Genomic DNA, 144,179 nt, shown 5'->3' on the forward strand with positions numbered 1-144,179 from the left:
ACACGTGCAAATATAATCGAGGCAACGTCAATTTATCATTCAGTAGAAAGGCAACTGATTTAATTTGATTCAAAAGGGTTTACCCTTTCTGCATGAAATCAGTATAGGCGCTCGTGAATACTTGCAAACTTTGCCTTCACTCCTGAACACTTTCAATCAATATTACGGCCAGTGAAAACACTCATGAATTCTCTCACTCATAATCAACGCTCGCTAATGACACAGTAAGTATTCCAAACTAGTTATTCGTAAAGATCAAATTATCAAGATTAGATATAATCTCGTTTTACATTAGTAGGTGTACAATGGATGACGTAGTTGTCACGAGGACTTGGTTTTTATGTAAATAAATGTATTTTATCAAATATGCTGTGTGAACGTTTTGTAGATTTTGGTTTAGTTGTTGCATTCATTACTCTATGTAATCATGCCCTTTGATAGTGTAGTCAGACAGTTACGTCTTTGTATAGAAAAATTTCTCTTCTTTCATTAAGCATAAATTCAATGTTCCGGAACAGCAAGCGTAGTCCTCTTGCTGCTTCAAATAGGACCTAAACGACACACGTCCATCACAGACAAACAATATATCTTGGACCTGTCACGTGTAATTATCCTGTGTTCCTTAACTTCCTTTGAACATCTCCCTCCTTTAAAAAGCCGAGGTGAAGACCAGGACTTTGATGTTACTTGTAGTCATGAAAGGCATGATGGGTTTATTAGCATCAGATGACTCAACCATGAAAATACTAAGTCGGTGGGCAAACAATGAAGCTCGCCGGAAGATATCTGGCCGATTTTATTTTTTCACACCTAATATTACAGGTGGAAATTTCCTGTTAAGAATATGTATATATTATATTTCAGTGGCGATTTTGTATACGATAGAAGTTCGCTTTTTTATGTTCTCGACGGCAGATATGCTGACAAACATCGACAGTATCACCTGTAATATATACTGGATAAGAAAAGGGACTGAAATGTAGTTTTTTTGTATAAAAAACGAGAGACGGAAAAACGAAATAAAAACTTAATTTACATATCTTTTCCTATATATACTCCATGCCTTAAACACATTTATATACAAATCAATATGAATTGATGACGTCGCCTTAATTGAATATGTCGCCAAAACGCAAAGCCAAAGGCGTAATCGACGAGACATTTTTTTAATTGGTATGTATCACTGGCGGGAATGCACGTTCTTATCAGCCTATAGAGCTTCACGAGGTTAGTTTTATATACAAAATGCATTAGGGAAGGTATGTATTTATGTAAGTAATCTAGACTGGGTTATTTCTGTCCTATAAAACAGCTTGTGTCTACATTTACACTTCTTAGCAGAATGTAACATTTGTAAATTCTAAACATCTACAAACGAGTTAAAAGATATCTGGTTTCTAGTATTTCCTGTTTTAAAATTAAGAATACAATTTTCATACTGTCAATGTTTAAAATTGTCGATTTTTATATTGTCAATGTTTAAAATTGTCAATTTTTATACTGTCAATTTTCAAACTGTCAATGCTTTAAAATGTCAATTTTCATACTGTCAATGTTGAAACTGTCAATTTTATAAAAATCAAAGAAACCGATTAGAAAATTTTCTCCATAAATACGATGTATTCTTTCAAAATAACTGTCCATCGATCGAGTTTCACACTTTGTAATTTGAAGGCATTAAATGGGGACATAAAAATGTATGTATATATCGTAAGCCACTGCTATTTAACCATAAGAACTTCAAACGCGGTACGCAGTAAAAACTAGAAACACAAATTGTAAAATTGGATAAAAAGGGACAATGTGTTATTGTTCTACAGATACCCGGTATTCGTTCAAATTTAAATGGCCTCGGTAGTGAAATGAAGTGTCAAGAATAAATACAATCTGTGTTCCACGTATAGCCGACACCTGTGCCCCCTACGGTTTTGTTATAAAACTCCTAAACGACAGATCTGTAAACAAGAGGCTCTGGACCCTAATCTACCAGGGAGCTGAAGTAGTAGAGAAATAAAATGTCCATTGTCTACCCAAACGTACGGGGAGTTCAAGTGAGGTGGGCACCAAGCAATTCTACACTGACCACCTCGTTGTGTTGACCGCTCGGACACCTTTTGTCTAGGTTTTCAAGTTCATCGGTCACCTTAGTCCCTGTGGTAATATCGAGTTATTTATTTAGCCACCTCTGTCAAAGCATCGTCCGCTTAACAATATTTTTGATTATCTGTCTTACGCTTCATATCATCGGCCTTAAATAATCCATAGTAAGATAAACGAATACTATCAGTTATACGTAAGCTGATTTAGGGGATTTTTTTTTTATTTTGAAAAGTTATTATTTATAATTGACGAATCAGCACGCATTCAAATTGTTGTTATTGACTTGTAAAAGTCTCCCCTTTGATAATTACAACTAAAATCAGTATTGTTTATCAGTGAACACCTTTTACAAAAGTCCTCTCCAAAATTATATATTGCTAATTTAATCTAGTGTAACGCCCTCTACAATATTCTTCACCGATAATTACTATCAGTGAACACTCTCTACAATATTCTACACCAATAATTACTGTCCGTGAACACTCTCTACAATATTCTACATCAATAATTACTATTAATTAAAATACTCTACAATATTCTACACCAATAAATACTGTCCGTGAACACCATCTACAAAATTCTACACCAATAATTACTGTCCGTGAACACCCTCTACAATATTCTACACCAATAACTATCAGTTAACACCCTCTACAATATTCTACACCAATAATTACTGTCCGTGAACACCCTCTACAATATTCTTCACCAAAAATTACTGTCAGTGAACACCCTCTACAATATTCTTCACCAATAATTACTGTCCATGAACACCCTCTACAATATTCTACACCAATAATTACTGTCCGTGAACACCCTCTACAATATTCTACACCAATAACTATCAGTTAACACCCTCTACAATATTCTTCACCAATAATTACTGTCCATGAACACCCTCTACAATATTCTACACCAATAACGATCAGTTAACACCCTCTACAATATTCTTCACCAATAATTACTGTCCATGAACACCCTCTACAATATTCTACACCAATAACTATCAGTTAACACCCTCTACAATATTCTACACCAATAATTACTGTCCATGAACACCCTATACAATATTCTACACCAATAACTATCAGTGAACACTCTCTACAATATTCTACACCAATAATTACTGTCCGTGAACACCCTCTACAATATTCTTCACCAATAATTACTGTCAGTGAACACCCTCTACAATATTCTTCACCAATAATTACTGTCCGTGAAAACCCTCTACAATATTCTACACCAATAATTACTATTAGTTAAAACACTCTACAATATTCTACACCAATAATTACTATCAGTGAACGCCCTCAACAATATACTTCACCAATAATTACTATCAGTGAACGCCCTCAACAATATACTTCACCAATAATTACTATCAGTTAACACCCTCTACAATATTCTTCACCAATAATTACTATCAGTTAACACCCTCTACAATATTCTACACCAATAATTAATGTCCGTGAACACCCTCTACAATATTCTTCACCAATAATTACTTTCCGTGAACACCCTCTACAATATTCCACACCAATAATTACTGTCCGTGAACACCCTCTACAATATTCTACACCAATAACTATCAATGAACACCCTCTACAATATTCTACACCAATAATTACTTCTTAATAATATCAGTGAACAGCTATTTCTTCATCTCCTATAGCGAACATACTATACAATAAAGCTATCATTACTTAAAACAAAATATCCTTTTAAAGAAGCCAGAAATTCCCACATCACTCTCAGTAAAAACAGCAACTAAATATATTTTCCATTTTAAGATGAAACCAACTAGACATGCCCCTGACTCTGACAATTCAAAATACTAATTAAGATTGGTCATTCATTTACTCTGACGCAAGTTTCAAACCAGAGGATATAAGCAAATGTAAGAATTCAGCAGAACTTGTTTTATTTAAACAGCTTATGTCTGGTTGCCAATTTACAAATTCTACTTCTTTGTTAATTTTTAATGCGTAATATACGGTTACAACAGTTTAAAATTTAAACTGTAATTCAAAAGAAATTGAATGATATAAGACAGTTATAGATTTCTCTGATTGATTTAGTAGAACTAGCATTGTGATGCTGAAGTTGACTAGGCCTTGTTGTCTCCGTAACATCATACTTCACGCTCTCACCACCCAAACACCCATGTCACGTGTCAAAACACTGACCACTCGACTGCCCTTTGGACAAGGTCGAGTAGGGCCACGGACTTAGGTCACACAATCTGACCACCACTCGATATGACCACGGTTAGCTCTAATGCCCACAAAGAATACATTATCATCCCTATCTCGCCTCCGATTTTAAATGCGTACCGTATCGGTCGGTTTTTCTTTCATTGTGAGATAAATGGAGCAGTTAGATTCCACCCGCTCTCAAGGGAGATATTACCCAACAATTAAAGGGACACTCCTGATTTCTATCGTCAGCTATGTTAATGTATTCTCACTTCTAAACATGAACAGAATTGTATCTATAAAATGATATCTCCGCCTAGCGTTCCTCCAGGATACAAACATTCTTGTCCGGAATCCATGATTTCTTTCAGAATTTTAACGCAACCAGGGTCGATTTTAATAATATGCTAGGTCAAAAAGATCAAAATATATCATCTCGGACAGTTACTGTTTCAACTTAAAACAAATTAATCTAACTTAAGATTACATTCATTTTCTCACTTCAAATACTATTCATTGTCTACATCTCTACATCTCTACATCTCTAACCAAATACATTGTACACCTCTCGCCAGTACATTTAATACATATCTCCTAATGGCATTCATTGCCAATATAAAACCACCGGAATGTCAGATGGTACAAGGATTAGCACAGCTGCCTTTGTATGACTTGACCGTTAGTCTTTCTTTGTACATTCTGGTTTCCTCAATATCAAAACACTCTGTATGTCTCCACAACACGTTTTCTCTCTAACCTTCCAATAGGAATGAAGTTTGATTCCCAGTCTGATAATGGAGCATTTACTTACTATCCTGTCTCCCTTGAGGGGGCCGCGGTGGCCGAGTGGTTAAGGTGTACCGACACTTTAACACTAGCCCTCCACTACTGGGTTGCGCGTTCGAAACCTACGTGGGGCAGTTGCCAGGTACTGACCGTAGGCCGGTGGTTTTTCTCCGGGTACTCCGGCTTTCCTCCACCTCCAAAACCTGGCACGTCCTTAAATGACCCTGGCTGTTAATAGGACGTTAAACAAAAACAAACATTGAGGAACAAGAATTAGAGTATTGCTAAAGCAATACATGCCCCATAATGCCCTCGCTAAAAATGGTAACAGTGACCTTGACCTTGAACCAAAAAACCCTGAAACTCCAACTTGATCTTTAGCTACTCATACTCACACTTACGTCCCAACTTTTACCAACATACCTTAAAGCATGACTGAGAAAAGGTCAGAAAACTGAGTGGACGGACAGACGGACGGATGGACGGACGGAGAGAAAACCTATAATCCTTCTCTCAAAGAATAAATAATTAGATGATATGTTGTCTAGTCTTAATTGAGGAATTAAACATTAGATCTGTTGTCTAGTCTTATTTGAGGAATTAATCATTAAATTTGTTGTCAAGTTTAACTTGAGGAATTAATCATTAAATCTGTTGTCTGGTCATACTTGAGGAATAAATGATTAAATCTGTTGTCTATTCTAACTCGAGGAATTAAACATTACATCTGTTGTCTAGTCTGAGGAATTAATCATTAAATATGTTGTCTAGTCTTACTTGTGAAATAAAACATTCATCTTGCCGTCTTGTCTTACTTAAGAATGTTCCATCTTACTTGAGGTGTTCAGTCAATCTAGTTATCTAGTTTATTTTAGTACTATGGAAGTTTGTGATATCTACATAAGTAATCCTTCCTTCCGAGTGGCGCAGGTTGATTTTGTGTATTATCGAGTCTTAGTAATCAGTCTATGGTCTCGTAGAGCGGTCGGTCTGATTTCTCTATTGTGCTGTGCCACGTTGTATATATGTATATATTGTTCCCTTTCGTCCTGTACCAAATGCTCGGCTTTTAATCTCTGTGCCCCGTGTCTAGAAATGGTATTTAAAGTAAGTTTAATATATATAACACGGTCACACGATATATACACTTTCCTTTGACAAAGCCTCGCGCCAACAGTACAAAACGCCACGCGACGTTCATAGCGCGAGGCCACATGTGGAGCACGTGCCATTCCCAAGAACGTGCGTGGAGAATCTCAGAAATATTCTGAAACACGACATCTTACTAATGTAGGTGTTCATTACCATAGCAAAATCATGGAATATCACGTAGAGTTGTAATTAATATTCGAAAAATTGATTATATCGTATTTTAACATCAGTAACTATTTAGAGTTTGAATGGGACTTAGGTATATATACACCAACCAGGTCACACAAGCAAGGCTATTAACACAGATAATAACAATATCAAACACACAACAAAGTACATATACCACAAACAAATACGTGTAAATAGCAATAAAAATGTCGTCTAGCATACGACGTTTATCCGTCAGCGAGCCAATGCTGATGAGAGTAAGTGACACCTTTTATTATTCTTGTCCAGTCATAAGTTCAAAACATCTTAAAAGGAATAAATGTGATATAGTCTTAAATAAAGGTTCGAACTGAACTACAATGTTAAAAACAAAGGGTTTTGTTTTATGAACAATTGGCCTCTTTTCGGTCTGCGTCTTCGGTTGTTCCGTTGTTGTCAATGTTGTGTCTAGTTTTATTGATTTTGGAACTATCACCTGTGACACGACCAATTTCTACCTGTGATTAATATACCTATATTTGTTACCCTATATCTGGGGATATACCACACACTAGCGGTTTGTCCGGAGTTGTGACACCTGAGCTATTCCAGGTGAGAAAGTCTTTAAACTCCGAGTCAGTAGCAATCCGTAACTTTCACCAAACCACTAGGTTTGTCCGGTCAGAGTGATCAGTCACCACAATGTCCCGAATCCTGCTAACAGTCAGCCGGTAACAACATTTTACAAATTAAACTTCTGCATAAGGAAATGATAACGTGACAGAAATACGGACGGTTAATTATAGTAGAGTTATCTGTACGGCCTGATTAGTTTACGATTGATTTATATAAACAGGGGACACTAAATTTAGACAGTATACTAATTTACAACCGATTGCTTAAGTTGACCAGACTTTCGCCAAAATAAACACTCGATCACCAGGAAATGTACACAAACACAACAACAAAACAGTTGTTCTTTGTTCCGAGTCTGACTAAGGGTACGTGTTAGTCACATACAGAACATTAAAACAGACGGTCCATATACCGAGCTTCCGTGAGCTGGTTATCTACAGGCTTTTAATCGCTTTTCCATACAGAATAAAATATATTTAAAAAAAAAAACTAAAATGATTCATATTGAGTTTTTCACAATGTTTTAATCATTTCCTTTTATTTATTGAAGCCTTACAGAGTCTCCACCCTTTATGCCACATGGTTTTATCTAGAAGGCACTATCCTTATTCCATTGTCATGTATTTGGCAACTAAACGCGATAGATTTATATACACGTGGTTAACGACTGGTAAACAGTTTACATAATGCGTGATGTTGTCAACGTCCCCGGCCAGATGTTTACGTGCTTGTAGAGAAGCAGTTCTGTTAACTTTCAATAAATAATGTTAACGTTAACTTTTTTATAATACATTGTTTCGCCTTGTTTCGCCTTGTTTGATGAAACAACACCTGTAGGGATCGTTTTGTTTTCTGTTTATATCACAACGGTTATCTTTGAAAGTCCATTAGAAACGTTACAAGTAAACATAACATAGAACTTTTTTTATTTTATTTTATTTTATTAATTTTTTTTTATTATTATTACTATTATTTATTTATCATTTTTTTTTATTATTATTACTATTATCTATTTATTTATTTTTGGTGGGAGGGGGGGGGGGGGGGGGGGGGGGGGAGGGGGCACTCTTGTTTCATATGTTTGAATAATACTCCATATACCGCCCCACGTAAGGAAATGTTCTATATTTCCCTCTTCACAATTTTTTGTGAAATATTTGAAACATTTCAAAATATTGTTTAATTACCCGAAGTGCCTTAAACTACGACACTGTGACACGCGATAACCAATACAATATAGTTATTTATGACCTCGAACTCCCTGACGTAAAGTAATTAATGGTCATTATGACGTTTTAAATAGCTAATCACTTTTAAAGAAGTAACGTTGCGTTTAAAGTGGAATTGTTCAAATTCGTCAACTAAGGTTTTTTTTTTATCAGGTGAAGGGTTTGTGGCATATATGTCATAACTGTAAAGATTTATGTAGAGAATTTGTCCAGTTCAGTATTTGTCAAAGCAATCCTAATATGTTTGTTCACCCCTCCTCAAAGACGATGTTATCATTGCCATGTACATTCACTTACCAATAACCACGCCGGCTAAATTGTTGAGGTTTAAAATCCTTTAAATAGCGAAACACCATGTTCACCATGTACAAAATAAAAGTAAACTTTATTTATTTATTTTACAACAATTGCGAAACAAGTTATGGCATGTTATATAAACCATTACTGTTGGCCCGGATTGAGGCGCGCGAGGGGTCTTACTGCGCAACGAAACCGGAGTACCCGGGGGAAACCAACATGATTCGACAGATCAACCCATACCTTTTCACGTCCGATCGGGGAATCGAACCCCGGCCGCCTAGATGAAAGGCAAGTGTGTTACCACTGTGCCACCCGACCACAAATTACATGGTATTAATTAGCTTCTTTTGTCTGTATTACAAACAACACAAGAGGAATTGTTCCTAACGCTTCATGCAATTTTAAACAAGCTTGCTGACTGAAGAAACTATTGATGATGTGAAGGATACAATATACAATATTTTTCTGGGGATGTTGAAATTATAAAGCATCTAGAATAGATCGCTACTACACAATAGCTCTTTCCTGATTGCTAAAAGAGTAAGGCTTCATGATACCTTATATTAGATTAGATTCTTATACTTAATAATCATAATCCTTATAAACGACTTTTGGTTGGTGACTCTGCTAGTTCCAGGATAATGCCTTTGTCCTCAATCCATTCTACCATTCGTAGTACATGCAATAATGGAATATGGGTTTTCAAGAACTCCAAATTGTTTTTATAAATCTTGATCATCCTTGTGCCTAAAATTGTCATTAGGTCATTTGAATTTTGACAATACATCTTTCCAAACTTGTAAATTTGAAAATCAAGGCAAAGGTGTAATGATATTTATGCGGTTTCGCCGCTCCAGCGTACAGGTCCATCTTAAGACATTGGCGATTATAGTCGTGTGGATGTTTTGAAGTTAGGCCTCTGCAGCATCCAGATATATGTTGCTTAAATTGTGTTTTTGATCATAAAGTATGTAGAGATAAGTGAATCATTGTCAGGGAGTAAATCACCTACTGTACCTCTAATGTTTCTTTAAAGTACTATTGTTTATTGTGTCTCATACTGACACGTGACATTCATTAAGGATGTGGCCAATACTCGTGAATCACACCATTGTATTAGTCACTGGAACATTGATGAAGAACGATTCAAATAAATTCCCCGTATTCCCTTTTCACCTGCAAGTATTCTTCTTTCTCTCTCTCTTTCCCTATCCTTCCCTTTCCCTGTTCTTTTTCTGCTCTGTTTGAGACACTATAACAGAATTAGTATGTGCTGATTATAATTTGGCCATTGCTGAGTTTTGTATGTATATATTTGTATTACGGAGAGGACATTGATAAATTGTGATAACTTGCGTTCAATCCTTTTCTGTATTGTTTGCAATAAAATAGATTTAAATTCTAAATTTAAAAAATAACAGTACGCAGGCAATTTCTATAGCAAGAAAAAAGAGACCCCCCCCCCCCCCCCCCCAAAAAAAAATAAAAAAATAAAAAAAAATAAATAAATAAATAAAACAAGAAGTGAAATGATGTGATAAAATTTACATGTCAAAGAGATTTCATTTCAGAACGTATTGCTTAAGCAGAGGTAAATCATTCCTTTATCGCAGAAAGCTATCCACTTTCTTAAAAACGTTTCAGCAGGTGCTATGGTAAAAGAAATTTCATTTTTAGATACTATCCACAACTTATTGGTTCTGACGTAACGAAGTCTTCGATTTTATCGTCCAAATCATCATTTCTGAAGAATTATCTGAACAATGTCAGAGGATTTGATTGTCTAGATATCGGAGTATCCCGGTTGATATATACTCGCAGATATTATCTTTTCAATTAAGGAAAGGACTTTTAAAATGAGTTTAGAATTTTCTAGCGAAAGGCTTATATACGAGGGACTACGTTACATAGTTACTGGAGTACCGACAGTGGTGAGTTGTCATTAGGCGCCGATAAGGATCATTGTAAAGACGATAGCAACGAAAGTATATATTATTCAAACATATCGTGTTGGAACATCAAAGAGTTAACGAAAAGGTTAAAAAAAACTTCGGCCTGATTTTATATTTTCTCGTTTATTGATAGCCATCTTTGTATCTATAAAAGAATTTCACAACTTTATACAAAATACAGAAGGAATCCCGCAAACACCGATGCGGAACGCGAACTGAAAATAGGAAGAAATGTTAGCGTTGAGAACAGAGAACAATTCCAGTTTTTATAGCTGATGTCGAAAACTATTCACTATTGTTAAATTGATAAAGATCTGTACAATAATTAAATTCTCAAGATTTCTCATCACGCCTCTAAACAAGAATTATTTTTTCTCAAATTTCTCACCAGATGTATCTATCCTTGTGGTTTAACGACTTCGAATGGATCGTATTTAAAAAGCATATATATATCATATTTCTCATCATCATTTTCTAAATGTTATTTTTAAATGATATTTTTTAAATACTGCTGTACATTTTATGATTTCTCCTCAATTTGATGGGTTTCGAAATGTTTTACACAAAGCAAATGTGTAATAAACACACTTTAAGAGTTTATTTCTTAGGTCAAAAATGTTTAAATGCTAATGTTTTTTCACGGAAAATGTACGGAATGCGGGTTAGCTGCACATAATAAAAAATAAACATTGGTCTGTACCTCACTAGCAGTATTTACACTTTCTGCTGTCTTGATCGTCTTCACTCAATAAACAACTTCAGGAAAGCTGTCAAAGTTATGCAAATCACTGGGATCTCAAATATTTGTTAAGTCTACTACGCAACGTGTTTAGGACTTTCGCTGTGGTGCATAGCACATTTTCAGACCTTTTTTGTTTTGTTTTGTTTTTTTGTTTTTTTTTTTTAGGGAGGGGGGGGGGGGGGGGGGGGCTAGATTAAAATTCGGTAATAATGACACCACCGGTATTCATTTTAGCTACCCCTCCTCCCCCTCCCCCTCCCCAAAATCGACTGAAAATGAGCTGTGTATACTGTGGAATGTCCAAATACACGTAGACTATAACAGATTGTCAGGTCCCTGTGATACAGATGGAGGCTCGGTTATGGTAGGAACCTAGGAAATGAAGTCAGGGGATAAGAAATAAACAATGATTTCTATTGTTTGTGTTACATAGAAAAAAAAGATGATGGCATATTAAAGTTGTGTTATGAAAACCAGAATTTATTGGAAAGAAAGTAGATAATAATTATAATAATTAAGTTTAATATATAGAGGATATCTAACACTGTTAGATATTCTGTTTATTACATTTTTTATCAACGAAAAACCTTCCCCGTATGCTAACTAGGCCTACAGCAAAAGTTTGCATACGTTTATAGTAGTCCCCCCTGTCCAGGTGCTGACATATATGTCGGACTTTCTGATTGGTCAATTATTTTGGTATTTTCTAATCATTGATTTGATTGGTCAAATCAGCAAAAGTGATATTTTTCACTAGTGAAAAATATCACTTTTATAGAATGAATAATTTTTGATATTTCACTGGTAAAAATGTAATAAACCGCTATATCACAGCAATATAGACGTCTCTAAGCGGTTCACAAATTAAGTGTGCATTTTATTTATCATTAAGATTACAGACAAGTGAAGCCATACATGAAACTTAATGGAAAGAATAAACTCGTATTCATTTAAACAACTTGCGACAAGAAAATAAAAATGAAAAAGAAAAGGAAAAATAAGTTAGTTATATGGTATTGACAGGTATAACTAATAAAGAAATCCATACTAGACGCACTCCATGGACTAAACGAATCATGCAAACGTAATAATTAAATATCAATACAGCATCAACTTGAGGCGAAGAGAAATGAAAGAAGCATGATCTTCTATCGTGAAGACAACCAGACTTGGGACTAGGTCGAGGAGGCGCGGCCATCACTATATAATATGATGTATAGAGACAGGGGGTAGCCGTGTGTGACGTATTTTACAAGTCGTGGGAAAAATATCACTGCTTCACAAATACAAATAAAGACTGTGGCTTCTCTATGAACCGACTAAAATGGCGCATTTAACACGGGCATTCAATATTTAATTGATATCGTTTTCCTTCATTCTGGGTATTGATTTGATAAACTAAACAGCACCATCATCCATTTATACAATTTTCAAAATATTAGAATGCAAAAGCGAAATGAGTTAATGAGTCATAATGTCTTTTTTGGGAGTGTAGTATATTTGACAGACACCGTAATACCAATAGCTTGTGAAGTAATTCAATTGAAGTGATACGCATTTTGACGCAGTCATTTAAATTGGAAATTCCTGTAGGTGAACGAATTAGACCAACAAATGGCCGTCATATCTGCCTCTTGAAAACTTTCGCACTTATGACAGCGAGTTCAATTCAATTCATTTTTACGTGACAAGTCCGTGTAAGACGGGACGCCTGAAGAGAGAGGATCCTGGCTCTAGGAGAACAAACCAAATCTATTAATTACATCATATGTTTGAAATTACTAACACCGTAGATACCACATGCGGCAGAAAATTCACATGGGAGCCATAAATCAGATACCTTATTAGATATATTTCTTTTGCGCAATTAAAGTCTTTATAGGAAAATGGCCCTGTGTAATTGCCGGAGAATTCATTCGTTTCTGTTGGATGAAATCTTCATCACAGAGTCGCAGTAAAATATAATCATCTGGCAAAGACGTGTGAGAATGTGTGTCTCATATTGGCACGAACTGCTCTTCAAAATATTGTGTAATTGAATAAAATTGAAATGTCCAGTTTGGTGTTAATTTCTCTCACATAATTGTTGTATATCTAATTTCTCCTCATGGTTTTTTTATTCTCTCTTCTCTAGATAACTATTTTGATTTTATTCCTCATGTCAACCGACATGAAAACGAAAAAATATTAACAGAATAGACTGATGAGGAGACCCCTGAAAAAAGGAGAATTGGACCAGGTGTTTTGTGTAATTTAGGGGAAAAATTCCATCAAGCAAACATATTACGACGAAATTATTTAGTAGAAAATTAGATCCCTTGAGATAGTTATTGTAATTTAATTTATGCAAATCATGTAGCCATAAACTGTAGCAGTTTACGATTAATAAAGAATTGAATATTCCGTCTGAAACACTGGTATGACATGCTACTTATACTACTATATCCCGAAGCCCTTCTAGACATCAACCTGAGTGTCTTGCCATCTTCAGGTGTTTGGATCCACAACCAGAATATTTTCCAATCGGCTCGTTAGTAGGTGTAGATGAACAATAACACATCTAGGACGATATCCACAGCGGTTCTCCACTTCAGTGACCAAAACAAACCAATCACAGACTGGTTAGCCACGTCAGTGACCAAAACAAACCAATCACAGACTGGTTCGCCACGTCAGTGACCAAAACAAACCAATCACAGACTGGTTCGCCACGTCAGTGACCAAAACCAACCAATCACAGACTGGTTCTCCACGTCAGTGACCAAAACAAACCAATCACAGACTGGTTCTCCACGTCAGTCACCAAAACAAACCAATCACAGACTGGTTCGCCACGTCAGTCACCAAAACCAACCAATCACAGACTGGTTCGCCACGTCATGACCAAAACAAACCAATCACAGACTGAGGATAATGACATGCATGTAAAACTGTGATTCTACATTGTAGCTCGAACAAAACGTGCATAACAATATATGAACATATAAGTATATATTTGTATTGAGATCCTTGAAAAAGGAGAGTAAGACCAGGTGTTCCGCAGATTTAAGCGTCTTCTGTTGTACAGATGACACCCACCATGCAATCTAGGACAAATCCGGGCCAAGTCACATTTGCAACGAGTGTATGACAGCGGAAACGTCGGGAATATTGCAAAAGGAAAGAGTATTTCCAAATGCTCTCCTGGCTTCAGACGAACGCCTGATGGTCACTCTGGCTGATGACTGCAGCATCCTCTATGTTATCCACTTCCGTCTCTATTCTATCCACTTCCGTCTCTATGTTATCCTCTTCCGTCTCTATGTTATCCACTTCCTCCTCTATTATATCTTTGTTTACCCCGAATGGTAGCGCATAAAGAGTCTATGTGTTGAATGAAACGAGTACCCCGAGACAATCATATTAAACTGGTTGGACATTTTTATTGACTGCAGCGACTGAAAACCATTCATTGTCTGCTCGAGACATGTCAGTAAAAGAAGCGACACGTGAAATTAAATGTTTTACACTAGCAAATATTCTTCACTGTACGGTGAATCGCTAAGATTTAATCTCATGCTTTAAATAATTAGGCTCAATGCATTTGAATATTATGGCGAATGTACACGTATTTAAGTCAGGGTCCGGAAATATTTTGGAAAACATGAGCTTTACAAGTTACATATTATACAATTTTTTTACCCTCGTTCAATATTCTACAATACATACGGACACAATATTGAAGATGGTTAACATGATTAAATTTAGTGGAGCTACAAGGGAGCAGTTTATTTCAGCTGGCAAGTTTATAATGAAACAGGGATTTAATCCGTTGCAAAGAGTTGCCATCAGGGAGCATAAATGTCACATCAGCCTTTCAAAACAACTTGTCCACCTGTACTACATATGTACATAGAAGGGTGTGCCCTTGTCTGACGTGGGAAGTAGGGTTTGTAGATCTTCTGTAAAATACAAATCTGTTAGATCTCATTGTACATGTATAATTTAAGTATGCTTGTAATATATGATGACAATAAATAGCTGTTGAGACGAAACCTGGCAATGGGTGAAGTAATGTAGGTGGTATACTGGTATCTAACTACCTATGATAACAGATTTTGATAGCTTCATACGGGGATGTGCGCTTGTTCGCCACGTCTCCCAGATATGTAGCAAACATGTACAAACATGCTGTCCATTTTTTATTTCATTTTAAACCTGGTACACATCAGATGCATAAATTACGTCAGCCCAAAATCAATGTTTTTAAAAAGATGTTTTCTTTTGTCATCCATTGTTGATTCCTCTTTTAGTTATTACGTTTAATCGTCGGAATATCATCGCGTGATGTCTTAATTGGACATGGCGTTGGGTTGTATTACAACCTTTCAATGCAGTTTGTTAGTATCTATCAACTTAACTACCGATTAATACAGAATTCGGTATACGCGTTGTGCAACTGCACATAGAAGTTTGGATGTTACCTAGATTGACAGTTATCCATCAGCGGAACACTGGCACGCGCCGCCAGCCTTGTAGTCCCTCCTCCCGCTCGAGTGACGGCGATACCTGGTGTGATGAACGAGCCAGCCGCGTCACAGGTAGACAGCAGAGAGAGACGACTTACCTGGGGGTAGGATGAGAGCGTGGGAATACAAAAACGTCGGTCCGATTAGGAGTCACTTGATATACGACAGTGTAAAAGGGTCCAATAATTAAAGTGACTTTGCAAACACAGGTTTTGTATGTGACGTGGTGTCTTATACATCCCAGGTCTCATGTTTGTTTTAAACCAGCGCACTATGTAGTTTATTGTTCACTGTTGAACCAGGTTGAAGAAAAATAAATAACATGCATTCTTCTGTTATATAAACCCTTTAATATGTACATTATCAGAAACTTAATATACTGTAATGTGTTTGAATATGATCTGATGTAAGATGGGCGTTATCGTTTTAGTGGGGTTTTCGTATGAAATAGAAACCAGTGATCTTTTCGTCACAATTTTAAGAATTTTTGGTGAATAATATTAATTCGGCCATGATCATATCAAAACTAAGTGGACTAAGCGGATCACAAGGCAAAATATTGATGGACATAATATAATCTTCATCAGACCACACCGGACGACGGTACAACATAAACATCTACATGTATCAACATGAACATCTATCTAATATCGGGTCACACCGGACGGTGGATACATCTATCTGTAATATCGGGTCACACCGGACGGTGGATACATCTATCTGTAATATCGGGTCACACCGGACGGTGGATACATCTATCTGTAATATCAGGTCACACCGGACGGTGGATACACAACATAAACATCTATCTGTAATATCAGGTCACACCGGACGGTGGATACACAGCATCTATCTGTAATATCAGGTCACACCGGACGGTGGATACATCTATCTGTAATATCAGGTCACACCGGACGGTGGATACACAGCATCTATCTGTAATATCAGGTCACACCGGACGGTGGATACACAGCATCTATCTGTAATATCAGGTCACACCGGACGGTGGATACACAACATAAACATCTATCTGTAATATCAGGTCACACCGGACGGTGGATACACAGCATCTATCTGTAATATCAGGTCACACCGGACGGTGGATACATCTATCTGTAATATCAGGTCACACCGGACGGTGGATACACAACATAAACATCTATCTGTAATATCAGGTCACACCGGACGGTGGATACATCTATCTGTAATATCAGGTCACACCGGACGGTGGATACATCTATCTGTAATATCAGGTCACACCGGACGGTGGATACACAGCATCTATCTGTAATATCAGGTCACACCGGACGGTGGATACATAACATAAACATCTATCTGTAATATCAGGTCACACTGGACGGTGGATACACAACATAAACATCTATCTGTAATATCAGGTCACACCGGACGGTGGATACACAGCATCTATCTGTAATATCAGGTCACACCGGACGGTGGATACATCTATCTGTAATATCAGGTCACACCGGACGGTGGATACACAACATAAACATCTATCTGTAATATCAGGTCACACCGGACGGTGGATACACAGCATCTATCTGTAATATCAGGTCACACCGGACGGTGGATACATCTATCTGTAGTATCAGGTCACACCGGACGGTGGATACACAACATAAACATCTATCTGTAATATCAGGTCACACCGGACGGTGGATACACAACATAAACATCTATCTGTAATATCAGGTCACACCGGACGGTGAATACATCTATCTGTAATATCAGGTCACACCAAACGGTGAATACACAACATAAACATCTATCTGTAATATCAGGTCACACCAAACGGTGAATACACAACATAAACATCTATCTGTAATATCAGGTCACACCAAACGGTGAATACACAGCATCTATCTGTAATATCAGGTCACACCGGACGGTGGATACATAGCATGAACATAAAATCCCAGATACAGTTGTAAATGCCATTAATTCACACACATGAATTAAAAAGTAAGATTTTTTTTTAATCTAAAATCGGTGACTCGTCAGACAGTGTCGTTATGGGGACTCTTATACATTAGGTACCTGGCGGTACCCGTCATAAAGTAGAGTTATCGCCCTTGCATGTTACTAGGCGGCGCCACAGTCACTGATAGTGCACGTGCCCAATCGACACGCACAGTCAGTGGGAGTTTACCCCCTTCCATGTGACTAGACTTCACTCAGAACCACTGATAGTTATTCCCCTACGACGTGATTAGGTGGTTTTCGTGTACAATCAGTGGGCTATCCCCTAAAACGTTATCAGGACAATTTATACCCAGACCTATCCTTCAACTTAATAGTCTAGAATTTAAGGAACGATAACTCATGGTTGAAATCTTCCCAAGTACGAGCATTGGACATACTGATTGTGTTTTTTAAACAGCCGAAGACATGAATCAAATGAAGACATGACAACTTAAGTTTTAGACAGTGTAGGACTACTCCCACCTCATTTCATACCCAGGTACACTAATTTCGATTATTTAAAAAACAAAACAAACAAAGAAAAAAAATACCCCCACCCCTTCAAAATATATATATTTTTTTTTTTTTAAGTACTTATAGATACTGGCAGACTAGTTTTCATAAATGGCCAAAGCGTAGTAGAACAAGTTCACACTATCCTTAGTTAAAATCTGAGACAGACGAGATAGTTTAATACAAATCCTCTGGGCCAATAATCTCTACTACATCCGACATGTAACATTATATGAGGTAAAGATGGAGAATCTCGTATCAACTCATAGTTATTCTTATTTTTGTTTACGATGAAGATAATAACGACATTTCCGTCCCCTTGGGCTTACTATATAATTAATATTATGTTTACCAGCTTCCTGTGTACACATGTTCGCTCGCGGGTAAAGATAATAGGCGGGGCAGACCGAAAACAAAGACTATTGTAAAGACGGACAATTTTGATTTGAAACAATTGAAAACAAAGAAAAATCCGTGACAATCATGCACTTTTAAGCAAAGAATTTTCACAACTTTTTTACGGAGATGACACGGCTTTGGAAAATTCTCGAAATTAAAACAGATCTAGAAAGACGAGACATTTTAGAATAGGAAAAGAGATATTGCCTAGTCCCTTTACGACAACTGAAGATAATAATATCGCTGTCCAAAAATTAATCTTTTTTCTTGTACGGATGAGGGAATAATAAGATTAGAACCAGTTAGCAGACCACACATGATGTCATTGTGGTAAGTTAATTAATGTTGACTGTACTACACAATGAGGTAGTTATCTAATTTCTTTTTCAGTACCAAAATATATATGGCATTATAAGAATGCCCCATTTTTAATTGTAATTAATCAACTTTGTAGCTATGATATTAATCAAATAGTGCAAAGAACAAAATCGGACTAACCCAATTTAAATATCCGGATATAAATATTGCCTACATGATACTGTTTATCATAATATTCACATTAGTATTACATATCACGAATGACTCAAATTGTATAAGGTTATTTTTTGGCTAAAGCTGAAAGAAATAGCTGTGTTTCCGCTAACTTTTCCGACCCGACACTTTTGTGTCTACACTAAAATTTCGTTCGCCATTTCATGAATGGATTTTTGAAGCCATGATTCCTCTTCTATATAACCTGGTATAAAGAAACCAGGTATGTTCATGACTGAAAACAATTCGTACTGATAAAACGTTATTGCAGAAGCGAAAATTTATGAAATATAGCTCGCGAGAGTGCGCTTGATAAGTTTATGATATTTGGACAAGTTTGATAACTCTTCTCGAACATACAACGTCATAAATTAAACACGTACAAGGAGATTGAGATTTAGCCCACAGTTTTACAATCACAATCATACGTTCTTAGTACGAATTCCCCACTCAGTGCCACGGTCCATATATATGTGTGTTTATAATATAGACAAGTGGTCGGGATTCCGTAGCGAATCCCTGTGGTCACAACGGAGAGCAATGCGCGACAAGAGCATCATGCTTCATAATCTTGGTCATAAAAAAGCTTGAATAAATGTGTAATATCATTTACTAACATATCATAAAAAATGTGAAGGAATGTTGTATGATGGAAATCTTGCGTGTCTACAGCCTCTCCTGTTGTCTCATGTCAGAGATTAAGCGTGTACTTAGACATGACTTAGTACTGAAGTAGGACATAACTTCTGCCATATCCACAAGTTTTTATTAAATAAATGTCGGTATTACCCCTACGAAGTGCTTTTCGCATCAACCCCCACCCCAGATAAAACGTATCTGAACCCTAATATAGGCATAGAGCCATGCGTATAACAGTATATTGAATAATCTGAAAGTTGAGTATATTGAATAATCTGAAAGTTGAGTACATGTATATTGAATAATCTGAAAGTTGAGCATATTGAATAATCTGAAAGTTGAGTATATTGAATTATCTGAAAGTAAGTGGAAACATCATTTCAAATTATGTTACTGTGGCACGCTGTTAGGAAATACTGCACATCATCTCGTTTTCGCGAAGCAGTTTTTCCGTGAGTGATTGTGGTTAAGAAAGCTACAATGTTTTGGGGTAGGGAGATATGAATGATGTGAAGTTTTTGACGGAAAAATTATCTACGAACACGTTGGGTTAAAGTGCAACGATGCATTTTTATTGACGGATTTTTTATCATAAGGACAATACCTCAACATTACCCACTGATATGAGAGATATCGTCCGGAGTCGATAGCTGGGAATTGGAACAGAAATAACCTCATGAGGCGGAAGTCGCACTTTAACGAAAGGACGAGTTTTAAACCTGGGGCCAAGGATGGAGAATTGGCATGGCATTAGCTTGTTCGAAACCAACAGAGCCAAGCAACAGACTTCCGAAAGAAGTGAGCAGAGCAAACCTCACAATAGTACGAAAAGAGTCACGAATGTCCAAAAAGTGTAGTTTATTGTTTATTAGCAAATCAGTAGACGTTATTGAGAACATACTTATAAAACGCCATTCTGTACAGATGGTGGAGGGACGGACATGAAGAGGACATCAACATCCACATGGGGAGGGAGAGGGAAACGACATCATGTCGTCTGGCATTGTACAAGTTTATGACACAGAAAGGATTGTCAACTAGAGGTATAATGACATTGTGGTTTAATTGAACTGGTTCCAGGATGGACATAGGATATACTCGAGTCGTGAGGAATACTGTAAAACCCAATCAAGGAAGTCAACAAGAAACGAAACTAGAAAATAATTGTATCGATTCGCAGACCTGTGTTATTGTGTATTTCTTAATGTTTACGCTATAATCTATGACGTAATTCGCCGTTACCAGTTGAAACAAAAATGATATCTAAGTTCAGAAACAATAAGCGAAATAAAACATCTTATTTTCATTAAATTGCAGATTAAATGCTTGTTTGATCCGTCTTAAATATTAACATTCACTTCTTAATCTGTTAACCAGTCTGTACCTCAAACTTTAATGCTAAACTTCACACCGCCAATTTTATAGACTTTGGTTTGCCTCGGTCATAAAAGAACCTCTAAACCTTTCACGCCCGGACGGACACTCAACACCATGACCAAAACGAGGTATACTGCCAAATGAGACACAAGTAAAGAAAAAAAGGGTAACACTTTTATTATGGTCGCATCCGTGTCTCAAGGGCAAGAAAAAAAGTCCATTTTTTGTGGAACCCCTCGCCGTGTGTTACGTACTCCCCGTCCTGTATTAGGTATACCCCTCCCCGTGTGTTACGTACTTCCCCGTCCTGTATTAGGTATACCCCTCCCCGTGTGTTACTTACTCCCCGTCCTATATTAGGTAAACCCCCCGCCGTGTGTTACGTACTCCCCGTCCTGTATTAGGTATACCCCTCGCCGTGTGTTACGTACTCTCCGTCCTGTATTAGGTATACCCCTCACCGTGTGTTACTTACTCCCCGTCCTGTATTAGGTATACCCCTCGCCGTGTGTTACGTACTCCCCGTCCTGTATTAGGTATACCCCTCGCCGTGTGTTACGTACTCTCCGTCCTGTATTAGGTATACCCCTCGCCGTGTGTTACGTACTCCCCGTCCTGTATTAGGTATACCCCTCGCCGTGTGTTACGTACTCCCCGTCCTATATTAGGTATACCCCTCGCCGTGTGTTACGTACTCCCCGTCCTGTATTAGGTATACCCCTCGCCGTGTGTTACTTACTCTCCGTCCTGTATTAGGTATACCCCTCGCCGTGTGTTACGTACTCCCCGTCCTGTATTAGGTATACCCCTCGCCGTGTGTTACGTACTCCCCGTCCTGTATTAGGTATATCCCTCCCCGTGTTTTACTTACTCCCCGTCCTATATTAGGTATACCCCTCGCCGTGTGTTACGTACTCCCCGTCCTGTATTAGGTATACCTCTCACCGTGTGTTACCTATACTCCCCGTCCTGTATTATGTATACCCCTCGCCGTGTGTTATGTACTCCCCGTCCTGTATTAGGTATACTCCTCGCCGTGTGTTACGTACTCCCCGTCCTGTATTAGGTATACCCCTCGCCGTGTGTTACGTACTCCCCGTCCTGTATTAGGTATACCCCTCGCCGTGTGTTACGTACTCCCCGTCCTGTATTAGGTATACCTCTCGCCGTGTGTTACGTACTCCCCGTCCTGTATTAGGTATACCCCTCGCCGTGTGTTATGTACTCCCCGTCCTGTATTAGGTATACTCCTCGCTGTGTGTTACGTACTCCCCGTCCTGTATTAGGTATACCCCTCGCCGTGTGTTACGTACTCCCCGTCCTGTATTAGGTATACCCCTCGCCGTGTGTTACGTACTCCCCGTCCTGTATTAGGTATACCCCTCGCCGTGTGTTACGTACTCCCCGTCCTGTATTAGGTATACTCCTCGCCGTGTGTTACGTACTCCCCGTCCTGTATTAGGTATACCCCTCGCCGTGTGTTACGTACTCCCCGTCCTGTATTAGGTATACCACTCGCCGTGTGTTACGTACTCCCCGTCCTGTATTAGGTATACCCTCTCACCGTGTGTTACGTACTCCCCGTCCTGTATTAGGTATACCCCTCGCCGTGTGTTACGTACTCCCGTCCTGTATTAGGTATACCCCTCGCCGTGTGTTACGTACTCCCCGTCCTGTATTAGGTATACCCCTCGCCGTGTGTTACGTACTCCCCGTCCTGTATTAGGTATACCCCTCGCCGTGTGTTACGTACTCCCAGTCCTGTATTAGGTATACTCCTCGCCGTGTGTTACGTACTCTCCCGTCCTGTATTATGTATACACCTCGCCGTGTGTTACCTATACTCCCCGTCCTGTATTAGGTATACCTCTCGTTGTGTGTTACGTACTCCCCGTCCTGTATTAGGTATACCCCTCGCCTGTGTGTTACCTATACTCTCCGTCCTGTATTAGGTATACCCCTCGCCGTGTGTTACCTATACTCCCCGTCCTGTATTAGGTATACCCTCGCCGTGTGTTACGTACTCCCCGTCCTGTATTAGGTATACCCCTCGCCGTGTGTTACGTACTCCCCGTCCTGTATTAGGTATACCCCTCGCCGTGTGTTACGTACTCCCCGTCCTGTATTAGGTATACCCCTCGCCCGTGTGTTACGTACTCCCCGTCCTGTATTAGGTATACCCCTCGCCGTGTGTTACGTACTCCCCGTCCTGTATTAGGTATACCCCTCGCCGTGTGTTACGTACTCCCCGTCCTGTATTAGGTATACCCCTCGCCGTGTGTTACGTACTCCCCGTCCTGTATTAGGTATACCCCCTCCCGTGTGTTACGTACTCCCCGTCCTGTATTAGGTATACCCCTCGCCGTGTGTTACGTACTCCCCGTCCTGTATTAGGTATACCCCTCGCCGTGTGTTACGTACTCCCCGTCCTGTATTAGGTATACCCCTCGCCGTGTGTTACGTACTCCCCGTCCTGTATTAGGTATACCCCTCGCCGTGTGTTACGTACTCCCCGTCCTGTATTAGGTATACCCCTCGCCGTGTGTTACGTACTCCCCGTCCTGTATTAGGTATACCCCTCGCCGTGTGTTACGTACTCCCCGTCCTGTATTAGGTATACCCTCTCACCGTGTGTTACCTATACTCCCCGTCCTGTATTAGGTATACCCCTCGCCGTGTGTTACGTACTCCCCGTCCTGTATTAGGTATACTCCTCGCCGTGTGTTACTTACTCCCCGTCCTGTATTAGGTATACCCCTCGCCGTGTGTTACGTACTCCCCGTCCTGTATTAGGTATACCCCTCGCCGTGTGTTACGTACTCCCCGTCCTGTATTAGGTATACCCCTCGCCGTGTGTTACGTACTCCCCGTCCTGTATTAGGTATACCCTCTCACCGTGTGTTACGTACTCCCCGTCCTGTATTAGGTATACCCCTCGCCGTGTGTTACGTACTCCCCGTCCTGTATTAGGTATACCCCTCGCCGTGTGTTACGTACTCCCCGTCCTGTATTAGGTATACCCTTCGCCGTGTGTTACGTACTCCCCGTCCTGTATTAGGTATACCCTCTCCCGTGTGTTACGTACTCCCCGTCCTGTATTAGGTATACCCCTCGCCGTGTGTTACGTACTCCCCGTCCTGTATTAGGTATACCCCTCGCCGTGTGTTACGTACTCCCCGTCCTGTATTAGGTATACCTCTCACCGTGTGTTACGTACTCCCCGTCCTGTATTAGGTATTCCCCTCGCCGTGTGTTACGTACTCCCCGTCCTGTATTAGGTATACCCCTCGCCGTGTGTTACGTACTCCCCGTCCTGTATTAGGTATACCCCTCGCCGTGTGTTACGTACTCCCCGTCCTGTATTAGGTATACCCCTCGCCGTGTGTTACGTACTCCCCGTCCTGTATTAGGTATACCCCTCGCCGTGTGTTACTTACTCCCCGTCCTGTATTAGGTATACCCCTCGCCGTGTGTTACGTACTCCCCGTCCTGTATTAGGTATACCTCTCACCGTGTGTTACGTACTCCCCGTCCTGTATTAGGTATACCCCTCGCCGTGTGTTACGTACTCCCCGTCCTGTATTAGGTATACCCCTCGCCGTGTGTTAAGTACTCCCCGTCCTGTATTAGGTATACCCCTCCCCGTGTATTACGTACTCCCCGTCCTGTATTAGGTATACCCCTCACCGTGTGTTACGTACTCCCCGTCCTGTATTAGGTATACCCCTCGCCGTGTGTTACGTACTCCCCGTCCTGTATTAGGTATACCCCTCGCCGTGTGTTACGTACTTCCCGTCCTGTATTAGGTATACCCCTCGCCGTGTGTTACGTACTCCCCGTCCTGTATTAGGTATACCCCTCGCCGTGTGTTACCTATACTCCCCGTCCTGTATTAGGTATACCCTTCGCCGTGTGTTACGTACTCCCCGTCCTGTATTAGGTATACCCCTCGCCGTGTGTTACCTATACTCCCCGTCCTGTATTAGGTATACCCCTCGCCGTGTGTTATGTACTCTCCGTCCTGTATTAGGTATACTCCTCGCCGTGTGTTATGTACTCCCCGTCCTATATTAGATGTACCCCTCGCCGTGTGTTACGTACTCCCCGTCCTGTATTAGGTATACCCCTCGCCGTGTGTTACGTTCTCCCCGTCCTGTATTAGGTATACCTCTCACCGTGTGTTACGTACTCCACCGTCCTGTATTAGGTATACCCCTCGCCGTGTGTTACGTACTCCCCGTCCTGTATTAGGTATACCCCTCGCCGTGTGTTACCTACTCCCCGTCCTGTATTAGGTATACCTCTCACCGTGTGTTACGTACTCCACCGTCCTGTATTAGGTATAACTCTCACCGTGTGTACCTGTACTCTTCTCTTTGTGTATTGGCTGAACATGTACACAATATTTACTGCATAATTATTCTGAAAAATTAATTTGTTAACCGAAATATTACAACTTTCACTTAAATACATCAATTTCCTGGCGTTGTTAAATGTAAATCGAGACAAAAAGCTGATGTTTATTCTCCTGCCGGCTATATATATTCACATCACATAATTCATAGAGAGATGTCTTAGGAAACATATTATATAAGTTACAATTTACTTTAAAAACGGTTGTTCATTATGATTAAACTATTCATAATGAATAGGGAAAATGTCGCCTAAAGCAAATTATGTAAAACAGGGTCAAAGAAATACGTCAAACCTGCGGCAAGGATCGTGGGAAACTCTCTCCAGCCTAACACATACAGGTATATGAGAGGTGTAAATTGACAAAAATTATCAATTCATGTACGTGTTTAAGTAATACATATGGTGGAGCATCTGTATATCTCGCCCTGTACCAGATCAACACTTTCTTGTCGTGTCGTCAAGGTATAGGCTTCGTTCCGTATAGTAATACAACAGATTCAGAATCCTGTGAAAATAATGGCGAATGCAGAAAAACAATACTCTGGGCCTTGATTTTCTGTTCATCAACAAATCATCATTTGGACACAAATTCTGTTTGTTAGTAGAGAAAGTGTCCTTTTGAATAAAAACATTTTCTGTTTGTAAACAAAGTAAACAGTATTTTTGTTCATACAGCAATTCAAATTGTCAATTTCTGCCCGTAAACATATATATTTATTTTTTCCCCGAACCGATAAAAAAATTCTATTCGTAAATAAATATATATTGAACACAAATATTCATAGACAAAAAATCTTTTTGAAAGCAAATCAATTTCTATTCGCGAACGAATTATATTCAACTTTTTTTACAAAAATATTTTTTTCTTTCTTTCCCGAAAATCTCTAAACATTTATTGCTGTTTGCAAGTTATATTGTGTAGTAGCTGTATGTACTTTTAACGTGTAATTCACTCAATACTCCAACCACATGTGTATTATCTATATATAACATGCAGAGATTCGCTCCGTGGATGGTTACGAAGATCTTATCAAATATATCCTTAGTATATAGTAATATCGTCCTGGAAAAAACAAACATTCGTTCTGTAATTTTTATTTAAGGACTTTTTCTTTCCTTTTCCGAGAATTTTTTAATCTCGCAAAAAATCTGTAGGTTTAATCTTCCGGTATCATATAGTAGTAATGGTTGGTTGTGATGGATTATAGAGGTCAGAGACCCACTAACTGTAACTATAAATCACTTGTGTTAAACAGGCTGGCAGTAAGATAGAGAACGTAGCGATGTCGTCGCTTTTCACTTAACTTAAGCATTTCTGTTTTATTCCTAATCCCAAAAGCATCAAGGAATCATCGTCGTCGTCATCATCATCATCATACTCGTCGTCGTCATCATCATCATCATCGTCGTCGTCATCGTCGTCATCGTCGTCAGTCTTTCATGCAACCGATTTTTGACGTCAGAATGGAAAAACAAGATCCCTGCCAGACAACTTTGAGACTGAGCATAATAATAGAAATGACTATTGTGAATATATTCATGAAATTGTCAAAAAACAATCATATGATTTATAGAAATCGCATCAACAGATAATTAAGAAAGAATAGAAATGATAAAAAGGTAGGTAGTATACCAAGGATGGTGTAGGATGGTGGACACTTGATGCCATATCGTGAGTCTGAGATTACTATTGGTGTACATTGTAGCTTGGTAAGGGTGGTATGTGGTCCCAATCTACTCTCACATGATGTATCATGTGATATAGAACACTGTTTGTGGATTACATTACAAGGGAGGTAACTACCACAAACAAAACTCGTGTAGTGACGATTACAACTCTATTTAATCATAACTATCACCAAAGCAGTATACGTTCTCTACTAATCATAATAAAATAAATCAGAATCCTATTCACTATGACAATTTACATTCAAACAAAATTCCGTGTATTATGGATTATTCTGTTATGTATTAGTCTGTTATGTACAGTGTATATATATACATGTACGGTAGTACAGAATTATGTTTATCACGCCCCTGTGTTTTTATCATCAAACCCCACATTGGCCCGGTGACCCCATACATTTTCAGCTTCATTTTCAATTTCATTTTCCAATCGGGGAATTGAAGCCTGGCCATCTAGGAGAAAGGCAAGTGTGTTACCACCCGACCACCCATGTTAACTGTGCCACTCGACCATCCATGTTAACTGTGCCACACGACCGCCCATGTTAACTATGCCACACGACCACTCGTGTTAACTGCGCCACCCGACCGCCCATGTTAACTGTGCCACTCGACCTCCCATATTAACTGAGCCACACGACCAACCATGTTAACTGTGCCACTCGACCTCCCATGTTAACTGTGCCACCCCACCGCCCATGTTAACTGTGCCACCCGACCTCCCATATTAGCTGTGCCACCCGACCGCCCATGTTAACTGAGCCACCCGATCGCCCGTGTTAACTGTGCCACACGACCACTCGTGTTAACTGTGCCACCCGACCATCCATGTTAACTGTACCGCCTCACTATACCCATGTTAACTGTGCCACACGACCGTCCATATTAACTGTACCACCCGACCACCCATATTAACTGTGCCACCCGATCGCCCATGTTAACTGTGCCACACGACCGTCCATGTTAACTGTACCACCCGACCGCCCATGTTAACTGTGCCACCCGACCACCCATGTTAACTGTACCACCCGACCACCCATGTCAAATGTGCCACCAGATCATCCATGTTAACTGTGCCACCCAACCGCCCATGTTAACTGTGCTACCCGACAACCCATGTTAACTGTGCCACACGACCGCCCATGTTAACTATGCCACACGACCACTCGTGTTAACTGCGCCACCCGACCGCCCATGTTAACTGTGCCACCCGACCATCCATGTTAACTGTGCCACCCGACCGCCCATGTTAACTGTGCCACCTGACCACCCATGATAACTGTGCCACTCGACCACTCATATCAACTAAGCCACCCGGCCGCTCATGTTAATTGTGCCACCCGGCCGCTCATGTTAATTGTGCCAACCGACCGCCCATGTTAACTGTGCCACATAACCGTCCATGTTAACTATGCCCCCACCCACCCATATTAACTAAGCCACCCGACCACTCATGTTAACTGTGCCACCCAATCGCCCCTGTTAACTGTGCCACATAACCGTCCATGTTAACTATGTCCCCAACCCACCCATGTTAACTGTGCCACCTCACTATACCAATGTTAACTGTGCCACCCGACCACCCATGTTAACTGTGCCACACGACCACCTATGTTAACTGTGCCATCTCACTATACTAATGTTAACTGTGTCATCTCACTATACCAATGTTAACTGTACCACCCGACCACTCATGTTAACTGTACCACCCGACTGCCCATGTTAACTAAGCCACCCGACCACTCTTGTTAACTGTACCACCCGACCACCCATGTTAACTGTGCCACCAGACCACCCATGTTAACTGTGCCACCCGACCGCCCATGTTAACTGAGCCACCCGACCACCCATGTTAACTGTGCCACCCCACCGCCCATGTTAACTGTGCCATCCGACCACCCATGTTAACTGAGCCACCCGATCGCCCGTGTTAACTGTGCCACACGACCACTCGTGTTAACTGTGCCACCCGACCATCCATGTTAACTGTACCGCCTCACTATACCCATGTTAACTGTGCCACACGACCGTCCATGTTAACTGTACCACCCGACCACCCATGTTAACTGTGCCACCCGATCGCCCATGTTAACTGTGCCACACGACCGTCCATGTTAACTGTGCCACTCGACCTCCCATGTTAACTGTGCCACCCGACCACCCATGTTAACTGTACCACCCGACCACCGATGTCAAATGTGCCACCAGATCATCCATGTTAACTGTGCCACCCGACCGCCCATGTTAACTGTGCTACCCGACAACCCATGTTAACTGTGCCACACGACCGCCCATGTTAACTATGCCACACGACCACTCGTGTTAACTGCGCCACCCGACCGCCCATGTTAACTGTGCCACCCGACCATCCATGTTAACTGTGCCACCCGACCGCCCATGTTAACTGTGCCACCTGACCACCCATGATAACTGTGCCACTCGACCACTCATATCAACTAAGCCACCCGGCCATGTTAATTGTGCCAACCGACCGCCCATGTTAACTGTTCCACCCAATCGCCCCTGTTAACTGTGCCACATAACCGTCCATGTTAACTATGCCCCCACCCACCCATATTAACTAAGCCACCCGACCACTCATGTTAACTGTGCCACCCAATCGCCCCTGTTAACTGTGCCACATAACCGTCCATGTTAACTATGTCCCCAACCCACCCATGTTTACTGTGCCACCTCACTATACCAATGTTAACTGTGCCACCCGACCACCCATGTTAACTGTGCCACACGACCACCTATGTTAACTGTGCCACCTCACTTTACCAATGTTAACTGTACCACCCGACCACCTATGTTAACTGTGCCACCTCACTATACCAATGTTAACTGTGCCACCCGACCACCCATGTTAACTGTGCCACCTCACTATACCAATGTTAACTGTGCCACCTCACTATACCAATGTTAACTGTACCACCCGACCACCCATGTTAACTGTGCCACCCGACTGCCCATGTTAACTAAGCCACCCGACCACTCTTGTCAACTGTACCACCCGACCACCCATGTTAACTGTGCCACCTCACTATACCAATGTTAACTGTGCCACCCGACCACCCATGTTAACTGTGCCACCTCACTATACCAATGTTAACTGTGCCACCTCACTATACCAATGTTAACTGTGCCACCCGACCACTCATGTTAACTGTACAACCCGACCACTCATATTAACTGTACCACCCGACCACCCATGTTAACTGTGCCACCTCACTATACCAATGTTAACTGTGCCACCCGACCACCTCATGTTAACTGTGCCACCTCAACCACTCAATGTTAACTGTGCCACCCGACCACTATACCAATGTTAACTGTACCACCCGACCACTCATATTAACTGTACCACCCGACCACCCATGTTAACTAAGCCACCCGACCACTCTTGTTAACTGTACCACCCGACCACCCATGTTAACTGTGCCACCAGACCACCCATGTTAACTGTGTCACACGACCGCCGATGTTAACTGTACCACCCGACCAACCATAATTTGATAATACATGAAGTAAATAGAAAATAAACACATGCTGTTGAAAATTTCTATAAATTTTATTTACAACTTATATATAACTAAAGTGCATGTACAATGATGATGTATGTTTATCATAAAACAGGTACATTTTCAGTTTTGCCACTGATAAAACTGATCTGCTAGAATCAAAACAGGCCAGTCATGTACCTTGGGAGAGGGCGAATACTTGAATATATGTCCGTGGTCACTCATTATATAAAACATCCCAATGTCAAGGTCAATGACTGAATCAATATGAAGGGTAAAAAAAACAAACAAAAAAAAAGAAAAAAAATTCTCCAGTGATTGTTGACCCAGCTGGAGAAAAACATAATCTGTCCTAGTGACTGCCTAGCTGGACAACCTGCAGGAGAAAGTAGACGATAACATTTCTCAGTGGCTGTTAATCTGCAGGAGAAAGTAGAAGATAATCCCTCCCAGTGACCAGTCACCCTGGGACAATGACCGATTCATATGATATTATTTATAAAATAATGAAATATAAGCCATCTTCTTCAAGATATTTCTTCAAAAATTCAAAGTGATGGCAAAACATTAAACATCACAGATATTTTTTTACTTATGTGATACACTTTGGTATCTTAGATAGACAAATAATTCTTATATAAACAAAAATTCTTACATAGACAAAGAATTCTTACCTACGAGATACACTATGGTGTCTTACATAGACAAAGAATTCTTAATATCTATACAATATGATATACATAGTATGTCATCAGATTTTGATTTTTATGTAACATACAAACAACTGCAGCCTCTTATCAAAACAAACTGCACCAACAATTTCCTTTATTTGTTGTTCTATTTGAAAGAAGATAAAATGATAGGAAAAGCTGAAAGGAAGCTATATAAGGTCACAACATACAACGAATCTGGAAATTCTGGACAGTAAATGTAACACGGAGATGGCCGATGTAGATTTCACAAAATTAGTTCGGCAGATCACAACAATTAGTATATATTTACACAATAAAATGTACCTTAAAAATAATGCAATTTCATAAAAACTATTATCACAGTATACCTCTGCATACTTGACTTGAAACAATTCATTTTATAACAAAAATAAAATACTTTGTTTCTCTGCTGCACAATAAAAACTAGTTTAATATGCATTTCACAATCATATTAGTATCCCCAGATCTCTTTAAATCCTAGACTACCATGAAGTATAAACTTCATCCAGCCACAATTCTGCACCATCATGAAGAGTGGAAATATTATCAATTCTCGAGGAAAAAAAAAAAAAAAAGAATTCAACAGACTGCATTACTATGGTTACTGGACCAAGGTGTACAAAAAACTGTTACATGATTGTGTTTACTGGGTAAATGACTTGTAATCATTCCATCAATTTTTTTTTTTTTTTTTTGCTTCAAGTTGTAACTATATCTAAAGCTAGTGAAGTGTTTATACAAAGTCTGCAATTGTTAAAATAAAAGGACATTTGGATGATACTGTTTACTGTTGATAATACACTCCCCAAATTCCCAATACAACACCTGAAAAACAGAATCTGGATTTTTCTCTGCCATGGCAACACAAGAACAATGTTAATAAAATTCTGATAACATTTGAGGAACAATAGTCAAAATTAAAGTCTTAGAGATATTACAGAAATTACTTATCCACCACGGTAGGTATCGGGTTAAGGAATAAGCTGTTTCTAAGACCACAATTAATGCATCTTCAGCTTATAACAGACAATAGATATTCACAGCATTTAAATACAAAGATGACAGGTACTATTGTAGAATGATCAATGATTTTTTGGTTATCAATATTGTTCAAAATTCATATTTTCAAAATTATTTAATTTTGTATTACTGAATACTTTGGAAATACTGAAAAGACTCAATACTTCTTTGTCTAATTTACATTGCTCAGTGAAAGATTCCCATAACATTTTCCTTAACTGAATACAATTATTTCAAGTTTTTCAAATCCATAAGAAAAAGAAGACAGAAAAAGACCCTTGATGATCTGTTTAGAAGTTGAGAGATAGTGTTCTATAAGAATTATGGGCAATGCAGCCATCAAATTGGTTCTCTAAGTGTTTGGTTGTAGTACAGTACACCAACCTATAGTCAGTATACTAGTTCTACACAGTGTGTGTAATCTGTCTATAAATGGTAGATCACCTTCATACCTAAAAATCATCAGTAATGTCATCACAAATGTCATCACAACATATCATCACAACATTCACACAAATCTCCCACTTCATCACAAAATCTCTTCTTTTTTTTTTCTAAGAAAAAATCTCTTGTTTCAGCCTTTTAACTTCCAGGTATCTATTTAGCCATACTGAAGTTGGCAGCCATTCTAGGTCGACGTTTTTGTTGCTGCTGCCCTGGAGATTTTGATGGTTGATTGCTTTGACGTGGAGATTTGGCAGGAGTTGTCTCCCTTGATACCTGTCCATTTAAATCTGACTTATCTGTCCGAGTGTCATGTGTAGATGATGCATGCTTCTGAGATTTATCACCAAACAAGTCCCGGGCTGTGTTGTGCTGGTCGGACCGGCTGCTATCCTTGTCCGACCTTGGACTAGTGTCCGACCTTGGACTTATATCAACTAAGAGTCCATTACTGTCTCTGCTTTCTGACTCCCGTCTCTTACTAGGTGTTTTGCGAGTGACCTAAGAGCAATATCATGATACATTACATTAGCTTATAGCAACACACCATACATGGAGTACCTAGTAGCCATGGTAACCAAGTAACAAAACACGAAGAACCTAGCAACAGCACCTGACCGCCCCAACACCATTTGAGTAAATTCTGAAACATACTTCCCCTTTGATGGAAATGGAGCTGTACACATAATTAATCCAAGCATAGAGAACAAGAGATCCCAGAGGGATCTTGGCGCCCACCATTGAATGATCTTTATAGGTTCCATGTCAGATTGATCTTTTCTCTACTTTTCCCTTCTTCTAAGTCTTACTAATCTGTGTAAATTCAGAAACAGCCCTCTAGATCTAGTACTTTTCAAACAAGGGGAACCTATATATAAAATTTAAGATTTAGCGATAATGGCTGTCTGCCGGCCATGTTGTTTTCCGATTGGTCCCAAAATGCAATACCAGGGACCAAGGGGAACCTACATATGAAATTTGAGAAAGATCCCTTCAGTACCTTCTGTACAATAGCGATAACAAACTTCAATTTTCAAAATACAAGATGGCTGCCTGTCAGCCAGGTTGTTTTCTGACTGGTCTCAAAATCCAATATGTATAACTAGACACAGAGGGCAACCTACAAATGAAATTCAGAAAGATCCTTTCAGCAATTTCTGATAAATAGCGATAACAATCTTCAATTGTCAAAATCCAAGATGGCTGCCTGTCGGCCATGTTGTTTTTCAATTGGTCTCAAAATGCAATATGCATAACTACGCACTGAGGGAAACCTACATATGAAATTTGAGAAAGATCCCTTCAGTACTTTCTGAGAAATAGCGATAACAAACTTCAATTGTCAAAATCCAAGATGACTGCCTGTCGGCCATGTTGTTTTCCGAATAGTCTCAAAATGCAATATGCATAACTAGGCACCGAGGGAAACCTACATATGAAATTTCAGAAAGATCCCTTCATAAGTATCTGAGAAATAGCGATAACAAACTTCAATTGTCAAAATCCAAGATGGCTGCCTGTCGGCCATGTTGTTTTCCAATTGGTCTCAAAACGCAATATGCATAACTAAGCACCAAGAGGAACCTTTATAAGAAATTTCAGAAAGATCCCTTCATAAGTTTCTGAGAAATAGCGATAACAAACTTCAATTGTCAAAATCCAAGATGGCTGCCTGTCGGCCATGTTGTTTTCCGATTGGTCTCAAAATGCAATATGCATAACTAGGCACCAAGGGGAATCTACATATGAAATTTCAGAAAGATCCCTTCAGTACTTTCTCAGAAATAGCGATAACAAACTTCAATTGTCAAAATCCAAGATGGCTGCCTGTCGGCCATGTTGTGTTCCGATTGGTCTCAAAATGCAATATGCATAACTAGGCACCAAGGGGAACCTACATATGAAATTTGAGAAAGATCCCTTCAGTACTTTCTCAGAAATAGCGATAACAAACTTCAATTATCAAAATCCAAGATGGCTGCCTGTCGGCCATGTTGTTTTCCGATTGGTCTCAAAATGCAATATGCATAACTAGGCACCAAGGGGAGTCTACATATGAAATTTGAGAAAGATCCCTTCAGCACTTTCTCAGAAATAGCGATAACAAACTTCAATTATCAAAATCCAAGATGGCTGCCTGTCGGCCATGTTGTTTTCCGATTGGTCTCAAAATGCATTATGCATAACTAGGCACCAAGGGAAGCCTACATATGAAATTTGAGAAAGATCCCTTCAGTACTTTCTCAGAAATAGCGATAACAAACTTCAATTATCAAAATCCAAGATGGCTGCCTGTCGGCCATGTTGTTTTTCGATTGGTCTCAAAATGCAATAAGCATAACTAGGCACCAAGGGAAGCCTACATATGAAATTTGAGAAAGATCCCTTCAGTACTTTCTCAGAAATAGCGATAACAAACTTCAATTGTCAAAATCCAAGATGGCTGCCTGTCGGCCATGTTGTTTTCCGATTGGTCTCAAAATGCAATATGCATAACTAGGCACCAAGGGGAACCCACATATGAAATTTGGGAAAGATCCCTTCAGTACTCTCTGAGGATTAGCGATAACAAGAATTGTTTACGGACGGACGGACGGAGGGACGGACGGACGGACGACGGACCACGGACGCAGGGCGATTTGAATAGCCCACCATCTGATGATGGTGGGCTAAAAATGTGCTAATATTAATTTAATTCAATTAATTCATGTCTATCAGCCAATCAGATTTTACATCATGCATAAGACATATATATCAATAATACAACCTTGTGGAGAGTAATACACCATTGCAATCAAAATATTGCATGAATTACATATAAGATATAATACAGTATGCAGTAAAACATACAAATATGATATTATAGTATTATACCCTGCTTATATTACTGATAACATCTCATCCAATAGATCAGACAACATTCCAGTACCCTGAACTTTGGAAGAAATGTTTAAAACAACACGGTCGACACCTTATGTCAGTTATCAAAACAATAAAATGCAAACTTGAAACTTAATTCTAATTTAAGAAATTTATGCCAATAAAGACAACATTGTTACAAATCATGTGACCGTTCTTTGTTATATTGAATGAGAGCATCAAAATTTTACCTGCATGGGAACAAATGGATTGGATTTTGGAGGTGAAAAATCTTTGCCCTCGGTGCCTTTGTTATCTGTTCGTTGATTGGGTGAGATTTTCTGCTGTTGTCTCTGTGCTCCTTGATATGAACTTTGATTGGTCATTTGGTTGTTGTTTCTGTTTTCTGGATACTGATTGGCTGACTGGTAATGTCCTCTGCTGTCGTGGTAGTGAGAGGGTGCCTGATGCTGCTGCTTTTGTTGATGGTATCTGTTGTCTGTATACTGATTGGCAGTTTGGTTTTGTCTCCCCTTCTGTGATTGGCTCCCACTGTAGTTTTGTGGTTGGGAATAGTGACCTCTAGGTTGTTCAATAAATTCTGGACATGAAATGAAATATTATTTTTGCATTAACTCCTTTCTTGATTATCTTTTGTTTAAATAGTGGGTACAATATAACTGATTAAATAAAAAGAATAATTCAATACATGAAACTTATTCGGTAAAATAAATAAATGTAAATCATTTTCTACAAGGAGAGTGGGGCAGGAGTAAATGAGTCGAGTGTGGGGGCAGGAGTAAATTACCAAATTCTCTCAAATGACAGGTAAAGTAAAGGTGAAAAAATGTTGAAGCATTGACAAATATTTTCTATTTTAATCTTTTTGTACCAGAAATGTAAAAGCAAATGCATTATTTATCAATAACCCTAAAAATGTATTTTACAAATTTATCAAAAATACAGTATGATTAATTATAATTCAAGCTTGATATTATAAATTAGATATGCCTCTCATCTCAAACATAAATTTAAAGTTACAGTATACCTTTGGGTGAGACAGGTTTGAAGGCCGAGTTGGGTGAGGAGAACTGAGGATGCTGCATCATCTGGGCTGGCATTCCACCAAACGCCCTCGGAGCCATCAACGGATGCATTGCTGGTGGATGCATCTACATAAATTAAACATTGGTAAATTAAATAGATTTTAAAATGTAATGACATACAAAAATTATTATCTTTAAACTGACTTTATATACATTCAATCAATATGAGGTTCAATGATCTACACCGTTCACTATTTCTTAATTGAGAAGTCTTTGTTGGAAGACTTAATGCAAACAATTTCCAACGCTGATCTATGTCAATGATGTTAATCTCAATAAATCTCAATCAACATACCACTTTTTACAAGTATATACATGCAACATATCTAATATGTTGGGTTTATTGCTTATGTTGTTGAGAAGAAATCAATCGAAAATTTTAATTTAACACTTACGACCTTAAAAGTAGGTCAAGGTAATTCATTTGAACACAATCATCCCTACATGCTACAGGCAGAAAATCCTGGTTTTTAAGAAGATCTTATTTAATGTCTTAACAGAAATTATAATTTTTTAATGAAAACAATTTGAACTGATATGAAAAGGTCAGGAATATTCTATATTTTTTGCTTGGAAATTGATCATAACAAGGGGAGACAATTCCATTACTTACCATATTGACTAGTACTACACCTGCAGCACTTTCAGCTGCCTCTTCTTTTGTCCTAGTTGTTGACCCCATGAATTTTTGACCATTTGCAACTGTTACAACACAGGTATAGGACCCAGACTGAAATCACACAAACAATATGCCTTTTTCTTAAACTACAAACTTTATTTATTTCAATTACAACAATTAAGAAATCAACTAATATTGATCACTATTATTGACCTTGAAAGAATTGTGTGAGGGGTCTTAATGTGGGAGGAAACCAGAGAAAACCTATGTGGTCAGGCAGGTGACCTTTTCAAATATCATGTAGAAAACCTTACATTTCACATACAGATGGGTAAATCATTCCCTTTTAAATTCTGTTCTCAATCTCTCAATACATACCTGGCCAAGAAAATCGTATTTAGGTTCAGGTAGACCCATCACCTTACACAATACATACCTGGCCAAGAAAATCGTATTTAGGTTCAGGTAGACCCATCACCTTACACAATACATACCTGGCCAAGAAAATTGTATTTAGGTTCAGGTAGACCCATTACCTCACACAATACATACCTGGCCAAGAAAATCATATTTAGGTTCAGGTAGACCCATTTAAAACGACACAATACATACCTGGCCAAGAAAATCGTATTTAGGTTCAGGTAGACCCATCATCTTACACAAGCCTATCAGCTCCAAGACAGGATTTCTGTAAAAAGAATAAAAAAAAGAAACCCACATAAATAATTGTAGCAAAAATTTAACTGATTTACAAGTACATGAGCCATACTTAATTTTTGATATCTACGGAACCATGGCATTGATAGTGGACAAGAATGTCACAGCATTGACAAGATTGTCAACTTTACATCCCCACAAATTTTGCTGTTCATCATGTTGGCATAAACTAAGAGAATTATTTTTACAGACAGTTTTACCAATAAAATTATCAGTAAAGTAAGTGTTTTATTGTAAATGGTCCAACGGTTACAATAAATAAATAAACACTAGAAATAGCAGGTATAGTCTGATCAATGTCTATGATGTCTGGTAAGTTTATGTAATGGAGATCTATAATACTAATGTAAATAACCGAAACACATAACAATTAGCAAATACCAATTAGCAATTATATATGTATATATAAACAATACAATATTGAGTATTCAAAATGTAAATACATTTTGTATATAATATGTCTATAAACAATTCAATCATGATTATCAACAGTAAATTAAATGTCAATAACCACTACAATCCTGAGTAACAAATGCAAATTCTATAAACAATACAATTATGAGTATATATTAAATGTAACTATGTATCTATATACAATACAATTACGAGTAAGAAAATTAATGTAAATATATATCTATATCAATTATGAGTATCAAAAGTAAATAGATGTCTATAAATAATTCAATCCAGAGTACCAAATGCAAATTCTATACAAAATGCAATTATGAGTATAAATTAAATGTCAATATGTATCTATAAACACTACAATTGAGTTAATTAACAAAATTAATGTAAATATATATCTATATCTATCATCAATTATGAGTATCAAAAGTAAATACATGTCTATAAACAATTCAATCCAGAGTACCAAATGCAAATTCTATAAACAATACAATTGTGAGTACTGTAACAAAATAAATAGTCAATATATATCTGTAAACAATACAATCAAGACTATCAACAGTAATGTAGATTTCAAAATGACAAAATCACAGAAAGGTAAATTTGTATACACAATTATTTTCTTATTACAAATTACTACAAATTAAATATCTTAACATACAGGGAAGTTTTAAATACAGCTATAACCATAAATGTCATTAATACATTTTGACATCTATGAAAGAGACTTAATACTTACTGAGAGTACCATTCCTCCTCTCGCTTAAGGCAGTGATTTGTGAGTTTGTGTGTTTTAGACAAAGTCTCACAGATTTATCAAAATTGTTGCTGGCTTAAGACATCTGTATGGGTTAAGGGGTGACAGATTATCATAATCCCGAGATTGATACACAGCATATTCATTTTAATAGCTATTGTGCTGTAGCTGTGCAGGTTTCTCTTGAGACAGTTTATATAATTACCTCCATAGCGTGATTGGTAGACTACATATTGTACTGTAGGAAAAATGACTGGAGGAAGAGGATTCTGCCGAGATCTGTATTGTACAGGTACTGTGTTGATCCACTGAATAACCTTACCAGTTTTGTTACAAATGTAACTCATTAGAGGTGGTGTGTTAGGAGTCTGGAGTCCTGTATATAGACAGTTATAAATTACCTCATAGCGGTGTAGACACATTGGTACGTAAAAGGTGGTAGAAGAGGATGCGCAGATCTGTATGACAGGTATGTTACCACGTAACTTACCAGGTTTGTTACAATGGTAACCATAGGATGGACAGGGGGGAGGGTTGGAGTCGATTTGGTATGGGGGATTGGCGAGATAGGGTTAACGGGTGAGTAGAGTAGCGCAGGGTTGTACAGGGTGACGCAAGATGACGACAGGTGGCATAGGGTAGCACAGGGTTGTACAGGGTGGCGCAAGATGATGACAGGGGGGCGTAGGGTAGCACAGGGTAGTACAGGGTGGTGCAAGATGATGACAGGGGGGCGTAGGGTAGCACAGGGTAGTACAGGGTGGTACAGGGTGGCGCAAGATGATGACAGGGTAGCACAGGGTAGTACAGGGTGGCGCAAGATGATGGGGGGGGGGGGGGTAGAGCAGGGTGCCGCAAGATGACAACGGGTGGCATATGCAAGATGGTAGGGGTACGTAGTTGTTGAAGTAAGACTCAAATTGAATTTTCTAACCACTTATAAGCAGACATGATGTGTAGTGAGTACATGTAATGTAATAGATGCAAAGATACAATAGAATGGATATGATGGATGGAATGGACCCTGGTGGAGTGAGTTCTGACTTCCAGTGGCTGCTGGTATGTGGAGTCTTGCTGTGGATTCCACCTATTAGGTGGTGCAGGTGGGCCCATCCAGCGTCCTCGTGGGAGTATCTGGAGGGATAGCAGACACATAAGTTGGATCACACTAGTGGAGCAAGGGCAAGTGAGGATATGTGTGCATAGTTTGCGGGAACCAATTTGAGTATTTTCTTGGTGTGGTATAACTTAAGAAACTTATCTTTACTGGGCGTTGTGGGACTGTAGTCTCCCATCTTGTGAACTCGGGTGGTTGTTGCGTTAAGCTTGCCGGCAGGAAGATCCATTGGAGGAGTGGATAGGGTGTCGGGTGTGGTATCCACAGAGTCCTCAGGAAATGTCTGTAATGACGGCGTGAGTAGTTGGTCAAATGTATTTCCATGCTGTTCATGGTAATGTCCAGTAAAAAATCATTAAGTGTATCATCTATGTTGTCATCCTCCTCTATATTGGTTGTGTTTTATGGAAGGTCTATCAACAATATTTGTGTCGAAGTGAGGCTCTGGAATGGTGACCTTGAGCCGAGGTCCAATTCGATCTACTTTCCTGTTGGGGATACGAAAGGAAAGGTTTCCGTGATGGTCCGTGACTGATTCTGTTGGTTCTGTATGTTTCTTCCTTTCCCTGTAAGTTGTTGTAAGGCAAGATTTCTTCGTGGCGATTCCATGTGTAGGTTGGAGTGAATAGTTGTTGCTAGTAGGCACAACATTATGATTCTATTGTGTGTTTGGGATGTATGTGTCTGTCTAGTCAGACACATTCTGATGTAGGTGTGGTTGCATATGTCACAAGTATAGGTTTCCATTAGGTGGTGTTGGATGCACAGCTACAGTACCTAGTTTTAGGTTCACAGAGTCAGCCGTTGTACTGGTATTGTAATAAGACATTGATGATTGTATAACTCCATAATGGAGATAGTGTCATTGTTGTGACGTCACATTGTGGTGGTCGTCTTGCCAGGTATTGTATGGGTAATTGGGTGTGTCTAGTGCACGTGGTGTTGTGTGATTAATTGTGGGTGTAATCATTAGAGGTGTTTTAAGTTATCAAGTCAAGGTGATGATGTGTATAAACTTTTACCCTTGTCCCTTAGTGGTGTCAGGGTGTGTAGTTGTTGTTTACAATAATATTCCAATTGTTTCCTGTTAGGGGTAGATTCCGAGGATGAGGGGTCCATACAGATGATGTCAATGATTTGGTGTTCTACATCCCGAAGTGTCTCGATTACATATTGTACTGTAGTTGTGGAGGTTTCTCCTGTGACAGATTACTACAATACTGTGATAGGTAGACTACATATTGTACTGTAGCTGTGGAGGTTTCTCCTGTGACAGATTACTACAATACTGTGATAGGTAGACTACATATTGTACTGTAGCTGTGGAGGTTTCTCCTGTGACATATTACTACAATACTGTGATTGGTAGACTACATATTGTACTGTGGAGGTTTCTCCTGTGACATATTACTACAACACTGTGATAGGTAGACTACATATTGTACTGTAGCTGTGGAGGTTTCTCCTGTGACAGATTACTACAATACTGTGATAGGTAGACTACATATTGTACTGTAGCTGTGGAGGTTTCTCCTGTGACAGATTACTACAGTACTGTCATTGGTAGACTACATATTGTACTGTGGAGGTTTCTCCTGTGACAGATTACTACAATACTGTGATAGGTAGACTACATATTGTACTGTGGAGGTTTCTCCTGTGACAGATTACTACAGTACTGTGATAGGTAGACTACATATTGTACTGTGGAGGTTTCTCCTGTGACAGATTACTACAGTACTGTCATTGGTAGACTACATATTGTACTGTGGAGGTTTCTCCTGTGACAGATTACTACAATACTGTGATAGGTAGACTACATATTGTACTGTAGCTGTGGAGGTTTCTCCTGTGACAGATTACTACAACACTGTGATAGGTAGACTACATATTGTACTGTGGAGGTTTCTCCTGTGACAGATTACTACAGTACTGTCATTGGTAGACTACATATTGTACTGTAGCTGTGGAGGTTTCTCCTGTGACAGATTACTACAACACTGTGATAGGTAGACTACATATTGTACTGTGGAGGTTTCTCCTGTGACAGATTACTACAATACTGTCATTGGTAGACTACATATTGTACTGTAGTTGTGGAGGTTTCTCCTGTGACAGATTACTATAGTACTGTGATTGGTAGACTACATATTGTACTGTGGAGGTTTCTCCTGTGACAGATTACTACAATACTGTGATAGGTAGACTACATATTGTACTGTGGAGGTTTCTCCTGTGACAGATTACAGTACTGTGATAGGTAGACTACATATTGTACTGTAGCTGTGGAGGTTTCTCCTGTGACAGATTACTACAATACTGTCATTGGTAGACTACATATTGTACTGTGGAGGTTTCTCCTGTGACAGATTACTACAATACTGTTATTGGTAGACTACGTATTGTACAGTAGCTGTGGAGGTTTCTCCTGTGACAGATTACTACAATACTGTGATTGGTAGACTACATATTGTACTGTAGCTGTGGAGGTTTCTCCTGTGACAGATTACTACAGTACTGTCATTGGTAGACTACATATTGTACTGTAGCTGTGGAGGTTTCTCCTGTGACAGATTACTACAATACTGTCATTGGTAAACTACATATTGTACTGTGGAGGTTTCTCCTGTGACAGATTACTACAATACTGTCATTGGTAGACTACATATTGTACTGAGGAGGTTTCTCCTGTGACAGATTACTACAGTACTGTCATTGGTAGACTACATATTGTACTGTGGAGGTTTCTCCTGTGACAGATTACTACGGTACTGTGATAGGTAGACTACATATTGTACTGTAGCTGTGGAGGTTTCTCCCGGACAGCTTACTACAATACTGTCATTGGTAAACTACATATTGTACTGTAGCTGTGGAGGTTTCTCCTGTGACAGATTACTACAGTACTGTGATAGGTAGACTACATATTGTACTGTAGCTGTGGAGGTTTCTCCTGTGACAGATTACTACAATACTGTGATTGGTAGACTACATATTGTACTGTAGCTGTGGAGGTTTCTCCTGTGACAGATTACTACAGTACTGTGATAGGTAGACTACATATTGTACTGTGGAGGTTTCTCCTGTGACAGATTACTACAGTACTGTGATAGGTAGACTACATATTGTACTGTAGCTGTGGAGGTTTCTCCTGTGACAGATTACTACAATACTGTGATTGGTAGACTACATATTGTACTGTAGTTGTGGAGGTTTCTCCTGTGACAGATTACTACAATACCATGATTGGTAGACTACATATTGTACTGTGGAGGTTTCTCCAGTGACGGATTACTACAATACTGTCATTGGTAGACTACATATTGTACTGAGGAGGTTTCTCCTGTGACAGATTACTACAGTACTGTCATTGGTAGACTACATATTGTACTGTGGAGGTTTCTCCTGTGACAGATTACTACGGTACTGTGATAGGTAGACTACATATTGTACTGTAGCTGTGGAGGTTTCTCCTGTGACAGATTACTACAATACTGTCATTGGTAAACTACATATTGTACTGTAGCTGTGGAGGTTTCTCCTGTGACAGATTACTACGGTACTGTGATAGGTAGACTACATATTGTACTGTGGAGGTTTCTCCAGTGACGGATTACTACAATACTGTCATTGGTAGACTACATATTGTACTGAGGAGGTTTCTCCTGTGACAGATTACTACAGTACTGTGATAGGTAGACTACATATTGTACTGTGGAGGTTTCTCCTGTGACAGATTACAATACTGTGATTGGTAGACTACATATTGCACTGTGGAGGTTTCTCCTGTGACAGATTACTACAATACTGTCATTGGTAGACTACATATTGTACTGTAGCTGTGGAGGTTTCTCCTGTGACGGATTACTACAATACTGTGATTGGTAGACTACATATTGTACTGTAGCTGTGGAGGTTTCTCCTGTGACAGATTACTACAGTACTGTGATAGGTAGACTACATATTGTACTGTGGAGGTTTCTCCTGTGACAGATTACTACAGTACTGTGATAGGTAGACTACATATTGTACTGTAGCTGTGGAGGTTTCTCCTGTGACAGATTACTAAAGTACTGTCATTGGTAGACTAAATACTGTAGCTGTGGAGGTTTCTCCTGTGACAGATTACTACAGTACTGTCATTGGTAGACTACATATTGTACTGTAGCTGTGGAGGTTTCTCCTGTGACAGATTACTACAGTACTGTCATTGGTAGACTACATATTGTACTGTAGCTGTGGAGGTTTCTCCTGTGACAGATTACTACAATACTGTGATTGGTAGACTACATATTGTATTGTGGAGGTTTCTCCTGTGACAGATTACTACAATACCATGATTGGTAGACTACATATTGTACTGTGGAGGTTTCTCCTGTGACGGATTACTACAGTACTGTCATTGGTAGACTACATATTGTACTGTGGAGGTTTCTCCTGTGACGGATTACTACAGTACTGTCATTGGTAGACTACATATTGTACTGTGGAGGTTTCTCCTGTGACAGATTACTACTAAACAATACTGTCATTGGTAGACTACATATTGTACTGTAGCTGTGGAGATTTCTCCTGTGACAGATTACTACAGTACTGTGATAGGTAGACTACATATTGTACTGTAGCTGTGGAGATTTCTCCTGTGACAGATTACTACAGTACTGTCATTGGTAGACTACATATTGTACTGTAGCTGTGGAGGTTTCTCCTGTGACAGATTACTACAGTTCTGTGATAGGTAGACTACATATTGTACTGTAGCTGTGGAGGTTTCTCCTGTGACAGATTACTACAGTACTGTGATAGGTAGACTACATATTGTACTGTAGTTGTGGGGGTTTCTCCTGTGACAGATTACTACAATACTGTCATTGGTAGACTACATATTGTACTGTTGAGGTTTCTCCTGTGACAGATTACTACAGTACTGTCATTGGTAGACTACATATTGTACTGTAGTTGTGGAGGTTTCTCCTGTGACAGATTACTACAATACTGTCATTGGTAGACTACATATTGTACTGTGGAGGTTTCTCCTGTGACAGATTACTACAGTACTGTCATTGGTAGACTACATATTGTACAGTAGCTGTGGAGGTTTCTCCTGTGACAGATTACTACAGTACTGTCATTGGTAGACTACATATTGTACTGTGGAGGTTTCTCCTGTGACAGATTACTACAATACTGTGATTGGTAGACTACATATTGTACTGTGGAGGTTTCTCCAGTGACAGATTACTACAATACTGTCATTGGTAGACTACATATTGTACTGTAGCTGTGGAGGTTTCTCCTGTGACAGATTACTACAGTACTGTCATTGGTAGACTACATATTGTACTGTGGAGGTTTCTCCTGTGACAGATAACTACGGTACTGTGATAGGTAGACTACATATTGTACTGTAGCTGTGGAGGTTTCTCCTGTGACAGATTACTAAAGTACTGTCATTGGTAGACTAAATACTGTACTGTGGAGGTTTCTCCTGTGACAGATTACTACAGTACTGTCATTGGTAGACTACATATTGTACTGTGGAGGTTTCTTCTGTGACAGATTACTGTGATAGGTAGACTACATATTGTAGTATCTGGGCTGGTTTATTATTCAACAATATATGGATACATATAATAATGTAATGACATCTTGAAAAATGAAAAATCTGACAACATTCTTGCTGATGCTTTGCATCACACATTATCCTAAAATCCCTTATTCTAATAAATATACCTACACCAATTCATCTCTTTAGTTCCTTATCCCGATACAAGTCATACATACACAAACATATAACTCTTAAGTTCATTATTCCAATAATATAAACCTTAAAATCAACATAGTTACTTATTCTGTGTACAAAATATCAATTATAACTCTTAAGTTCATAATTATGATAAATATTATTATATTAAACATAATTTTTATTTACTAGGTAAACCTAATCACCTTATTCTGATTAATAAATTATACAACACATGTACAATATCAAACCCCAAATGTCAGTTCTTTAGGCTCCTAATATATGACATAAACATATAATATACAAGTCTAGAATATAAAACCCTAAATTTTCTTATTCTGATAGATAGATAATATACAAGTCTAGAATATAAAACCCTAAACTTCTTATTCTAATAGATATATAATATACAAATAAAACTCTCAAGTTTCTTATTCTGATAAATATATAATATACAAGTCTGGGACATAAAACTCTCAAGTTTCTTATTCTGATAGATATAGAATATACAAGTCCAGGATATAAAACTCTCAAGTTTCTTATTCTGATAGATATACAATATACAAGCCTCTAATATAAAACCCTCAAGTTTCTTATTCTGATAGATATAGAATATACAAGTCTAGGATATAAAACTCTCAAGTTTCTTATTCTGATAGATACAATAAACAAGTCTAGTATATAAAACTCTCAAGTTTCTTATTCTATAATAGATATTCAATATACAAGCCTCTAATATAAAACCCTCAAGTTTCTTATTATGATAGATATAGAATATACAAGTCTAGGATATAAAACTCAAAAGTTTCTTATTCTTTTTGATATAAATTATACAAGTCTATATAAGTTTATATATAAAACCTTAATGTTTCTTATTCTCCCAATAAAAAATATATAACCCACATTTCTTAATCTGTCAGATATAGATATATAAAACTCTAGGAGGAAAAGAATATTATGAACATATGACATGTTACATTGTTATGGACTATTCCAGTAAAGTAGATATCCTATAGGAGGTTTCCAAAATAGAAATTCTATAAATGGCTGGTCCAGGATAAATATATCTTATTATATAGTATAGTTTTTATTAAATCACTTCTGTTGGTGGTCTGTTTGACAAACCTCGAGTCCTCCTGTTGGATAGATACTTTATTGGAATAAACATACATGTACATTCTTAGTGTGTATGGTCCCATCACAATGTGAACCACAGAGGTATGAATGCCACTTCTCCTTCGTGACATATCATCTTCACAATATACAAAAGTAATTATTAAGCTGAAATAGATAGTATGTCACTATCAACATAAAAAATGTCCACACTGAATGGGTTGAATAGCTTAAACTGTTAGTATTGCAGTGCCTGCTTACAGCATGGAATATACACTGCAATATTTTGTCAATTCTCTAATAATGAAAACCTAAATCAAGCAAAGTGTAGAAATTGAGGTAATCACTGTACATAGTTTTGAACGCAGGATACACTTCAACATGTAACCGTGGTAAATAGCATGTTCCACAGAGTTAATAGTTGTTCTATCATTTCCTACCTGTGTGCTGGTTTTTGATGTTGGTTGCCATGTTGATGACCTCTAAACTGTGGTGTAGTCTGAGGACCGGGGTGAGCTCCCCTTGACTGGTACTGTTGGGACTGCTGTCTAGGGCGATTAGCCATCTGAGGCAGCATGGCAGGAGGAGGTACCTGTAGTGGTGGGGGGTAGGGATGCACTAGCCCTGGGGGCAGGGATGTGTTGGGATTCGTGTAAGCCCCTGCGGATGGGTTTGACTTTGAGCTGGTTGCATGGCCGGATCCTGATGCTCCCTGTGTTCGGGGATCATTCGTATGGGAAGTTTCACCAGGGAGTGTCTCTGGTATTTTTGCATCAGCTGTTGACGGTGTATGTTTAGCAGGTTGCATGACACCTAAAACACATTAATAGGAATGTAAAAAAGATATGGAAAACATCAACACCTTTCAATACAAATTGAGCGATAAACTGCATCACACAGCGACACAATTCTGTCCTTCCTAGCTGATTGATGGAGGAAACTAAAAGTAGGTCAAAAGAAATGGGCAGATGAAATACATGTAGTTTCGTATTTAAATTGATTTTCTAAATAGTTTTCAAAATTTAGTTTCAAGAGAATGTCAAGCACATAATATAGTCTGCACCATGCCAATATTAAATTTCACATTTACTTCGATATGTTCCAAATGATGGCATTTAGTGGCAAGCTTTAATTGTAGCGTCTGTTCTTGAATGCAAATAAACTGATCTGTAAATTTTTTTTAAATGTAACATTTTAGGCATAAATCTGCAGATATTAATAAAGGTCTTGAAAGTCTTTGCCAAAGCTCATTGGAAGGCAACACTTGATCACTAGATCCATTTTTTTCAAAAACAAACGATTCTGGTCCAATCGCACGAGCTGTGGTCCAACCAGACCAACTGATAAACGAAAACCGCCCTGCAGGTCTCGCTCAGTTTGGTCTTAACATGACAAAATGAGTACAGTATTTAAAATCTTAATAAGTTTTCAGTCCATACCTTCAAATAATTCCTGAACAGACATTTGTCTTCCATAAGTTTTAGCACTGGTGGGCAGACTTGTGTTGACCTCCTGTTGTTTCACTGGGCCAGGCTCCAAAGATGCTGCCGCTGAACCAATTTTCAACATCTGTTTGATTTCAGCCTACAGAAGTACCATGAAGCATTAAGCAAATGTATAGAAAATCTGTGGGTAAAATTGGTAAATCTAAAGTTGATTAAGCATTTAAGGGTCATTCCTTCATTCGAATGCCAGATGTGTGTTGTACAATAATTTATAAGGCTTATTAATAAAAGAAGCTTACACTCATATTTATGATTAAATGTGATAGAATAACTATCATATTTGTACAGAAAATCCGCAAAACTCTGCTGCTCTGCATCTGCACAGGAATATTCAGCCACGCCTCCTAGGGTTTTCCTAGAGTTTCACTACGGTTTTCCTAGTCTAATAATTAATGGTTTTCCTAGAGTTTTCCTAGGGTTTTTATAGAGTTTTCCGAGGATTTTCCTAAAGTTTTCCTAGGGTTTTTATAGAGTTTTCCGAGGATTTTCCTAAAGTTTTCCGAGGATGTTCCTAAAGTTTTCCTAGGGTTTTCCTAGTCTTATAGTTTTCCTATGGTTTTCCTATAGTTTTCCTAGGGTTTCCATGTGATTTTTATCCAGGTATCTAGGTTATAGTGCCAATTATTCATTAATATCTAATTTATTTCTCTTCCCTGCCATCCTTTTTAACCATCTAAAAATCACATCTTTTCTAAATTTGAAAATCAACCAACTTGAGTTGGATAAACATGATAAACAACGGTCACCTGTTGGGAAACCTCTATTTCTATAACAACCCCAAAGATATGAAAACTGAACCAAACACACAACTCACGTCAGCATCATGGACTGGACTTTTGCTACGGACAACTATAGATCCATCCTCCATCGCCATTGTGGAATCTGTACTGGCTATCTCAAGAGCTTTAATCATGGTACTGAGCTGGTCATTATCTACACTGTGCTGTAGTTTATTGGCCTGGTTAAACAGGCTCTCCACAGTCAGTTTGGTCTCCCCATTGTCTCGGGCCACTGGTGACTGACCACTGTCTGTAGAAAGCACAGAGGGCTTCGGAAGTTTGTCCAATGCAGCTGCAGCCACACTTAAGGATGTTTCCGGTTGATCCAAGTTCCCAGAGGATTTTAACTCCTGCCACATGTTAAGGAAATCAGAGTTCTGAGGTTCTACAAAAGCCTGTTCAAACAGAAAATATACAAATGTATCACATTGCTATCCAAGTTCAATCAACAATGATTTATATAATGTAAAAGTTAAAGAAATGTTAGTGTGGCATAGCCTGTCTTTAAACTTTACTTTATTTAAACATAATTTCTGTTTTTTTAAAGACTCCAGAATATATACAATTTAATATACTTTCAACAATTTCTGTTTCAATGCGTATCCTATAATGACATTCAAATTTTCAAAATATCAACATATCCCAGAGGGATCTACTTTTGGCCTCTTTTCCTTCTTTCTCTTAATCATGTGATTTTGGAGAACTTACTATGAAATTTCAGAAAGATCTAAGAAAAACTTTCTCGGAAATAACAAACTCTTAAAACCAAGATGGTTGAATGTTAGTTTTTTTTTGTTTCTCCAATCAGTCTTAAAATTGTGCATACACAAAATGGAATCTGAAGATCAATTGAAAATCAACTGTATTAACTTAAAGGGAACCTACACATCAAGTTTGAGAAATAGACTTCCAAGTGGAAATAGTGATAACATTTCAACTGTTAAATTACAAGATGGCCACCAGCTGTCAGCCATTTTGTTTTTGCAATCAGACTCAAAATTGAAAGGGCACAACCAGGACCAAGGTAAGTCTACAAGTATTTCTCAAGAAATAGCAAAACTTCAACTGTCAAAATCCAAGATGGCCATCTGTTGGCTATTTTGTTTTCACATCATCCTCAAAATTAAAAGGCACCAACTGAAGTCTAAGAAATATCCTTCCAGTACTTCTCAAAAAATAGTGATAACAGGGATTGATTATGTACAGATGGACAGACAGACAATGGACCACAGATGAAGGGTGATTTGAAAACCCCACCATCTGAAGAATGCTGGCCTGAAAACAAACATATCAGTTTCATTTAAATGTTGGTCATTCAATATAATTCTTATGAAATCTGACAGTGTACCTTTCCTGTTTGACCTTTGACCCCGTCCCGCTTGCCAGGTGTGGGTTTTCCTGACTGTGTGACCTTCGGAGTGACAAACTTCGGAGAAGCTGCCCCACCCTCTGTGTTAAAGCTTTTCCAGTGTAGATCTGACTGTTGAGATGACGATTCCACCTGTCACAATAAATACATATATTTGTGTTTTGTTAATTCAGGAAATAAATATAGTGGAAGGCATATTTTTGTGATCGACCATTACCATAGAGACAAATCATTACCAAATTATTATAATATTGCTTACATATAGAGGATCTTACATTGGTGTCATTTTATTGAATGAGTCCAAAAATTTGATATGGCAGGACTATTTATTAAATGACGAGTTTAATAAACTTCAAATTGCATTGGCATGAATGTGAGATTTTATTTATCACACAACTCAAATTAAGGAGAGTCTCACATTCATTTCCCTATGATAAAAACAAACAAAATGACTTACTAAACATTTTTTAAATCAATATTGACTGCAATGAAAAAAGTTATTTTCTTCTTTAGAATTAATCAAAAATATATAATATGAAATAAAGAATTTATTAAAAAAAAATTGATTAAATCAATATAAACATCTACGCATTAATAATATATTTCAAAATCTATATCAAGCAACTACAATAATTGTGAAGTTCCATACAAAGTTTTGCAAGAAAAGAAATCTATTGGGTATCCTATTAGTAAATAGTTAGCACTAGACATGATTGTTGCTCTTATCTTATCACGAAAATGATTTAAATGCTACGTGTTAGGTCAAACACTCACACTGACCTGTGATTGCTGGCTGTTGTCTTTACTGCCTTCTCTCCTGTAATTGCCCTGCCGAGGAGAACTGCCTTCTCTCCTGTAATTGCCCTGCCGAGGGGAACTTTCTCTATAGTCTTTAGAATCATTTCTCGCTCTCCAGTTGCTATCCTGCTCTGCACGTGAGTTCTGATACTGTTTCTCTCCCTTTGTAAAGGATCGATTGTCATTGTAATTTCCCTGGTTGCTATAGCGATTGTCACTTCTACTTCCCTGACTAGCTGCTGCATAAGACATATTGTTTGATCTGGACTGAGTACCAAAATTCTGTTGCTTGTTGTTATAACCCTGCTGATTGGCTGAGCTGTTGTGATATTTGTTAAGTGCCTGTTGATTGGCTGCTGCCTTGCCTGTCTTTTTCTCATTCTTCCTTATTCCATGAGTTAAGTTAACTAGTCCTGACTTGGGCATTCTGTAGCCTTTACCTGGCGAGCACCTGGCAAGGACAATATGAATGAAAATAAATCAATTCAGAGAAGCTATATTCACATACTAGACAATTAAACAGCCTACAAGGTGTTAATAATTCATTAAACTGGCATATCTAAACAAATGTGTGCAATTCAACATAAATTTGCACTATCTCACACTACAGCTGCTAAACTTGCACTATCTCACACTTCAGTTGATAAACTTGCACTATCTCACACACACTAAAGTTGATAACCTTGCACTGTCTCACACTACAGCCGATAAACATGCACTATCTCACACTAATGTAGAGAAAATAGACATGTCTATAAGAGAATATTAGTACATCATTATCATATGTCAGTGAGAGCACCTGTTTATAATATTAATATTAATGAACAATAAATTTGTAATCTTTGGTGTCAGGTGTCACTCATGCAATTTTGGAGTTGTTGACTCAAAACACAAGTACTGTACAAAGTAATTCGATTCTGCATCAGTAACACTTAAATAATTATTATCCAAGTTGTATTTATTTCTTAAAATTGTTCAGAAATGTCTTCATAATTACTGCTTTATTTGTTTAAACTTTACCTAAGAGTTATCCCCCCTTGGAACTCTTCATCAAATACAATATCGTATATGGTGTCCATTTCCTTCTCCTCAATATGGATGCCTGTAACAGTTCCTCTCAGACCAAACGGTACAGGATAACCTTTCCTTACATTGACTACACGATCGAACAGGTAGAATTCTACAGAAGGGTCAGCTACCATGTTCCCCTGGCCTACCATTGGCTGGAAATTAGAAATGAAAATGTTTGGATTTAGATATAAGAAATGTGGATGGAAAATTTTGTAAAATCTGGACCATGTCTGATCATAGGGAAAGAAGATGCCCAGATTCCATTTTTTCTTAAATTTTGATTATGGTATAACATGACTGTGACTTAAAATACAATCATAATATCCTGTTGATTAATATTGTTTCTTTGTTTGCTGTGTTTATCGCCCCGTGAACAGCCAGGGCCATTTTGAGGCAAATTCTCCTTGTAGTAGTAGGTGACCATCTCACTGAACAAATAAGATGCTCGTCGCCTGACACCCTAGAGAAATTAGAGTAAAGTGTCATGTTCAAGGACACAACCACAAAAGCAAAGACAAGCCCATTTCCTAGCTTTCTGAGTAACACAAACCAACACAGGTAGGGAGCATCGAACCACTCACCTCAGATCAATCACCTGAGGTTACGTGGTCGATGCTCTAACTGACTCAGTTATTGTGGCCCCTTGTTGATTGATATTGAATAGCAACATTATTGATAATGATGTATATACATGTACTTTAAATCATAAGGTGGATCTAATATCGTCATGATACTTTGTACCTGTAATAGGTTGAAGTCAACTTTACTTCAAAAACCTTTGATTTGAACATACACATCCTTATGATGATGGAGGACAGGTAACTTTACCATAACTTAAACAGTAGGAAACATCAACTTAAACAACAGGTAATTTTACCTTAAACAGGAAACATTAACTTAAACAACATGTAATTTTACCTTAAACAGGAAACATCAACTTAAACAACAGGCAACTTTACCTTAAACACTGAGAAACATCAACTTAAACAACAGGTAACTTTACCTTAAACAGGAAACATCAACTTAAACAACAGGTAACTTTACCTTGAACAGGAAACATCAACTTAAACAACAGGCAACTTTACCTTAAACACTGAGAAACATCAACTTAAACAACAGGTAACTTTACCTTAAACAGGAAACATCAACTTAAACAACAGGTAACTTTACCTTGAATAGCAGGTGTGGCTTCACTTGCATCTTCACACGTCGCTGTTTCCGTTTGTTGACCTCCTGACAATAAAATCATCTCACAATTTAGTTAGGGATACCACTGTCGTCTAAAAGTACATAGCTGCAACCTTTCATTTTCAAACATTCCAAAAGAGCTTAAAAAATATTCTTAAACCAATATTGATGATAAAATGCAATAAATCTCAATACTCAGTAAGATGATCTCCATTTAAATTTGTCTTCAGTTAAAACAAATAAAATGCTTTGATTTTAGATTGTTTTTGTGTTTTTCAGAAACCTTGACCTTTTTACATTGTTTTTCAGAAAACCTTGACCTTTTTACATTGTTTTTTAGAAAACCTTGACCTTTTTACATATATCTTCATACTGATGCCAGTGCTCCAATAGGCGCTGTCCTTAAATGGCCTTGGCTGTTGATACGACGCATTAAACAAAACAAACCATGACTGAAGTTCGCCGTACAATTGTTGAACAATTGATGATGAGACTTCCAAGGTGTCTTTTAAAACCTCACAACAATGAAGTGTCACAATCAAGAACTTACAATGACTTTCTGTACTTCCTGCTCCACAGCAGTGATGACACCCTGGTCCAGGATTTCAGCTCCTGCCTTCATAACCTTCACATTACTACAGGGTAGTCCCTTTAAAAAATCTGTCATCTTCTTCAGGCTGTAAGGACTACAAGTAACAAAATATGTAAAGTAATGACAAAATCAGGGCCGTTTTCGTTTATCGTGGTCCTAGCTAACGGTTCAACCAGTTTTACCAGGGTTGTTCGTTTATGAAATAAGGACAATTTTGGTGATTTTTTGTTGTTTTCAGATGAGCCTTGACAAAAGACTTTCAAGGCCTGCAGAAATATCTGCAGATTTGTTAAGGTATGCCTGAAATGTTACATTTAAAAAACAGACAACTTGTTTGTCCCCATAAATAAACAAGCCCCTGAAAGCCATGCCAAATAACCATGATTCATCCAATTAGTGCTGACTGTTTTTTTTTACATTTGAATTTGGAAAGGGGTTATTTTGTACTTTAATATTGATCATTTATCATATCATATCTTTATATTTTTACCTTCCTTCCTTAAAGAGGTCTGTTTCGTAGAAGTTATCTCCCCTGCCACCATCTTTAGAACTGATATATGACCATATTTCTGGAAATCTAAAAGATAAATAACAAACAGCTCTATATTGTAACATTCTAATGAATGACATTTTGAAGTTGTAATTATAAAATACACACAAATGCTGAAATGTTATATCTGCTAAAAGTTCTATTCCATGATTGTTACAGTTTTGAAAATATATTTGTACACAATTCATGTATCATCTAACTTCTGTAATGTTAAGAGAAAATGTGTCTTACTTTCAAAATTAAATCCAAAGACATCAGAAGAATTATTTCTTTCTCATTATAAAACATTTTAAAAGAAAATTATTGTTATATAATATGGCTTTAATATTACATAATAAAATGATGTGTTTTTTTTAATAATAACTATCTCAATAACGAAAGCCTAAAGAGTTTGTACCTTTATACAACTTTGTAAATTTTTATTCAAGACATTTATCAATAAATTTTTCCTAATGTCACTTACTCAGCCAGATATTGAGCAACCACATCCAGGGTTTTGTCTGAGTACGTCCATCCTTCTTCCGTCTTCTTCGTGTATCCAGGTACCTCCTCATTTCGCTTAGTGAACTTTAAGTTCAGACCAATGTTAGTCTTAAAGCGTTCATTAGGATTATCAGGCGACCCAGGGGTCACCATGATACAGCCGGTCATTCGTGAGAGGAAGTGAGAGGTGATGGAAAGTCGAGGAGCAACAGCGTATGCCGGATAATACTGAATGCCAAGGTACTGAGGATGGACAACATACACAAATGTTTATCAATGTAGAAACTGTTACACAACTCTCAAATGATGTAAACCATACTTCGTCGCTTTAATTATAATCAGAAACAGCTTGAATTAATAGTGGAAATACATCCATAAAATTCCACAAAAATTCTTAAGAGTTTAACAGGGTTTACAGCTTGACCGTTACAATGTATGATGTTAAGCTTACCCCTTGACTCCTCTCTACTGAGGCTAGTGAAGGCTCCTCCAGGATTGACACATTGATTCTTACTCTAGAGTCATCTTCTATATCTACCACCTATAATAAAGTTCATATACATAATATTGTATAAATCTTTTTATCAAATGTGCTGATATTAATGGAAATCTTAAAAGTCTCATAAAAATATGTTAAATTATATAAATCTTAATATGCAAAATAAATATACCAACATGTCTGTATAATTCCAAACTTTCAGTCTTCATTTTTCTTTTTTTTTTTTCATCACTTTATACAAATTTTGTCTCAAATATAATTTCCATAAAAGATCTAACTTAGTGCCATGTATTGTTATTAAGAAAAAAAAAAATTTTGGCATGTTGCTGACAACAAATTCTGAATGTTGTCCTCTATTTGTGACAATATCTGCCTATCAAACAGGTTGGGAATCGGTTATTAGTAGATAAGTTACCTCCCCCTGACAGCCGTAGTGAGGCCAGCCCAACATGAACACCGCTTCCTTGGCAGGAAACAATTCTCCAAGTGTGCTGAACTGACAGAAAGATGTGTCGTACACATTCAGGTCCTACAAATAGAGATAAGAGGCAAATACAACTGCATGTTATAAATGAATTTTTAAAATCATGTTATTTCAGATCTCTGCATATCACAAACAACTGACATTTAATAAAAGACACAATAGCAATTGACATTCAATAAGCAATACATGTCCCCTACTGGCCCCGCTAAAAATGATAAGTGACTTTGATCTTGCAACTGACCCCAAATCCCCGAAACTCAAACTTGTCCAGGATATTATGGTCCTTTATCATTGTGTGAGGTTTGATATAAATCCCCCAAGGAATGAAGCCATTAGAGCGTTGAAAATCCTCAATGCAATGTACACAGTACATAGTATTTCACCAGTAGGGGACAAATAAAAGACACTGACAAATGTTTATTTACAAATTCAATATAGCTAACCAAGAAACAGAACTCATTTCTGGCTTGCTGCATTTACAGGTCATAGTTCTTAACACCGACTGTGAGTGATTTCTAAGTCAGTCACACAACAGCTGCCTGCATTTAATAAAGTCTGAGCTAAATGTAACTTATTTTTTTATTAATATTTATAAATTTTCAGCAATGTTACACAACACACACTTGCTTTTAAAATTCTGAAAGTTCCTAGTTACATATCTAAACAGCTTACAATACATATAAATATGTTCTATAACCTAATCACTTTTTTGTGAAAACTGTTTTAAACAAAACTTAGAGAGAATACTTCATAGCTACCAAAAACTGATCTTAATTAGCTTCACAGTGCACCACAATTAAGAAATTTTAAATTTAAACTGTTTACTTGACAATGACAACCCCCTGAAAGTGTAAGTCGCTGCAAGATCAGCCTATTACTTACCTTTACAGATGTCTGATACAGACAGGTGACAGGATGACTGGAAAACTGTTTCTCCAGCACTATCTTTCCATGTGCTCCACATACATACCTAATAAAACAAACAAAATAGAAAACAACATTTAAGGTACTGACGGATAAATGAAACTGAAATTCTACCTCAAAACCTAGTCAGAGAAATATACAACAAACACCCGAGAGATTTTGGTGCCTACCATTGTATTAAGTTCATTCAATTTGATTCTATGTCATGTTGACCATCAAACTTGCAGTTGGAAACAGATTATGAAACCCTCTAGATAATGGACCAGAATAATTCCCATTAACAACTTTTTTCCTACCTATGAGAGGCAATGCCCTGACAGACATGTGTGTCTGATACTTACAAGAGGCAGTGCCCTGAGAGACACGTGTGTGTCTGATACTTACTTCCTACCAACAAGAGGCAGTGCCCTGAGAGACACGTGTGTCTGACCCACGTCCACTCCAAGGCGGTCATGATACCTAAAAAAAACAAATATTATTAAGCATTATTACTGAAATTTCAATTTTGAATTGCTTTTCAATACAATTTGAATTAAGAATTTCCAATCAATATTTTTACAAATGGATATTTCAGTCTAGTATTATCAAACAGTGTAAACTTATAAAAAGTACTCCTTGGTTTTTACTCAATATTCTGGTTTTGGAAAGATCATGTTATCTGCAATGTAACTGTGTTTGTAAATTGTATCTGAGGAATTCTGGACTAAATTTTCGGGCCAATAGTGTGAAATTCTCAATATCCCTGAGGAAAGAAACCAGTGTGTACCTCTCCCTAATGGCCACTACGTCCTTTCTCCAGATCATTTGGTCTGAGTGGTTCATCTCCTCCTCCACAACTCTCGTCCTCGTCTGTCCGCCCTCAGTCTTCGTAGTGCTCAACTCATATCTACAAACACGAAAACAAGATGCTATAATAACAGTATCTGCTATTGATAACTCCAGTATACCTTGCCTTATTTTACACTTTGAGAGATTTTTGCCGATATCAACTCAGATGGTTTGAACTCATGCTTCTGAAGTACAATTTTGTATAATTCGAACAGGTTCATCAATATTTATTTAATTTCGTTCAGACTGACATGAGGTTTACCGAATATTGCACGAGGTGACTACAAAAATGAAGAAATTCTATGCATGGGGAGTTCTGGTCAGGAGCAAATGCTACTTGCCATTACAGAATAATCACTTCTTTAAGTGGTGTCTGTGTGACAAACATAAAGTCATCCTAGTTGTCACATATCAATATTTTACACTAGGGACTTACGCGAAATTATACTTGGCCACGTTTCCCTTTGATTCAAGCCGATATTATTGTGGTAGAAACAGGTCCACGACTCCTGATTGTGATATGGAATTTATTTCACTAAAGCTTGTGTCTTTTGTAACTTAAAAAAAATAACTTACTCATGTGAAATAAATTCCATATCCAACAATTACTTGTTGTGTAACCTCTATTTCTGTTATAATAATATAAAGAGATGATGCTGACCTTGTGTTTCCGTCGGAGACAGATATCACTTTGACTTCAACCATATGAGGCCAGTTGACAAACAGGCTGTTGTGCAGTACAGAATTGGCGATAGTTTTTATATCCTAAAAACCAAAAATTGTACATGCATAAATGAAATCTAGAATTAGACATTCATCAATTTGAAATTAGCTGCATTTCCCATGCAACGGTCAGCATCTCACAAGAAAATCATATACATGTACTGTACCTTTTAGTTATTTCACAACATAGTTAAACATTTTAATAAGGCAAAAACTAGAAACAATAAACCACCATAAAATTATTATCCTTTCATGAGTACAACTTACTAATAACATCATTGAAACATAAATTATTCAGTGTTCATATCAGTTAACACACTCATGAAAAGTAATATTCAAAACCCTTCTATTTAAAGATATAGGTATCTGGACATGAGGTATAATTGGCCTGTATCCAACCTGCATAAATAAAGTAATAATGGGAAATCATTCTCAATAAGAAAGGTAATTGACTTCAGAGTTAATCATGCGTCTAGATCTTGCACAAATTCCCACTTAATATGAGATGCAACAAGTTAAAGAATTCTTTATTCTACCTACAATCTGGTGACAGCGGTAAAATACAAAAAAAAAAAAAAAAAAAAAGTCTGATTCACACTTTTTAGGGCATTTCTATGGAAAATTTAATTTTATATCAAACATTTTTAGCTAAAAAGCCTGATAACGCCTTTGATTCGCTAGCTTACATCAACATACCTCATCTTTACGTGATAATAGCGAGAGCATCATATTTTCTCCACGACTATTGGCTGAGAACACTTTCACACCCTCCTTCTTCAGGTAAGCCTGAAATAGAAAATAAATCTCCCTCATTACACATTTTGTGAACAAAAACTTTTAACCTCAAGAACTGAATCAGCATCTGAACATATGGAGGTAGAAAATTATCAGCCACTGCACAGCATTTGCATGTCTGGACAATAAGCTTCCAACAACATAACAAATACCAAGTTGTTTTACAAACCGAGTCCGACACCTGCTTTCAATCTTTCTGGACAAAGTCTGGATTTAATTTACTGAGAGTGCTTTTGTAGTGTTGAAATAACCCAATTTGTTTTTTTCTTTATTTATAATATGTTTAAATCAATTCAAATCTTCACTGTTTACATTGATACTGAGAAGTATCACACACATTTACATACCTTATGAGGTAGATGTTTAAAGGTAGGGAAGCCAGGGAAGTACACATCCTGTCGTGTTCCCTTCAGCAGGCCTTTATTGATAAGATGTCGAGGCAGTTGGAATTCATCCTTCGGTATCAGTGTTAGTCTGTCAATTAACCAACCATGTATACATTTCTGATAGGCACTAACAAAAAATGTACATCAAATTGCTTTCATTCACATCAAACAAAGAGAACATATATTACTACATATACGTGTATGTCTCATGGAGTTACTTCCCCTTAGACTATAGCAATATTAATATTACTATATATCCAGCATGGAGTTACTTCCCCTTAGCCTATAGCAATATTAATATTACTATATATCCAGCATGGAGTTACTTCCCCTTAGCCTATAGCAGTATTAATATTACTATGGGCCTGTTTATTTATGCAAACAAACTGGTTCACCAGTTTTTAAATGTAATATTTTAAACATATATCTTGACGGACCTGCAAATGTTAATACAAGCCTTTGAAGTCTTTGTCAAGGCTCGTCTGAAAACAATATAAAATCATCAGGTCCGTCTTTATTTCATAAACGAACAACACCGGTCCAAGTGGTCTAACCGTTTGAGAACATCTCCAGTATTTTTTTTTTTTTTCAAATATAATTAATTTCAATTTCATCTGAATATTTATCACATTTGATTGGATAGGGTACAATACTAACGGCTTGGAAACTCAGGAGTGTTCCTTCACATACTCACTTAGAGTGGTTATTCACGACGTCTGGGAAAACTCCTGGTAATGGTGAGGGATACGCAGGCAATGGATCCGACACATAGTCATAGCATAGACTTGGACTATGACAATTTCTTTTCTTCTCTGAATTTGTCATCAGGTGCTCAACTTTATACATGGCAGTTAGCAATCGTTTCTACAAGGAGAGATACATTATAGAAACCAGCCCATGTCAGATTTAGGCAATAAAATACTCAAAATAGACGAAATGTGTGAGATGTTGTAACAGTAGACAGCAAAGTCATATTTCTGTTGAAATATATACCAAACAGGAGGACTCCAGGGCCCGTATTTACGAAATCATTATCAGATATGGATAAGCAACGAAATATGTGCTCAGGTTTGACAAACCTGGAGTCCTCCTGTTGGTTAAATATTTTACTGGAATTACCCTTATAATCATCACCTCAAAACAGCATTCAATTGATACGTTCTAATTGTTTCAACAAAATAAGAAATAAAATATAAATTTCAATAGTATGTCAAATATGAACAATAGTTTACAATCAATTTGTCTTAAGATCAAGTGGCAAATCATGAAAATTTGACTGAACTGTAAAGATATCATTTCTTTCCCCTGTGTGTATGAAGCCAGCTTTAACAAATTACAGAACAATAATCCTAACAACTGATAACTCCTCCATGTCCCTGGTCTATAAGTGTGTACCTCATCGATAAATGGGATAAGAACAACAGCCTCCCAATCCTGCTGCTTTCCATTGAGATCACTTTGGAAGTCGGCTGGATAAAAGTCTATGATTTCTGAGTTGTCCATCAGCATCAGATTCTGTTGAGAATGCATCAAATCAAAGTACATATTAATGACTTGTCATATAAATTAAGATTGCAGCAATGTCCAAAAGCAGAAGGTTTTCCTTTAACTCATTCACCCCTAAAGACACATTTGAACTCTTCCAATTCAAACATTGGAAGAGTTCATTATGGCACTTCAGGGGTGAATGAGTTAATGTCCAAAAGCAGAAGGTTTTCCTTTATCAATACCTGGACTTGCAACGTGTATTCGATAATATAGTGTGAATTTAGTAAACAGTAACAATCCAAGGGGCACGAAGCAGTGTTTCTGGGGAGGGAGGTAAGTTTTATTGTTATTTACTCTTGTGGAAACAATCCTACTACAGGGTACACGATAAATTTTAACTGAATGAATCATGTTTATTTACTATAATTAATTTGACAATGTATGAACAAATTTAAAGAAATAAGAAAAAAAATGAAAGTTAATTATATTAATAAGATTTAAGCAAATAATAGCTTTCATCATCAATATTATGTTCCCTGGCTGAACACTGTCATTGAGAATGTCAATTTACTGTTCCCCTGCAGAACACTTATTGAGAATGTCAATATGATGTCTCTGACAGAACACTTATCGAGAATGTCAATATTATGTCTCTGACAGAACACTTATCGAGAATGTCAATATTATGTCTCTGACAGAACACTTATCGAGAATGTCAATATTATGTCTCTGACAGAACACTTATCGAGAATGTCAATATTATGTCTCTGACAGAACACTTTTTGAGAATGTCAATATCGTGTTCCATACCTGAAGATTTGTGTGGTACCTACCCAGAAGATTTGTATGGTACCTACCCAGAAGATTTGTATGGTACCTACCCAGAAGATTTGTATGGTACCTACCCTGAAGATTTGTGTGGTACCTACCCTGAAGATTTGTATGGTACCTACCCAGAAGATTTGTATGGTACCTACCCTGAAGATTTGTATGGTACCTACCCTGAAGATTTGTATGGTACCTACCCAGAAGATTTGTGTGGTACCTACCCTGAAGATTTGTATGGTACCTACCCAGAAGATTTGTATGGTACCTACCCTGAAGATTTGTATGGTACCTACCCAGAAGATTTGTATGGTACCTACCCTGAAGATTTGTATGGTACCTACCCAGAAGATTTGTATGGTACCTACCCAGAAGATTTGTATGGTACGTACCCAGAAGATTTGTATGGTACCTACCCTGAAGATTTGTATGGTACCTACCCAGTATGCTTCAGGCAACAGTTCCTTACTGTTAGAAGGCAGTACAGCCATTAACTGTTGGAATGGTAGAAAGGGTTGACTGCGATCGAATTGGATGTCCATATCCTTAAAACACTTAACATCACTGATGTATGGTGCATAGTGGTGAGGATAATACCTGTCAAGTAAATCATAGTCATTAAGTAAAATTAACACCACCTATCAATTTTAAACATTATATCAACTGTGTCATCAATGGAAATGAAAACCTGTACTTTATAATATATTAATTATACACTTTAGCCATACTGGAATATTGAGTATAAAACCTTAAACAATAAGCATGATGGGTATTGGTAAAGCAATATATGTCCCCTACTGGCCCCTTGACCTTGACCCAAAAACCCTGAAACTCGAACTTGATCTGTAGCTATTCACACTGAAGTTACAAATCAACTTTCACCAATCTACCTTGAAGCATGGCTGAGAAAAGCATGGAAAACGGAGTGGATGGACTGACAGACAGATGGATGGACGAACAGGGAGGAAACCTATAGTCCCCCAGGTTTTACCGATAGGGGACTAAAGAGCAATTTTGAATTTTAGTCATTGTGACATGAACTTTGACCTTCATACCTGACATGTTACCCCAGGCAAGCATTTTTGGACAAGTAATGTCCTCAATGTATTTCTGAAATAATTGGCAAGCATATACAACATATTGTACAGCATACCACTCCTTCAATGTTACAGTAATACTTACCAACTCCAGGACGGCACTCCATCGAAGTAGTAGTAGAGAATCCATTGTATACCTCGTACATAACACTGGGCTTGTTCCATCAACACGTCACTGTGATGAAAACAGTTATTTTTAAAAACGAAAGCTTTTGTGAGCAACATTTTCAAATCAAACTTATTTTTTAAACCATTTCTATTATTAAACTAAAAACGTAAATGGTTATTGTTATAATCCTCACTGCAAGATCTTTTTTTTATTTGTGATTATCATTCCCTGTGGATTTCACTCATTATGACAAGAGCTGTTCCAAAATTATCCATGTGGGAGGGGTGGGAGGCATTTTTAGAGATTCCACCACCCATCAAATATTAAAACATATTTTATTCAAAGGAAATCTAGAAAAATGGGGCTTTAACCACACCACCTATCAAATTAATTTTAATACATGTGCCTTCCACCCCTCCCACATAGACAATTATGGAATATCCCTAAACTAAAATGATTACACAGTAATTAATTAACAAAGTTATCTAATTACCATTAATTATATCATCAATGAAGAAGAAAACTCTTACTCTTTTGGAACACCTTGATATTTTCACCTTATATTCTTTCACAGGTTAATCTTTATTTTGTTATTAAGACACATTTTTCTTCAGCTTTTGAAATTATTATTTTTGAACAAAAGATTTTAGTTGAATTATCAAGTTTGAATAATAAATTTCATTAAGCTATCAATTTTGAGCAATGTATTCGATTAAATTAATAATTTTGAGTAATTGATTTGATTAATTTATCAATTTTGAGTAAAAAATTAAATACACATCAGATTCTGTGCTTTCCTGTTGTTTTAAATGTTAAAAGTTACCAAATGGATTTTTTCCCTGTAAACTGCTAATATTTTGAGTTAGAATTGATTTAATTTTTTTATGATGATATTCTTTTGTTGCTTCATGCTCTAGATTTCATTCTTAACTCTGATAATTCTACACAAACTAATTTCTTACTCCGTAAACTCTTTGTATTCCAGTTTTGACATGTAGTAGTGACGTTTGTGAACCCGAAACTCCTCATCAAATGTAGAACCGTGACTATCTGGAGGTTTGATGTCGGCCAAGTGTCGGAATTCTAATCCATCCCCACCTGAAAAATATCAGATTGTCATCAATATTTCATTACCGTTACATGCACATTATTATTAGAGAAATCCAAGCATATTACTATAAGTGGTCAGAAGAAACCCTGTAAGGATTAAGACTCAAGAACTTGTAGATATCTTGAAACTAGCAAATGATTGTGCAGTTGTGAACAGAAGTACGACATTGTACCTGGCGACCTTACTGCTACCTTTAAGCAGGCACTTCCTAATATTATTCTTGTCAATATTGTATCACAAAGTCATACCATTATACCAACCAGAGAAATATTCAATTATGTTATTTAAGACACAATCAAGTAAATCTACAAAGCATAATTATATATATATGCATAATAAATAGCACCAAATCAACCAATTACCCGTCACGTCTTCATCAAAGTCTTCGTCCATGTTAACGCCACTCTCCTCCACCAGAGCTGCGAACTGATTGTCATCCTGTTTTCTCTGGTAAAAAAGTCGAATAATTAATTAACTGAGGTGATGATACTGATGTGTAAAAATAACTTGAAACATGCTTTTCCCTTTTATCTGTTTCAATACAACTTTTAATACGAAAGTCATATAATAAATGAGAAGTTGGTATGAGCAAGATTTTGAATTAGAAGTAAATGTCTTTACAGAGACACGCTTTCCTCGTTTATACCAATTTCTTCATAAACAGACACTTTCTTGTTTATACCTGTTTCTTCATTATCAGACAGACAGACATGCTTTCCTCGTTTATACTATTTTCTTCATTAACAGACAAAGGCACACTTTCCTCGTTTATACTATTTTCTTCATTAACAGACCGAGACACACTTTCTCGTTTATACCCATTTCTTCATTAACAGACAGACACAGGAATGGTTTTATTGTTTACCTGTTTCAGTTTGCTTATCTCCTTGATGTGGTTTTTCTTCTTTGAAGGATTCTTATCTACCTTACTTTCCAACCATTTCAGATCTGCAAATGTCTCTTCAAATTTTTCAAAGTCAAACTGTAATATAAACATAAACTTTAAGTTATCTCAAGTCAACAACAACAATCAACATGACTTAGTGTGAATTCAATTGATAAACTTGTTAGTGCAAAAAAAATAGTGATTTGATTTTATACAGGCATGATTTAATTGAAAATTATAACTATTCAGTTTTTACGATTTTTTCATTACGTACATCTAAATTGTCCATTATAAGATTTAAGAACTAAAAACTTCTTAAGATTTATCGATAGCTCACATTCAATCACATTCAGTCTTTAATGAACTTCCTCTCTTGTCTAATATATTTATATTTTTTGTTTGCTTTGTTTTGATTTTACTAGTCTGGAGGCAAAAAATAATTGTGACTGTTTAATTACCTTGGCTAGCTCTGTCATGAAGATCTCAAATCTGTCAAGGTGTAGTTGTCCACCAGAATGTAGGTATCCTGGAAAATGAAGAATTTATTATACATGAATTGATATGCTTAGACTGGATTTCTGATTTCTTTTATATACTCGTCCAATTAAAAAATCTGTTCGAATGTTCCTTAAACTAAACCATCATTAAAGTATCGTTAAGCCTTAATGATTCATTAATATCTAATGATAGATTAGTTAATGAATCATTTAAAATGATAATTCATAGTTTTGTTTTAGTATATGTTGTATCATCTACAAGAATTGTCAGAAGACAACATAGCTTCCCGAGTGGGTTGAAATTCAGAATTAGCTTTTTAAAAGTAGGTCAAAGGTCACCACCAAGGCCAATGTAGTACCAATAGTAAGGCCTGGTTATGAAAATCTCATCTAAAACAGATAGCATACGGTGGCAACAGTTAAAGTTTTTCAAAAGTAGGCCAAAGTTCATGGTCATTAGGTCCGCAAATGTAATACCTAAGGAAAGGACTTGTCACAAGAACCACACATGTTGAATACATAATCTGTATCCTCATTAGTATTGACACAACACTGTTTTTTAAAAACTTTAACATAGATCTCTATGGACGATGCCGAGGCCATGGGTGTTACATGTTATGGAAGTAGCAATAATAATTATCTAATTATGCAAATATAAGACCTATGCAAAGCAAAACTACATATCCATCATTAACAAATATACTTGGACGATAAGGTCAGTGGAGGAAATAGGAGTCCGTAACTCACCTCCACAATGTGGTAACACGTTGATGTATGTCGACCAGATGAGTGGTAGAGCATCATGGTTGATGTGTAGGTTAGGCAGATGAGGAATGAAGTCGTTTCCAACCAAAAAACCCATCAGGATCCAGTCATCAATAATCCTTTCTAGGTCGTACTCGAAGGGAAGTTTGTCCTGCGTAACACAATCAATACACATCACACGTTATTGCGACAATAGGATAATTTTTTACTAGATGCTGTTAATCTCATATTAGCATGGTAATGGTAAATATTTATTATGGACTCCTAAATGATGAAGGATAATATTGGTACACAGTGTTTAGAAGAACAGCTCCCAAATTTTCATTGTTGCTAAAAAATACACAATCCTAAGTAATTTTTGTTCTGGATATCACTGTAGATATTAACATTTTCAGAGTATTAGACTAAATTTTTTTTTTTACACTTACTCTTTTACGCTTTTTTACACAGATGTTTGATTCCTTGAAATGGTATATACAAGTATATATTTATCATCATTTATTAGAATTCATCTTTGTCATGTCAAGCTTGTACTTATAATAGATTAGATAATTTTAATAATAGAATATCAAATTATTACAAACCTTCAATGCTGAAAATTCAAAGTCAAGGTATTCTCTGAACAAGGAAAGATGTAGGAGATGGAAAGTTGTTTCCTCTGGTGTAGACGGCCTGTAATAGAGCATACACATGACTGAATTTTAAGTTAAGTACGAACAACCAGCTACGTCTGAAAATTCATTGAAAAGAAAATTTCAAACATGGTTGGTGCGCACACATTCATTTCCAAGAAAAAATATCTGAATTGCAGCTACTGAAGATATTAACAAATTTCACTTTAAATTTATATATTAAATCACATATCAAAATGTGAATCACTTACTTCTTTGCATCTTTTTTACCACCAAATTTCACTTCTTCTCGAAGTAAAGAGAAGTGAGGCTCGTGAGAAGACAGGCCCAGCATCATCTGAATCAGGTATAACACACAAAACATAAGCTGTGTGAAATCAAGTCTGGCAGAAATATATTCACATAATACTGTGATGTCTCATATTGAATATAACACCATGATGTCAAATTCAATACTATAATGTCACATTTTCAATACAATACTATATATCAATAATGAATTAATACAATACTATATATCAATAATGAATTAATACAATACTATATATAAACTATATATTAATAATGAATCATTTTAAAACAACTGTAATGTCACATTTTTATTACAATACTATTATTAATGCTGTAATGTCATATGTTTAATACAATCTGTAATGCCTCATATTTAATACAACAATGTCTCCTTTTTACAGCAATCTTATTTTAGATTGTTGTGCTTATAAATAAGATATCAAACAGTTTGTGCATATTGTTTTCTATGACATAAATTATAATTTTGCAATTTCAGCTAGCAATTCCGCTAAAATATATGTTTGAAATGTTCAAAGTAAGTAGCCATGTTAGTAAGGTATACCAGACTGCTTTTCTATTGAATTAAATGTGACCGAAATATTTGAGTGTTAATGTATTTACCAGATCAGCATCCAAACCATACAGGCAGTGACGTGTGTTGTGGTCATAGTTTGGCTTGGATTTCTCATGACGTATGTAATCCATGATCTTATGTTCTCCTTCCCCGGGTGTCTACAAAAGTCAATTGACACACTTCAGAATCTGGTCGGTAAAGAATCTCAAATTCAACCACCGATCATCTCCCAGAATATGAGAACAGAGTTCCTGTTCTTTACATGAAGTAACTATCAATCAAATTAAAACAGAGAACATCCTTTCCCAGTGATTTTTTGGCATGGATTTGAGGTCGAATACAGGCCCCTTCCCCTAAAGAAATTTTGCTGTATTTTCCCAATTTTTAGTTCATATTTTCCCAATCAGTAATTGTAAGTTTCCTTGTACGTTAATAAATATGAAAAAATGTTGATCATAATACATTTTACATAATGTTGTCACATTCCAATGCTATAATTGATTGATCATAGCTATACTATTCATATTCAAAATGATATTAAATCATTGACTTGATGATTATTTTTGAAGGAAGAAAGTACATTTTTTGCCGAAATTAAAAAGATATGGCTATATTTTCCCAATGGAAAAGGTACAGGCCCCTGTATAATTAGGGTAAGAAAGTCACTGTTTCCTAATTTATCAGTTAATTTAATATAGAGGATTTCCTGTTTTATTATTAGTTTTGTAATTGATATAGAAGATTGTCTGTTCCATTATTGGTCTTGTAATATATAAAGAGGATTTCCTGTTCTTTTACTAGTCTTGTAATTGATACAGTGGATTGTCTGTTCCATTATTGGTCTTGTAATTTATAAAGAGGATTTAAAATGTGTTTTTTTAAGATGGTTGCCATGGCGGCCATCTTGTATTTCTGGCCAACCTGAAAAATAACAACACTTCCGCAGGACTATCCCAGCATCATTTCAGGCAAGTTACAGCTGAATCCTACTGGTGGAATTTGAGAAGAAGTTTTAAATAGGTGTTGTTTAGAAGAACCATGTTTGCGCAATCATTTTACAAAATGGCCGCCATGTCGAAGTTTTTACGGGGCCAAAAAAATAACAACACTTTGTTGGCTCTCCTTCCTTAACATCCTCACCAATTTTCCAGCTCAATGGCACCAGTGGAACTGGAGAAGAAGTTTAAAATGTGTTTTTCAAGATGGTTGCCATGGCAGCCATCTTGGATTTCTGACCGGCCTGAAAAATAACAACACTTCCTCAGGACCATCCCAGGATCATTTCAGGCAAGTTTCAGCTCAATCTCACCAGTGGAACTTGAGAAGAAGTTTAAAATGTGTTTTCAAAATGGCGGCTGTGGCATCCATCTTGGATTTCAGACTGACCCGAAAAATAACAACACTTGGTCAGGACCATCCCAGCATCATTTCAGGCAAGTTTCAGCTCAATCCCACTATTGGAATTTTAGAAGAAGTTTTACATAGGTGTTGTTTAGAAGAACCATGATTGCGCAATCACTTTACAAAATGGGCGCCATGGCTGCCATGTCAAAAAGTTTTTACAGGGTAGAAAAATAACAACACTTTGTTGGCTCTCCGTCCTTAACATCCTCACCAATTTTCCAGCTCAATGGCACCAATGGAACTGGAGAAGAAATTTAAAATGTGTTTTTCAAGATGGCGGCCATCTTGGATTTCTGACCGACCCGAAAAATAACAACACTTCCTCAGGACCATCTCAGGATCATTTCTGGTAAGTAAGAGCTGAATCCCACTGGTGGAATTTGAGAAGAAGTTTTAAATAGGTGTTGTTTAGAAGAACCATATGCATGATTGCGCAATCATTTTACAAAATGGCCGCCATGGCTGCCATGTCAAAGTTTTTACGGGGCCAAAAATTAACAACACTTTGTTGGCTCTCCTTCCTTAACATCCTCACCAATTTCCAGCTCAATGGCACCAGTGGAACTGGAGAAGAAGTTTAAAATATGTTTTTCAAGATGGTTGCCATGGCGGCCATCTTGGATTTCTGACCGACCTGAAAAATAACAACACTTCCTCAGGACCATCCCAGGATCATTTCAGGCAAGTTTCAGCTCAATCTCACAAGTGGAACTTGAGAAGAAGTTTCAAATGTGTTTTCAAAATGGCGGCTGTGGCGGCCATCTTGGATTTCAGACTGACCCGAAAAATAACAACACTTGGTCAGGACCATCCCAGCATCATTTCAGGCAAGTTTCAGCTAAATCCCACTGATGGAACTTGAGAAGAAGTTTGAAATGTGAAAAGTTTACGCACGGCGGACGGCGCACGACGCACGGCGGACGACGACGGACGAAGCATGATGACTATAGGTCATCCTGACCCTTCGGGTCAGATGACCTAAAAAGTTTAACATAGCTCTCTATGGATGATGCCGAGGCCATGGGTGTTACATATTATGGAAGTAGCAATAATAATTATCTAATTATGCAAATGTAAGAACAACATATCCATCATTAACAAATACTTGGACAATAAGGTCAGTTGACAAAATAGGAGTCTGTTACTCACCTCCACAATGTGGTAACACGTTGATGTATGTCGACCAGATGAGTGGTAGAGCATCATGGTTGATGTGTAGGTTAGGCAGATGAGGAATGAAGTCGTTTCCAACCAAAAAACCCATCAGGATCCAGTCATCAATAATCCTTTCTAGGTCGTACTCGAAAGGAAGTTTGTCCTGCGTAACACAATCAATACACATCACACGTTATTGCGACAATAGGATAATTTTTTACTAGATGCAGTTAATCTCATATTAGCATGGTAACAGTAAATATTTATTATGAACTCCTAAATGATGAAGGATAATACTACTACACAGTGTTTAACAGAACAGCTCTCAAATCTTTATAGTTGCTAAAAATACCCAATTCTAAAGAATTTTTGTTCTGGATATTGTAGATATTAAAATTTTCAGAGTATTAGTATAAATTTTTTTTTTACACTAGTCTTACTCTTTTACGCTTTTTTACAGATGTTTGATTCCTTGAAATGGTATATACATGTATATATTTATCATCATTTATTAGAATTCATCTTTGTCATGTCAAGCTTGTACTTATAATAGATTAGATAATTTTATATAGAATATCAAATTTTAACAAACCTTCAATGCTGAAAATTCAAAGTCAAGGTATTCTCTGAACAGGGACAGATGTAGGAGATGGAAAGTTGTTTCCTCTGGTGTAGACGGCCTGTAACAGAGCATACACAAGACTGAGTTTTAAGTTAAGTACGAATGACCAGCGACGTCTGAAAATTTATTGAAAAGAAAATTTCAAACATGGTTGGTGCGCACACATTCATTTCCAAGAAAAAAATTCTGAATTGCAGCTACTGAAGATATCAACAAATTAAACTTTGAATTTATATATTAAATCACATATCAAAATGTGAATCACTTACTTCTTTGCATCTTTTTTACCACCAAATTTCACTTCTTCTCGAAGTAAAGAGAAGTGAGGCTCGTGAGAAGACAGGCCCAGCATCATCTGATATAACACACAAAATATAATATATTCAGTGTGTGTATACAGTATTCTGTCCACAAAACATCAGCTGTGTAAAATCAAGACTGGCAGAAATATATTCACATAATACTGTGATGCCTCATATTGAATATAACACCAGGATGTCACGTTCAATACTATAATGTCACATTTTCAATACAATACTTTATATTGATAATGAATTAATAAAATACTATATATATGCTATATATTAATAATGAATCATTTTAAAACAACTGTAATGTCACATTTTTATTACAATACTATTATTAATGCTGTAATGTCATATGTTTAATACAATCTGTAATGCCTCATATTTAATACAACAATGTCTCCTTTTTACAGCAATCTTATTTTAGATTGTTGTGCTTATAAATAAGATATCAAACAGTTTGTGCATATTGTTTTCTATGATATAAATTATAATTCTGCAATTTCAGCTAGCAATTCCGCTAAAATATATGTTTGAAATGTTTAAAGTAAGTAGCCATGTTAGTACGGTATATCTGACTGATTTTCCATTGTGCTAAATGTGACCAACATATTTGAGTGTTAATGTATTTACCAGATCAGCATCCAGACCATACAGGCAGTGACGTGTGTTGTGGTCATAGTTTGGCTTGGATTTCTCATGACGTATGTAATCCATGATCTTATGTTCTCCTTCCCCGGGTGTCTACAAAAGTCAACTGACACACTTCCGAATCTGGTCGGTAAAGAATCTCAAATTCAACCACTGATCATCTCCCAGAATATGAGAACAGACAGAGTTCCTGTTCTTTACATGAAGTAACTATCAATCAAATTAAAACAGAGAACATCCTTTCCTAATTTATCAGTTAATTTAATATAGAGAATTTCCTGTTCTATTATTAGTTTTGTAATTGATATAGAAGATTGTCTGTTCCATTATTGGTCTTGTAATTTATAAAGAGGATTTCCTGTTCTTCACTAGTCTTGTAGTTAAAACAGAGGATTACCTGTTCTATTATTAGTCTTGTAATTGATACAGAGGATTGTCTGTTCCATTATTGGTCTTGTAATTGATACAGAGGATTGTCTGTTCCATTATTGGTCTTGTAATTTATAAAGAGGATTTCCTATTCTATATATATATGAACTACATAACAGTAAAAGTAGATTACCTCATGGCCAGACAGGTGTATCTGCACACCTTGCCAAAGCGGGTCGGTGGAGACCTTTTTCACCACAAAGTACTTGAGCTGTTCTTGTAGCCGTACCATAAACTCCGTACCTGTCAATCAACAGCAGAAACTTTTGTTAAGTGTGATCTATTGTCATTTCAAAACGTTGATGTAACACAATCCAGCAAGGATCCTTAAGGATTTAATTCGTTCTATAATATAATGAGCTGGTGATGGGTAACAGGGATCAACAGAATTTGACTCGACCTATAGTTTACCGATATGATGGGACAAACCCTGAAGACACTCTGTTCATCTAATTACTGGATACTCATGATAAACATTGATGGTAACTTGTACAATAAATCCAAAAGGGAATACAACATTTCAAGATCAGTCTAGGATTCTTCAAAATTTATTCAGACAAGTTGTTGAAATATTTATGCTCAAAAGCAATGTTTATGTATCAACCATGAAATTATGATAAAATGAAAATTTAACAATATCTCTCAAAATATATCTACTCTTGGGTAGCTTTTGCAAACCAACAGGGCCCAGCCCAGTTGTTCAAAAAGTGATAAGCTTAATCACTTGATTAGTGAAAATCTCATTTCTCCTTTACTTAAAATCTGTGTACCAAGGTATATATATTCCTTAAAATATGCAGGCAGGAAGCGACTGATGAGTGCTGGTTGCATTCTCCAGCCCTAAACTGTGGTCATTGACAAACTCTCCCGTCCTAAACTGTGGTCATTGACAAACTCTCCAGCCCTAAACTGTGGTCACTGACAAACTCTCCAGCCCCAAAACTGTGGTCATTGACAAACTCTCCAGTCCTAAACTGTGGTGACTGACAAACTCTCCAGCCCTAAACTGTGGTCATTGACAAACTCTCCAGCCCTAAACTGTGGTCATTGACAAACTCTCCAGTCCTAAACTGTGGTCACTGACAAACTCTCCAGCCCTAAACTGTGGTCATTGACAAACTCTCCAGCCCTAAACTGTGTTCATTGACAAACTCTCCAGCCCTAAACTGTGGTCATTGACAAACTCTCCAGCCCTAAACTATGGTCATTGACAAACTCCCCAGTCCTAAACTGTGGTCATTGACAAACTCTCCAGCCCTAAACTGTGGTCACTGACAAACTCTCCAGCCCTAAACTGTGGTCACTGACAAACTCTCCAGCCCTAAACTGTGGTCATTGACAAACTCTCCAGTCCTAAACTGTGGTCATTGACAAACTCTCCAGCCCTAAACTGTGGTCATTGACAAACTCTCCAGTCCTAAACTGTGGTCATTGACAAACTCTCCAGCCCTAAACTGTGGTCACTGACAAACTCTCAAGTCCTAAACTGTGGTCATTGACAAACTCTCCAGCCCTAAACTGTGGTCATTGACAAACTCTCCAGCCCTAAACTGTGGTCATTGACAAACTCTCCAGCCCTAAACTGTGGTCATTGACAAACTCTCCAGTCCTAAACTGTGGTCATTGAAAAACTCTCCAGCCCTAAACTGTGGTCATTGACAAACTCTCCAGTCGTAAACTGTGGTCATTGACAAACTCTCCAGCCCTAAACTGTGGTCATTGAAAAACTCTCCAGCCCTAAACTGTGGTCATTGACAAACTCTCCAGTCCTAAACTGTGGTCATTGACAAACTCTCCAGTCGTAAACTGTGGTCATTGACAAACTCTCCAGCCCTAAACTGTGTTCATTGACAAACTCTCCAGCCCTAAACTGTGGTCATTGACAAACTCTCCAGCCCTAAACTGTGGTCATTGACAAACTCTCCAGTCGTAAACTGTGGTCATTGACAAACTCTCCAGTCGTAAACTGTGGTCATTGACAAACTCTCCAGTCGTAAACTGTGGTCATTGACAAACTCTCCAGTCCTAAACTGTGGTCATTGACAAACTCTCCAGTCCTAAACTGTGGTCATTGACAAACTCTCTAGCCCTAAACTGTGGTCATTGACAAAATCTCCAGTCCTAAACTGTGGTCATTGACAAACTCTCCAGTCCTAAACTGTGGTCATTGACAAACTCTCCAGCCCTAAACTGTGGTCATTGACAAACTCTCCAGCCCTAAACTGTGGTCATTGACGAACTCTCCAGTCCTAAACTGTGGTCATTGACAAACTCTCCAGCCCTAAACTGTGGTCATTGACAAACTCTCCAGTCCTAAACTGTGGTCATTGACAAACTCTCCAGTCCTAAACTGTGGTCATTGACAAACTCTCCAGTCCTAAACTGTGGTCATTGACAAACTCCCCAGTCCTAAACTGTGGTCATTGACAAACTCTCCAGCCCTAAACTGTGGTCATTGACAAACTCTCCAGTCCTAAACTGTGGTCATTGACAAACTCTCCAGTCCTAAACTGTGGTCATTGACAAACTCTCCAGTCCTAAACTGTGGTCATTGACAAACTCTCCAGCCCTAAACTGTGGTCATTGACAAACTCTCCAGCCCTAAACTGTGGTCATTGATAAACTCTCCAGCCCTAAACTGTGGTCATTGACAAACTCTCCAGCCCTAAACTGTGGTCATTGACAAACTCTCCAGTCCTAAACTGTGGTCATTGACAAACTCTCCAGTCCTAAACTGTGGTCATTGACAAACTCCCCAGTCCTAAACTGTGGTCATTGACAAACTCTCCAGTCCTAAACTGTGGTCATTGACAAACTCCCCAGTCCTAAACTGTGGTCATTGACAAACTCTCCAGTCCTAAACTGTGGTCATTGACAAACTCCCCAGTCCTAAACTGTGGTCATTGACAAACTCTCCAGCCCTAAACTGTGGTCATTGATAAACTCTCCAGTCCTAAACTGTGGTCATTGACAAACTCTCCCGTCCTAAACTGTGGTCATTGACAAACTCTCCAGTCCTAAACTGTGGTCATTGACAAACTCCCCAGTCCTAAACTGTGGTCATTGACAAACTCTCCAGTCCTAAACTGTGGTCATTGACAAACTCCCCAGTCCTAAACTGTGGTCATTGACAAACTCTCCAGCCCTAAACTGTGGTCATTGACAAACTCTCCAGCCCTAAACTGTGGTCATTGACAAACTCTCCAGCCCTAAACTGTGGTCATTGATAAACTCTCCAGTCCTAAACTGTGGTCATTGACAAACTCTCCAGCCCTAAACTGTGGTCATTGACAAACTAATCTGGTGTGAGATTCATAAAATTTGTTTACAGACATAATACTTCACAGTCTGTGAGAAATAGATTAGAAGTATAACATGAGAAAAATATTTATGATACACAGAGGTTTTAATATCCAAATAACAGGAACGAGTAATCACACAGTGTCTACTATACCTGGTGTAATACAATTGGAGTCAAATCTTTTCTCTGTAGGAAGTGTTTCCCCAGATTCTCTGGCTTTCCGCTCCAACTCTTCTGCATCTCGTGCAGATCTATACAAATAAGTTTAGGTTAAACCTAGCACAAAACGGAGAATGACGAGTCATTCAAAATTCAACAGCAATAAACTTCAATACACTTAAAATAAGGAGCACTGATAAATAGATTACTCAAATTAACAGGTAACCATGGGAATAAATTAAAATACTGACCTAAATCGTCGTCCTCTCTGTTGGTTCATCTTTGCCCGGGGGGCAACACCATCTATTGCCATGAAGAAAACTTTCTTCGGTTTTATGGTACGAAACAGAAACTAAAAAAGAATATGTTTCCATTTAAGATATCAATAATAACATTAAGATTTAAACACTCATTTTGGACATAATAATATGAAGTTGATTAAATTTCATGCTTTGAATAAAAAAATTGAAATAAATAAACTTTTTATAATAGCTGTAAATTAACAACACAAATTGCATTCAACAGCAAAAGGTATATAATAGTTGTACAAGAAGTTTACCGAATATCTAACTTAATTACATGTGTTTTGAATTTAAATAACACTTTTACCTCTAAATAATAAAATATATCTGCAAATATCTTCTCTTCTGTGATTCTGAAGTGTGGGTTGCCATCATCAGGATGTGAACATGTGTGAACGACGCCATTCATGTCCAGATAAAGGTTGTCAAACTCAGGAATCTTCAAATACAAGAAAACAAACTCAATAAGGAATTGATATTTAGTTAAACATTGATATTAAGTTCTAAAAGAATCCCAAATTAAATGGAGCAATGAAAAACAGCATTGATGCTCCAGCAAGTCCCTAGATAAGGTCACCAGTTTGAGTGGGTGGGTGTGATGTGTTTGTTTGCTGGGTTTATCACCCCGTAAACTGCCAAGGTCATTTTGAGGTGGGGTCTCATTGTAGTAGTAGGTGACTACCTCACTGAAGAATCACAGGAGGCCAATCAACATGGCATCCAGAGCAAGTGTCTTGCCTCTGGTATTTATCGAGATAGTACTAGATAAGAAAACTCCACCTCAAAAGGGTGTGTGCATGTCAATTGACAAGGCGATCCAAGCAGTGAACATTAAAATATCAATGGTCAATATTATGGTGTTATGAGGTCATATTCTGCAACATGATAACATATTTTTACATGATAACTGTTTGAAATTTGACTATATGGTCAATAAAAATATACAATGACCAAATACATGTATACAAAACTCAGGGAACAATATATATATGACGCCATTCACAATAGCGCACCATCATCATTTTCATTACACATTTTCATGATCGTGCAATGAAAAAGATTCACAACACCTTACAACTTGTTCCATTTTTAAGTACAGTATGTGAGAAAAATAATCAAACATGAGTCAGTACTGTAGACAGGGATATCTCAACCCTTTGTTAGAGTTTGGCTAGTCAGCACTCGACAAGTCTCGTCCAGCCAAACTCTTACACTCAGGTTGAGATATACCTGTCCACTGGTACAGGCCCATTAAGATTCTATATTAATCCTTCAAAATGCAAGAACAATCCTCTGACAAGGGAGATAACTTTTAATGATTTCCTTTCTAACTATAAGTATGACATTAAACAAAATGTGTTAAAAAAGAAAGCTGTATGAAGATTAAACACCAGCATTTTTTCTTAAATATAAACAGGAAGGATATGGGTTCTCACTTTTGTATACTGTTTAACATCATATCAACAGTTATATAGGTCATTAAGGACAGCACAGGAAGGATATACTGTCAGTCATATGTCAGAATGTATTGTATCTGCAGTACATTGTACATAATGTCTCGTGACTCTGTACCATAAGATTATAAAAACAAGTGCAATCAATGATTGCGAAAGCTCAATGGCGGCAGCAATCACACTATGCATTCATTTTTTATGTATGTATAAGCATGTCATTTTGAAATTGTATGTCACATAATATCGCTCCTAGACCTCTAATGGATGTATAAACCAAATAAGAAGGGTGTGGACTTACAAGCTTTCCAAAACTAACCCCCAAAATCTTTAAAGCGGGTTTTAGTGTCAAAAAAAGTAAGTCCACTAAATGGTAAAATGCCAAAAAAAAATCATAAATTTTCTCTGCATGATTTTGCCACAGCATCACTCCTGGATCTCTAATGAATGTATAAACCAAATTAGAAGGGTGATAGGTGTATACTTTTGGACTTACAAGCTTTCCAAAAACTTACCCCAAAAACTTTAAAGTTTTGGGGTGGGACGCCGACACCGACGTGACAGCATTAGCCCTCGGTTACTCGTAACCGGTGAGCTAAAAATAGATTAGCATCCGGTTGTGTGTGTCCTTATTTCTATATTTTGATATATCCACCTAATCACATGTATATGACTTTTGTACATTTTATTTTTCATGTATTTAATATATATATATATCAAAATAACTGATATGAAAATTCAAGTAATGTAACACATTACGATCTAAAGAAGACATACTGCAGTACACTAATGATATAATTGTGCATTTTTTACATTAAAAAAGAGAGACAATTTTTAAAATTTGTGTTAAGCATTAAAATTATTGTTAAGCATTAAAATTATTTATGTAATATGCAAATTTAAAACATCAATGAAAGTGTGATCAAATCTCTATAACAGCTGTTTTATGGGGGGTTTTTTTTTGCAAAAATTTTACATTGAACTATAAGGTGAAAACTTTCACTCATGATGAAGTAGACCATCTATTGACCCATGACCTTAGGTGATTTACATATAGCCCATTGTTTGGTAAAATAATAAAATCTTATCATTATACTCAATTTATTATCAATGTCATAACCCTTTGAAATCTTACACAGAATTTTAGACAACGGAATATATTATATATACTTCAGCTTGTATACATTGTATATCAAACTTAATCTGAAACACCATAATGTGTTTACACTGCTTAGAAAGTAAGGAGGCTTTATAGAGCTACAGCTTTGACACTATGGGAAAGGGTTGCTATAGGAAAATTATATGTAAATTTTGTTCTTTCGATATGCATTTAGTCATTTACTCGTAGAAAAAGGAAGGTACGTGGCATGGCTAGCAATAGGTATTTATCCCTTGACAGAAAAAGAGAACCTGTACATCATGTACCGGTAACTCTGACATTGGAGTTTAATTTCATTATTATTTATTCAAATGTGAAAGTGATTCAGTTAAAGTTCTAAGAGAGAAATATATACCAGCAACCAAAGTATTACTTTTATACTTATCCGAACCAAATGAAAATACAATAATTATTCTATGAAAGTTTGTAGATTTCTAGAAAAGCTTGACAAAGTTAATTTCTGAACCACAAGTTGTGCTCTTTTATATGTAACTACAATATACAATTATTAATTATTGCTGTATACAGAAAATGATGTAATTTTGTGCTAATCATCACATGCCATGTATCCTATCTACTAAATGCATGTGACTTTTAGTTATACACATGTGTATTATACACATGGTACTCAGATAAAGTGAATATAAGACCTTGAACTTTGAAAAACAAAATGGAAAGTGGGCTTAATTCACAACAGCACTACAGTTCTAGGAAATGAATATCACCACAACGGAAATGAGTGGCTTAGGATATATATGTAGTATTATGTACTACAAACAACATCATCATACATATATAGCCTATTGATAAAGATCAATGAATTCATTGTTTTATTCGAATTCCCTAACACAAGAAAAATAATGAACTAGTCCGAATTCCCTAACACAAAAAAAATAATGAACTAGTCCTAGGACAAAGTCTGAGGTTGATATTTTACCATGTATCAATATTAACTGATTGCAACTACAAATGTTTGACAATCAACTTTTTTATACTTTTTAAATAATATATTCACAATCCAAAGACCAAACTATACATCAATATACATTTAAATTATATTGGATATTGTAAAACAATACCAAGAGGAAGTAATTTCAAATATATTTTTGGAAACACCCTAAATATAATAAGATTTGTGAGTAACTTTTTCTAGCATTAAAAGAAGATATTACTTTTTACAGGAATATATCATTGATATTTATAGTAAGATTGATAATCACACCTCTTTTCATTTAATATCGAGCGCTGCTACTTGAACAGTTTTCTTTTTTTAATAATTATCTCTGATTTATTTATTATGATTATTATTCTGGTTTCACAGCTTCCAATACCACCATTTCTTAATTCTTATCTCTGATTTCAAAGCTTCTAAAACCACTGTGTTTTTCCAAGTTTTACAACCAAATTTTAATGTTTTATATATATATATAGCATGCATATGCACTCAACTATAAAATACAAAGTTATCACAGATTCCTGAGATTGTCTTGAATTTCCCCAAGGAATTTCTTACCTGATGAATTCAAAATGAAATAAAATTCTCAGAATGCTAGCTTTCCAACAACATTAATTTTCATTATTACCACAAAAATGTCCAAGTCTTGCATCTAGAGGGGAAGTCGAGAAAGTTTTTGGTTGGTATCATAATAAATAACAAATAATTAGCCACAGACCTTTAGTCATCTTAACTGATTTAGGCCAGAGGAAACTCAAGCTATTAATGTAAAATACAGAAGGAAGTCTTTATAAACAGATCGAGGAATCCATCGATTTGTAGAAAAAGAATTGAAAGTTTCAGAAAATTGTGTCTCACTTTTCTTGTTCCAGCCCTTGAGCCATCAACTTTTCAATGTAACATATAAAAACCTGGCCAAAAAACCATGTAAACACCAAAGCAATTGAGTAATGAATCTTGTCAGATTGTTGTCAAAGGACATAATTTTGTTGAATTTCATCATCATAATTTTTGGTAGTTTCCATCCTTTTATCCTCATGTTTAGAAGATCAGACACAAATCTTACTTTTTCAGGTTAAATACACTACATATCTGCTTGTTTCCATCTCACAAGGCACATCTATTACATCTTATCAAAGGAATGCTGATCTGCAGATGATGCAACAGTGCCATATTGGCTTGACACATTATAGTCTGTTATTGAATGTGAAGTGAACATTGATACTGAATAATTGTGACAATGAAATTACTCAAATAAGCTTGAAAATGAATGAACAAGTGGGCCAAAAAGATTCATTTCAATGACTTAGACGTCACCCTTTTTTGTCGTTTTGCACAAGACAAATGTCACTAGACCTCTCCTGTTTGTTAACATTGGCCATATATAATGCATAGTCTAGCCAGATTTGCCAGTGCTCTAGATCTGTAGTACCTGATAAAACACAAGGTTCGTCAATATTTCATAAACGAACAACTCTAGTCCATCCTTTTGGACTGTGATAAACGAAATTGGACTGCGATTGACCAAAACGCTCCTAATTAAAAATTGAGAATTACTGTACAGTAGTCTACAGAAATCCAATACAGAAACATTTTATATAGTTACAACTTCAGACGATTTAGCTTTCATGCCAGATTTTCACATTCTCATTCAACTTTTGTAACAAATCACGTTTAGACATTACGAATGAAATAATGCATCATTTTATAATTAAATACAGAAAGTGAATCGGACATATCATAGGATAATGAAATATTGCACAATTCTGAGGAAACAGATTATTGATGTCTCACCTGAAATTCCTTTACAACCTCGCTCAGACATGGATAACGTTCACTGACCCATCTGTAAAATTTTGGAACACCCATATTTCCAGAGGTATATTGTACTTAAAGGTTTACAACTTTATGACACCGTTGATTTGATAACAGTACTGCCTATGCACCTTCATTTTCTCTTTTCAATTCAACCGGATATGAATATCTTGTCTCTAAAATAAAAGAGTTCCCCGGCCTTTTCGCCGAACGCAACGTCAACTTCCGCCATCTCTTGCTGCTCTGCTCACTTTTGAAGGAAACATGGAATATCTAGAGAAATTTACTCCAGCTTTTATCAAAAACATTCCAACACATATGGTAATTATCTTAACTATTTTGAAGATATTTGTTTTAATTGAAGTAGAAGAAAGAGTCATATTTGAATAATTTTCGGCTAGGTCTACTGTAATAATTGCAGTAGCAGCTGTTCGGTCAGTGTTCAGCAAATGTACGATACGGGACTGTTTTGTAACAGTTTTTATTAGAACATTTGGAAAAATGAACCTGAATGTAATTGTAACACTGACTTTGATTATATAAAGTCTTTAGATATCTGTATTTCTTAAAGGATTAATATTGCACTTGATAATCATTTTTTCCGTTTAATGTTTATAAACAATATCTAAGCTCTTAAAACATTATATGATAAGAAATTCTTCAGTAATACAAAACATTCTTTTTATTTGATAACTCTGTAAAGATTGAACCTTTGTTATTATTATAAGGTATTACTATTCTTGATTACTATTTCATAATATCTGGTAAGATTTGTCTCCCCTCCACTGGAACTGGACTGGGCGCTCATGATCAATCTTTGGCTCCCAATAAAATACACCTTCTTAAAAGTGGTAGTCTATAGGGTATGTCTTCGTGGTCGAAGTGGGGAATGAAATGAAAGTGAACATTACTAAATGCTGGTGACCAGGTAACTCAAATGGTTAGACCGCCTGTCTAACGTTTGGAGATCCTGGGTTCAAGTCCAGGTCTGGTTGTTGCACTTTTTTCCTCTCTTGTTACATATATATACTTAATCTGAAGGGTTCTGATGTTAATATCGCCTTAAAGCTGCCTACGTAGTAAGATCGTCAGAAAATCCGGACTAATATACGGTATACTGTACGTCCCTGTTCAAATTTAAACCAAGCTACCAACTTCATATATATATATATTTAAATATATAGAGTATTAGCATAATATATTCACTTTAATATTTAACAAATATATGATAATATTCAAATGTTATATACAAATACTTGTATGTATAAAAAAAATAATCTTGTTTTGTTTATATAGGACTTTGATGGACAGAAAAGGGCTGAGAAATGGTTTCAAATTATCATAATGGTGTTTGGGGTAAGTTCAATGAAAAAGTTCAGGGCATCATGCAGTAAAATTTTCCTCAGAATGCTATATATATATAATTATTTATTTTCATGGTCTCTGCTTTTAAATGTGTTATATTTAAGGAGGAATTGGATATTTCACTGCTTTTGATAATTAAAGATTTGATGTTTGCATAAAGCATAAATGTTGAGAATCATAAAGAAATTGTACTGCCAGTAGTTGATTGTTGGTCTAGCCTAATATCTTTTAAGATTAAGTTGACTTAGTAGCTTTAATTCTTTATGTCAGTCCTTAAGGCCCTTTGGGCATCTTGTTTGTTTTATGTATTTAAAGATATAGTATGTACAAATGTATATACATATTATATATATTAATATACATCTTCCTTTCTTACAGGTAGTAGGATTTGCGTGGGGATACATCTGCCAGCAGTTTTCACAGACTATGTACATTCTCATAGCAGGATTTGTTATCTCATGTTTTGTAAGTGTGATGTATTTTGCTATAATTTATTTACAGAGACACTCTGGTGATTTTTGTTCCTTTTTTTATAGCTCTGTAACATAATAAATATTTAAAGTTACAACTAATAAATATGATTTTATCTAACTTAAATACAACATATAATTTTCAGCTTTCTTTAACACATTCTTTCCTTGGAGAAATTATCATGAAACTCCAGATCTATTTACTGATCAGAAAGAACTTAACAAACAATGACACATTTTTTAAGTTTTGTGGTTTTAAAATAAAATCTCTGGTTTCAAACATAAAATTATTCGGAATTAAAAACTTTTTTTTAAATTTTCATTGGTCAGTGAATTATGTATTTTATGTAACTGCCACTTCACTGTAGATGCCTTTATATTGATTACTAGCGCTAGATCTCAATTTTATAAATTCAGCAGATTCTGCACTGTCGGAAGCCTGCTGGATTCTGCTCTATTTTTTGTGTCAAACGATGAAGCAAGTCTCGTTGGTTTCGAACAATACAGGTTATGTAATATATAACAAGTTCATTTTAAGTCAGTATATTTTCCTATTTACATAAGGAAACGTTACAGTTTTAAAACATTATATTATGACTTTTATTAGGTCATCTGACCTGAAGGGTCAGGATGACCTATAGCCATCGTGCTTCGTCCGTCGCCGTGCGTCGTCCGCCGTCCGTAAACTTTTCACATTTCAATCTTCTTCTCAAATTCCACCAGTGGGATTAAGCTGAAACTTGCCAGAAATGATCCTGAGATGGTCCTGACCAAGTGTTGTTATTTGTCTGGTCGGTCCGAAATCCAAGATGGCCGCCGTGGCCGCCATCTTGAAAAACACATTTTAAACTTCTTCTCAAGTTCCACCAGTCCTATTGAGCTGAAACTTGCCTTAAATGATCCTGATATGATCGGGACCAAGTGTTGTTATTTTTCGGGTCGGTCCGAAATCCAAGATGGCCGCCATAGCCACCATTTTGAAAACACATTTTAAACTTCTTCTCAAGTTCCACCAGTCCTATTGAGCTGAAACTTGCCTTAAATGATCCTGATATGATCGGGACCAAGTGTTGTTATTTTTCGGGTCGGTCCGAAATCCAAGATGGCCGCCATAGCCACCATTTTGAAAACACATTTTAAACTTCTTGTCCAGTTCCACCAGTGCTATTGAGCTGAAACTTGCCTGAAATGATCCTGATATGATCCCGACCAAGGGTTGTTATTTTTCTGGTCAGTCCGAAATCCAAGATGGCCGCCGTGGCCGCCATCTTGAAAAACATATTTTAAACTTCTTCTCCAGTTCAACCAGTGCTATTGAGCTGAAATGATCCTGATATGATCTCGACCAAGGGTTGTTATTTTTCGGGTCGGTCCGAAATCGAAGATGGCCACTGGGCTGCCATCTTGAAAAACATATTTTAAACTTCTTCTCAAGTTCCACCAGTGCTGTTGGGCTGAAACTTGCCTGAAATGATCCTGAGATGATCCTGACCAAGTATTGTTATTTTTTGGATTGGCCTGAAATCCAAGACGGCCGCCATGGCCACCATCTTGAAAAACACATTTTAAACTTCTTCTCCAGTTCCATTGGTGCCATTGAGCTGGAAATAGGTGAGGATGTCAAGGAAGGCGAGCCAACATAGTGTTGTTATTTTTTCGGCCTTGTAAAATCATTGACTTGGTAGACATGGTGGCCAATTTGTAACATGATTGTGCAATCATGGTTTTCCTTAACAATGCCTATTTCAAACTTCTTCTCAAATTCCACCAGTGGGATTCAGCTCTAACTTGCCAGAAATTATCCTTAGGTGGTCCAGACCAAGTGTTGTTATTTATTGGGTTGGTCAGAAATCCAAGATGGCCACCATGGCCAACAGTGCCACTATATACTTGCTACAGAGAATACATACTACAATAATATAAGGGTTTTAATTTAGAGTCAGATGACCGTTAAGGCCCCTGGGCCTCTTGTTATTCTAAAAATTCATTAAATAACCATCTCTACTTACATTGAAAACCACAGAATTAAACCCATATTGGACAAAAGGTGTTGTTTATGCGGGTTGCTGACTTCACAAATCTCATTTTTAATGGAATCTAGATAATACTAATTGAATTTCTTGTTTTTACAGTTGACTCTACCACCTTGGCCTGTGTTTAGACGAAAGCCCCTCAAGTGGCTCAAAGTAAAACAAGAAAGTGAACCTGAAACTACAAATAATACAGCACCAAGTTCTGGATCGGCACACAAACGAAGAGGGAGATAGACTTATAATGACATCATGACCACGTTCATAATTTATTTTTCAACATCTGAAATCTAAATTGAGAAAAAAGTCTGTAATTGTGTAATATTGTATATTTGATGTGTTCACTTGGTAGAGTTTCATTAAAATTATTTTTAATCTGAGTTTGAAAATTCAATAGTTATAAGATTCTGTCTTTTTGCAATTTTTTGGCTGTCTTCATTTGATGATGTTTTGTTTGAATGTGTAAAGGACCATTTACTATTTCTACAAATCAAAGATAGGGCCAAGCTCAATTATTTTTGAGAATTGAGGAATGAGATCAATCAATATTGAAGAACCTCATCATGATTTTTTTAGTTTTGTTTATCAACCGTATATATGTTGATATACATGTATTTTCAGTTGTACAACTTTCAAAATCAGTAAAATCTTTATTTAACAAATGCTACATTTTCTCATGTTAAAAGCTTAAAAGGCAGTAAATATGTAACATAATGTTCATGTTATATCATGTATATACCGGTAATAGACCCAAATGGACATAATTCATATATCATGGTCTTGGTGTAACATAAAAAAGTACTATAAGATGTTACAATGTAGTTGGATTTTAAAATAATCACAGCGAATTTTGACTATAATAATATAAATCAATGATTTTTGTGGTTACTGATTTATATCTTGATTTATCTGGGTCTTCTAACTTTACTTTAATAAGGAAATTCAAAATTATGTATTTATATAAACCCTCTACGTATGGTTGAATCAATGTTCAACATGTAATGTTGGTATTTGCTTCATAAAATAAATTTCTTCATAGAATATATACATTCACTGTTGGTGATTTTTCATAACTTGGTTAGGTATTCCTGTCTGTATGCGATCATGAAACTGATTTTTCGTTTGTAATGAAGTACCTCTGATCATTTGTTTATCATTTTAAAGGGTAAATTTTTGGTAATATTATGACATTCATAGGCATAAGTAGTTTTCGCGCATCATGTATAATCTAAACAAATTCATACTACATCAGTTGAAGTGAAATGAAAAGTTTTAGTATTTCATACTTTTCAAAGACATATTTTGTGTTCCACTTTCAGTAGACAATATCTGGTAGCATATCTGATCAGTCGGGCACACCATATTATATTAATCTGAAGATTAACGTCCGATAGCTGATTTTTTAAAATGTTGATAAAACATCAGAAATCTTCAGATTAACCATATATTAACCATTTCACTAATCCAATTAAGGAATTGTTTTAATATTTTATCTAATAAGTGTAATACAAGGTGAACTAGCTTATCATTTGATCTTCTAGTCATACAGAAGTCTGTGCAGCATTTGTCATTGAAAATAATGTAACAGAGTGGATCTGTAGAAACTTAGCTTTATCTTAGAAAAGTCGCTTAGAGTAGACAAAATCATCTTGTTCAACATATATCAGTTTTAAGAACATTTCAAAACTTTTTTTTTAATAAAAAGAGAGGTTTCTATTTGGTCTTGTGGTTGTTGTTTCCTGAAGGGCAAGTGAACTTATGCCATGGTGTGGTGTCTGTCCCGCAAAAATATTTCCTTGAAACAACTTCTGAATAATCAAGAGGTTTAGGTTCTTGACATGGTTTCAGTAGTATGCTTGGAACAAGAGCTATGAATTGATGTCTGTTCAATTGAATGATCTTGGCCTACATGACGGTCTCGGGTCAAATTTGTTAACCAATTGCATGCTCGATTGAAGTGCTTCTGAGGTTCAAATAAATGACCTTGACCTAGAAACTTTTAAGGTCATATGGATGAAAATTAATATGTAAATGACTTTTTAATAACCCAGAGGCCATTGTTCATTTTATTGGGTCAGAAACATGTTAGAATTAAGGACTATTAATATTCAGCTTGATTAAGTTAATAAGTTTTTATCTTGATTTTACCTACATTTGATGGGTAGACTACTGTCATAAGGATATAAAATTGGCATGTGGCCTCAATATAGATATCATGTAACCGTAGTAAATACTCCACAAGGATCACTAACCCCGAGACTAGAGGACAAGTTATTGCTTGAAGGAGAATGGTGACCCTGGTTCATACCAGCAGCAACATACCGCTCAGCTATAAAGAAATTTTCCTTTCTTTGATAAGTTGAACGTAAGACTTCAATGTCCTGGGTTTGTGAGCGGAGACTATAATACTGACCTCTGATTATATACAATTATAATTATGTAACAACGGGAACTAAAACAGGTAACCTTTATAGACAGACTTTTGTTATACAGGTGGGTTTGACCTTAATTCCATAAAAGGGTAGCCTGGCTCAGTTGTGACACATTTGAATTTTACCTCGGCAGCTAGGATTAAAGTCCACGATCAAATATGAAAATGTATACATACATTGGGTCACCTGCCTGACTGCGTGGGTTTTCTCTGGGTACTCCAGTTTCCTCCCACAGTAAGATCCATATGTGCTTCCATCAGAGCCAACAAGAGTGCTTAATACATTGGTATAACTTGTTTTGTATTCCAACCAAATTCAGAACTATTCCTTTATTTGTCTCACCAACCCTTCCCACCCCTTTCTATGCTATTTAACCTATATGTACTGTCCTGTTCATATAATGTGTTATATATTACTTACTGAGGTAGCAGCATTGGTCAAGATGGACATAGTTTCGTTCTCTTTTTTAACAATCTTTAAACCATCCTTGCCTTCAAAGAAATCATACACACATGTCGGAGGCATTTATTGTTTATTAAATTCCAACTGAATTTCCATCTACAGTTTTTGGTAAATGATCCTTGAGAAATCTCCTCAGCACCCATCATCACATGATCTACATTGGTTCTGAAATATAGATAGTATGCACAACAAGAGATAACAGAGAACTTTTATATTACTTTCAGACAGAGTGCCAGTACTTTAATTTCTAAGAAACTATTAATTAATTAATAACGATATAATTTCAATACTGTTGGAAAAAGTGGATCAGATATGATTAAAGTGAAATAGTGAGTTTCCACTGCATGTCTCCATCACTAACATTTTTACAAAATCACAAAGAAGACTCACTAAGTCCCTCTAAAGGAATGAATTATTTACAGTATGAAGAATCATACAGTATCAGTGACTAAACCAACTGTTTTCATTGTCATATACAATATATCATGTCAGTACATGTATATCATATCATTCTGTAACACAGTGAAATAAAAAATCTATCATTTCAATCTAATAAATTGTAAACATGGAAATTTATGTTTGGGGGAAATTTATGCTAAATACGTGAAGGCCATTTGACCGCGAAAATTTCCTGCACATATTATGAGATGGATGTACGATGTATCCTTTATGGAACAGATGGAAAAGAAACAAATCACAGAAATAGCCCAATGCAAAAAATATCCCCCCCCCCCCCGACAGAAATACCTTGAATACCGGACACCAAGAGTAATGAAAATCTATCATGAAGATGACAGAACTTGCAAATAAAACTTTTAAAAATGGAATATTAAATTAATTTGATTCATAACATATATATATATATCATATTACACATTTTCTCAACCAGACATGTATCACACAAACATCTTTACAATATAAATGTTGGAACGAACAAGATCACAATCACTGTATGAATTTCGACTGGGCAAGAAATCATCATGACATATGCCTTACAATTTAATGCTTTACTCAAACTGGAGCCTGTTCACACACAATGTTTGTATACACTGGTGACGCAAATCGTAGTGACTTTGGAGAAACTTCAGAATTGAAAAGGAGAGTATTAATAATCTAACTGAACATGTTGCTATTTAAATGTACATTATGTAATATGTAAGTTGTAAAAATTACTCCAGTGTCCTGGGTAAATTACAGCATTCGTTTCAAATAACTGTTTACTTAATTAAGTTTTAAATTCTATAGTTTCTGCAAAACTACCGGTACTACATGAGTCAAAAATGATAATGGAAATCACTTTAATTTCAAATACAACTATACAGAAATAGATCACTTGATAATGATAAGGAAAAATCATCACATTTTAAAGAGTATACTTTTAAATTCTAATTACCTTTGTGTAATATTTTTTTCAAAAAACTACCAAATATGAAAATATTGACACAAAATCTAACTGAAACCTGTATACACAGTTATAATCTATAATATCTCGGTCAATGGGCGATTTTCAACTTATGGTTCCATCTTTCATATCGCTAAGAAAGTGGAAAGCTATTTCAAATTCATATCTTGATTCAGAAGCTGTATTGATTCTGTTGTTTTTCTGCCTTTTAACAATTCTTGTTTAGAATATATAATTAATATATCAAAGCAGTATATATTGCGTATAGTACAGGGTGTACCAGGTACAGTGCACATGTTTATTGAATTTTCCTGTGATTTAGCCATGTTTATAGATTATTAACTATAATTAATAGTTCTTCCAACTAACTGACGAATCCAACCAGCTGCATTATTGATAATAGCTTTGACTTAATGATTTTTAGGAACTTGTAATGAAATATTTCCCCAGATTTTTGTTTCTTTTCTACAGCTACTAGTCTCACAAGCTGAATGCCTATAATCATTAATAAATTAAAGCTTAACAGTGATCCATCACACAGGGGTACCAATATGTGAGGTAGGGATCATCCTCTAAGGACTGGGACTAGACTGTATACATACACTGACCCTCAGCATATAACATAAAGCTTACTTTATACTGGTAATAACCTCTCAATTTCTGGAGTTTCAATCCTTACAACTACTACTACTACTGGTACATATCATCACAAGCAGCAACAGCATCCCCCAGGGGTACCAATATGTGAGGTAGGGATCATCCTCTAAGGACTGGGACTAGACTGTATACATACACTGACCCTCAGCATATAACATAAAGCTTACTTTATACTGGTAATAACCTCTCAATTTCTGGAGTTTCAATCCTTACAACTACTACTACTACTGGTACATATCATCACAAGCAGCCCCCCCCCCCCCCCCCCCCCCCCCAACATAAACTAAACCCCCTCCTTTTTTTTTGGTTTGATTTCAAAAATATCAATACTAAACTGGCTGTTGGGTTTATCGACCCATGCACATTCAGTGTCATTTTGAGATGTGGTTTCATGTAGTAGCTGGTGGCTACCTCACTGAACAACATAGTGAGGCCTGTCCCATGCAATCCAGAGCAATTAGGGTAAAGTGTCTTGCCAAAGGACAAAACCACGACAGCCCAGACCTGCTCATTTCTCAGCTTCCCAAGGACCACAAACTAACACTGGTAGGGGGTGTCTAACTATGCACCTCGAATCTTCATCAGAAGTTACGTGGTTGGCGCTCTAATCAACTGAGGTACCGCAGCCCAATCTATAATACTTAACTATGACTATCTCTACAAAATATAGTATGCCCATGAACAATGATTAATGATTTGGGTGACTTAATAACCTAACGCTAACGAATATAAATGTGTATGTGCATTTCAATGTAGCTATAACTTAAGAATTGCAAAACCATGTTCACAAATTCTACTGATATCTACATGTTTTGTTTCTTGCTCCACCAAAAACAAATTTTTACAGCAAATGTTGATACAGGCATTAAATTGAAAACTAATTTTGCATTAAGCTATATAGGATCTTAAAGGAGTTTTCATTTCAAATGAAATTTTATGAAATAAGTCTTAGAAGTTATATAATAAGTTTTTATTTCTTGTAAACCTTGACAAGCAAAAATTAAAAAAAAAATTGAGAAAAGTTTCTTACAATCTCATGATTATAAAATAAAAACAAATACAAGGAACTTGCCAAGGACAAGGACATTTTGACTGATTTAATTAATAAAAGTAAAATTGATTTAAAGTAAAAATGTGGAGGACTTAATCAAGTGGATTTAGACAGCCATTTTGTTGCCACTCACAATTGATGTCACATCATTGTCACAATCTATTGCTGACTCGTTTCGCCAATGAAAAACACTCCAGGGTATATTGGTACAATAGTGACATACACAAATATATTACATGGGCGAATTCACGGCATAACAGACCAAATAAATGTGATAAACATGTATACAGTATCTATTGCTCAACATCTAGCTGCTCTTAAAAAACATATTAAATGGGTGATTGGGTGGCACAGTTGTTACACACTTGCCTTTCACCAAGGTGGCTGGAGTTTGATTTCCCCGATCGGACGTGAAAAGGTATGGGGTCACCTGCCCGACCACGTGGGTTTTCCCAGTTAGACCCCTCGTGGGCTTCCATCCGGGCCAACAAGCATCATTAATATAAGTTGATATAACTTGTTTCGCGATTGTTGTAAAATAAATAAAGTTTACATTTAAAAAACATATAAACATTATGTAATATACAGTCATAAATAAAGCCCCTATAGCAAGCACTTTTCTTAAGGGAGCACTTTGCATTCAGTTTCTCCAAATTTCATCAAAATATGATGTCTTTGCCCAAAAATATCACTCCTACCAATCTACCATGAACAATTATCTTCTCTCAGATAGTTTGCAGAGCTTGTATTGATGTGACTACCTGGTATAAACAAACTAGTGAAAGGCAGAATTTGTAAAGATAGTAACCCAAACTAACACAAGGCAATGAAGAATTAAAGTCTGAAATGTGATAATGTAAAATTTTCAGTGATGATGGTATTTTATTTCACCCCCAGAAGGTGAAAACATCAATTTTGTATTAAGATATATATGATGTTTCTAACCATTCAAGCCTATGATAGTGCCAAAATCTTATTTATACAGTAACTGTGATCTCGTATTGGACCCAAATAAGGTTGTTACAAAACATGTACGTGAAAGGATTTGTTTATCAGCATGTACATATATGAATTCTTGACAGTCTGTCAATCTGTACAGTAATTGAAATCTATTTATAGTAATGGTATCTTTAATCTTGTTTAAGACAAGGATTAACATGTGGTAATATATGCCCCAGTTTTAGACCAATTAAGACAGATCAAATGAAATCTCAAATACCTTTTGAACATGCATGTATAGACATATCAAGTGTGAGGGTATAGCAAACCTTACAGTGTTTGATACTGTCTACAAAAACTGTCACAGTACACATCTCGATAACAAGAGGGCTGGCTGCCTTGTATATTTTTGGCGAGAGTGTGGCATTCATGAGGCAACCTATACTTTGTTTTACATTTAAGATATGCATAACTAATAAAACTACAAATAAATACCTGATGCCTATACAGCTACATACCATATTCACAAGTACAGCATCTTGCTATAAGCCATTACCCGTCAATCAACCCACCCATGCCTATTGCAGTTCAATTAAAAAGCTAACAATAATTTATATGTGTATTTCCAATTCACTGTCTTTAGATGTTAATATGCCACCTATTTTGGGATCACTACAGTAATATAGCAACACAGACATAAAAAAATATTTTTTTCGATTTTGCAATTAAAGTACATTGTATCTTTCTTTCCAAAAGAAAAAACTGACTTAATGATCAGAGATGAAAATGGACTAAGGGCAAAAAGGCTGAAAATTAGATTACTCAATCTTTTCAATGGGAAAAATTACAAGTTTACATTACACTGATATTCTCAAAAAGGCTGAAATCAGCCAATCGGCTGAACATTTTCATCCCTGAATGATTCAATGGGTTAAAGAATATGTTCAAGATAAAAGCAGAAAAAAAATGAAACAGTGACATCATTATATAATAAAATTCTGATGTTGTTGACTCTGAATATTAAAATTACTACAATACAAATAAATGTACTACATGACTTTGGTGTAAAAAGAAACACAATTTTATACATCAACTGGTGAGTACTGTAAATCACTTATATTTTGCGTCAGATGTATTTTTGCAATAGGAGAGTCAATCGCAAATTCAAATCCTTCCGTGATTTGTATTAAAAATAACACCTTTGCATGGCGGCTAAGCTATCAGTTAAAGATAAAGGAGTCTTAAGGAGTCCATTACTCTAATTATAATTAAGCATTCACAAAAGTATGTGTTTGCTAATATGTCTGAAGAATTACTCGCAAAATCTAAGTGATTTACAGTGGCAATGAACTTAACTTTTCATATTAAAACTTAATAAATAAATATGTTATCAATACCCTTAGTTTCATCACAAAGACTTGAAAAATCATTATCAATATTAAGCTCGGTACATGTATATAATTATCTAATAATGAAACCTGCTTTAGGGAAAATCTGTATCATAATCATTTAGTAATGCCAAGAAGATTGTCGGTTTTTGTAAAGTACCAACAATAACATGAACATAATTTAGAGACGTTTTCAGAACACAGAGCACTCGCAAGCAACAATGAGAGATCAATTCTAAACAAGCATACAAGTCTCGGCATACCTACACATACTCAGAGGGCCAGTTTGTCAGCAAATACAACTATCCTATCTCCACCTAAATACTAGTGTTTGTTGCCAATGAACTTACAAGGGAGGAAAATTCATTGATTTTTGTGTGCGTCCAGAACTTTATTATAATATCGAAGAGATTAGAATGATTGTCCATTTGCCCTATAAGTAGCTATAAATGCATGGCATCACATTTAGACTAGGCACTATGCCATGAACTTTCCCGTTTTCTATAATCTCACCTGTTCACTAAATTTTCTATGCCCCCCCCCCCCCCCCCCTATTTTTCTCACATCCATGTGTGCACCTATTTATGCCGATTAATTTCTTTCCTGCTCTTAACAGCTTGTGACCTTTAGAAATGGAGAAAGATTTATGTTGTAAGCTAGTTTCTGAATCTAATTCATATGCATAAAACAATTTAATGCGTTATGTTCATGAGATAATGTTCATATCATATACAAAATAGAATAAATTGTAATTACGATGGAGAGGTTGGCACTAAAAAATGAGGATGAGAGAGTTATGTTGGAATTGTTCATAAAAAAAGAAGCTCTAAGTCATCATTCTGGTAAGATGACTTCTATTGAATAAGTGATGATAGTTTTGCTCTAGTGGTGAGTATTCACTGTAATAAGAAATTAAATTAAAGGCAGCGCGCAATATATATTCTGGAGATCGCCATTCTGAGTGCAATCAAGTTCACCCACTAATACGTAAAGATGATATCTTGTTATGCAAGTGCTTCAGTTAATGCTCGCCATCCTGAACATGCCTCTTATTTTCCAGGTACAGTGTATTTCAAAGCCTTCATCCCTATAGCATTTTGAAGCATAAACATTAAGATGCCCCTAGCAATTTTCAGACATTCTATTCAATCTATGCAGAAAGTTTCCATAAATCCTGAAAAGGACCCCACTTACAAAAATATCCAGTACAAATCAAGGAATTCAGCACTAATTAATACCATCAAGAGTTAAAACCTTACTAAGTTACTACCCAAGACCTCATGTCATGCTGAGAACAAAACTTGCACAGGCTATTTTTGCTCAATCTTTTTAAATTAATACATAGTTTGTTATATCATATACTAGTTAAAATTATCTAATCTGAGTAAGTTTGTCCCTGGTAACATATCGTGGATAAGTTGAGTTCCCATTCTGTTCCATAACTAAAACACCGAATATTTCTTCTTCCACTTCATACGGCGACTCGGAAAAGTCAAACATTATTCCCAGAATAACATTCAAGGCTGCCATATCATATTTGTGACAGCCCATATACCTAAAACGGGGCTTAAGGTCATAGTTACAGCCAAAGTTTTGAGCACCTGTGGGGTTGATGCACTCCTCTGTTAGGGCACATTTAGCCCAAGGCAGCATTAAATCCTGTCTTATCTTTGCAGTGTTATAAATAATCAACTGGTTGGCTTTCGCTGCCCTTAAAAAATAATAATTATCCTGCTTGGTTTTGAAATATTTGAACATCTTTGGGTGAATTAGAGCAGAGGCCGGCTCCTGTATGGTCCAGGCTGCTATTCCCCTCCTTCTTTGCCTGTGCTAACACCTTGTTTAGCTTGCTAGTTGTGAAGTGTTCGGGTGGCTCCAGCCATATCACAGCTCCGAATTCTTTCAGGGTCTCCTACAATACAATAGTAAAAGGATAGGATTACATAGTTTCATTCCTCAGGGTCTCCTACAATACAACAGTAATAGGATAGGATTACATATTTTCATTCCAAGTCTGAAAAAGACAAAATAATTTTCAAATTGTGCAACAACCAATGACTGTTTTTTCTTTGTAACCCATCAAGAACATGCAAAGTTCATGGTTACTGATTATATCAATTAGGATTAATCATCACTCATACCGTATATAGATAAACTATGGTATAAAAACTAAAAAAATGCCTGTAAGACAAAAATGCCCCCACTGCCACTTGACACCCCAAAATTTCATGAAGATGCAACAGACATGGTAACACTGTATGCCCCCCATATTGTAATAACTGTATTCAAATCACTGGAGACACAGACTCCTTCTAAATATAATCAGAATCCTAGACCCCAAATTTACTCACCTGTATGGCCAAGGGCCTATAACTGCTAGTATCCAGGTATCTCACATGTGAAGGAAATTTATCAAAAGGAAACACTTTAAGAGTACATGTCCTTGTCTTGTTACAGAACTTAATCATCTGTAAAGATAGAAGCGAAATATAAATGTCATTGTGTATTTGATGCATGAAATTTATGCAATAATCACATCAGCAGCTACCTGATAAGCATAATGCAACCTTAACCTTTAACCTTTTATGAAACCGAAGTGATGTGCCAATATATGATCATCTGAAAACAATTAAATATTGATAATATTTGCAAAGATTTTACAGTTATTAGCATTTTAAACCTTCAGATCACATATAGTACAATGGGTTTTGTTAATCTTTACAAACATTTTTATCATATAATGATGCTTATAATATATATGTGTAAGTTCAGATTTTATTTTAATACTGCAAGGCTTTATCATGTAGGGGTATATGGAAATTTACATTTTTCTCATGGTCATAATAAAGTCATGAATATAAGAGACATTGCTTCTTTGAAAATTTCTTTTATAATAAAGTCCTGAATAAAAGATACATTATTTATTGGGAAAAAAATATTCATTGGACCAGATGGTTGTTTCATAACTCATTTTATTGTGTATGGGCATGTACAAGAAGATAATGGAAGATACTGGCCTGGATGGACGGATAGAGCCATTTAGGCATTTACCATACGGGTAATCTCTCACCTTGTTTTCCACATGTGGGAAAAAATAACATTTACAATGAATCATTCGAAACATACCTGTTGAGATTCTGTTGTCCCAATTCCAAGATCATAAATCAAAATTTTTTGTTGCGGAAGAATTTTTTGGGTTGATTTAACAAACTTCAAAGTTTCTTCGTAGTGACCAGGCAGTGCTGAAGTTCCAATTATCGGTGATTCTTTAACGTCACTACCAACCACCTTGGCATCCTTGTCATAAAATCCAAGTCGATCCAGATAGACATGATCGACTCTGAGCTCCTCTTCGTTGGATGTCCTGATGTTGGTCGGAATGTTTTTGATGTTGTTGATCTGTTTGTGAGTCTGTGAGACTATGGTGTGCAGGTTTGGAGAAGGATTGGATAGAAGCCATATGGAGGTGGAAGTAGCAGCTATGAATAGGAGACATATGTAGAAATTCTTGGTCTTCATTTGGTCGCTAAAACTAAAACTTTTCCACTTTGGAAGCACTTCACTAAGAAATTGAGTCAATCGGCTGATTAATGGGGTTTTCGAATTCACCATCATCTACCCCATGTTGTCAAGTATATTTTCATTTTGTCACTGTAAAACAGTTCAAACAGCCAGCTACTGTTGGTCTAAATAAAAATAATGAAACTTAATTAATTAGAAGTCTGATACAAGTATTTCACACATAATTTTATCATATATGTACAGTAAAGATAAGGATTTTTTTACCAGTTAATTGTAGAGAAGATGTTCAAATGTTAATATTCTCTAATATTTGTTATGTAATTTAACTTGTTTCAGTACTTTTCATATGTTTTCCAAATTTCCATACAGTGCATATACACATTCATTTCGTTTTTTTCAAATGAAAGTTACAATATCAAAGGGACTATAATACATAATATATATTCTGTGTTTAGAAATTCGTGTCATGTGCACTATTTCTAATTATATATATTCTTAAATTTTTAATATTTCTATATATAGTACGTCATATATATAGTATATGCCATCTTTGACAATTTAGCAGCAGTAAAATGATCCCGATCTTATCAAGGACCAAAAATTCGCAAGTACCGAAACAATCGTATCCGATTGCGACGAATATCTCGGTATATAACTCGAAATCACTGCTGCCCCACCCCACCCGACAACCCATTCATATCTATAAATAGGCCTGCCAAGAGTATCTAGCATTGTTACCATCATAATAGCACAAAGTATTATCACTATGTCGCACGCAGCAAAACTGACCAAAGTCCCATCTTATGTAACCGTAATATAATCAAGACAAACATCGGATCACGACGATCTGTCAAACTGGTACGTTAATATTTTTTAATGAAAGTTTGGTTTATTTACCATTGTTTTACGCACAAAATGTGTCAATAGTTCAATGCATTCGGGTAAAGTTTTGATTTTTCTTTGATCGACAGATTTGTACCGTTCCTAAAAACAGACACATACCATAAAACTTGGTTAAAATCGACGAAACGCAACAAGTCAGTGGTGGCGGACATCTTGCCGGTGTCATGGGAAAATGTTACTTCCGCTAACTAGTCACTAATCATAAAATTACTTCCGCAAGCAAACCCGATATAATATTAAGGATGCTTGTACACCTAATATTGAAATCATGTCTAACAAAAATAAACTATTTTGTGTTTACGTGTATCTCATTACTGTTAAAGCACAATTTAGGTTTTTAGACCTGGGGCATTGAAATTATGCCATTCATTTGAATCACAATTATTAACAGTATTCGTTAAAAAAAATATTGACATCTAGACACTGTTTCTTTTCAAGCTGGTCATTCATTTGAACAAACTAAGTATATTATAGCACTAGACTTCTGCATACTAAACTGTACATGTACATTTTACGTTATAGCTAGTTGGGTTAAGTAGGTCAAGATCAACCATTTGAATAAACTTGATAGCTGCACTTTATATCAGTATATGCTACTGACCAAATATCATAACCTTGGACCTCCTGGATATGGAGATTAAGTCATTTAAATGTTTTAATCATATTTATCCACTGTGACCTTAGATCAACGTTCAAGATAATTTCTTCGAACAACCTTTGTTGCAATTTATCTTGGTATGTTACTGGCCTTTATTACCAGCATCCTAGGCTTAATTGCATGGTTACTGAGAAAAAATTTGTTTAAAGATTTTAACATATTTGACCCCTGTGACATTGAAAGTGGTTGAAGGTCATTCAACATTAAACAAACTTGGTAGCTCTGTATCCCAGTATGCTACTCATTGGCAAAATACCATCATCTTTATCCCTAGCCAGAGTTTCCTCTGGCCCTGACACCATGTCTGGTTTAGGGCCAGAGCGCGCGACATGGAATTTTCCGACACTGTTGGACATTGGTGTCAGGGCCAGAGGAAACTCGGGCTACTTTATCCCATTTTGGCTACTGAGAAGAAGTTGCCTAATGCACAAAGTTCACGACAGATGGACGATCGACAGACACCAAAATACAACATCAATTTTCTTGGCCCTTCTAAACCCATCTTCGCTAGCCAAGGCTTCTGCTTACGTTACATTCCACGACCTCGGAAGCCTTGGCTAGCCAAGATGTTCTAACCAGGCGAGCTAAAACTGATTCACTCCTCTGCCAGAAAATGATCCTACGGAGATGACAAGGATAATGAAGCTATACTCCACTGTGACCACAGGAACAGGAGCTTAAATAGACATCCCCTTTAACTGTAAAAAAGATTGGAGTGGGATCTTTGCATCCACCATTGAATGATCTTTATGGGTTCTATGTAAGACTGATCTTTTCTCTATTTTTCCCTTCTTTTTTTTCTTTTCCTTTTGATAATCTGACAATAATAAGGAAATCTAAGAAAGATCTAAGAAGATATATTCTCATAAAGAGATAATGATCTTAGACCATCAAAATCCAAGATGGCCATCTGTTGGCCATTTTGTTTTAAAATCAGATTCAAAATTGAATGTGTAAAACTACAGGCCAAGAGAAACCTACATGTTGGAGAAACATCCCTCTAGTGCTTTATTCAAGAAATAGAGATAAGAATAATTGTTTACAGAGATTTAAATAGCCCACAATCTGATGATGGTGGGCTAAAAATATCAACATAGCAACCGGTCATTTTACATAACTATCTGACAATCAATTTGTCAAGCACTATTTCAAATAATGACAGTACGATTAACCAGATAACAACAATTCAAAAAATACATTCTCAAAGTTCTGTTTATTAATGACAATTAAAGTATGACAACACAAGCACAACCTCAACAATGTTGATTTTGCATGTAATCAATCAAAGAAATATGATTTACAGTAATATTGTACAGTGAAAATGGGTACTTAATGTAACTGTTTATAAATCCTTTTTTTGTCATTAGCATAGTCCATACTTGACAATAAAGCTATGAACACCAGACATAATATCAGAGTAAAAATCTCCTTTTAACATGTCCAACCTTCTAATATGCACGTCCCAAAAATAAAAATCCCCTACGCATCACTTCCAAAGCATGCTTCCCGCCACCAAAGATCATGAAATATGATTGTCTCCCCTCCCTATATGTTTGCGTCTCCCTTTCCTGAATAAACAATTCTCCCTCCCCACCCTAAATAAACAATTATCTCCCTCCCCACCCTAAATAAACAAGTCTCCCCCTCCCATCCCTAAATAAACAATTCTCCCCCTTCCCTCCCTAAATAAACAAGTCTGTCTACTCTACATGAAAACAACTATTAATTTATTCATCAACAAACGTTCCCTAACCCCTGTAAAATTACTTTCACCTTATCTAAACTATCTAGGAAGAGTCGAGCCAATGCAACAAAAGCTCCCTTACCTACTTATAGACATGCTGCCAGCAAATTTTAACTGCCGTGCACATGGTAATGGACTGAAAGACACACAGAATTATACCCTTGAAAATATAAGCTTTTAGTCTAGTTTAGACTAGTTCATTATTTCCAACAGGTTTGTTCCTCTTTTTCCACTGTTTACTTCCACAGTGAGATTCTATCTCCAGTGTATTGGTGATATATATTGTACAAAAATATCTGTAAACGGAATGTCCTCATCAAACCTTCATCAACAAACTTTCAGTCATTTCATAATGACTGCATGCAGTGACAAAGAACAAATCCTTAAGACATTCTAAAATTAACAATATTGTTAAAAATAGTTTTTCTATTTACACATATATAATAAACATTTAATAAAAACTTATTTTTCAAGAGTTACAAATTAAAATTATTTTTCTAAATTCTACAAAGAAACTCTTTTCGTTCACATATTTTTTTTAAAATCCAGGATAAACACTTGGTAAAGCATAATAATTTTGATTGCATACAACTATATATGCAACAAAAATCCCAAACCTTTTTTTTTTTTGGTAATTTTCAGTCATAGAATCAAATTCAGGCAAAACCAATGTGACTCCAATAACTAAATGTTTTTGAAACTTAGTTTCTGTTTACATCTCTCCACTCTTGACTTTACGAAACACCTCTGACAACATTTGGTTACAGAGGGCAGCGTATGGGTTCATGGCAACCACCTGTTGCCTGGCAAATTGTCCTCCTAATGCTGCAGCTCTCTTGAAATCTTCTAAAGCCTTTTCATCATCCCCTGTAACAAATCAACATTTGAGACTGGAAATTTTAAAACATCTTGTTTTCATAGCATTTATATTTTTTTTTAAATCATATATATATGATAATAAATGTGTGTTTTACAGATACTGTGAAACATGTCCTCGAAATTACCCCGGCAGTAGAAGATGATGAAACACTACATTTTTTTGACAAAGCAGAGCCCAATGCAGTGGCTCAGAATTTAAATATAGAGTCTAACCTTCAGCTAGCGAAATTTGCATCATCCCACAGAACATGGAGTGAATCATGCCAAGAGAAATGAAATTGAAAACAGCCATATTAAAACTAAAACTAAAAAGTCTGTTGTACAGTATGAAGTTACAGCAGAAATAACTCTGAATCACAAATGTTATGGCAGAATTTCTGTTATAAAGAGAGTGGATGGGATTTTCTATATAATGCAACACATTTTGGATATTTTAATGAGATTTTTAGCAAAAACTATGAGGAAACTGAACTCTAACCTAAAAGTTATCCAAGTACTTACCATAATGAAGTATGAGCAGGGTAATTCTCCAACAAAAACTAAAATTATGCCTATCATTGTCTAAGCCAAAGAGATGTTACACAGGCCGTATTTGTCATTCAGGTATGTTAAACATTACATTGTAAACTTGGAGATGCTAATAAAGTTTTACCTGTGTAAACTACATTAAAAAACAAGATGGCTGCCATGGTCACCATCTTGGATTTCAGACCCACTGATGAAACTTGAAAAGAAGTTTGAAATGCAAATTTTGCAGAAGGTGAACGGGACACTACTTAAGATGACAGACAAAGCACAATGGCCATAGGTCATCTAAGATGACCTAAAAACCACTTACCTTCAAGTTTGAATACGAGTCCTCTTTGTGTGAAGGCCTGGCAAGCAGCTGATCCCTTCGCATCACATAGCTCTATAGCCTTGTTCAAGTCCTGGAGAGCACCTAAATTACATCAATAATATGTATACAGTGATCTAGAGGTGTCTTGATATACAATACATATTTATACATGTAGCAATCTATAGTTTATAGAGCAATTTAGGGTCAATTTAATATAGGCAGATTTATTCAGCGATCTATAGAGATGACCTTATATATTTTACATACATATTTATACATGTAGATAAGCAATCTATAGTTTATACAGCAATCAAGAACCAATGTAATATACAATACCCCATATTTATACAGCAATCTAGAGATGACTTACTACTATGGTCTACTGCATAAGTATTTGTCATTCAGACACCTTAGCTACATAAAATATGCCTCAGATATATGGCATGCCAAAGCATATAATACATCATCTTCGCTAGCCAAGGCTTCTGATTACGTTACACTACAAGAACCCTTGGCAGATATAGGCGTCAGTTCTGGCCCTCTAGCGGAGATTCGAAATTACCACCCTTTACACATGAAATTTTCGACCAATCAAAACAAACGTTACCGATTTACTTCATCGGTGATGTTTACAAACGCACATGGAGGCTTGTGTCATTTTGATGAGATATGTGATCAACGACTTCTATTAATTGATCCATCACTGCGAATGTTTCCCAATGATTGTACGTCTCTGTTTTTAGGTAAAATGTCATGACATAGTCAACGATGTAGCTCTGCACTGGGCGCCGCAATTTTTGTTTACTGTGAAACCAAGCCTGGATGTAAAACGTGATTTGATTGGGTGCCCTGGGATTCCAGGGCGCGACGGTTTGAACACGACTATATCTGCTAAGGGTTCGTGGAGTGTAACGTAATCAGAAGCCTTGGCTAGCGAAGATGATAATACATATAACACAGGGCAAAAAACTGACCTTATTAAAGGGCAAATAGTTGGGTTTTTTTGCAATAACGTAACGTAAAATGATTTGAGTGACCTTAGGTAGGAAGTATTTTAGCTTTAAAACTTTTTAAGTTGAACTCAATTTGATTGTGTCACAAAATGTCATTACAGTATTTATATTAACTTAAAGGTAAAAAAAGTTTGCCATTATATATATGTACAAATCTCTGAGCATAAGTTTTCCTAAAATTTTCTCATAATAAATGTTAAATCATGGACAAAATCTTTTTGTAAATGATGCCATTTTCATAATTGAGAGTAAAAGATTAATTCTTTTGCCATAATGAAAAAAATGCATCTTTGTTGTCACATAAGGTCCAACAGTATAATATAAGGGATTAAGAGTTGTCCTTAGGTCAAATCTTTTTCCATTAAACAATCTTCATTGTCCAATGGTATAACCTGAGGGTTAAGGAGTTATCCTTAATGTCAAATCTTTTCCCATTAAGTATCATATGTATTATTTAAATTTACACTTCAGCATGCTATGCTCAGCCAATCAGATTTTTCCCAGCTGAACATAGGCTTATGCCTAGATTAAGATTTTGTTATAAAAATAAGTTTTGTCAAGTGTAACACTTTTGAGTATAATGACCTTGTACATCTCCCTTAAGTCTGAGAGCCTGGGCTCTATTGTTGTATCCAGACCCTCGGTCTGGACACACCTGTATTGCAAGTGCAAACTTGTTCAGGGCCAGCTCAAGATCACCAGCTTCTGCAGCGTCAACCCCCTCTGCTTCATACTGTTTTGCTTCCTTCGCTTCATCAGTTTCAATTTCCTCTGAAATATTTTATTTGCATTCATACATATTTTATGTAAATGTATACCACGGTACATGAGAATGATCAATCATTCAATATTACATAATTTGCATCAATATTTTAATGAGTGTAGGTTTGAATACACTATATATAATTTTGTAGCTGTGAGTAGTGTAAATATCCATATGGAAAACTGTGAATTTGGTATTATCAGTGACTTTCTTACCCTAATTATACAGGGACCTGTACCTTTTCCATTGGGAAAATATAGCCATATCTTTTTAATTTCGGCAAAAAATGTACTTTCTTCCTTCAAAAATAATCATCAAATCAATGATTTAATATCATTTTGAATATGAATAGTATAGCTATGATCAATCAATTATAGCATTGGAATGTGACAACATTATGTAAAATGTATTATGATCAACATTTCTTCATATTTATTAACGTACAAGGAAAGTTACAATTACTGATTGGGAAAATATGAACTAAAAATTGGGAAAATACAGCAAAATTTCTTTAGGGGAAGGGGCCTGTATTCGGCCCCAAATCCATGCCAAAACATCACTGATAATACATCAGCTGTACATGTGTAGCAGAACTGAGCTAAACTTTGTGAAAAGGCCTAGAGCCTAGTAGTGATAGAATCATTTTGTGGCTATGTGGTATTGGCTATACAATAATGTACATATGTACATCACTTCAATGTACATGTGTAATTATGGAACTGGGCTAAACTTTGTGAAAAGGCCATTGCCTAGTGGTGATAGAATTATTTTTTGTGGCAGTGAATTCTGTATATGTGTACTGTAATGTCAATGTGTATTGCTCACTCCTATAAATGGCCTGTACAAGCTGAAAGGATGGTTTTATAAGTTAAAATATGTACAGTAAAATATGACGCTCTGGCCTGTAAGTAGATATACCAGCAAATTCAATTATGTGATTGCTACGTTACCTAAAGCTGGAGTAACTTCCTCGTTATTTTCATCGACAACATCGCCATATGGGAGGTTCGGATTGAATATTCTATTTAAAACTGCTTTGTCGTGTGTGGATATTGTGTTTGAGGTCATCCTACTTTCTTTTTTAATTTAAGCGTTTCTGAGATAAGATTAAACGTTTTGTTGATTTAAAAAAAAAACAATTCTAAAATTTAGTACGGTAATTGTTTTAGATCCGGAAAAAGACAATTGATGAGCCGATCATATATATAAGTTAAGGTTTCAATCGTTAACCCTAGTTACTGTCATATGATCTACCTAAAGACCTACTAGCAATACAAAAGTACAGTTGTGTACTACATTAAAGTATACATCCCATTAACATCTAATTCGTATACAAAGTATAACACTAACAACGATCTATCAAATTATGATTTCTTTTGTCAATATATTTACATTTGTATCACACCTCAGTATACAAATTAAAATATCTATTTTACATTGATGCATAAGCAATTTGAAGATCAATAAGTGGATCATAGCGTACTAAGGTTAAGAATGTTACCCCCTGTAGGATGGGAAGAATCTAACCCCTTAGGATCGGGTGTTTTTGTTTGTTTTTGTTTACATTATGTGATGTGACAGGTTAAGAATCTTACCCCTAAGGATCTGTTCTAGTGAAAAGTCAAACTTTTCAGAAGACTAATTTTTTATGGTATACATGGCACCTCATTTTAAAGAGGAGAAAACAGAGATATAAGAAATAAAAATAAAATTACGTGTCACCGTGCTTTTTCTCGAGTTATATTATTGATCAAAGATTAGAATTTGACATACATGTGATTTAATGTGTAATCTGTTGTTCTGACCATACACAGAACAAATCAAAGCAATATCTTAAAAGTCTATTACCAGATATGTATGAATATTATTGGAATTAACAAAACTAGAATATTTATTTAAATTAAGACGTTCAATTGATCTAACCACACACATGCTTATTTTTAACCAGAATAGCAATTTATGCAACCCCTATCCCTAAATTTTGAAGCATGAAAAACCCATTTTTAACCATTTTTTTCTAGATGCAACGTTTAATGTAAAAAGTTCTGCTGACAAACTTTTAAAGATATTTTTCAGATCAAATGGGGAAATGTTTTTCTTTTTAAAACTGATACAAAAATGTGGGGTCAGTGTGCTTACTTTTTTGTCCTGAACTAACATCTGTTCTTTTTCAGTTTTTCGGGAAAATATTTTTAAGTGCTACAGTTACATTGAAATGTGAAAATAAAATCCAAAACCTGTGTTATTTCCCACCTTGTTGTTTACTATTTTCCGCATTGTATTGCACATTTCAAAGTTTTACAGCAAAAATGAATTAGAAATATTCAAAATTACCAACGCAACGATGCTTTTAGTGAAAACAGTTGAGTCCAAAAATGTAAAATTTGAGCCTTGCACAAAATAGCAGAAACAGCAATTTTCAAAATGACCGCCAAATGGCCCATTTTTTGAAATTCTTCTAAAAACAAATATACTTACATAAGAAGTCTGAAATTTTGAAACAATTTTCAGATACAATCTTGCTAAAAAAAATGGCCATTTTTTAGTTATACATTACAAAAACGTTTATATGCATGATCAAAACGGGATTTCAACGTGACTGAAACCTCAGAAGAGCAGATTCTTAAGGATGGGAGTGGGTTTTTTTTTCTCTCTTATCATGTGATGTCCTAATATCTCTTTGTACCTAGGCCTATAACATTGAAGTTTCTAGTGTTCCAAGCATCTTCGATCTGTGTCGTACCCTATAGGGTCCCTACCCTTGGCGGATTGTGTTTCTCCGGAAGCTGAAAACAGATCTAGACCTGTCTGTGCTATCGTGGTTTTCCTTGGGCCAAGACACTTTACCCTAATTGCTCAGGATGGCATGCGACGTGCCTTCCGTATGATATTCAGTGATCATGAGTTAGTCATCAACTATTAAGGAGATCCCGCCTCAAATGACCTTGGCTGTTCACGGGGCGATAAACCCAGCAAACGTGACAGAGAAATCTTGAGCAGGTGAAATGGAAGACAAATCTTTAAATGATGGGAGAAATGACGCTTTCAATTTTAAGGGTTTACGACCTGACGAGCCTTGTGTTTGTCAACTTATAAGTAAGAATCCTCAATCCAAAATGGGTTTAGACCCCTGTCCCACCCCAAGTAAAAGAAGATTATATTTGTCGCATACCCAAGATGATGGAAGATTCTAATGAGAACTGTTAAAGGTACACGCTGCATCATATGTACTTTTAAAGGAGAATCTGCTGTGTATGCATGTTACCACAACATGATTCCGTTCATAATTGGCGTAACTAAAAAAAAAAAGAAAACATGTTAAATATGGTAAAACTGGTTTCGTCTCGATGATTAGATCATCAGTTTTATGAACCTTTTTAACACTTTCCCGCGTTCTGTCTACATTATGTAAGTGACAAATACAACCTTTCACAAATTACACCTTTGAATTAAAATTTGATCTTAGATCTGTCTACACCATATCTGTTTTAAAAAACGACAGCGCCGACAGCCCATATATATACACTGTCTTTCACAAACATGCATAAAATTAAACCGACGGTATAAAAACTATCTAATTTAAAAAAACTAACAAATGGAGAAAAAAGATAATAGTGTCACAATAAGTTTGTTTTTAAAAACTTAAAGTTATTATCCAACCAGAGAAATCTTTACTGTTGACCTTCAATTGACAGACGAGTCGATATGCATGATGGGTATATTGCATAACAGTTTAAAATGATCCCGTTTTCTTTTTCACGTCGACGAATCAGTCTTGAGGACTAAATAGTTGCGTCGGTTAGCAAAAGAATAGTTATATCGAGTTCGAATCCTGCAGATCTATAATAATAAACGTAGTTATTTTTGCTGTGTGCTGTTGATGTGTACATTTTTTTTACTACATGCAAACATGAACCACTGTGCTCCATGTTTTTTTAAAAACTTTTTTCCAATTTGTGATGAAACAGTGTGTATTTCCCCCATTGCTGTAGTTATTTTATGATATTAGTCTGCAGGTCACATCACACTGATAGGCGTGTTATAAGTGTCGTCTGCTGGTCACATCACACTGATAGGTGTGTTATAACTGTCGTCTGCTTGTCACATCACAGTGATAGGCGTGTTATAAGTGTCGTCTGCTTGTCACATCACACTGATAGGTGTTATAAGTGTCGTCTGCTGGTCACATCACACTGATAGGTGTGTTATAACTGTCGTCTGCTTGTCACATCACAGTGATAGGCGTGTTATAAGTGTCGTCTGCTAGTCACATCACACTGATAGGCGTGTTATAAGTGTCGTCTGCTGGTCACATCACACTGATAGGCGTGTTATAAGTGTCGTCTGCTAGTCACATCACACTGATAGGTGTTATAAGTGTCGTCTGCTAGTCACATCACACTGATAGGTGTTATAAGTGTCGTCTGCTGGTCACATCACACTGATAGGTGTTATAAGTGTCGTCTGCTGGTCACATCACACTGATAGGCGTGTTAAAAGTGTCGTCTGCAGGTCACATCACACGGATATGCGTGTTATAAGTGTCGTCTGCTTGTCACATCACAGTGATAGGCATGTAATAACTGTCGTCTGCTTGTCACATCAAACTGATAAGCGTTTTACAAGTGTCGTCTCCTTGTCACATCACAGTGATAGCCTTGTTATATTTGTCGTCTGCTGGTCACATCTCAGTGATAGGTGGTATAACTGGCGTCTGCAGGTCACATCACACTGATAGGCGCGTTATAAGTGTCGTTTGCTAGCCACACACAGTGATTTCACTTAGTCGTTTGTGTGATTCCACGTAGTCATCTAAGTGATTTCACTTAGTCGTTTTAGTGATACATCACTAAGTTGTTTAAATGATTTCACTTGGTCGTTTGAGTGATTTCACTTAGTCGTGTGTGTTATTTCACTTAGACGTTTGATTCGTTTCACTTAGTCGTTTGTGTGCTTTTTCTTACATGTTGAAGTGCACGTGATTTCACTTAGTCGTGTGAGTGATTTCACTTAGTCGTGTCAGTTATTTTACATAGACGCTTGAGTGATTTCACTTATTCGTTTGAGTGATTTCACTTAGTCGTATGAGTGATTTCACTTAGTCGTTTTGATGATTTCACTTAGTCGTTTGTGTGCTTTTTCTTACATGTTGAAGTGCACGTGATTTCACTTAGTCGTGTGAGTGATTTCACTTAGTCGTGTCAGTTATTTTACATAGACGCTTGAGTGATTTCACTTATTCGTTTGAGTGATTTCACTTAGTCGTATGAGTGATTTCACTTAGTCGTTTTGATGATTTCACTTAGTCGTTTAAGTGATAATACTTAGTCGTTTGACTGATTTCACTTATTCGTGTGAGTTATTTCACTTAGTCGTTTGAGGGATTTCACTTAGTCATATGAGTGATAACATTTAGTCACATGAGTGAGAAATGTGAGAATGAGAAACCGGACCATGTAGTCAGGAAGATGACCCCATACCTTTTCACACATAGATGAAAGGCAAGTGCGTTACCACTTTGCTACCAAACCACTCGTAATACTTTTTATTTGTATGCGTTTTACACAATGTAATGTATTGTATTACATCTTCTTCATGTTAAACCATTAAATTACATTAAAGCTCAATTGAAATGGAATATTAATTGAATTGGTATTTTTCTTTATTATATAAAATGAAGACTTTAGAGATTGCATTGTGATAATATCAGAAAAAGAATTTTAAAGTTTGATATGAGGTCAATGGAACATATTTAGACCCCCTTGACTTAAACTTCCCTTAAGCAACATTTAGTATGGAATGTTGCATTAACTTACATCAGTCACCATTTGTGGCCCGAATAGAAGCGCGTGAGGGTTCTTACTGTGGGAGGAACCCGGAGGAAACCGTCGTAGTCGGACAGGTGACCCCATGCGTTTTCACGTCCGATCGGAGAATCGAACCCAGGTCCCGGTGCCTAGGTGAAAGACAAGGGTGCTAACACTTTGCCACCCGACCAAGATTAAAATGAATTATATGCAATATGTTCAATGTTTACTTTATTCAATTAGCTCTTGTAACACACAACTTAAAACTTGTCGGAGTGATGAATCAAATCTGAAGATCTGAATTATACAATTAACTCAACGGAGATAAACTTTCAAAACAAAAGTTTATTTCAAATTGCAGAGTAATATACGAGATAGAATAGGACCATAACCACAATGCTATAAACAGCTACATACGTTACTCATTAACTACTTACTAAAACCATATTTTAAAATGTTGTTACCAATTTTCCAGAATCATCAGTTGTGAAATCAGACTTACTATCAAAATATCAAAATGAATCAATATCACTTCGTTGAAACAAAACATATTGGACAGCAATTCCAATGACAGTGATAAATACAGTTATTTTACAAATACGAATGCATCATATTACACGACCCCTTTGTATGTCTAAAGGGGAGCTAACTCCGCCTCCGTCTTGTAACAACTTGTATTAATTTTGTACTGTGATACGCTATATGAAATAATTTTACATTTTCTGTAACATGTAATTTGTTTTTAGAATTCTCAGTCAAGCGTGAAATCCGCTAGAACATCAGTTGTTAAACACTTATATACTTTATATTAAATGTATTTTATATATCTTTGACATTATCTACAAGTGTTCTGCTTAAATAGTAAATAATTACAATTAGCCAATGAGCCGGACTATGGTAGGCGGTACTATCGTTATGGCTGTGGTATGTGGTACTGTAGTTAAGGCTGTGGTAGGCAGTACTGTCCTATATAGCTGTGGTAGGCAGTACTGTAGTTATGGCTGTGGTAGGCGGTACTGTCCTATATAGCTGTGGTAGGCGGTACTGTCCTTATATAGCTGTGGTAGGCGGTGGTGTAGTTATGGCTGTGGTAGGCGGTACTGTCCTATTTAGCTGTGGTAGGCGGTACTGTCCTTATATAGCTGTGGTAGGCGGTACTGTCCGATTTAGCTGTGGTAGGCAGTGCTGTAGTTATGGCTGTGGTAGGCGGTACTGTCCTTATATAGCTGTGGTAGGCGGTGGTGTAGTTATGGCTGTGGTAGGCGGTACTGTCCTATTTAGCTGTGGTAGGCAGTACTGTAGTTATGGCTGTGGTAGGCGGTACTGTCCTTATATAGCTGTGGTAGGCGGAACTGTCCTATTTAGCTGTGGTAGGCGGTACTGTCCTTATATAGCTGTGGTATATAGTTGTATATAGTTATGGCTGTGGTAGGCGGTAATGTAAATTGTTCTGTAGTCGACGACATTGTCGTTCTAGCGTTATGGCTGCGGTAGTTCGTACTGTCGGAACATGAGATTGTTGTACTCTATCACAGACTTAACAGATTCGAAATACACAGAGGAGCCCGCATACCACATTCCATATTTTCCTTGCATTTCGAAAATGTCCCATGTTATTCCAGATGCTATGTCGGCGACGGAGAACTGTGGAAAGTAGTCCCATACAAAAACTCGGAGAAGGTTAAGTACTTCTGCTCCTTCTCGTTGTTCAATGTGTTCTCGTAACTCGTTCTCTAGCTCGTCTTTGTCGGGATTTTCTCGGGTGAATTGATAATACACAGATGTTTGGTCGAATCTTCCATCAGCTCCGGGATACAGATTATCAGTGTAGTTCGCTCCAGTATTGTACTGGAGGCTGTTAAATGAGTCTCTTTTAACCCAAACACTCCCGTCAACCTTCGAATTTATGTTATCGGCGAAGTAGCTTTCTGGAGTAAGACCTCTCTCCGTTCCGTTTATTTCTTTGGTATCTACCAATGAGGTTGTATAATAGTAACGGTTCATTTTCTTAAACCTACTCTTCTCCTCCTTATTAAAGTCAATGATGTCTAAATCCGACATCAGTTTCATCTCTGTTGTTAATACCACGAAGTCAAAAGGTTCCTTCTTTCTTCGCTGAGTTGGACCATCAACATATTCTATCTGAAACGCAGGTCGGTCCTTCCGTCCCTTCCGTCCCCCACCCGCCATCTTGCGTCGGTTTATCCTCATTACCGGGCTAGAAAGTCGTACGTTAAGACACTCCTGTTCTACTATTGCTTCCCATAGCGCCTGATATCCTTGACTTAGTACCTTGATGGTCGAGATTTCGCCCGATGGCGGATTTAGAGCCTGAAAAATAAAGCTGGGAGTATTCCATGTTAAACCATACAAAGCCGGGATTTCGTCTAGGTGACCATATCCTTGTGTTGTCTGAGTCAGTAAGAAATAATTTTGTAGAATTTCGATATCATGCTCCTTCAAAAATTCTAAAAATGTCATGTTCAGCTCATTTTCGAGTATGTCATTTGATGGACGTGGCATCAGTTCACCCTCGTATGCTCCGAACAGTTGAATATGTACTTGCATGTACTTCTGTATCGCGTTGAAGAATGTTGTAACGATCTCACCCTGAGTGGCATTAGGCAGCAAGCTTTGGGCTGCAGGGAGGACTGAAAACATTAACGATGACAGCCTATCTGCAATGAAAAAAAAAATTTGAAGAAAGTTATCAAAACAGTTCTCTTTCCCATCTAATCTCTCTTTCCCGTCAAATCTCCTTCTTAACCGTTTTATATCTTTCCCGTCGTCTAATCTCTATCTTTCTCGTCTAGTTTCCCGCTTTCCCATCTAATCTCTCTCTTTCCCGTCTAATCTCTCTTCTCTCTGATTTCTATATTTCCCGTTGTCCAATCTCCCCGCCTTATCTATATCTCTCTTTCCCGTTTAATGTCTTTCCCCCTTCCCCGCCTTATCTATCTCTTTCCCATCTAATCTCTCTCTTTCCCATCTAATTTATCTCTTTCCCATCTAATCTCTCTCTTTCCCGTTTAATCTATTTCTTCCTTCCCCGCCTTATCTATCTCTTTCCCATCTAATCTCTATCTTTCCCATCTAATTTATCTCTTTCCAATCTCATCTATCTCTTTCCCATCTAATCTCTATCTTTCCCGTTTAATCTATTTCTTCCCCGCCTTATCTATCTCTTTCCCGTCTAATCTCAATCTCTCTGATTTTTATCTTTACTGTCGTCTAATCTTTTTCTTTTCCGCCTAATTTTTCTCTTTCACATCTAATCTCTCTTTCCCGTCTAATCTATCTCCTTCCCACCTTGTCTATCTCCTTCCCACCTTGTCTATCTCTTTTCCGTCTAATCTCTCTTCTCTAATTTCTATCTTTCCCGTCGTCTAATCTTTTTCTTTCCCGTCTGTGTTTTCTCTTTCCCGTTTAATCTCTCTCTCTCTTTCCATCTAATCTATCTCTTTCTCATCTTATCTCTCTCTTTTTCGTCGAATCTCTCTCGTTCCCGCCTTGTCTATCTCTTTCCCATCTAATCTATCCCTTTCCCATGTAATCTCTCTTTCCCATCTTATCTTTCCCGTCTAATCTCTCTCTTTCCCATTATATATATATATATCTCCCCCGTCTAATCTATCTCTTTCTCATCTTATCTCTCTCTTTTTCGTCGAATCTCTCTCGTTCCCGCCTTGTCTATCTCTTTCCCATCTAATCTATCCCTTTCCCATGTAATCTCTCTTTCCCATCTTATCTTTCCCGTCTAATCTCTCTCTTTCCCATTATATATATATATATCTCCCCCGTCTAATCTATCTTTTTCTCATCTTATCTCTCTCTTTCCCGCCTAATTTCTTCCTACTTTTATTTCTGTTTTTCCTGTCGTCTAATCTCTCTCTCTCTCTCTCTCTCTCTCTCTCTCTCTCTCTCTCTCTCTCTCTCTCTCTCTCTCTCTCTCTCTCTCTCTCTCTCTCTCTCTCCCGTCTAATCTCTCTTTACTCTGATTTCTATTTTCCCGTCGTCTAATCTCTCTCATTCCCGACTAATCTCACTCTTCTCTAATTTCTATTTTTACCGTCGTCTAATCTTTTTCTTTCTCGTCTGTGTTTTCTCTTTCCCGTCTAATCTCTCTCTTTCCCGCCGAATCTCTCTCTTTCCCATCTAATCTATCTCTTTCCCATTATATATATATATATCTCCTCCGTCTAATCTATCTCTTTCTCATCTTATCTCTCTCTTTCTCGTCGAATCTCTCTCGTTCCCGCCTTGTCTATCCCTATCCCTTCTAATCTATCCCTTTCCCATCTAATCCCTCTTTCCCATCTTATCTTTCTCTTTTCCATCTAATTTCTCCCTTTCCCATCATATCTCTCCCTCCCCGTCTAATCTCTCTCTCTCTTTCCCGCCTTATCTATCTCTTTCCCATCTAATCTCTCTCTTTCCCATCTAATCTCTCTCTTTCCCGCCTAATTTCTTTCTACCTTTATTTCGTCTAATCTCTCTCTCTCTCTCTCTCTCTCTCTCTCTCTCTCTCTCTCTCTCTCTCTCTCTCTCTCTCTCTCTCTCTCTCTCTCCCGTCTAATCTCTCTCTACTCTGATTTCTATTTTCCCGTCGTCTAATCTCTCTCATTCCCGACTAATCTCACTCTTCTCTAATTTCTATCTTTACCGTCGTCTAATCTTTTTCTTTCTCGTCTGTGTTTTCTCTTTTCCGTCTAATATCTCTCTTTCCCGCCGAATCTCTCTTTCCCATCTAATCTATCTCTTTCCCATCATACATATCTCTCTCTCCCCCGTCTAATCTCTCTCTTTCCCGCCTTATCTATCTCTTTCCCATCTTATCTTTCTCTTTCCCGTCTAACCTCTCTCTACTCTGATTTTTATTTTTCCTGTCGTCTAATCTTTTTCTTTCCGTCTAATCTCTCACTTTCCCATCTAATCTCTCTCTTTCCCGTCTAAACCCTCTCTTTCCCGTCTGATCTTTCTCTTCCCCGTGGAATCAGTTTCTTCCCAGCATAATCTCTTTCCCATTTGATTTCTCTATCTTTCTCGTCTAATCTCTCTCTTCTCTAATCTCTCTCTTTCCCGCCTAATTTCTTTCTACCTTTATTTCGTCTAATCTCTCTCTCTCTCTCTCTCTCTCTCTCTCTCTCTCTCTCTCTCTCTCTCTCTCTCTCTCTCTCTCTCGTCTAATCTCTCTCTACTCTGATTTCTATTTTCCCGTCGTCTAATCTCTCTCATTCCCGACTAATCTCACTCTTCTCTAATTTCTATCTTTACCGTCGTCTAATCTTTTTCTTTCTCGTCTGTGTTTTCTCTTTCCCGTCTAATCTATCTCTTTCCCATCATACATATCTCTCTCTCCCCCGTCTAATCTCTCTCTTTCCCGCCTTATCTATCTCTTTCCCATCTAATCTTTCTCTTTCTCGTCTAATCTCTCTCTTCTCTAATTTCTATCTTTCCCGTCTGATCTTGAACTTTCTCGTCTTATCTCGCTCTTTCCCGTCTAATTTCTCTCTTTCCCGTCTAATTTCTCTCTTTCCCGTCTCATCTATATATTTCCCGTCTTATCTGTATCTTCCCGTCTTATATTTTTCTATACCGTTTATCTTTTTCTTTCCTACTTCGTCTAACTCTATCCAATCTAATATTTGCCTATAATGCCTTATCTTTATATTTCGCCTAATCTCTATATATCCCGTCTTATCTTTATACACCCAATCTACTTACTATAAATCCCGCCCAATTTTTATATATCCCGCCTTATCTCTAAATATCATGTCTAATCTTTATATATCCCGCCTAATTTCTAGATATCCCCCTATTCTCTATATATCCCACCTAATCTCTATATATCCCGCGTAACCTTCATATCTCTTACCCCTTGGGTCGAAATTCCCCTGTGTCACTTTCATGGTGGTGAAGGATTATTCTTTCGCCCTCGGCGAATTAATTATCGGCCGAGGGGGATCGTTTTTACAACATTACGATATTTATTGTTGTTTATACCTACTATATTTGTGTAACTGTTCCATGTTCTATGTCTATATGTGATCGTATGTAATTTACCTGTGTCTTGATAAAGGGGCAGATTGCCTCGAAAATTCGACAATTTACTTGTCTGTACTGTCGTTATTACTACTTGACATATATATATATTTTTGTCTAGGTATCCCACCTAATCTATATATATCCCATCTAATCTTTTTATATCCCACCTTATCTTTATACAATATATATACCGTCTAGCCTTTACCAATCTATTCTTATATATTCTGCTTGATCTTTATGTATCCCGCGTAATCTTTACATATTCCGCTTAATCTTTATATATCCCGACTTATCTTTATATATCTCGCGTTACCTTTATATATTCCGACTAATCTGTATATACCCGGCGTAACCTTTGTATACCCCGACTAATATTTATATACCCCGCGTAACCTTTGTATATCCCGACTAATCTGTATATACCCGGCGTAACCTTTGTATATCCCGACTAATATTTATATACCCGGCGTAACCTTTGTATACCCCGACTAATATTTATATACCCGGCGTAACCTTTGTATATCCCGACTAATCCTAATATACCCGGCGTAACCTTTGTTTATCCCGACTAACCTTTACATATCCCTCGTTACCTTTATATATCCCGCGTTACCTTTATATATATCCCTCGTAACCTTTATATATCCCGACTAATCTTTATATATCCCTCGTAACCTTTATATACCCCTCGTAACCTTTATATACCCCGCGTAACCTTTATATATCCCGCGTAATCTTTATATATCCCGCGTTACCTTTATATATATCCCGCGTTACCTTTATATATATCCCGCGTTACCTTTATATATCCCATGTAACCTTTATATATCCCGCGTAACCTTTATATATCCCGCGTAACCTTTATATATCCCGACTAATCTTTATATATCCCACGTAACCTTTATATATGTTTCGCTACATTAAACAAAGAAGAATTACAAGACATTTTGAAGAAAAAGACTCATTGAACACCTGGAAAAATACTTCAGCAACAAAACAAAAAAACAAAAAAAAACAACAACAAAATTATTCTGGCAATATTTAAATGCCAAAGGTCAGTCTGCGTACTTTGAAAAAAAAAATCCCACCTTGACATGATTTTGACAGAGCCGTGGAAATTTTATTCATTTGTTTTAGTTGGCAATATTACAAAACAGTTATTATCTTTTGTTTTCGGTGTACAAGAGGCTATAGGGACCTGGAAAAGAGTTTGTTCATCTCGACCTTCGGCCTCGGTGATCAAACTCTTTTCGTATAGTCTCGTGTACACCTCTACAAAAGGCAATAATTGTATGATATTAACCTCCACATGACCATGTCTTAGCCAATGAGACGAGGAAAATCAGAGCATATCTTATGTTTGAATACTGTAAACGTACTTATTTTAGCGCAATCAAATTTTAGCGCATTTGCAGATTTCAGCCAGTTAGCGCAATGATGAATTAGCGCATCCACAGAACTTTCTATAGAAATGGAACGTACAAAAAGTAATTAGCTCAATCATAATTTAGCGCAAGGCTTCCAGCGCGAATCGCGCTAAAATAAAATTACCGCTAAAATATGTACGTTTAGAGTATATAACTGTCATTGCCACCTGTTTTGCCTACTTTGTCCTATCCACATTGTCGCTGTAGGCATTGGTAGGAGTTCCCCTGCATCGTACTTGTCGAGAAGTTGATACACTTCCGTGTAGTCCGCCTGGGTGTAACACGTCCCCATCTCGTGTGGTATATCTCGGTACGTTAATGTCTTGGATTTTCCTCCTACTTTATCCTCCTTCTCAAACACTATAACGTTTTGGAAACCTGCCTCCTAAAAATATTAATTATTAAGATCATTTAATTTGATATCGAGTTTTAGTACATATTCAAACCTTCAGTTTTAATTCAAAAGCGACTTAAAGGTTATATGTTTTTATCTTACTTCAAAGTTAATGTGGGGACAAAATTGATATAAAGATTATACATTTTATTATCAGAAACCGGAATAAAGCACATACCACGTTGCCGACAAGAGAACATTATATTTTGGTAAGGCCTTTCACTGTTCGCTGTCGGTCGCCCCAAATCGCTTGTATGTTAATTTCTAAATAATTTGTATACAATATTCCATATTACATGTACATTAGAGAGATCATTGTACAGCCAAGTTACTCAACAATGTGAACACTTGCGTTATGTACTCGATGCCCCGAAACATCAATAAACTGGCTGACATACCTATGTACAAATAGGATCGCCTACTTTGAATATTCCAGGAAAAGGTCAACGCGATAGGTCATTATTGTCGGACTATATGCAACAATGATTGAAAGGCAATATTGAGTAAGTAGAGTTTGGTATCTATAACTACAATGAAAATGATATAAATGACAGCTGAGACAATATATAGTGTTTCTATCAAAGATTAACGATACAAACATGATTTAAATACCGAGAAATGTCAAACAGTTGCACCATTGGTATCAATTCGATTGAAATTCTTTTGAATGAATTCTTTAAGGAATGGGATATTGAAATAACGAACCATTTTTTTTCTCCGGTGTATAGATATTTCAAAGTTGAAACAAAAACGGTGTTGAAAGTATATAGTCAAGAACAACCTTGACGCTTATTTTGTGAAATTGAATTCCCATGATTAAAACAGGCTCAGCGGATTAATAAATAACAAGCATGACGCCCCCCTCGTCTCTTTGTGACGTTACGAAACGTAAACGAGACGGCGCCATTTTGAAAGGTTGATCAACGCAATTCTAGCGTTTTCTTCTGTTATCTGATGGTCTCCGTACAATTGTTTATCAATTAATTAAATAACGTAAAAGATATTAAACAAAAAAATGTTGAGTTTTTTCTTTTAATTTTGTTAACTATACTGTTGTGTTTAATTTGATTTACTGGGGCTATATTATCTTAACAGCTGCCGTAGTTACCAACGTCGCACATCTCGACTTTTATTTTTTGCCTTCGGTATTTCAACGATTTGTTTGATATAAATATATGCATTGAACGGTGTTTTTATTGCGTTTACGCTGGTATGAACGAAATAGGATACATATTTATTCTATATATAGCGCTAACGCACAGAGACTCATACAATAACAAAAACACTATAATCCTTAAATAATCCCTATCAAAACAAACTACAATCCATAGAAATGAAAAACTAAAAACAAGCTTTTATAGGTACACCCACTCAGATATCCCCGTGATAACGCCAACATTGAACACCTACACACGAGGCTGTTGATGCATAATTGGTAAATAAAACGTCCGGGTTATATTGGTCGGTTAACTTCGATAGGCTTCAAGGAAGACGACGTGGTATAGCCTTTAAGATGAAAAGTTATATACAGGCGACGGGTGGTTGAAATGTTTGTGAAATACTAAAATATTAATATGTTTACTAACGTACATACATGTCCCTTTCATCGCGTTTTCATTAACATCAATTTAAGATTTCGTGACTGTTTTTATTGATAATATCACGTACTCCTGCCGTTATGTATATTGGGCGTTCTAGTCAAATAGATATCACTAAGTTTAATTTACTTTTTTACAAAGTTATTCAAAGTTCATGACATTTGTATGGTTCATTGGTTTAGGCTATGACGATACTACATCAAACTCATCACAAATATCACCCACTTAACACTATATCCCATATTTACAAAGTTGTTTATTTCGTGTTTCCCCTTTTTACTTACGTCGGTTATGTTTGACCTTCTGCTTTATAAAAGTCTATAGGTTACATCCCCACTCAATCACAGAGGTCTACTTTCCCCTTTACATTACGTTTTTATTTCGTGCTTTCCTATCTTTACAAATTTGTTTATTTCTCACCTTCCCACGTGTAATCATACAAAGTTGCTTATGGGTTTTTAATGATACAAATTTGTATACATGTCCCAGTCATAAACAGTTGTTTATACTTCCCAGTCATACAGAGTTGTTTATTTTTTTACCTAGGTACGACATGGTACATTTGTTACACATTCCGACAGGAATATTTACATCTACTCAACTACACCAAATGGATATAAATAATTACACTTATAAAAGTAGGATATACACTTATAAAAGTAGGATATACTGGTGGATCAAATCAATGATCATATCAATATATAGCTCCTCTGAAATGAAGAAAATTAATGTTCTACGAAGATTAGATTTTCGTTAAGTCGAAATAGTCTTTAAAAAAAAAAAATCAATCATTGATCCAGAATATGCGTATGAATTATGGGATGGTTCATCAATTTAAATCTGGAAAGTTAGAAAGAGCCCAAAGTGAAGCCACTCGTAGTATAACCGGCTTTCCTTCTTATGCAAGTATCGGACATTGTGATTTTAAACAGGGTTGGATACTTCGTTTATTCGTCTAAACAGAGAAAGCTCAAACTTTTATATAAAATATACAACCGATATTTCTACCACAATACGCCGTGTTATTCAACTCTCAGACCATCAGTTAACCATTACAGCTGTTGATTAACAATCTGTTTATACCACACGTGGTATAAACTCTGTACGCATTTCGATTGGCTAACACGGTGAACTTTGACCCAAGCTGCAATTGTTATTGACGTCATCAATAATCTAATGACGTCACATCACCGGGTCCCGGACGTCACCGGTACACTTTATTTGCATACGCGAAATTATACTTGGCCACGTTTCCCTTTGATTCAAGCCGATATTATTGTGGTAGAAACAGGTCACACGACTCGTGATTGTTGGATATAGAATTTATTTCACACTCGTAACTTATTTTTTAAAAGTTGCAAAAAACACTCGCTTTATACGATTCCCTCCAGCCTACTGCAGCATAAAATTACCTTAGACTCTTAGAAATGACAATGATTAAAGACTTCCTCCTTTTGGTCTTTCTCTTACAAATCTCTCATTCATACTTTCCAATGTTCGTTGCAGGAACTCATTAGATCTATCAGTGCGGTCGTTACCCTCCGTAAAATCATTTTAAACTCTCTTGCCTTAAATGTACAGCCATCCCTACCTATTTCTGCCCTGCAGGTAGGGCGTAAGAATTGTACCTGCTGCCCCCATTGCATGATCGCAAGAGGCGACTAAATTTGGGATCTTATCTTTTCTCTTCTTTCTTAACAACTTTCTTCTTCTTATGTCTCCCTTAACAATGCGTCACTTTTGGCCTTTAGTTGAGCGTTCGCCCCTTTGAGGAAGGCTTTGGGTTCTGTCCCCTAGCCGAGACATACCAGAGTCTTTAAAAATGGTAGTTGCTGCTCCTGATTAGCGCTCAGCATATTTGGAGTGGGACGACTGGTTCGCCCGTTGTCAGTATAATGTGACCGGGTGGGGTGTGCTGCTGGGTGTCTTCGGCAGTATGCTTCAGTGAGGTAGCACTATTAATCGGCAAAAGTTCCGGCCTATCACAAGGAGACTCAACACGAACATACCGCAGCCTTCCAAAACAAACATACGCACTCGCCACACGCATGCATGTCGCACGCACGGGAGGCCGTCCTTAAATGACCTTAGCTGTTAATAGGACGTTAAACAAAATAAACCAAACCAAACCAAACCAAACCTATTTATTTCTGTACTGGAAAAAAATTGAACATTCTACAAACTTAACTTAGACACACATGGAGTTGCCTCAAATATGATCCTGATAGTGTGAATCTAGGGTGAATCTAGTTTAAGATCCATCTTGCTTCAGTGGGCGTCCATGTTAGAATGCCGTTCAGTTTTTCTTTTAATAACCATTCTATCGACAATAAAAAGCCCATAATTGAAATTCGATAGGAATTGAGTTAAACTTAGAACTGATTTTGATTGGTAATTTAGATCTTTCTGTAGACATTAAAACCATTGTGTTTAGATGTGTGTACAGTTTCATTAAATCCAGCAATATATTTTTTAAAGTTTTTATGTTGTATACTTGTACCTGGTATAATATATAAAAATGTATAATTACTCCAAGTTTATAGTTTATGTCTATTTCACTGTTATCGTGTACTTGTAAATGTATGATGGAAGAAGACTCCAATAAGTTGTAATAATTTCTGCCCAATTCCTTGCCAAATTAATTTTGGACGCCATACTGTAAAAAAGATATTCTAGCGGTTATCTTATTCTAGCGGTTTGGGGCAAAGTATTCTTGCGCTCACGTTTTGAGTTCAATAAAGAAAAACATACAGAATGAATAGTTTATTCATGTGCATTGGTTGCGCCAATTTAAAATTGCGCTTTGTTTAAATTCTGGGAGGTTCGTTGAGAATGGTGACATTGGGGCGAGGTTGTTTTTGGGCGGTTGTTTGATACTGATGAACTTGACGAGGGGGACTGGCAGAGGATGACCTTCAGGCAGTTAGAGCTTCCTGATTTATTTCTCACCACTCTTCCGGAGTCGGAACTCAAACATGTTTTCATCGCTGATATTCGCCCAAGTTCTGTTAAGTTGTTAAGTCATACCCAGTTTTCTACGGCATTTTTAACAAACTCTTCAGTTAATATTCCCTGCTCAAAACTGTCATTCGTTTGAAAATGAACACAGGTTAAGTTTTGACTGGATATTACATTTATTGTCAAAAGAAAGATAAGTACCTTCAGTTTCAAAGCCATATGTACACCGGACGGCCCCGCCCCTACTACGGCGATCTTGTCATCCAGGTTTTTAGGTCCCCTGATATATCGGAATCCTGACGACGGGTCTATAGGCAATAGATCATCATCTTCCTCCGACGATGGTGGTCCATGATTGTGGTGCTTTTTGTTTAATTCTAACTCGCCTAAGTAATAAAGAAAAAAATAGTTAAGGAATGGTAAAACGTATAATCAATTCAGTCCTAACACTGACTTCAGAAATGTAACTAATACATTACTGATTCGGATTAGTGTTAACGTATTGATTTTGGCGCACTGAAATTTTCGCGCGTTTCCAAATTATTACAAATATACGCAATGAAGAATTAGCACATTCTCATATTTTATATTGTCATGCTCCGATCCTGATAATGCACATATGTTAACGTTTTCACCGCAGTCCTGGTTTATATCTAAATACCTTGCCATTAGATATCAAGTACTTATTAATTACACGCAATACATTAAATAGATGTATAACTTCACATGACTAGTCCGGTGATACTTTGTAAATGTGTCAGGTGATGCTATGTTCTGACATATACAAAAGGTAGATCTACTCAATTATCGGCCGTATCCTCAAAAATAATGTCAACTTACGTTTTAGTTCCTCGATTAAATTCTGTTCGAGAGTTGGCATCCCGGTCATAACCTATAACACAGAATTATAACGACTGTAATAAAGATGTACTGGCCTATCAATGGAAATCATCCTATTGTTTAACATTGACATATTGAACTGCATTTATTGTTTGAATAAAAATAAACGAAGTACAAATTTGTTTGTTTTAATATCACACAAAATACAAATAGAATCGGAGGTACAAGACTTAGTGTTGGTAGTGTGTTCTACAGTACTTTATACATAACTCCAACGTAGGCTTATTGTTTGTGTGTTTTACAGAACTTTAAAGTTCGCTTGTTTTCTCTGTATTTTACACTGTTCAATGTACGAATGTTGTTTTAATATTTTACAGAAGTTCAATGTACGTTTGCTGTCTCCGTATATTACAGATCTGCAAATAACAGAAGTAAGAGATAAAAAAGTTTTTTGTGCATTTAGATAAATTTCAAAATTTAACTTGTAAATAACAAAGTACGGATAATATAGAAAAAAAACCCACAAAAACAAAAAAACACAAAAAAAACACAAAAAAACAAACAAACAAAAAGTAGATCTATAAAAATTTTAAATGAATAAGCATTATATTTCCATTAAAACTAAATAAACGTGATGCAATTGATATATACGATGCAATTGGAATCAAAATTGTCTACAGAAGTGGCTGTCGGTAGTCATACCTGAAAACATCCGAACAGTATCAGCATTAACACGGGCGGAGTCCCCATCATGCTGTTTCGTCTCGAGAAGCTGAAATAAACTGATTCAGCTTTCGTTCATACTAATATCATATCTGTACGGTGTGTAGGGGTACTCAGGGGAGGAGTTCAAACATATTCAGTCACCCTTATCATTAAAATTGTGTCTATGTCAGCACAAACACGTCGAATTCACGTTTCTCATACTTCAATCATACAAAAATGATTTATCATCTTATGTCAAAATAATATCAAGGTTTCTCTGTCACGAAGTGATTATTAAAATTCGGTCATTGGAAATGGTGACTTGCATCAAATAGTTCGTCTCGCGAAGGTTTATCATATACCGTTATAAGTACGACTCCCAATACAACTAACAAGAGAAAGTTTTTCAGCAGTAAGTCTAAAGATTATTTTCGGGACTGTTAATATATACAAAATTTTGAAATATCTGAAAGCTGTTGGTTTATATCACATGGTTTGTGTAACAGTGGTCACTTTTTCATTTTAAAGCACTCGTGAGTGTACCGATATTTATTTACATTTTAAAGCACTCGTGAGTGTACCAATATTTATTTACATTTTAAAGCACTCGTGAGTGTACCGATATTTATTTACATTTTAAAGCACTCGTGAGTGTACCGATATTTATTTACATTTTAAAGCACTCGTGAGTGTACCGATATTTATTTACATTTTAAAGCACTCGTGAGTGTACCGATATTTATTTACATTTTTACATGTTTCGTTTGTTTTATGTCGTTTCGTCTTTTGCCCACTTTCCTCATAATTTTTAGTCGTCCATTTTTTGGCCCTAATGGCCCTTATAGTGTTAAGAACTTATAACTAACTATCTCAATGTTCGCTACCTAGCCAAGACTACCAGTGTACTGGGCACAATATAACCAATATAACACTATCCAGAATTTTATGTGACGAAGAGATGTTTAAATCACCATAGACCATCCTATATCTCCTGTCGACCGTCTTGGTTTAGTTAATTATTATTGAATGTCCTATGAATAGCTTACGTCGTTTAAGGACGGCCTCCTGTGCGTGCGACATGCATGCATGTGGTGAGTGTGTATGTGTCTTTTGGAAGGCATGAGTATGTTCGAAATTTTTGCCGATTTATAGTGCTACCTCACTGAAGCATACTGCCGAGGACACCAAGACGGACATCCCACCTGGTCATATTATACTGACAACGGGCGAACCAGTCATCCCACGCCCAAAATATCATTTTTAGACTCTGATATGTCTCGATTTGGGAACAGAACCCAAAGCTAAAGCCAAAGGTGAGGCATTGTTAAGGGAGACATTAGAAAGAAGGACGCTATCAGAATAAGCTCAAGTGGTATAAGATCCCAAATTTAGTCGCATCTTACGATTACGCAATGGAGACAGCAGGTATAATTCTTACGCCCTACCTGCAGGCACTACAGCTGCCTTGTTTTAAATATCTCGCCTCAACAGGAAAATATATACGTTTTATTCACACCTTTGAAATTGTGATGTGTGCGCTAAGTTGTCATCGAATGATTGCAATCTTTATGGGGTTATTGACACACCTATCCAGGTGAAGATAATTTGTTATTGGTGCCTAAAAACTTTCTCTTGACACCATTAAGTGCCACACGTGTTTAGTGAAGAGAAACTGTTTTCTGTAACCTGAAAACATCCGAACAGTATCAGCATTAACACAGGCGGAGTCCCCATCATGCTGTTTCGTCTCGAGAAGCTGAAATAAACTGATTCAACTTTCGTTCATACTAATATCATATCTGTACGGTGTGTAGGGGTACTCAGGGGAGGAGTTTATACAAGTTCAGTCACCCTTATCATTAAAATTTTGTCTATGCCAGCACAAACACGTCGAATTCGGGTTTCTCATACTTCAATCATACAAAAATGATTTATTATCTTATGTCAGGATAATATCAAGGTTTCTCTGTCACGGAGTGATTATTAAAATTCGGCCATTGGAAATGGTGACTTGCATCAAATAGTTCGTCTCGCGAAGGTTTATCGTATACCGTTATAAGTACGACTCCCAATACAACTAACAAGAGAGAGTTTTACAGCAGTAAGTCTAAAGATTATTTTCGGGACTGTTAATATATACAAAATTTTGAAATATCTGAAAGCTGTTGGTTTATATCACATGGTTTGTGTAACAGTGGTCACTTTTTCATGTTAAAGCACTCGTGAGTGTACCGATATTTATTTACATTTTAAAGCACTCGTGAGTGTACCGATATTTATTTACATTTTTACATGTTTCGTTTGTTTTATGTCGTTTCGTCTTTTGCCCACTTTCCTCATAATTTTTAGTCGCCATATTTTGGCCCTAATGGCCCTTATAGTGTTAAGAACTTATAACTAATTATCTCAATGTTCGCTACCTAGCAAAGACTACCAGTGTACTGGGCACAATATAACACTATCCAGAATTTCATGTGACGAAGAGATGTTTAAATCACCATAGACCATCCTATATCTCCTGTCGACCGTCTTGGTTTAGTTAATTATTATTGAATGTCCTATGAATAGCTTACGTCGTTTAAGGACGGCCTCCTGTGCGTGCGACATGCATGCATGTGGTGAGTGTGTATGTGTCTTTTGGAAGGCATGAGTATGTTCGAAATTTTTGCCGAATTATAGTGCTACCTCACTGAAGCATACTGCCGAGGACATCCCACCTGGTCATATTATACTGACAACGGGCGAACCAGTCATCCCACGCCCAAAATATCATTTTTAGACTCTGATATGTCTCGATTTGGGAACAGAACCCAAAGCTAAAGCCAAAGGTGAGGCATTGTTAAGGGAGACATTAGAAAGAAGGACGCTATCAGAATAAGCTCAAGTGGTATAAGATCCCAAATTTAGTCGCATCTTACAATTACGCAATGGAGACAGCAGGTATAATTCTTACGCCCTACCTGCAGGCACTACAGCTGGCTTGTTTTAAATATCTCGCCTCAACAGGAAAATATATACGTTTTATTTACACCTTTGAAATTGTGATGTGTGCGCTAAGTTGTCATCGAATGATTGCAATCTTTATGGGGTTATTGGAGATAATTTGTTATTTGTGCCTAAAAACTTTCTCTTGACACCATTAAGTGTCACACGTGTTTAGTGAAGAGAAACTGTTTTCTGTAACCTGAAAACATCCGAACAGTATCAGCATTAACACGGGCGGAGTCCCCATCATGCTGTTTCGTCTCGAGAAGCTGAAATAAACTGATTCAACTTTCGTTCATACTAATATCATGTCTGTACGGTGTGTAGGGGTACTCAGGGGAGGAGTTTATACATATTCAGTCACCCTTATCATTAAAATTTTGTCTACGCCAGCACAAACACGTCGAATTCACGTTTCTCATACTTCAATCATACAAAAATGATTTATTATCTTATGTCAGGATAATATCAAGGTTTCTCTGTCACGGAGTGATTATTAAAATTCGGCCATTGGAAATGGTGACTTGCATCAAATAGTTCGTCTCGCGAAGGTTTATCGTATACCGTTATAAGTACGACTCCCAATACAACTAACAAGAGAGAGTTTTACAGCAGTAAGTCTAAAGATTATTTTCGGGACTGTTAATATATACAAAATTTTGAAATATCTGAAAGCTGTTGGTTTATATCACATGGTTTGTGTAACAGTGGTCACTTTTTCATTTTAAAGCACTCGTGAGTGTACCAATATTTATTTACATTTTAAAGCACTCGTGAGTGTACCGATATTTATTTACATTTTAAAGCACTCGTGAGTGTACCGATATTTATTTACATTTTAAAGCACTCGTGAGTGTACCGATATTTATTTACATTTTTACATGTTTCGTTTGTTTTATGTCGTTTCGTCTTTTGCCCACTTTCCTCATAATTTTTAGTCGCCATTTTTTGGCCCTAATGGCCCTTATAGTGTTAAGAACTTATAACTAACTATCTCAATGTTCGCTACCTAGCCAAGACTACCAGTGTACTGGGCACAATATAACACTATCCAGAATTTCATGTGACGAAGCGATGTTTAAATCATCAAAGACCATCCTATATCTCCTGTCGACCGTCTTGGTTTAGTTAATTATTATTGAATTTCCTATGAATAGCTTACGTCGTTTAAGGACGGCCTCCTGTGCGTGCGACATGCATGCATGTGGTGAGTGTGTATGTGTCTTTTGGAAGGCATGAGTATGTTCGAAATTTTTGCCGATTTATAGTGCTACCTCACTGAAGCATACTGCCGAGGACACCAAGACGGACATCCCACCTGGTCATATTATACTGATAACGGGCGAACCAGTCATCCCACGCCCAAAATATCATTTTTTTAGACTCTGATATGTCTCGATTTGGGAACAGAACCCAAAGCTAAAGCCAAAGGTGAGGCATTGTTAAGGGAAACATTAGAAAGAAGGACGTTATCAGAATAAGCTCAAGTGGTATAAGATCCCAAATTTAGTCGCATCTTACGATTACGCAATGGAGACAGCAGGTACAATTCTTACGCCCTACCTGCAGGCACTACAGCTGCCTTGTTTTAAATATCTCGCCTCAACAGGAAAATATATACGTTTTATTTACACCTTTGAAATTGTGATGTGTGCGCCAAGTTGTTATCGAATGATTGCAATCTTTATGGGGTTATTGACACACCTATCCAGGTGAAGATAATTTGTTATTCGTGCCTAAAAACTTTCTCTTGACACCATTAAGTGTCACACGTGTTTAGTGAAGAGAAACTGTTTTCTGTAACCTGAAAACATCCGAACAGTATCAGCATTAACACGGGCGGAGTCCCCATCATGCTGTTTCGTCTCGAGAAGCTGAAATAAACTGATTCAACTTTCGTTCATACTAATATCATGTCTGTACGGTGTGTAGGGGTACTCAGGGGAGGAGTTTATACATATTCAGTCACCCTTATCATTAAAATTTTATCTACGCCAGCACAAACACGTCGAATTCGGGTTTCGCATACTTCAATCATACAAAAATGATTTATTATCTTATGTCAGGATAATATCAAGGTTTCTCTGTCACGGAGTGATTATTAAAATTCGGGCATTGGAAATGGTGACTTGCATCAAATAGTTCGTCTCGCGAAGGTTTATCGTATACCGTTATAAGTACGACTCCCAATACAACTAACAAGAGAGAGTTTTACAGCAGTAAGTCTAAAGATTATTTTCGGGACTGTTAATATATACAAAATTTTGAAATATCTGAAAGCTGTTGGTTTATATCACATGGTTTGTGTAACAGTGGTCACTTTTTCATGTTAAAGCACTCGCGAGTGTACCAATATTTATTTACATTTTTACATGTTTCGTTTGTTTTATGTCGTTTCGTCTTTTGCCCACTTTCCTCATAATTTTTAGTCGCCATGTTTTGGCCCTAATGGCCCTTATAGTGTTAAGAACTTATAACTAATTATCTCAATGTTCGCTACCTAGCAAAGACTACCAGTGTACTGGGCACAATATAACACTATCCAGAATTATATGTGACGAAGAGGTGTTTAAATCACCATAGACCATCCTATATCTCCTGTCGACCGTCTTGGTTTAGTTAATTATTATTGAATGTCCTATGAATAGCTTACGTCGTTTAAGGACGGCCTCCTGTGCGTGCGACATGCATGCATGTGGTGAGTGTGTATGTGTCTTTTGGAAGGCATGAGTATGTTCGAAATTTTTGCCGATTTATAGTGCTACCTCACTGAAGCATACTGCCGAGGACACCAAGACGGACATCCCACCTGGTCATATTATACTGATAGCGGGCGAACCAGTCATCCCACGCCCAAAATACCATTTTTTTAGACTCTGATATGTCTCGATTTGGGAACAGAACCCAAAGCTAAAGCCAAAGGTGAGGCATTGTTAAGGGAGACATTAGAAAGAAGGACGTTATCAGAATAAGCTCAAGTGGTATAAGATTCCAAATTTAGTCGCATCTTACGATTACGCAATGGAGACAGCAGGTACAATTCTTACGCCCTACCTGCAGGCACTACAGCTGCCTTGTTTTAAATATCTCGCCTCAACAGGAAAATATATACGTTTTATTTACACCTTTGAAATTGTGATGTGTGCGCTAAGTTGTCATCGAATGATTGCAATCTTAATGGGGTTATTGACACACCTATCCAGGTGAAGATAATTTGTTATTCGTGCCTAAAAACTTTCTCTTGACACCATTACGTGTCACACGTGTTTAGTGAAGAGAAACTGTTTTCTGTCACCTGAAAACATCCGAACAGTATCAGCATTAACACGGGCGGAGTCCCCATCATGCTGTTTCGTCTCGAGAAGCTGAAATAAACTGATTCAACTTTCGTTCATACTAATATCATGTCTGTACGGTGTGTAGGGGTACTCAGGGGAGGAGTTTATACATATTCAGTCACCCTTATCATTGAAATTTTGTCTACGCCAGCACAAACACGTCGAATTCACGTTTCTCATACTTCAATCATACACAAATGATTTATTATCTTATGTCAGGATAATATCAAGGTTTCTCTGTCACGGAGTGATTATTAAAATTCGGGCATTGGAAATGGTGACTTGCATCAAATAGTTCGTCTCGCGAAGGTTTATCGTATACCGTTATAAGTACGACTCCCAATACAACTAACAAGAGAGAGTTTTACAGCAGTAAGTCTAAAGATTATTTTCGGGACTGTTAATATATACAAAATTTTGAAATATCTGAAAGCTGTTGGTTTATATCACATGGTTTGTGTAACAGTGGTCACTTTTTCATTTTAAAGCACTCGTGAGTGTACCGATATTTATTTACATTTTAAAGCACTCGTGAGTGTACCAATATTTATTTACATTTTAAAGCACTCGTGAGTGTACCGATATTTATTTACATTTTAAAGCACTCGTGAGTGTACCGATATTTATTTACATTTTTACATGTTTCGTTTGTTTTATGTCGTTTCGTCTTTTGCCCACTTTCCTCATAATTTTTAGTCGCCATTTTTTGGCCCTAATGGCCCTTATAGTGTTAAGAACTTATAACTAACTATCTCAATGTTCGCTACCTAGCCAAGACTACCAGTGTACTGGGCACAATATAACACTATCCAGAATTTCATGTGACGAAGAGATGTTTAAATCACCATAGACCATCCTATATCTCCTGTCGACCGTCTTGGTTTAGTTAATTATTATTGAATGTCCTATGAATAGCTTACGTCGTTTAAGGACGGCCTCCTGTGCGTGCGACATGCATGCATGTGGTGAGTGTGTATGTGTCTTTTGGAAGGCATGAGTATGTTCGAAATTTTTGCCGATTTATAGTGCTACCTCACTGAAGCATACTGCCGAGGACACCAAGACGGACATCCCACCTGGTCATATTATACTGACAGCGGGCGAACCAGTCATCCCACGCCCAAAATATCATTTTTAGACTCTGATATGTCTCGATTTGGGAACAGAACCCAAAGCTAAAGCCAAAGGTGAGGCATTGTTAAGGGAGACATTAGAAAGAAGGACGCTATCAGAATAAGCTCAAGTGGTATAAGATCCCAAATTTAGTCGCATCTTACGATTACGCAATGGAGACAGCAGGTATAATTCTTACGCCCTACCTGCAGGCACTACAGCTGCCTTGTTTTAAATATCTCGCCTCAACAGGAAAATATATACGTTTTATTCACACCTTTGAAATTGTGATGTGTGCGCTAAGTTGTCATCGAATGATTGCAATCTTTATGGGGTTATTGACACACCTATCCAGGTGAAGATAATTTGTTATTGGTGCCTAAAAACTTTCTCTTGACACCATTAAGTGCCACACGTGTTTAGTGAAGAGAAACTGTTTTCTGTAACCTGAAAACATCCGAACAGTATCAGCATTAACACGGGCGGAGTCCCCATCATGCTGTTTCGTCTCGAGAAGCTGAAATAAACTGATTCAACTTTCGTTCATACTAATATCATATCTGTACGGTTTGTAGGGGTACTCAGGGGAGGAGTTTATACAAGTTCAGTCACCCTTATCATTAAAATTGTGTCTATGCCAGCACAAACACGTCGAATTCACTTTTCTCATACTTCAATCATACGAAGATGATTTATTATCTTATGTCAGGATAATATCAAGGTTTCTCTGTCACGGAGTGATTATTAAAATTCGGCCATTGGAAATGGTGACTTGCATCAAATAGTTCGTCTCGCGAAGGTTTATCGTATACCGTTATAAGTACGACTCCCAATACAACTTACAAGAGAGAGTTTTTACAGCAGTAAGTCTAAAGATTATTTTCGGGACTGTTAATATATACAAAATTTTGAAATATCTGAAAGCTGTTGGTTTATATCACATGGTTTGTGTAACAGTGGTCACTTTTTCATTTTAAAGCACTCGTGAGTGTACCGATATTTATTTACATTTTTACATGTTTCGTTTTTTTTATGTCGTTTCGTCTTTTGCCCACTTTCCTCATAATTTTTAGTCGCCATTTTTTGGCCCTAATGGCCCTGATAGTGTTAAGAACTTATAACTAATTATCTCAATGTTCGCTACCTAGCCAAGACTACCAGTGTACTGGGCACAATATAACCAATATAACACTATCCAGAATTTTATGTGACGAAGAGATGTTTAAATCACCATAGACCATCCTATATCTCCTGTCGACCGTCTTGGTTTAGTTAATTATCATTGAATGTCCTATGAATAGCTTACGTCGTTTAAGGACGGCCTCCTGTGCGTACGACATGCATGCATGTGGTGAGTGTGTATGTGTCTTTTGGAAGGCATGAGTATGTTCGAATTTTTTGCCGATTTATAGTGCTACCTCACTGAAGCATACTGCCGAGGACACCAAGACGGACATCCCACCTGGTCATATTATACTGACAGCGGGCGAACCAGTCATCCCACGCCCAAAATATCATTTTTTTAGACTCTGATATGTCTCGATTTGGGAACAGAACCAAAAGCTAAAGCCGAAGGCGGGGCATTGTTAAGGGAGACATTAGAAAGAAGGACGTTATCAGAATAAGCTCAGGTGGTATAAGATCCCAAATTTAGTCGCATCTTACGATTACGCAATGGAGACAGCAGGTACAATTCTTACGCCCTACCTGCAGGCACTACAGCTGCCTTGTTTAAAATATCTCGCCTCAACAGGAAAATATATACGTTTTATTTACACCTTTGAAATTGTGATGTGTGCGCCAAGTTGTCATCGAATGATACACCTATCCAGGTGAAGATAATTTGTTATTCGTGCCTAAAAACTTTCTCTTGACACCATTAAGTGCCACACGTGTTTAGTGAAGAGAAACTGTTTGCCGTAACGACAAACTCTTAACACCTTTAACTACCTTCAGTTCCCATACAAAAATAACATGATCGGACAGATAACTCCCACCTTCCGCCCGAGGTAAAGACTTTCAAAATTGATGAATTGCAAAAAGAAAAAAGAAAAATCAATCAATAGAAATGAACGCACTTTAAAGAAATTTTAGGTTGACATACATTTGCTTACTTGGAAATTATAATTAGTACACATGGTGATAGTGTGTACCCGTCCTTACTGAAACATGACGATCGGCGTTAAAAGTGGCAATCAATGAATGATAAAATAATTTTGTCACAGGTGAAAGCGAAGATATTTCCATGACTAATGGCGCATTTATACTGAAAAAAACGTCCAATGATTTTGGGTCACTTCACTGAACGCTTAACACGAGAAATAAAAGAAGTCATTTTTTATGAAAAGTACTCCAGCCTTGGAATGAAATACAATATCGTCAAAGTATATAACTAAATACACCACATCGTCAAAGTATATAACTAAATACACCACAGCGTCAAAATATATAACTAAATATACCACAGCGTCAAAGTATATAACTAAATATACCACATCGTCAAAGTATATATAAGTAAATACACCACAGCGTCAAATTATATATAACTAAAGATATCACATCGTCAAAGTATATAACTTAATATACCACATCGTCAAAATATATAACTAAAGATACCACATCGTCAAAGTGTATAACGAAAGATACCACATCGTCGAAGTGTATAACTAAATACACCACAGCGTCAAAGTGTATATAACTAAAGCTACCACAGTGTCAAAGTATATAACTTAATATACCACCGTGTCAAAGTATATAACTTAATATACCACATCGTCAAAGTATATAACTAAAGTTATCATATCGTCGAAGTATATAACTAAATACACCACAGCGTCAAAGTGTATATAACTAAAGTTACCACAGTGTCAAAGTATATAACTTAATATACCACAGTGTCAAAGTATATAACTTAATATACCACATCGTCAAAGTGTATAACTAAAGATACCACATCGTCAAAGTATATAACTAAATACACCACAGCGTCAAAGTGTATATAACTAAAGTTACCACAGTGTCAAAGTATATAACTTAATATACCACATCGTCAAATATATAACTAAATACACCACATCGTCAAAGTGTATAACTAAATATACCACATCGTCAAAGTGTATATAACTAAAGTTACCACATCGTCAAAATATATAACTAAATATACCATATCGTCAAAATATATAACTAAATATACCATACCGTCAAAGTATATAACTAAATACACCACATCGTCAAAGTATATAACTAAATATACCATAACGTCAAAATATATAACTAAATATACCATATCGTCAAAGTATATAACTAAATATACCACATCGTCAAAGTATATAACTAAATATACCATAACGTCAAAATATATAACTAAATATACCATATCGTCAAAGTATATAACTAAATACACCACATCGTCAAAGTGTATAACTAAATATACCACAGTGTCAAAGTATATAACTAAATATACCACATCGTTAAAGTGTATAACTAAATACACCACAGCGTCAAAGTGTATATAACTAAAGTTACCACAGTGTCAAAGTATATAACTTAATATACCACAGTGTCAAAGTATATAACTAAATATACCACATCGTCAAAGTATATAACTTAATATACCACAGTGTCAAAGTATATAACTAAATATACCACATCGTCAAAGTATATAAATAAAGATACAGAAGTCATCTTTGCTAAATTACTTATGCTACTTTTGATAGGTGGTAATAAAATGAGGTATGTTAAATTGATAATTGTTGTATTGGGTCACTTGCTTTAACTGCATGTTAAATATAAGTTTTCTGGTGATCTTATCATCATGTATATCTTTTAGATCGCTTTGAATGTTGATGTCAACTTATAATTATCGCGGGCAAGATGTCTGTCTGTTATAAGCTATTAGTCTAAATTTGGAGACGTGAAAAGAAATTCAAATCATCAGCCGCATGGACAATTTACAACTAAGTTGTATGATAAGCGTGATGATTTCATTTTCGACTACCAATAGAAAACAATGTTAAAGATTATGTATTGTCCTTCACAAGGTATATACCATCAATATGATTAACAATGTTTTTGTTATTTAACGTTAACACATCATCAATATACCGTAAAGCTCTCCACTACTTGTTCTGACAAGATTTTCAATATAATTACCCTCATATGAAAACAAAAAACAGAAGGGCACAGTTTGCTTCTGTGAGTAGGCCAATAGTCTGTTGGAATACCTGTTCTCAAGAACAAATAAAGATGTCGTTCAGAAATTCAATCATTCCCACGATTTCATGTATTTCCTAGTCGTATTTTAGTGAATAACACTCCCGTGTAGTTTACAAGAATGTCCTTAAAACGTCGTTCGCCTCTCTTAAAAAAGAAAATTTCCATCACAAGATATGTGAGAGCTTCTCTAAACATGGCCTTCTTGTAACGTTTTAATTCGTTTAAATAGTGCCATGATTCAGAATATACATGTCCTTTACGGACTTTTGAAATTTGATATTGAACATTATGCAATTTTTTGAAACATTGTTCCTTAACGCCTCACCATCCAGACTGTGACATTTCTATTTGACATATTTCGAGTCTTTTATGTTGCGTCCTAGATATCTTTAGGTCTTAACCATCACTGACGGATGTTTTTTTCGGTAGAAAAATCAGTCATATTGATAGGTTTTTTGGAGCGGGGTTTATGATCACCAAAAGCTTTTTGGAGTTTTTTTGTAAACGAACATTCCATTATTTCAACTTTTGGAGCCAGTGTTAAAACGTATATGCTAAAAAGCATATCATTACGGGTTGGAACAAAATCAAAGATCAAAGTTATTTCATGAGATTACGTTTTATCATAAGTCATTACAGAAGAAATATAGATATTTGCCATTATAATTACACAATATTATTGAAGGTGGACAAGGCTAACATCGTAACAGCGTATGTGTATGGCTCAGATGACCAGAATGGGAAGTAGCGATCCTGGTTATTAAAACCCGGGAAGTCAATGGGGGATTTCATTTCCGTCTCTTCATGCTTGTACCAGGTTTCATTCGGAACTCCTTGCATCCCCCGGATCACAGTCCCGTAATAATGGTGTCCCGAAGGAACTTTGGTTCCGTTGAAAAACTCATGTCTGTTCGCTGGATATTCGGACCAAGATGTCTTGAAAGAAAACCAAAGATACATATCCTTTTGTAATCCAACTGAAGTCGTTCTAATTTCGTGTAATTAATAACGATATAGGCCGTGGCCATACGCAAAAAAAAACTAAAGGGATGTGAAAATGTTTACAACGGCACCACTGCTGTTAAATATTTTGTATAAGATTGCAGTTGTTAATATATGCATAGTACATAATTCCAGTAAACCTCTATGTACAAAATGTATTTCAAATATACAATTGATTTGTAGTTTTTGAAAGGAAAAGCTTTGAAAGATCCCCCTTTCTCGATTAAATCTTTGAAAGGTTTGGACTTGATCTGTAAGACCTACAAATCTACTGGTATAATAAAAATGTTCAAAGTAAGTAGACCATTTACCCCTGAACCTTTGACAGAACCGGAAAAGAATGCGTTCCATGGTTTGTAGTCCCCGGATAATACGTAGGTATCCAAAAACTTCACAGCACGTGCTACAACGTCCTTGACCTGTTTCGGTGTTGCTGGAAAACAAGAATACCAGTTCGATAACAAAACCGTTATTCTAACTCAAAGCCGAGAAAATTTTGGCAAAAAATTGACAAAAGATATAGATTGCATGGATACCCTTACAAAAGTACAGAAAAGATAAAAGAAATGTAGGCCAAATCTGGGTTAATTCATGTTCTCAAAATGGGAGTAAGGGTGACAACGAAACCAGAAGGCATATCGACAACCAACGAACACGTCGGTCTTTACACAAGGAAACATATTTCCAAAGGAGAGATCGAAAAAAAAATGATTAAAATTTAATGATGCCACGTCAATCTTGCAGATAACACTAAAAAGTAAGTTATGGCAATGGTTATACATGTGTATCGGCTTCGTGTAATTGAATTTCATTTTGGATATCTCTCAGAAGTACAGTTTTTACACTTGTTGTACATCTTACTTTGATTCCAGATCAGCGTTCCGGATTTCTCCTCGAATGAAGTCCATATTGTGATAAGGGCATTAGCGGCCATAGCGGTGGTAAACAAACGATCCTCGCCGTATTTCTGTAAACAGACATCATAAGTAAAGTAAGTATTTTAGCATGCACAAACAGAAAAATAAACGGCTGTACACCTGCGTGAGAGCAGATAAAACTACAAGCTAAGCTACGTACACGTTTGTTACATAACCTAAGCAAGCCAACGTGGGGGTTGTACGCTCTACCCATTGCAATTTAGGTGTCGTAGATCGTGAGTTCGAGGGCCGTCGTACAAAAAACCTTTGTCATTTGTGTTAATATGTTATATATCTCAAAATTGACAAAATGTATCATTCGCACCCTGTTCTTGATCACAAGGTTAAAGATTTAATTTTCCTGTCCTGATTGCACTGTTTTGAATATATCTGCAGTATATTGTATATAAAAAATTTTATCAACAACGAAAATTAACCAATGTTCTTTTTTCGAAAGGGAAGTAATATTGGCCCTAACAGGTTACCAAACCAACAAAGTCAGAAAAGAACATTCCCACTGCAGATGGCCTTGAAGCATGTACCTAGAGTAATAGTATACTATTACAATATACTTAAGTAAATATCCAATTCCGTGTCATGTTAGATTCGTTATTAGCATATTTCTCATAAGAAAAGTACAAACCACGGGTTTCCCTTCAGCGTCAGTATCCCCGTCCCCAAGAAAATCATCATAATAAACCATATCGGTTCCCATCGGCACGGCTTCCTTCAACATTATGGTTGTAGCGTTATTCTTCAGGGCGCTACCTAAAATATCCATGGCCGTTTTCATAGTCTGTGAAAAAGAAGGTTTCATTAAATGTGCAGTAGTTTATAGATGTACAAATGCCATATTTAGATGAATTTTTAGATTTTTTTTTTTCAATTTGCCCTTTTGCAATGCATCAATATTTGCATCAGTCTATTATGTATACAGAGTACTTCCATGATATCACTTTAGAAAAGCATGAGTTTCATTAAATGTGCTTTGTTTGACATATGGTTGCAATGGTAGATGAATGCCCCAATTCTGGTCGTACTTTATCGATACCTTAACTCAGATGTGTTAAATGACATAAGTCCGTTGGTATTGATTTGTTTTTAATACATGTAATTATTATGCTGTAAACAAACTCTTTCTGACGTATTTAAATGTTAGCTGGTAACATAATCTAAACAAATTAGCACAATTGCGAATTCGAACACCCGCAGTACTTTACCATAGACAACAATGGACAGAAACTGTAATTAGCACATTCATAACTTAAGCGAATTTAGTTCAGCACGAAAATTGCGAAAATAAAATAATTCCATTTGCTCAGCATTGCCTTATTTCCAAAGGAGGCAGTTTAATGTTTAAATAACTGCTAAAATAGCTAAGTACATGTATAATAATTGCAGTACAAATTATCTAGAAAATAACACTTCGCTCGTCAAAAGAGATCTACTTGTATCCGGAAAATTCGAGATTACAATATTCTAAGACAATGAATGAAAGCCTAAGTATCAAACTGGTTTAGTAGTAAAGTTTGACCTACGCTGGATCTTTACGAATGAGTTCAACCAAAACAGTTCCTTGGAAACTTTTGAAACTAAGGGAGATAATTAATATATATTTGCCCTGTAAATCCTGTACATATTGTATGAACAAACTTTCAGTGTCGCGCTATCTATGACGTAAGCGCTATGTGGTAGCCTTAATTTGGTATACTTTCGAGACACTAGATTATTGCAGCGCCTTGTACATTTCTGGAGCGTACTTTTCCACAAAGAGCAATTTGTTTCAGAACAGGAAAAAAACCAAAAACAACAAAAAACAACAACAAAAAAACAAACAAAAAATAATGGGGACTAGCTTCTGATGAAAAGGCCGGGTAGGTATTCTATACTATTTTCTCTTGTTTCAATACAGCCAGTACAATAACAGTTCTTCGTCCCTATGAAACAATGATATTAATATGTTCCCTTGCTGTAACCCGATATGAACAATGGCCAGTAGAACTGAATAAAGCAATGTTACACAACTTTCCAGAATATTTTAGCACGATGGCATTAAGGTTTTTAATACCCGGTCAGTATTTGATGCGATATGCCTTCTGAAATGAAAAGCTGTTACAACCGCCATCCCCCTTACCGAGCTTTGTATACATCTGTTATGAGAGAGGTTGTTTTATCACCCGATTGCAACGAAAAATATTAGAGCCGTTGTTCAAAAAGTAAAAAAGTTCAATTTTAACGAAACCGGGGGTATAGTCATAACAAGATCACATACTGGATATCTTTATTTGTGAAATATCATCCAGAATTAATTGATGGGCAGATGTCATAAAATGTCATATTTTGAGAATGAACGAGTTTTTGCTGTTTCTTTTGCAATGAATCAATATTTAGATACTTAAGTAAATATATATGCATACGGTGTACCTCTATACTATTAATCAGTTAATATTCAAAACTGTTTTGTTCTTTCAATTGAAAAAAAAAAGAAATTCTAGAGATTTCTGAAAACTTACTACACGATTGTTGTCTACTTACGTAGTGAGGAAGGCCATTATAGGTATAACGTCTCAGTAGTTGACTGTAGGTCCTGGCCACGAACCAGTAGAACTCTATAGCTGACGGGTAGTAGGTCAGTGCTAGGTCCGGCCGGCTGGAGAAATTGGTGTTTATCTGGTAGGCTATCATTGTTGACGTGTTCAGGTAGATTTGCTAGATTTTTTTTATATAAATGTTTATCGTAATAAATTGAATACATTTTGAAATGTTAACCTTTCATCACTTTTTGTTCGCTTGTCATGTCAATTTATTATTATCAATAGAGGAAAATTATTATATTTTCAATTACATATTAAAGGAACACAATGTTCTTTTCCATTGTACTAGTGTGAAAGCTATGTAAACTATTTCATATTAGATATCAATGTATGTTACACAAAACAAACGTTGTTCACTAGATAAAATACTAGTTGTATACATCTGTAACATGTTCTCGCGTTTGACATTATTTTGAATTACTTTAAACCTAAATTACATTTTAAAAGTCACGGAATCAAACAAATTGAGATATATTATATATAAGACATTATATCATAAGATTTTAAAAAATTGACAAATTTCATTATATTGCTGACTGATATTCTTGTACATGTGCTTTTACAATGTGTCACCTGCATATCTGGATCTTCCAAGACCTCCGCCGTGACGAGACCGGTAAGTATGCTGTTGGTGATTCCAAATAAGGCATTGGCCGCCACCGTGATGTCGACGTTATTGACGTTGCCAGGGGTTACTACTCCCTTGAAGTACTGTGTCTTAATATCCTCAAGGTCCTGTACCTGTAGTTAATACACAAAATGATTCATAAACGTGTAATCATTGAAATGGACATCAGTTGAAGTTCAGTTGCCTGCTATTTATTTCATTGTACGGGACTTTATTTGACAAGAAAGGTGACCGGTGTAAATACGTTTGAACATACTTGAAAGTAAATGTTTTTCATAAAACAAGTTAGGATATGTTGATTTTTAAGAAATTAAACTCCTGGTTGAGATTAAAATCTTTGTTGGGTTTGTTAGTTTGGTCATACAAGTTTGGCACACTATGGGAAAACCATATTCCCACTAAGTCATATGATAAGCGTGATGACTGATTCAACATACTATGACTTGTTTTCAGTTTTCAATATCGTGAAAGATGTCTGCACTAACGCAAAATTTCGAGATATGCATGTTAATTGAGCTCATTATCTCATTTTCAAATGTCTGACATTCTTGTTGCTCTTTAGTTTCTAGATGGGACCGTTACTTCTACCCCAGTTCTCATTTTGGGAATGCGACATTGTTTCTGACCTAGACTAACCGCGCGAGTGTTGTTAACAAATCATTTTACGCTTATGCTTTCTAATACCTGGTTTTATTGTACCTTTTTACGTTTAATAAACGTTATCACACAATAAGGCCAATTATATTGAAGAAATGTAGTATCGTCGTTGTAAGTTTCTCTTATTGTAACTAGTGTTTGTGGTGAGAGAGAAATACATGTCAAATTTTACAAAAATAGACAAAATACCAAATACAGCCAGTACAAACCCATGTTGTTACTAACGCAACATCTTCATTCTTTGACTTTGCCAGTTCGAGGAATTTACGCATGTAGACATATGTACGAGTGTCGATGGTATCCACGCGTTTATTCCCAGAGAGAGGTCGGTAGGCGTAGTGTTTGATAGCGCTGAATACGGAGGACAAGTTCGAGTTCCGGGACTGCCAAAGCGCATTGGATTGTGGGAAATCAATGATGCCTTCCTTCAACAGTGACCCCAGACCTAGGTTCACGGATGTGTCATCAAAGTCTGGAGGTATACGGAACACATGTTCATAACCTGATCTGAAAATAGAGATATAGGAATCAGTACTTAGTAAGCCGCCGGCAGTTGTATTTGAAACTCAAGAGAATTTTGGGATTTTCATTTGATAATTGTTTAGTTGTGATATAGCATGGCAGTATGTATACAGACCTTTCGTCTAGACATTTGGCGTATATACTATACCAAAGTTAGCTTTTATGCAGCAGCGATAGAATGCTATATTTTCATGTCATGAATTACTCTAATGGATTTAGAAGAATATTAGTAATTCTAAATTAATGACTATGAAAGATAGTTGGTCGACCTTTCCTTAAACTATCGAATATTTCATTAACTCAATTCACTATCTAGTTTATATTCAATGAGAACATTTAAAAGTAACCTTTAATTGAGAAAAAGGTAACAATCGATCAGTTTGGGGAAATGGGTCATATATATTGTTTTTAAGGTGGTTATATTTACTTGGAGGCTAGCAGCCTCTTCATAATATCGACGACGTCCTTTAGGCCTAGTTTTTCCATCTCGGCATAAACAGCATTCCAGTTGATAAGATCAGTGGCGTTAAACATGGACAGAAGGTTAATGGGGGTGCTGACCCAACCCTAAAATATACAAACATTGACAGTAAGTTAATGGGAGTGCTCAACCAACCCTAGAATATACAAATATTAACAGTAATTTAATGGGAGTGATGACCCAACCCTAGAATATACAAATATTAACAGTAATTTAATGGGAATGCTCAACCAACCCTGAAATATTTTATCATTGACAGTTAATTTAAGGGTGTAATGACTCCACCTTCACCCACTTTCCCTCCCAATGACTTACTTGATAGGCTTCGTCGTACTCCTGAGGCCAAAATGCCATAATTGAGTTCGTATAGTTGCTGTTCTTTTCGTTGTGATTGTCCATTAAAATCTGTATTGACATACTAATCTGCTCTTCGGAGGGCTTCGGTGCTTTTCCGTAACGATAAGCTTCCAAAAGACATGATGTAATCCAAGCAGTTGCAAACATATTATTGTCAAATACTTCGAACTCGTAACGAAGAGCGCTCATGTCGGGGTTTCCATGAAAGTACTGCCTGACATCACTTTCATAGATTCCACGAAATTTTCCCCAGAACACTGGCGGTATTGAAGGAACCGTTCTTTGTACCTGCATCAACTTTATTCTTTTGAATAATTCTGTAACTGTCGATCCCACGTCACCATTAGCGGGATTTAAAACAGCAATGCATCCCAACAGCACCACAAACAACATGACGTTTCTCTCCATGGCTAAAGACCAACAACCAACGACAAACAACACCGACACTCACGCGTGTATGTGACCACGTCCTGTTGGCAGACGGGTTATATAGAGTTCTTATCTTGGGCACAATCAACACCTTATCATGTACCAATCACAGTGTTAACATGGGATTCCGATCCAGGTCGTCTATGAATGTAATTTGTGTATTATATTCCTTGGTAATTGTATTTTTTCTTTTTTAGAGCTTATATCGTTAATTTTTTTCTTTGTCTATTTACGTATTTCCTTATTTCATTTTATATGTATTTTTA

At 36.6% G+C, this 144,179-nt stretch overlaps 6 protein-coding genes across 8 annotated transcripts; 1 reads left to right on the forward strand and 5 right to left on the reverse strand.

The window, feature by feature from the left end:
• Positions 1 to 30,846: 30,846 nt before the first annotated feature.
• On the reverse strand, positions 30,847 to 82,530 carry LOC117344527 (5'-3' exoribonuclease 1-like). 3 transcript variants are annotated; one of them, XM_033907297.1, is made up of 40 exons: positions 82,365 to 82,530; positions 77,313 to 77,444; positions 76,955 to 77,055; positions 76,698 to 76,795; positions 73,377 to 73,486; positions 72,797 to 72,907; positions 72,128 to 72,213; positions 71,829 to 71,916; positions 71,231 to 71,399; positions 66,377 to 66,444; positions 65,898 to 66,014; positions 65,395 to 65,479; positions 64,884 to 65,019; positions 63,898 to 63,987; positions 63,156 to 63,312; positions 61,798 to 61,917; positions 61,097 to 61,266; positions 60,364 to 60,490; positions 59,918 to 60,007; positions 59,160 to 59,263; positions 58,437 to 58,556; positions 58,055 to 58,129; positions 57,629 to 57,716; positions 56,678 to 56,791; positions 56,215 to 56,304; positions 55,744 to 56,006; positions 55,221 to 55,307; positions 54,689 to 54,824; positions 54,121 to 54,183; positions 52,900 to 53,102; positions 51,862 to 52,330; positions 51,061 to 51,213; positions 49,748 to 50,107; positions 48,868 to 49,012; positions 47,869 to 48,241; positions 38,189 to 38,264; positions 37,571 to 37,687; positions 36,900 to 37,023; positions 36,103 to 36,452; positions 30,847 to 33,493 (listed from the first exon to the last, which is right to left on the reverse strand). In XM_033907297.1, the coding sequence occupies exons 1-40, from the start codon at positions 82,437 to 82,439 to the stop codon at positions 33,146 to 33,148; spliced, it is 5,988 nt and encodes a 1,995-aa protein (XP_033763188.1). In that variant the 5' UTR covers positions 82,440 to 82,530; the 3' UTR covers positions 30,847 to 33,145. The 3 variants fall into 3 exon arrangements, with proteins under 3 accessions (XP_033763188.1, XP_033763187.1, XP_033763186.1); XM_033907296.1 differs by lacking the exons at positions 71,231 to 71,399; positions 71,829 to 71,916; positions 72,128 to 72,213; ... (4 more) ...; positions 77,313 to 77,444; positions 82,365 to 82,530 and adding exons at positions 67,163 to 67,331; positions 67,765 to 67,852; positions 68,064 to 68,149; positions 68,725 to 68,831 and having other exon boundaries at positions 51,862 to 51,890; positions 51,927 to 52,330; XM_033907295.1 differs by lacking the exons at positions 71,231 to 71,399; positions 71,829 to 71,916; positions 72,128 to 72,213; ... (4 more) ...; positions 77,313 to 77,444; positions 82,365 to 82,530 and adding exons at positions 67,163 to 67,331; positions 67,765 to 67,852; positions 68,064 to 68,149; positions 68,725 to 68,831.
• A 48-nt stretch (positions 82,531 to 82,578) lies between these two features.
• Positions 82,579 to 87,966, forward strand: LOC117344528 (signal peptidase complex subunit 1-like). The gene is made up of 4 exons (XM_033907299.1): positions 82,579 to 82,706; positions 83,682 to 83,741; positions 84,129 to 84,215; positions 86,353 to 87,966. Exons 1-4 carry the CDS (start codon positions 82,650 to 82,652, stop codon positions 86,485 to 86,487), a joined length of 339 nt encoding a protein of 112 aa, XP_033763190.1. The 5' UTR covers positions 82,579 to 82,649; the 3' UTR covers positions 86,488 to 87,966.
• A 5,997-nt stretch (positions 87,967 to 93,963) lies between these two features.
• Positions 93,964 to 99,185, reverse strand: LOC117344588. Its single transcript, XM_033907389.1, is given in 5 exon segments — positions 93,964 to 96,402; positions 96,404 to 96,493; positions 96,933 to 97,049; positions 97,708 to 98,267; positions 99,106 to 99,185. Coding segments are annotated over 4 exon segments (1,146 nt in total). The 5' UTR covers positions 98,197 to 98,267; positions 99,106 to 99,185; the 3' UTR covers positions 93,964 to 95,952.
• Positions 99,186 to 101,677: 2,492 nt separating this feature from the next.
• On the reverse strand, positions 101,678 to 106,004 carry LOC117344589 (tetratricopeptide repeat protein 36-like). Its single transcript, XM_033907390.1, has 4 exons — positions 105,852 to 106,004; positions 104,724 to 104,909; positions 103,126 to 103,227; positions 101,678 to 102,275 (listed from the first exon to the last, which is right to left on the reverse strand). The coding sequence occupies exons 1-4, from the start codon at positions 105,967 to 105,969 to the stop codon at positions 102,121 to 102,123; spliced, it is 561 nt and encodes a 186-aa protein (XP_033763281.1). The 5' UTR covers positions 105,970 to 106,004; the 3' UTR covers positions 101,678 to 102,120.
• A 6,183-nt stretch (positions 106,005 to 112,187) lies between these two features.
• On the reverse strand, positions 112,188 to 124,010 carry LOC117344693 (polyenoic fatty acid isomerase-like). Its single transcript, XM_033907520.1, has 5 exons — positions 123,971 to 124,010; positions 123,332 to 123,516; positions 118,361 to 118,565; positions 117,936 to 118,025; positions 112,188 to 113,386 (listed from the first exon to the last, which is right to left on the reverse strand). Exons 1-5 carry the CDS (start codon positions 124,008 to 124,010, stop codon positions 112,188 to 112,190), a joined length of 1,719 nt encoding a protein of 572 aa, XP_033763411.1.
• A 12,919-nt stretch (positions 124,011 to 136,929) lies between these two features.
• On the reverse strand, positions 136,930 to 143,970 carry LOC117345376. Its single transcript, XM_033908451.1, has 9 exons — positions 143,443 to 143,970; positions 143,074 to 143,213; positions 142,334 to 142,631; positions 141,413 to 141,580; positions 140,781 to 140,954; positions 138,889 to 139,041; positions 138,190 to 138,295; positions 137,640 to 137,761; positions 136,930 to 137,262 (listed from the first exon to the last, which is right to left on the reverse strand). The coding sequence occupies exons 1-9, from the start codon at positions 143,890 to 143,892 to the stop codon at positions 136,993 to 136,995; spliced, it is 1,881 nt and encodes a 626-aa protein (XP_033764342.1). The 5' UTR covers positions 143,893 to 143,970; the 3' UTR covers positions 136,930 to 136,992.
• Positions 143,971 to 144,179: the final 209 nt, after the last annotated feature.

Source organism: Pecten maximus, chromosome 16 (assembly GCF_902652985.1).
Source record: "Pecten maximus chromosome 16, xPecMax1.1, whole genome shotgun sequence".
NCBI classification, from domain to species: Eukaryota; Metazoa; Mollusca; class Bivalvia; order Pectinida; family Pectinidae; genus Pecten; species Pecten maximus.

Excerpts from the sequence above, each read along its gene's own strand:
- LOC117344589 (XM_033907390.1), bottom strand. The coding sequence starts at position 105,969 with ATGACCTCAAACACAATATCCACACACGACAAAGCAGTTTTAAATAGA. Across the intron at positions 104,910-105,851 it reads GGAAGTTACTCCAGCTTTAG|AGGAAATTGAAACTGATGAA; the intron begins GTAACGTAGCAA and ends AAAATATTTCAG. Across the intron at positions 102,276-103,125 it reads ACTCGTATTCAAACTTGAAG|GGGATGATGAAAAGGCTTTA; the intron begins GTAAGTGGTTTT and ends GATTTGTTACAG.
- LOC117345376 (XM_033908451.1), bottom strand. The coding sequence starts at position 143,892 with ATGGAGAGAAACGTCATGTTGTTTGTGGTGCTGTTGGGATGCATTGCT. Across the intron at positions 142,632-143,073 it reads AAGAGGCTGCTAGCCTCCAA|ATCAGGTTATGAACATGTGT; the intron begins GTAAATATAACC and ends CTCTATTTTCAG. Across the intron at positions 140,955-141,412 it reads TGGAAGATCCAGATATGCAG|CAAATCTACCTGAACACGTC; the intron begins GTGACACATTGT and ends AAAAAAATCTAG.
- LOC117344527 (XM_033907297.1), bottom strand. The coding sequence starts at position 82,439 with ATGGGTGTTCCAAAATTTTACAGATGGGTCAGTGAACGTTATCCATGT. Across the intron at positions 56,305-56,677 it reads ACTACGGCTGTCAGGGGGAG|GTGGTAGATATAGAAGATGA; the intron begins GTAACTTATCTA and ends ACTTTATTATAG. Across the intron at positions 54,184-54,688 it reads AGGAAGTACAGAAAGTCATT|GAGGTCAACAAACGGAAACA; the intron begins GTAAGTTCTTGA and ends TTTTATTGTCAG.
- LOC117344693 (XM_033907520.1), bottom strand. The coding sequence starts at position 124,010 with ATGCCAACTCTCGAACAGAATTTAATCGAGGAACTAAAAC. Across the intron at positions 123,517-123,970 it reads TTTAATCGAGGAACTAAAAC|GCGAGTTAGAATTAAACAAA; the intron begins GTAAGTTGACAT and ends TTTATTACTTAG. Across the intron at positions 118,566-123,331 it reads ATATGGCTTTGAAACTGAAG|GAGGCAGGTTTCCAAAACGT; the intron begins GTACTTATCTTT and ends TAATATTTTTAG.
- LOC117344528 (XM_033907299.1), top strand. The coding sequence starts at position 82,650 with ATGGAATATCTAGAGAAATTTACTCCAGCTTTTATCAAAAACATTCCA. Across the intron at positions 82,707-83,681 it reads AAAACATTCCAACACATATG|GACTTTGATGGACAGAAAAG; the intron begins GTAATTATCTTA and ends TTGTTTATATAG. Across the intron at positions 84,216-86,352 it reads GATTTGTTATCTCATGTTTT|TTGACTCTACCACCTTGGCC; the intron begins GTAAGTGTGATG and ends TTGTTTTTACAG.